This window comes from Saimiri boliviensis, chromosome 18 (assembly GCF_048565385.1).
Source record: "Saimiri boliviensis isolate mSaiBol1 chromosome 18, mSaiBol1.pri, whole genome shotgun sequence".
Lineage (NCBI taxonomy): Eukaryota > Metazoa > Chordata > Mammalia > Primates > Cebidae > Saimiri > Saimiri boliviensis.
Genome location: NC_133466.1, coordinates 4,477,883 through 4,621,118, shown reverse-complemented (window position 1 = coordinate 4,621,118; position 143,236 = coordinate 4,477,883). Strand labels below are relative to the sequence as shown.

Sequence of the window (143,236 nt, the reverse complement as noted above, 5' to 3'; positions counted from 1 at the left end):
ACTGGCTGTCTCCCTGTGTGCACGCATCATCCTCCCCACTGTCATGGGCTGAATGGTGGCCCCCAAAAAGACACATCCAAGTCCTGAGCCCCGGCGCCTGTGGAGGTGACATTTGGGAATAGGGCCTTTATAGATGAAGTCATGGTAAGGCGAGGTCTGACCTGAGTAGGGTGGGCGCTAAATCCAACGAGTCCGGAGAAGCCATAGACACGGAGACAGAAGAAAGGCACTTGCCGGTGGTGGCAGAGACTGGGACGAGGCGGCCCATGGGTCAGGGAGCCCTAGTTATGATGCCGGCAGCACCAGCAGCTGGGAGAGGCGTCCTCCCTTGGGGTTCCCGGGAGAGAGCAGGGTCCGCTCACACCTAGGCCTTGGACTTTGGCCTTCAGAGCCGTGCGGCAGTGACACTCGTAAAGTTCACGTCCACAGCACAGCAGCCCCAGGGTGGGAGCGCCTCCGTCTCCACCGTCTCTTTGCAGGTGCTTACTCCTATCCTCACGTCCCAGTGACGTCTGGTGACACACTGGAAGCTTCGTGGGCCGTGGTGGTGATAAGCCCCCTCCAATGAGGGTCAGGCCCCAGAGCATCCGGAGGATTCTCATGTCGTCCGCAGGCTGCATGGGCACGGGACACTTGGGCATCACATGCCCATAAATGTCCTGAATTCCTGAGCAGGTGCAGCATAACAGGGAACACGACGACCTGGCTGTTGACCTTAAGCTTGAGGCAAGAGGGCAGAGGTTCAAGAGCAAGAGACCTGAGAGGGAGAGGAAAAGCCTCGGGAGTGGAAGTTGCATGCATCTGCCTCGAGGCATGGATGCCCCGGAAAGGCCTTCGGGGGAGCCAGGAGAGCGGAGAAGCCGACCCTGACGGGATGGGCAGCGTGGCTGGTGGAAGGGCCACGAGCAACTTCCAAGCAGTGGGGTGGGGACAGAGGCAGGGGCCGTGTGCTCTGCCACCCAGGAGAGAATCAGGCTCAACTCTGCTCCAATCCTCCCCTGTCCCTCCAGGGCGCTGCGTATCCCCTCCCAACCCTAACGGGGTGTCCCCAGGACCCTCTTCCGTGGGCTGCTGGACATTTCCACAGGGGCACCCGGGCATCGTCTCAAACTCCACAACTGCGGCCGGGTGCGGTGGCTCACCCCTGGAATCCCAGCACTTTGGGAGGCTGAGGCAGGTAGATCACAAGGCCAGGTGTTCGAGACCACCCTGGCCAACATGGTGAGACTCAGTCTCTACTAAAAATACAGTAATTAGTCAGGCATGGCGGCGCCTGCCTGTAATCCCAGCTACTCAGGAGGCTGAGGCCGAAGAATTAGGAGAACCTGGGAGGCGGAGGTTGCAGCGAGCCGAGACCGTGTGACTGTGCTCCAGCCGGGGTGACAGAGCAAGGCTCCATAAAAACAAAAACAAAACAAAACAAAAACTCCACAACTGCCAGGCCGCTCCCCGCACTCTCTCCCACTGGGGGTGGTGGCAAGGTCCCCTGCCTGGTCTGCCCTTGTCCTGGGCCATCGCCAGGGTAGAATGGGGGGGGGGTGCTTCTCCTCCAGAGCTCTGACGCACCCCACACCAGCTGGGCCTTCCTCCTCCTGGCCACTCACTTCCACCCAGCCCTGACTGTGGCTGCAGAATAAAGCCCACTACCGGTCCAGGACTCCCGGCCCTGCCATCCCCAGCTCCCTTGTGCCTTCAGGATACATCCGACCTCACTCAGCCTTCACCCCCACCTCCTGTTCGTCTCCCAGGGGAGTGTCGTCCAGCCAGAGCAATGCCAGCCTGGAAATCCTTGCCACCCACCCCTTAGCCTACTCTCCACTCTGGCTATATGCCGCCTCCTCCAGGAAGCCTTCCAGGAAGCCCATGTTGAGGAAGGCACAGTCCTGCTCGCGTTTCCCACACTGTTGGGGTCATTACCTTTCCTGCATCTGTGTTCACTGCTGGAGGACGGACTTCCTGCAGGCAAGGGCTGTGTTTATACACTGTAAAAAGAACATAGAAATCAGGACCCCAAACTCACTATGCCAAAGTTAAGTGAAAAGCAAAGCTTCAGCAGTGAGTCACGCACTAACTGCCTTCCTTTTGTTCCCAGACAGCTGTAATTTCACATGCTTTACTTTATCGGCTGTAAAATGTAGATTTACTGAGCGGGAGGTGAATGCATGATTCACTTTTCCTCCACGCCTTTCCTTTCACGTGTAAAATGTAGATTCGTTGAATTCAGTGGCTCATGCCTGTAATCCCGGAAAGCCTCACCAGAAAATGACCGCTGCCTCACTGCCTGACCCCTCCTTTCTTTCTTCCCTTCTTGCTTGCTCTTTTCTCTTTATTTTTTTATTTTATTTTATTTTATTTTTTGAGATGGAGTTTGGCTCTGTCGCCCAGGCGGGAGTGCAGTGGCCTGATCTCAGCTCACTGCAACCTCCACCTCCTGGAATCAAGCAATTCTCCAGCCTCAGCTTCCCAAGTAGCTGGGATTACAGGCACACACCACCATGCCTGGCTAATTTTTGTATTTTCCGTAGAGATGAGGGTTCCCCATGTTGGCCAGGCTGGTCTCGAACTCCCGACCTCCGGTGATCCGCCCACTTCGGCCTCCCAGAGTGCTGGGATTCTTTCCTCTTTAAATACGGAAGTTCCCCAAACTCCCTTTGGAAAAAGCACAGGTCACAGATCCTGCTGGGACTTGCGTTTCTTTGTCCCAGACAGGTCCGAACCCTTGAAAAACCAGCCTCTATTAAGTGGACATCTGCCCCAGTTACTTTCTGGCATAAGCTGTAAAACACATCTGAGCTCCTGCGGGCCCGGTTCCGGGAGAGGCACAGCAAAAGCTGGATGAACCCACAGAGGAGTCAGCCAGGAAGTGCTCCACAGGGGCGAGGGGCTTCGCGGCTTCCTCACTCCCTGTCCTTCCTCCCCAGGCAGGGTCCTCGCCTGGACCACATGGGGTTTACTTCCAGTCAGTGCAGGAGGGTCAGATGGCATCACAGAAACGCTGTGCTCTGATTCCGAAACAGAGGCCGGAGGGAAGGAGACCAGAAGCAAACGACTGGATGAGATGTACACTGTGGGAAGGCGTGTGGCGGGCGGGATGGGCACAGGCGGGCCAGGAGCTGAGCAGCGGGCAGGGATTCGGGGCACAGTGTGGGTTCTTCCATGCAGTCTGGGTAGGGCTGAGGGCCGCCTGGGAACACCCCCACCTTCAGCCCTACAGACCGTTGTCCCTGCCCGCTGCTCTCGACTGCCCACTGTGGTTGGCTGTCAGGGAGCAGCACCCCGTCCTAATTACCCCGGGAGCAGTGTGGGGATCGTATGTGTGTGTATGTGTGTGTATGTCTGTGTGTGCATGTCTCTGTGTGTGTGTGTGTGAAGAATCCAAACTCCCACCAGCAGCTTCTTAGACTCTGGAGGTGTGACCCGGTGAGAAAGTCCCCACTTTCCGGGAAATCAGCTTCACCTGCTTCCAGGACACGCTGGTAAGTGGTAGCTGTTTCCAGAACCTCACAGTGGCAGTGGCCACTGGCTTCTCTCCCCAGAGACCAGATCACCGCCCCTCTCTGAGCCAGACACCCCTGAGCCAGAGGTGCCCAGTGCCATCCCTCCCATCAGCTACCACGCTGTAGAAACTTGTGGCTAACGCAAAGGATTTTTCTTTTTCTTTATTATCTTTTCTAAAAATGTGCATATGTGTGTGTATGTGTGTGAATGTGTGTGTATGTGCATGTTTGTGTGTGCACGTGTATGTGTGTATATGTCTCTGTGTGTGTCTGTGTGTGTCTGTGTGTGTGTCTGTGCATGCATGTGTATGCGTGTGTATATGTGTGTGTATGCCTGTGTATGTGTATGTGTGTGAATGTGTGTCTGTGCATGTGTATGTGTGTATATGTGTGTATGTCTGTGTGTATGTCTCTGTGTGTGTGTCTGTGTGTGTGTGAAGTGTGTGTGAAGTGTGTATGTGTCTGTGCATGTATATGTGTGCATGTGTATGTGTGTATATGTGTATGTATGTGTCTGTGTGTGCATCTCTGTGTGCATGTATGTTTGCATATGTCTGTGTGTGTGTCTCTCTGTGTATGTCTGTGTATGTGTGTGTGTGTGTCTGTGTGTGTATGTGTATGTGTGTGTGTGTGTCTCTGTGTATGTCTGTGTATGTGTGTGTGTGTGTGTGTCTCTGTGTGTGTCTGTGTATGTGTGTGTGTGTGTGTGTCTCTGTGTGTGTCTGTGTATGTGTGTGTGTGTCTCTGTGTGTGTATGTCTGTGTATGTGTGTGTGTGTGTATGTCTATCTATGTACATACAGTTAAAGGCTGAACTGTGACCCCTGCAAATTATAAATAGTTGGATTTCTAGCCCCTGGTACCTCAGAATGTGACCTTATTTGTAATTAGGGTCACTGCAGATGTACTTAGTTAAGATCGGTTCACACTGAAGTGGGCCGAGCCCCTCACCCAATGTGACCGATGTCCATAAGAAAAGGGGAAATTTAGACACAGAGACAGGCACACGTGGAGAAGATGGCTGTGGGAAGATGAAGGCAGAGATGGAACGAGGCTCCTGCAAGCCAAGGAACACCAAGGGTTGCCTGCAACCACCAGAAACCGGGAGAGGGGCCCAGAACAGATTCTCCAGAAGGAACCAGTCCTGTTGACACCTTGATCTCAGGCTTCCAGCCTCCAAAAGCATGAGACCATGAATCTCTGTTGTTTAAGACACACAGTTGGTGGTATTCTGGGACAGGATAAAGATGTGATATCCGGAATCGCTGCAGCCTCTTTGTCACTGGGAGGGAAGTTCTTCTCGGGCAGAGCAGAGACAGCAAAGGCATCCCGGTCCTCAGTGGCCTGCTGATGCTGTGCAGCAAACCAACCCATGCCAGTCTTTCCAGGAATGAGAGCCAAAGAATCCTCATTTCAAAACCAGGTCGAGCTAATACTTGTATCATATAGAGTCCCAGCAGGTGCAGCTTCTGGAAGCTGCACCAAGAGAATTGCCTTTTTGTTTTGACGGAGTCTTGCTCTTGTCACCCAGCCTGGAGTGCAATGCTACAGTCTTGGCTAGCTGCAACCTCCACCTCCCGGGTTCAAACGATTCTCCTGCTTCAGCCTCCCTAGTAGCTGGGATTACAGGCACCCACCACTATGTCTGGCTAATTTTTGTATTTTTAGTAGAGATGGGGTTTCACCACATTGGCCAGGCTGGTCTTGAACCCCTGACCTTAGGTGATCTACCTGACTTGGCCTCCCAAAGTGTTGGGATTATAGGCATGAGGCACTGTGCCCGGCTGAGAATTGCTTTTTAAACAGCCTACTGGGGCTGGACATAGTGGCTCATGCCTGTAATCCCAACACTTTGGGAGGCCAAGGCAGGCAGATCACTTTAGCTTAGGAGTTCAAGACCAGCCTGGCCGAGATGGTGAAACCCCATCTCTACTGAAAATACAAAAATTAACCGGGCGTGGTGGTGCACACCTGTAATCCCAGCTACTCGGGAGGCTGAGGTAGGAGAATCACTTGAATCTGGGAGGTGGCAGTTAGCCCAGATCGTGCCTCTGCACTCCAGCCTGGGGGACAGAGCAAGACTCTGTCTCAAAAAATAAATAAATATAAAAATAAAGTGAAATAAAAAAGCCTACTGGCCCTTCCTGTTCCCAGGAGCCCTTCACTTCTGCCCTGCCAGTACTGTACCTTCTGCCAACAGCCTGTGGAACGTGATGACATCGGGAAACCCACCCCAGCGTCGTCTGCTCACCAGGCCTGCAGCACACTCAGGTCCTCATCCTCCCAGTAATCTGGGATGGGTTGTGGAGGGGCCCCTCAATCCCGTCACCTCCCACAGGACCTCACCCCCAAAACTGGGATGAAATGCCTGCTGGCAGGAGGCAGCTTGTCAGCTGTTTCATAGGCTAAAACAAGCTCTGCATATAGCCTGTGCAACCTCACCTGCTGCCTGAAAAGCCCAGGAATAAGTTGAAGAGCCTCCTGTGATTGCAAGCCAACCTTCTTTGGTGAAGTAAGACCTTTTCTTGAGCTGTTAAAGATCCAGACGCACAGCCCCGTCCAGCCAACACCAGCTGCGAGGAGGTGGGGCTATGAGACCAGAAAGGGGACACGTAGCGCTTTCAGCCAGCAGTGGGCAGCATGGCACACGTCTGTGCGTCCGTGGACCGTGTGCTCCTCGTCCCCTGGGAAATGGACCAGCCCCACAGCCACGGTGTGTGTCGAGAAAATCTGGGTGGCGCTTGGGGAGTTTGATTGCTCCTTTCTTGGAGGCAATTGTCAATGGTGGGAGGAACACAAAGGCTGAAGGTGATATAAAGCCTATTTTCTGAAAAGGATTGATTCCCTGTTTCACGGTCCAAATTACAGGAATGCACTGAGAACCGCTCATGGGAGGGTGTTAGCAGTATTCGTGCAATGTAGGGGTCATTAGAAAGTACAGAAGAGAAAACGGCGGAGGGAGTAAGCCAGGAGCGATGAGAAAAAATGAGAGTGGGGCCCAGGAGTTCAGGTGCGTGCAATAAATCATCAATTATCCAGTCGTAAGTGTTGTCGGCGAGCCTCTTCCAGGAGCAAGGTCGTAAGTGTGATTCCAGGTCGTGAGGGCTGGTCTGTCTGTCAGCTCTGCCTGGGTGGATGTCTGCTGGGACACCTCAGAAACTTCTCTGAGCTCTGTCTGTCTGCTTTTGTTTCTATTTTCCTAATTACCTTGTTTAGTGAGTATTGCAAAGGCGTGACCTACAAGACCATGTCTCCCCTCCTCTCCTGGGCATCTGTCCCTGCAGGCTCTGTGGGCAGCCAAGCCTCAGCTGGCCGCTACTCATGGTCTGCCTCCCATACAGAACATTCCTGAGCACAGCGATGCAACCACTGAAGCCCATGCCAGATCCAGAGAGTTTTTTAAAAAGAGAAGCCTCAGAATTCCCACTCACCTCCTCTGTCTGAGCAGCCCCCGGTGCTGGCGCTGATGCCGGAAGAATGACCTCTGGAGGGTGCTCGAAGGATTTCCTTCTGCCGAGGGACTCCACCTGTGCCTTAAGGGAGTTAAATGCATAATACAGTGCGTTTTATTGCAGAGTTTTATATCACCTTAATTTTTCAATCACATCTAGTTTTATAAAAGAGAGAGGAAATCCAGTAAGGGGCATGCCTCATGGTACGAGCACTGCCGGGTAGTCAAAGACGGCCGAGCTCCTGTGTTACGCTGCGGGCCTCAGCTGAATACGCTTCATTCAGTAGAGGCGCAGCTGCGTCCCGTGCCAAGGGGGGTGGGAGCCTCGGTGTAAGGCGGAAGGTGCAGTGGCCACAGGCAAGAGGGAGGCCCTCGGCCCAGCACCTTCTCTCCAGCTTTGGCAACAAGTGCCAGCCCCTCAAGACTGTGGGGTGCAGCCCAGCAGATGGGGCTCCATCGCACGCATTACACATGGCAGCTGGAGCCCTGCCACACGCACATTGTGCGTGGCCTGGTCTGGGTCTCTGCGCTGGGAAGATGCTCCCATGACCACTCCCATCATCGGGAAGGGAAGGGCCTCCCTGTGACTCCTGTTTGCTGGAAACCGGCATATCCTAAGTGCAAGACAAACACCCGGGCTCAGAACCGAAGCTTCCAGAGGAGGGAGCTCTCTCCCCTGTCTTGACTGATGTAGCCAAACCTGCCGTGTCTGCCTAAGAAGGAGGTCATGCAACCCCCTGCGGACATCCAGAATCACAGATCCTGAAGACAAGGCAGCATCCCTTCCCAGGGAATAAGCGGGGTGGGCAGTAGAACTCGCGACAACTCACCCCTCATCCCATTTAAACACACGCTCAGTATCCTTGGGTATTCCTGAAAGTGACGTGAACTGCTCCCTTTGTCTGGGGCATTGCAACAATAAAAAGAGTCATTTTCTTTTATTTTCTTAGCAAAACTGGCCCCTGCTAAATGCCTTGAGTTCAGTTGCTCAAATCCCTGCCTTCCGGTAGGGCCGAAGGGGGCTGAGTGTGAAAAGCAAAGATTGGAGGTTGAGCTCTCTGGGGGTGGCAAGAACAGACAGCGTCGCTCAGAACTGACGGCAGGGGGCACTGCAGCCTTACAGCCCATGCAGAGAGCCCACCTCTGACCCTGACAGTGCCCACAGCCCCTGGTATCCAGCCGGGGCTGGGCCTCATCCTGGGTACAGCTTCTGCGTAGTTTGGTTCAGAATGTGTCCTTGTAAGAAAGGCAGCACCTCCCAGATTCCTTTCCTGCCCTCTGCCAGGAAGTCTTACTGCCAAAACACACAGGAATGTGTGTCTGCCTCCAGTGACTTTAGCTGCAGGGGCTGGACCCAGGCTTTGATGCTGCGGCAGCTGATGGCATCCTGGAGCACAGTGTGGGAAGCTGGCTCCTTGGGCCTGGGAACAAGCCCAGGCAACTGGGCTCAGCTTCGCTCTGCCTGGCTGCCTCCCCTGCGGAGCATGTGAAGGAGAGGCCAGGACGGCAGGAGGCCCCAGGAAGCGCAGGTCTCATGGGAGGAGGTGGCAGTTTCAACTCCTGGCTGTGGATGCTCTGGGCGATTTCATGCATTTCCGTGAGTTCAGAGAAATGGAAGTTCCCCTGGCCCCTCTCTCTGATTCCTTGTAAATCAGTTCACACCTACTGTTCATTCATTCATCCATTCCACAGAGGTGCCTTGTGGACTCCCTGCTCTGTCCAGGCACAGGGCTAGATTCTCCATGGAGGCCAGAGCAGTCTTAGCCTCTGCACTGATGAACTCAATCCAGAAGACACGAAAGATAAGCCATGGTGTGACGGACGGATGACAGAGCCCACATGGAGACGTGGGCACCCCAGCTTGCTATGTGGAGACCATCGGGTGCAAGCCTGCCTGGTTTCTGCCACCAGGCGCATGCTAAGATGGCCTGATTACATTGGGGAAAGTTCGAATGGGCCATTGAAGTGTGTGGTGTGATTGTCGCCGTGGATTTTGCTGTCTGGTGGCCTATTCCATGCTGGACAGGCTGACGTCTGTGCTGGGCACAGCACTGTGTGAGACAGACAGGTGTGGTTGATGCCTCCGGGAGGGATCATGTGACCCAGGAAATGGGGACCAGAGAGGGGCGGTGGGAGGAGGGAGGCCTGAAACTGGAGAAGGAGCAGCGCCCTTTCCAGGACAGCCCAGGACAGTGGAGACGAGACCCCGAGTGGGGAAGATTTCGGCTCCTTTCAGTCCCCCAGAGACCCTGACTGGGACGGAGGGGCCACCAGGCCTGTAACCTCCCAGCGTCATGATAGCCCTGGGTAGAGGCTGGTTTTTATTCTAGGAACTGTGGGGGCTCCAAACGTCCTGGATGCTACCTCCTTCCCAGGTGGCGGGCAGAGTGAAGACCCTGCCACCCCACCAAGATGCCCCCACCTTAGCCCTTACATCGCATGGCAGAGGGGAGCTGGGTTGCAGGTGGAACTGGACTGGTGAACACCGCCCTTACCTAAGGAGGAGATCCCAGTTACCCCGCAGGCCAGGAGTCCTCGCGGGGTCCTTCCAGGGGACCTGGAGGCCGGAAGTGTGGCAGTGAGGGCCTGATCCAACGTCACTGGCTTCGAAGAGGGAGGAAGGGCCCACGGGTCTAGAAATGAGGGCAGCCCCTGGAAACTGGAAAAGGCGAGAAGCAGATCTCCCCTGCAGCCTCCGGAAGGAGCTGGGCCTCGGTCTTCGCCCACTGAGATGCGTCACAGACTCCCAACTTCCAGCAATGCGTGAAATACGCTGCTCAGGCGGCTGAGTTTGTGGTCGTTTGAGGAAGCTGATATGCCCTGGCACTGATGACTTCTCATCTGCACTGTAGCCCAGAGCCGTGAAATGAATGCATGCACCTAGGAACAGCTGCGTTCCGACAGCCCTCAGGCCCCGCGTGTGCGGTGATGGTGGCGTGACAGGAACGCGAGACCCAGAGTGGTCTGAGCAGCCTCCTCCCCTCCTCTCAGCGCAGGGTGGGTGAGGGGGATGCTGGTGGCGTCTCCAGCCAGGCTCGGGGCCACAGTGGGGGGGTGGGTTTTGGGGTGAAGCAGATCTGACTCTGAGTCCCAGCTCTCTGCTCATCAGCTGTGTCTCTCGGGCCACGGCCTCGCCTTCCCTCAGTTTCCTCCTTGGCCAAATGGAGATAAGAATCCCAGATTCAGGGTCGTCGTGATGATTACAGAGGATGTGTGCAGAGCATCTCGTAGGGTCTGGCTTTTCATAGGAGCTCAAGACATGAGCGCTACTGCTGTGGTTTTCACACTCATTTACTTTAAATGTTAACAGAATGCGGTCATCTGCCCTGAAAGGGCTTGAATCAGTGTACATAGATCAGGACACTTATATTAAAGTTACAAAGTGAGAAAGAAGCAGGTCACAGAGCCAGGCGCCAGGTGTCTGCAGTGGGTTCTTGACTGCAGACGAAAGCCGCACTTAGCTTGTGCGTCCCAGGAATCGGGAACAAAGGCCAGGTGCTGGGGGTCCCTCACCCACAGGAGGATGCCCGCTAGTTCTTCTGCGGGGCTCCCTTCTTCCTGCTGAGAAGCTCTGCAAAGCACTGAAGATGTCTGCATGTGTGTGCATGTATACGTTTTGAGTAGGTAACACATTTATGTGGCTTAAATATATACACAAATACATATACATATAAAATGCATATATAGAATACATCACTACATATCATATACAGAGAAACCCCCTTCAGCTCTCTTCTCGGGTCGTCGCCACCCCTCTCCCTCCTTACCTGATCATTTTGTTAGTGTCTTACTAACAGGTGTGACACTGGGAAGGTGGATGTGACCACCAAGAAGGCAACTAGGTGACTAGTTAGTGTCTTCTGTATCCTTCCAATGTTTCTTTAAGCAGACACAAGCAAGTTAACAAATAGACATTCTTATTCCTCACTCTTCTTTTTAGACGAAAGTCTGCATACTATCACAGTGCCACTGACTAACGCTTCCATCATGTGTTTGCATGCGAGGCACGGCTCTGCACACTTCTATGGATTAACTCATGTAGCCTTCACAACAGCTCTGTGTGATGAATAAAGCACTGATTCCAGTGAACAGATGAGGAGCCCAGGCACAGAGAGGTGAGGTGCTGGCCCAAAGGCATGTACTCAGTACAGTAGGCCCTGCTGGTGCCTGAAACCACAGATGGTATTGAACCCTATACACACATACGTATGATGAAGCTTAATTTATAAATTAGGCACAGTAAGAGATTAAAAACAGTAACTACAGGAGACGACAGATGCTGGAGAGGATGTGGAGAAATAAGAACACTTTAACACTGTTGGTGGGAGTGTAAATTAGTTCAATCACTGTGGAAGACAGTGTGGCAATTCCTCAAGGATCTAGAAGTAGAAATTCCATTTGACCCAGCAATCCCATTACTGGGTATATATCCAAAGGACTATAAATCATTCTATTATAAAGACACATGCATACGTATGTTCATTGTGGCACAGTTTACAATAGCAAAGACCTGGAACCAACCCAAATGCTCATCAATGATAAGCTGGACTGGGAAAATGTGGCACATATACACCATGGAGTACTATGCAGCCATAAAAAACGATGAGTTCATGTCCTTTGTAGGGACTTGGATGAACCTGGAAACCATCATTCTCAGCAAACTGACACAAGAGCAGAAAGTCAAACACCACATGTTCTCACTCATAGGCAGATGTTGAACAATGAGAACACATGGACACAGGGAGGGGAGCATCGCACACTGGGGTCCGTTGGGGGGAAATAGGGGAGGGGCAGCAAGACTGGGGAGGTTGGGGAGGGATAACGTGGGGAGAAATATCAGATATAGGTGACGAGGGTTTGGAGGTAGCAAACCACCTTGCCATGTATGTACCCATGCAACAATCCTGCATGATCTGCACATGTACCCCAGAACCTAAAGTACAATAAATTTAAAAAAAAAAAAAAGAAAAAAAAAACCATGCCCGGCTAATTTTTGTATTTTTCGTAGAGAGAGGTTTTCACTGTGTTAGCCAGGCTGGTCTCAAACTCCTGACTTCAAATGATCCACTCGCCTCAGCCTCCCAAAGTGCTAGGATTACAGGTGTGAGCCACCACAGTGGCCTTCCATTCTTTTTTTTTTTTTTTTTTTTAACTGAGCAAGACCTCATATCATTCCTTAGTATATTAGTTACCGATTGCTCAGATTTATTATTTTAGAAGTCAAAAGCCAAAAGATAGTTGTATCTTTTGGTCAAAAGTCTAAAACGGGTTTGGTTGGGATGAAATCATGGTGTCGGCCGGGCTGTGTTCCTCTGGAGGCTCCCTGTCCCTGCCGTTCCCTTTCCAGAGGCTGCCCCAATTCCTTGGCTTGCGGCGCCTCCCTGCCTCCTCAGTGGCGGCTGCAATCTCGTCACTCAGACCTCACTGCCTTCACCATTTCTCCCTCTTCCCTGCTTCTGCCTCTCTCTCCATCAGCTAGAGACTGCCCGGAAGACAGTGGGACCACCCAGATAACCCAGGATCATCTCCTATTTCAAGGGTCTTCCCTTAATCACCTTTTCAGAATCTCTTTTACCACATAAGGTCACATATTCACAAGTCCCGGACATTAGAACAGGCACATTCTGGGGGCCGTGATTCTGGCTTGTTGCCAGGCCAGGAGAAGCACATTGCGTAATATTGCCTAGACTTTCATTTGAGACCTCATCTTTCTGTGTGGTTTGGCAGAGGACGGGGAACATTCTTATGCTGGCTCTAGATGGAATGCAGGGATCCTGCATTAATTTATGACACAGTAAAGTAATTTATTTGGGGGGCTAAAATGATCAGTTTGCTTTCTCATGATTTTTACCTTGAAGCAACACAAAACTTGGAAAATAAAAATGGGGCTAGCGCGACTTTTAGACAATGTCTGTTCGGTGATGTTTCAAATATATTTTTGGCAGGAACTAGAAATCAGTCCATTTAGCCCAAGAATCACACCAATTCTGTAATCTGTGCTGCTGATTGCAAAGGGAGCCAAATGCTCCAGTGGGCAGATGCAAAAGCAGCCATCAGCTCTCAGATCCGGGAGCAGGCGAGCTGGAGACATCCTCACGCGAGCCCCGGTCACTCCTCCCCATGCTGTGGGCAGCTTGCCTGTGGGAAAGGCCAAAGATTCCTCAAAGAGAGATATGACTCTGCTCAAGTGCCAGGATAAATGTTTAATCAGGAGCCCAGCATCCTGCTCCCCAGTGAGTGGGGAAGATTTTCCAGGCCTGGAAACGTTTTAGGCGATAATATGCTATTCTTAGTCATAACAAATGAAAGACAACCCACAGGTCCAGCCAGGCGGGATGGCCAACAGGCTGTCTCCCCCGTCCTCCCGGACAGTTTCCTGTGATTCCTGCAGCGTCCCGAGGACAGAGCGCTCAGGACTAAGGCAGAAAGCACTCGGGCAGGGTGGTGGTCTCCCAGTCAGCAGGCAGACCTCCTGGGACCGCAGGGTCAAGTGTGGGGCTGGAACGACTCCTGAGTCACAGCCCTCTGCCCTCTGCCAACATCTCCCACCCCAGTGCTGTGCTCTGGCCACCGGCCTTGGTTTCCGTTCCTATACTTCAGTGGTCTCATAGGATCATTCCACAGACCCCCAATCTAGCTCTCATGTGTCCCTCGTCTGAAGATGACATTCCTCCACTCACTGCCAAATACACCTGGGATCCGTCCTGTGAAAGGACCAAGTTGTTCAGAGCTACAATTGAAGCTGTGGCCAAGAATTCTCACACCTCATGGAATCTCTCACCAGCTCCGACACACTTCCCACCTCTCCAAGTCAGACCAAGCCTGAAACACAGCCTTGAGCCCAGTCCTCCTTCAACCAGCATTTCCCAAGCTTACGTGGAAGGATCCTCTTTTTTAAAAATCCAGTGACTCCCACGTTTTTGTTAAAGTATTTTTACTTTACTCCTGCTTGTATGTGTAGCGCAGCACTAGAGAAGTACAAACATATTATGCTGAGAGCGCTGTTAGCTTTTGCTGTTTGGTTGCTTTTCTTTTTTCTTTTTTTTTTTTAAATTAGAGACAGTCTTGCTTGTCGCCCAGGCTGGAGTGCAGTAGTGCAATCACAGCTCATTACAACCTCAATCACCTGGGCTCAAGCTGGCCTCCCATCTCAGCCTCCTGAGTAGCTGGGACCACAGGTGTGTGCCACATTGCCCAGCCGTGATAGGTGTTATGTAACTAAAAAACCACAGAGATTTACCAATGAAGTTAGAATACAAAACCAACACATTTCAAATTAACAACATAAGCTGAATGTGATGGATATTTTGTTAAAACTGAATCACCAATGTGGGGTTTACATTTTTAAAATGCTCACAATTGTGTTTTATATTTTACTTATAGATTTGTTCCTTTTGGTTTTAAGAATAATGACCCTCTTTCGAGTGACGGTTGTTATTATTTTTCTTTTTAAGAAAGAACTCAGTTTGACTTCTAAACTATTGCTTTCATGACACCGAGAACATGAGTCCACTCAAAAATACAATGGAAATAGGAAATTAACTTGAGCTGGGCGAGGTGGCTCACGCCTGTAATCCCAGTACTGTGGGAGGCTGAGGCGGGCGGATCACAAGTTCAGGAGATCAAGACCATCCTGGCCAACATGATGAAACCCCATAACTATTAAAAATACAAAAATTAGCTGGGCATGGTGGCACATGCCTGTAATTCCAGCTACTCAGGAGGCTGAGGCAGGAGAATCATTTGAACCAGGGAGTCAGAGGTTGCAGTGAGCCAAGATAGTGCCACTGCACTCCAGCCTGGTGACAGAGTGAGACTCCGTATCAAAAAAAAAAAAAAAAAAAAAAGTAACATGTAGTAAGAAAACCTACACTGTATTTTCTTTTCACTAGACTGATTGCTAATGAGTTGCTGTGGTTTCTAGACAAAGAGGCAGAATTTACAGATGTCGCCTGTTCCTGTGGGAGAGTGGTTCCCCTGCTGCGGTGCAGGGCGAGATTGTGGGGTCTGCGTTCCCCACACATCATGTCAGGGTGACCAGGGCTTGCTCCACTCGGTGGGCTACAAAGCCTTTGTGTATTCATTTGGACCAGATGCTAACATGATCGTGACTACCCAGTGTGTGTGCTTTCCAGTGCTGATCCAGCAAAAACAGAGCAAGGAGGGTGCACGGTGACAACTGAAGAAGGTCACACAAGGGACCCAATCACGTATGTAACACACACTCAAGCAGGCGCACACATGCATGCACACACACACACACACACACACACACTGCAAACAGAATGAAAAGCACCCAAGACAACACCATGAGCCAGGCGTGGTGGCTCACACCTGTAATCCCAGCACTTTGGAAGACCGAGGCAGGTGGATCACTGAGGTCAGGAGTTCAAGATCAGCCTGACCAATATGGCAAAACCTCACCTCTATTAAAAATACAAAAATTAGCCTGGCATGTTGGTGGTACACATCTGTAATCCCAGCTACTCGGGAGGCTGAGGAAGGAGAATCACTTGAACCTGGGAGGCGGAGGTTGCAATGAGCCAGGATCCCACCACTGCACTCCAGCCTAGACGACAGAATGAGACCCCGTCTCAAAAAAAATCTTCTACTAAGAATATAAGACTACAGTCTTATATTGCGTGCTGGATATTTGACTTAGATTAACTCTTTGACTTTCAATGCCAGATGAGGCACCTGTTCTTATTTAACAACAGGAGCCCCTGACGGGGAGGGGGGAGCTGGGGTTCAAAGCCGGGTCTCACCCACATGTACAGCACCGCCTGCCTCTCTCCACTGGACCCACCAAAGCTGTGGCCCCACCGCCACTTGTTCAGGACAGTCTTGGAAATCCACAACCCAGACTCTCACCCTGGGGAACCCCAGGACAACCACATCCCCTCTGACAGCCTCACCCCAGAAGGCAGAGAAGCCAGGAAAGCGGTGCCTGCCACTCTCTGAACCCACTTTCCTGCTGAGCTGAGGACCATTTTCACCAGCCCACCAGGACACTGGGAGAGAGGAATTCTCTCTGGACAATGCCGGTCTTCTGGACAAGCAAATCTTCCCCTTTATGGAGGCGAAGACAGCCATAGGGCCTGGCCACTTCCACTTCTAATAGGGCCGGGAGGGCTGGTGCTATTTCTCTTTCCTCTTTCCTAACTCAGTTACTTAGCCAGTTGTAACAAGGTAAGAGGGAAGGAAAAAGCGCTATGCATGACGATTCACAGACAGGATGAGCGACCTTCTGCGGGGGCAGAGCCTGTGTATATACACCATGAGTGTCCTGTCCTAAAAAAGTCATCACAAACTTGGGGCCTTAAAACAAAAGTGATTCACTCTTCCATAGTCCTGGAGGCTGGGATCCGGAAACCAAGGTGCCGCGGGGCCCTGCTCCCTCTGAGGTCTCCGGGGTTGGGAGAGGGGTTCACTCTTCATCTCCCCAGCCTCTGATGGCATCTGACTTTCCTCCGCTTGGGGATGTGTTGCTCCATTTCTGACGCTGTTTTCACATGGCTGTCACCCCTCTGTGTTTTGTGCCTGTTCTCTTTCTGTGAGGACACCAGTCATATAGGATTTAGGGCTCACCCTAATGTACTATGATCTCATTTTAATTAAATTAATTGTACCTGCAAAGACCCTATTTCCAATAAGGTGACATTTTGAGTGAGAATTCAGGTGGACATGAGTTTTTGGGGACACTGTACATCCAAGACATACACCGTGAGGAGAGGCAGGAGACACACGAGTCCTGGACACGGTCACCTCACTCAGCAGACAGCACCAAGCACCTGCTGGGTGAGAAGCAGGTAGCTACCGCCCACTCCTGCTCAGCGGGGACGGCAGGGGACGGATCTGAAGCTCTCGGAGTGTGACTGTAACAGGAGAAAACGGCAGTGGAGGGATGGAACGGCACTTGTGACCATGAACAAAGCCACTCCCATCTCTGACCTCTGCGCCACTGGCCTCCCTGGCCTCCCCTTCCAGCGTGAGCTCACCCAAGAGGCTCATTTCTGAGCAGCCCTTCCCGGCTTCTGATCTGACTCAGGACTGGGGAAACTCCCTCGTGGCTCAGGGCGTGGGCGGCTGAGCCCAGGGTGGCTCTCCGTGGGTGCTGAGTCGGCAGAGCGGGCCGCCGCTGATGTGGTGACACTCACGCGTGTGTCACCGCCCATGGAACACGCACACGGATGCAGGCAGACCCAGAGCTGGTCATTTGAGGAAATAGGAAGGAAACAGAGATGCTCACAACACTTCCCTCACTAGAGGTGGTCCCTGGGTGGACTGCGAATTCAGATCAGCTCCAATATTTAGCAATTCTAAAGCTATAATTTCCTGGAAAATGTACTCAACTTCTCTAACCCTTGTGCTTCTCATCTGCAAAATGGGTACATTCATCCCTAATCCACAGAGTTGCTGTGAGAATTCCATGAGATACTGAATAGAGATCATGTCTTTCAGACCTAACCCATGACAGGATCAATAACGTGACTCAGACAGGATCCGTAACTGGGCAGTCATCTCACCTGCTCTCCCTCATAGTCTTGTGCAGCATGAACACTGAGAATGAGAACACCTAACATTTTTCCTTTCTGTCCACACAACAGAAAGGACTGTCACGATTTACCAAAAGCATTTTGAGTCATTTCTCTTTTTCATCTTTCCTGTGAAATGAAAACAGTTTTTTCTAGCTGACTTTTCACCAGCACTTCCGAGTTCCCCAGAGGAAGAACACGGGTGCCAAGCCATGGCAGCCCTGGACCTTGGAAGTCACAGGGCCACGTCTGCAGAAGGAGCAACTCCCAGGAGGCGTGATGGCCCAGAGGGAGTGGGCAATGACTTTCTGAATCTTGTCTGACTAAATTATCTCTGTGCCCTCAGCCATCAGTGACCCTCAGTTCTGTTGAGGTCAGACACTGTGAAACTGAACCACTAAGTCCATTTTAAAAATCTATGTTGCTATTCATTTATTAAGAACCAGCTGCCGTAGCAAGGAACAGAATCTCACTGTTTTCTGGGCTTCCTAGCTCATCAGAGATGAATGGGAGACTTCTCCACCTTTTCCTCAATCTGATGTAAAACATACCCAAACCTTTCCTTGCTTCTGCACGAGGGCCTGGCAAACTACAGCCCTGGCCCTGCTGCCTCTTTTTGTAAATAAAGTTTTACTGGAACACAGCTACACTCCCTCACTTCCCTATTGCGTAGGGCTGCTTTTACAAGACAACTGCAAATGTGAGTCTTTTCCACAGAGGCCTCACGGCCCTCAAAGCCAAAATGATTTACCGTATCATCTGGCCTTTTGCAGAAAAAAACTTGCTAATCTCTGTTCTACTCCAAGCATCCATTAGTTATCTTATTTCTCTCTTTTTAAAAATAATCTTTATTTCTAGAACTGTTTTAGGTTTTGTATTATTCTGTTTTCATGCTGCTGATAAAGACATAGCTGAGACAGGGAAGAAAAAGAGGTTTAATGGGACTTACAGCTCCACGCGGCTAGGGAGGCCTCCGAATCACGGCGGGAGGTGAAAGGCACTTCTCATGTGGTGGTGGCGAGCAGAAGTGAGGACGAAGCAAAGGAGAAACCCCTGATAAACCCATCAGATCTCGCGAGACTGCTTCACTGAAATGACCGGCCCCCATGATTCAATGACCTCCTCCTGGGTCCCTCTCACAACAAGTGGGAATTCTGGGAGATGCAATTCAAGTTGAGGTTTGGGTGGGGACACAGCCAAACTCTATCAGGTTTATAGGAAAATTGTGTAGATGGTACAGAGAGTCTCCCCGTATGCCTTCTCCCTCACATGCATTTCCCTGTGCTCAGGATCTTCCATTAATTAGCGAGGTCCATTGGTTACAGCTGATGAGCCAATATCGCCCGATTGTTAACAGCAGTTCATTGTTCAGGTTTGCGTCAGGTTTCACTCTCGGGGCAGCAGATTTCTACAGATTTAACCACTTGTTTTATTTCTTCATTCAAAATTTTACTGTTACTTTTTCATTAGGAAGTAAGTACATGCTCATTGTAACAAGTTTGTACAATACAAACTGTATCAAGGAGGTGGCGGAAGGTTCCCCACTCTGTTCTTTCTGGGTGAGTCCTAGCACAGCTGACCACGTGCCCTTCTGGAGCTGCTCCGGTGCACACAGCCCTGACACTCGTGGGAGTTGGGCCTTTCTAAACGTGAAACTATACTAGGCATGGTGGCTTCAGACTTGCTTTTCCCACTTAACTTTTCCCACTTTTCTGAGCAGGTGCTGAGTGTTTTATTGAAGGTGTGTGCCCACGTTTATACACTCGACACAGCCTGTGCATTCATCCCGAAGGACTTCTGGTAGCATTTATGTGAATAGAGTTCTAGAACTTGGACTGCCCAATCAGAAAATACAAACATTTTTAACCTGGTGAGAAATGAAACCGCTTGGTAGCATTTACACATCCATCCTCCTGCACAGAGTGGGGATGGGGGAGTGCACAGGGTGCATGAGAAGGAGTCTACAGGGATTAGGGCAACCCCAGGAGGCTTCCTGGAGGAGGTGGGGTTATGGGAAGGTGAGCTGGATGCACAGGGACTGGAGGAGTAGGGGAGGGGGTCAGCTGGACGAAAGCCACCTGAGCAAAGCCTGGGCCCTTTACAGATCCCAAGGCCACAGGCTGCTCCCTACAAATCACATCTTGCGTGTTTCTGCTGAGGAGGAAAAGGTCTGGTAGCCAAGGCTGAGAATCAGGTCTCGTCTGCACCCTGAGTGGGCTGGGAGGAGGAAGCACCGGGCGAGGGGCGCCACTGTAGGCATTCGGGGGATGGGACACGGGTTTGTTCTCCTGGGTGCAGCCTCGGTGGGGGCCCCATGCTGGCACAGTTGGGAGCAGACAGGCCCGCACAGTCCTGTCCTAGGAAGCAGGAAGAACGGGAGGGAGAAAGAAAGAGAGAGAAGGAGGATGGGCAGGAGAGAGAGATGAGGGAAGGGGGAAAGCGGAGAATGCATCGGCCTTCACACGTGCCCCAGCAAGACACACAGAGAGAGTTCAGAGCGCAGCAGAATTCCGCGTGGCCGTGAAGCGCAGAGGCCTGCAGCACGGAGCACCAGGCAGGGACGAGGACGTGGGGCAGCTGCGGCCAGCGGGGCCTCAGTTCTCCGTGCTCCCTCCCAATCCCAGCGCCCCCCCACCCTCCTCCCTCTTTTCTACCAGAGAACTTTTGCCATAATAACTTTTGCTTTCCTTTATAATTTACCACCTGTGCACACTTTCCTAAACAGAGAACTGATTTTATTCCCTGCAGCAGATGGTTCTTTTTCTTTGGGCAACATGGAGGCAGGGCTGGTCAGGGCTGGCCACAGGGCTCTGCAGTGTGACCGCTACTGAGCTGTGGTTTGGTTTGTTTTGTGCACATTCTTCTATATGTGTCATCTGTAACAATAAAGAAGTTTCCTCACCTTTAAAAGTTTCAAAACAGGCCGGGCACAATGGCTCACGCCTGTAATCCCAGCACTTTGGGAGGCTGAGGCAGGTGGATCACCTGAAGTCAGCAGTTTGAGACCAGCCTGGCCTACATGGTGAAACCCTGTCTCTACCAAAAATACAAAAATTAGCCAGGCATGGTGGCAGGCACCTGTAATCCCACCTACTCAGGAGGCTGAGGCAGGAGAATCACCTGAACCCGGGAGGCAGAGGCTGCAGTGAGCCGAGATCACATCACTGCGCTCCAGCCTGGAAAACAAGAGCGAAACTCTGTCTCAAAAAAACGAAAGTCTGAAACGGTTGCTTTAGTCCACTGGCTACATTGTACATGAAGTAGATGCAGTGCACACAGCATACTCTACTGCATGCTTAGGGAGGGGGGACCCGTGTTCATTCTCCTGTGCTTGCAGGGTGTACCTATTTATGCCATGCAGCAGGTCTCCAAAGAATGTCATTTCATCCAATGCCATTTCATTACAATGTTGATGAGGCAAAAAAAGTCACTCCCCAGCCAGCGGCTGCTGTGTGAGCAGCCCGAGTGAGCAGCCCGTGTGAGCAGCCCGTGTGAGCATCCATGCCAGTGTTCTCCTGGCACTCGGTTTCTTCTTGAAGCCAACGCTGTGCATGTTCTGTGAACCTGCGGGTCTGAACTGTCCCCATCTTAGGGTGTGTGGTTGTGGGTGCGCCCTGGGACAGAAGGGTATCCTGTCCCAGCGGCTTCCGCCTTCCACCCTGAGTTGCCAGACGCTCCACCTCGAACTGAAATAATTGGGTACATAATTATCTTACTTGTTTTTTGTTTGTTTCATTTTAAATTGTCACATAATAATGGTACATATTTGTAGGATACGTAATAATGTTTCCATCCATATGATGTATACCACGGCGGGTATACGAAAGCAGCGGTTTCGGGCCATTAAAGACAGGGAAATTTCCTTTTTGAGATGGAGTCTCGCTCTGTCACCCAGGCTGGAGTGCAATGGCAGGATCTTGGCTGGCTGCAGCCTCTGCCTCCCGAGTTCAAGTGACTCTCCTGCCTCAGTCTCCCGAGTGGCTGGGACTACGGGTGCCCGTCACCATGCCCAGCTAATTTTTGTATTTTTAGTAGATACGGGGTTTCACTATGTTGGCCAGGCTGGTCTCAAACTCCTGACCTCAAGGGATCTGCTCACCTCAGCCTCCCAAAGTGTTGGGATTACAGGCATGAGCCACCATGCCCGGCCTAAAAATGGGGAAACTTCCTTATTGTTAAATACGACACAGATAGAAAAGCATGCTCTAAACATCTGATAGTGACCACAACAGGGCAATGCACCTGGCCCTCATCTCAAACCTCTACCTGGTGTTCGTGTGGGCAACATTGCTATCCTCCCTGTAGCTATTTGAAACTGTATATTATCATTAACCAGAGTCATCCCACAGTTGCATAGAACACAATAACTTATTCCTCCTATCCAGCTTTAATTTTGTATCCTTTAAAAGTCTCTCTCTTTTCCCCTCTTCTCCCTACCGCTCCCAGCCCCCAACATCCCCTGACCTACTTCTCATGTCTATGAGATCTTCTGTATGTGAGCGTGGGCATGCGGGCTTTCACGTTCTGCTCCTGGCTCGTTTCACTCAGTGCCACGTCCCCCAGTTCCATTTGCCTGGAGTGGGTGTGGACGTGGATCTGATCCTGCAGTGGAAGGGCATTACCATGAATGACAGGATCTCATGCTTATTCATGGCTGAATAGTATTCCATGGTGCATATGCACCCCATTTTCCTTTATTCATTCATCTTTTGTTGGACACAAGCCAAGATTCCATATCTCAGCTACTGTGAATATTGCTACAATAAACACTGGGGTGCAGATGTCAGCAGAATAAAACCAGGCCTCCACTTCTCGCCGCATACGAAAGTCACCTGAAAAGACTTCATATGCAAGACCCAAAACTGTAAAACTCCTAGAAAAAGTAAAACAGGAGAAATGCTTTAGGACAGTGGCCTGGGAAAAGATTTTACAAATAAGACCTTGAAATCACAGGCAACAAAAGCAAGAATAAACAAATGGGATTATATCAAACTGAAAACTTGGCTCGGCCAAGGAAACAGTCCACAGAATGAAAAGACAATCAATCGACTTTGTTTTTACGGGAGAAAACATTTGTGAAGTAATTGTCTGACGAAGGGTTAGTATCCAGAATATACAAGGAACTCAAACACCTCAAGAGCAAAAACAATAATAACAACAAAACCAATCCAATTTTAAAACGGGCAAATGATCTAAACAGACGTTTCTGAAAAGCCAACATACAAATGGCCAACACATACATGAAAAAAGTTCAAGAAGGCAGATTCCTGCCTTTTTGTCACAGGTAGCAACTAGCTAGGGCCGGTATCGCAGGTGGTAAAGGTTTTTGCCAAGGCAGTAGTGGGTAAAGAATGGCAGATTCATTAGAGAAGGCATGAGAATATGTCACAGTGGGCAGCATTGCAGAGACGGGGCTGTCTACAAAAAGGCAGGGGCTGGAGGGAAGTTTTATAGGATCGTGCTGGAGGGGCCAACAGAAGGAGGTCATGCTGCTGGGGCCACCAGGAAGTAGGTCATTGTCATCCTGCCATTGGGTTGTTTGTGATTGGCAGTCTCTCAGAACAGTTGTTCATTGTTATTCCCCACCTGGGGCCCTTCCTCATTGTACTTCTTATCTTATCAGGTCTCCACACTTTCCCTGATGAGTATTCTTGGTGCCTTTGTCAAACTTCAGTTCGCTATAGATACATGGATTAATTTCCATCAGTAATTTGTTTCACTGGCCTATGTGTGTGTTTCTCTGCCAGTGCCATGCTGTTTTGGATACTATAGCCTCGCAATATATTTGAAGTCAGGCAGTGTGATGCCTCCAGCTTTGTTCTTTTTGCTCAGGATTTCCTGGACTATTTGGGGTCTTTTGTGGTTCCATACAAATTTTAAGATTTTTTTCTATTTCTGTGAACTACTAACAGGTATTGTACCAAATCTGTAGATGGCTTTGAATAGTGTTACTAGTTTTTATTAATCTTTCTTAAATGTATGAAAAGCTCACATTTGTTTCAGTGTTTAATATTAGAAGTGTTTTAGTCTTTATTTCAAAATTTAGGCCAGGTGTGATGGCTTATGCCTGTAATCCCAGCACTCTGAGAGGCCAAGGGAAGAGAATTGCTTGAGACCAGGAGTTCAAGACCAGCATGGGTAACATCGTGAGACCTCATCTATACAAAAATTTAAAAATTAGCTGGGCAGGGTGGCGTGTATCTGTGGTTTCAGCTACTTGGGGAGTCTGAGGTGGGAGGATCACTTGAGCCTGGGAGGTGGAGGCTGCAGCAAGCCGTGATTTTACCACTGCACTCCAGCCTGGGCAGCAGAGGGAGACACTGTTTCAAAAAAGCAAAAAAAAAAAAAAAAAAAAAAAGAAAGAAAAAGAAAAACAATGATAAAAATTTGGTAAGGTTTTTGCAACCAGAAATATGCCTTAGGACCTTAACTCTTGTTTATATCAACTAACCTATGGTAAACTGGTTGTGTTATATGTCGTTTGCTGAAAGTCACGGTTTCCAAGAGCCTATCAAGCATGGTAAGTGAAGACTTACTGTATATCCCTATGAGAAAAAGAAGCAACAAAATGGGGAGATGCCCCGACACGTGTGGGTACGCCCACGTGGAAGGTGGCAGAATTGCTGCTCTCAGAGTTCCGTGTCAGGCTGTCTGCCCTGACGCTGTTTCCTCATCCACGTGAGTCAGCTCTGCAGGGGCCTGGGCTGGCAAGTGCAGCCGTGACTTCTCGCTAATCTTCCTGAGAAGCCGCTGCCCCATCCATCCATCCTTAAGGGCCCCGGGTGACTCATGACGCTCTGCACAAGACAACGGAGAACATATGGGGCAACGTGCTCGCCTTCACAAGCCGTCTAAGCAATGATGAGCAATTCGGGCAGCTATGATTAAAAAGTAAGAAAACAAAAATGGTTTCCGTCATCCAGTTCTCCTGAAGAAGCCAAAAGTACTGAGGGCTTGAGGTCGTGTTGACAGAATCTCAGCCAACTCCTTCCTAGGGATTTAAACTGTTGCACCATCAATCATTTGCAGAATTCATGGTGACTATCATTTACAACCACAGTTTGAGAGTCAAAATGATCAACCCCAGTCAATACCCACACATCAATTGATAGTCTCAGTCATTTGCCCTAAAGCTGGAATTCTATTTTATTTTATCAACCCCTCCCTCTCCCAGAAAGACAAATCCCAAGTACACGTGTCAAGGTGTGGTTCAAGTCGATGTCTGTCTCCCCTCAGGGTGCCAAATGCGTCTGGGGGTTCTCCCTCCATGGGCCGGCTCCACAGTCGTGGGGCCCACCTTCCCCTGCCCCTCACCCTGTTCCTTGTGCATCCCTCTCCCTGAAAGGGAGGCCCCGGCTGGCCCAGGGAAGGACCCAGCAGGAGAGGGTGGCGTGACTGGCCTGGGCTGGGCTGCAGCTGCTGGCGAGGTCGCCAGGCTCGGCATGCATTCGTTGAGGCTGCTGTAATAGAGCACCACAAACCGGGGGCTTAACGTAACAGAAACTGACCCTCCCGCGGTTCTGGAAGCCGAAAGTTTGCCACCAAGGTGACGGCAGGGCTGGCTTCATTGGGAGGCTCCGGGAGGATCCGAGCCTGCCTCTCTCCGGCTTTGGCGGCTCCAGCAATCCTTGCCTCTCCTTGGCTCACGGCCACATCACCCCCTGCCTGCCTCTTCATGTGGTCTCCTCCTCTCTCTCAGAGTGACATTTTCTGTCTCGATAAAGACACCCTCATTGAATTTGGGGCCCACTCCAGCCCAGTATGACCTCGTCTTAATTTCTCTGCAACTGCAAACACCTGATTCCTAAATAAGCTCACATTCACAGGTACTGGGGATTGTGAACACGTCTTTTTAGGGGACACAATTCAACCACTACATCCTCCGGCAGAGGAGAGCTGAGGCAGGTCTGGCATGGGGGCCCGGGAGGGCTGGAGGAGGGCAGCAGCCAGGGGGGGCACTTGGAGACGCCCCGCCCCCACGCAGCAGACGTCTGGCTCCTGCGCAGGAGTGCGTGATGATGTCTAGGACCCTGGCAGTCCGAGAGCTCTTGGAGGGAGAGTGGGTTTTGTCCTTTCTCCAGAGTGGGTAAGCGTGAAGGTGGTGCCTCTCTGGCGGCAGCGGGCAGGCGCAGATGGGAAGATGGGTGGGAAATGGGTTGCTTTGCCGCTGTGCCTATGGGGATCCCAGGAGAGGGGTGGTGGGCACTGGAGGTCCTGAGCTGGCCCTGCAGGAGAGGAGTGGGGTGTCTGGAAGAACATGTCTGCCAGGGCTGCTGCGTGCAGGCACAGGTGTTCTTCCGGAAGGGATAGGGGACGCCAGGTGTCCTGCTCTGGGAATTGGGACGGGAGCATATCTTTTGGGGGTGGGGCATGATTCAACCTGTAACGGCAGCGAACAAGAGAAATGGGCCCAGCTCTGCAGCTGAGGGCAGCTGGCTCGGTGCCTGGCTTAGGGGAGGAGCCCCTCAAGAGGTGGCATGACTGGTGACCTGGGAAAAGGCACGGGTCGGGGGGAGTCATCAAAATAGCGTTTCTGAGCTGCAAGGGGGCTTTAGTTTCTCCTGTGCCGGGAGTGCCAGAGGGGTCCGGCTGAACGAGGCGGAGGTGGGAGGATCCCAGCCCGCATGGAGGCAGCCTGCTGGGGGACACCCAGCAGAGGGGCAGCAGCCTGAAGCTTGGAGGCTTTGAGCGAACATCTCGATCCTATGACGAGCGCCAGGCACTCAGGCTCCGGGTGGTTGATGGGGCTGGGTGGAGGCCAGGGTGGCTGTCACCTCCAGCTCACAATTGTTTGCCACTGACAAGTGAACACACCAGCAGCCAGGAGCCCTTTCAGATGCTTTGGATTGAAGTTGAGACAATTTGCTCTCTTTAAGAAAAATAATACAGAGTCATTAAATCAACGTGAGATACAAATGAGTTCCTATTTAGAATGCGAATACATCTCCAGAAAGTGTCAGAGCCCCGCTCTCCTCCTCTGCCCTCCGGTAATCTCTTTCACAGATTCCATTCTGGTGTCCTCTCCTTACCTACAACCCTCTGTAGCTCCTGGAAGCTCTGGTGCTCCCTGGGGTAGAGTAGATGTGGGCCCCTGGAGCTCATTTGCTTCCAGGAACAGCCCCTGCCACCTGCAAAGGGGAGGGTTATTTCAGGCCAGGTATGGGCATCAGGGGCTGGGCTCCACTCTGGGCTCAGGCAGAGCCTCCGTGCCAAGAGGTTTGGAGGCCCCTCGGCCTGGGCCCAACTGGAAGGTGGTGGCCAAGTTCGCCTTGCCCGGTCAGCCTTCACTTGCTGCCCCAGACACTCCTCAGAACTAACGCCAGAGGGGAGGATACCCTCCAGCAGCGACAGGCAATGAGGGCCCCTCCTTCTGACCCAGCTGGAAAACTCCACTGGCAGCTCATTAAGTCGGGGGCAGCTTGAAAGTCGCCACTCTGAATGCCTCGTTTTAATGTCACTTGTAAGATGCGGGGGTGGGGGGAGGCGGTAATCACAGCCCTCTGCACCGGATAAAAGGTGTGCAGGGAAAGGGCAGGTGTAATTGGGGGCCCCTGCAGCCGCTGTCCACAGAGCAGAGTTGCGCCCCAGGTTAGACTGTCTCCAGAACTGCTAGCCTGGCTGGGTCCTGCCAGCTGACTTGGGGGAAGGGCAGAGGTGGAGGTCAGGGAAGCTGGGAGGCCGTGGGCCCCCATCCTCCGCTCATCGCTGCTCCTGAGCACCCCTGTCTCCTCTGTCACTCTCCTCTCCTGCTCTGCGCCTGTGCATCCAAGCCAGGTCCTGCATGAGCTGTGGGCGGAGCAGAGGGGCTCCTCCTTCTACGCACCCCATACTTAAGCTCGGCTCTTTCCGTATTTCACTGAATTGCCTGCTACAGTGGGGGTTTGCGCAGAATCCCAAGCATCTTCCTTGTGTCCCAGAATCCTGTTTATTTTTCTATCTGCCTTCCTCCACCCACGCACCATTCATTATTCATTTGTCCATCCATCCCTCCACCCACATTCATCCACCGTCCATCACTCACTCACCATCTGTCTGTCCACTCACCTGTCCGTCCACCCTCTGTCTCTGCATCATCCCCCATCCTCTCATCATCCATTCACCATCCGTCATTCATCTGTCACCCATCTGTTCATATTCGTCCATCATCAGCCCAACTGTCCATCCCTCCACGCGTCATCCACCCTCCAGCCATCACTCTCCATTATCTGTCTATCTAGTTATTCATCTGTCCGTGTTCTCATCCTCCATCCAGGCCTCTATCCGTCTATCACTCACTCATCCATCCATCTCATAGAAAAGCATTATGCACCTGCTAAGGTGCGTGCCAGGAGCTGCACTTGTCCCTGGAGCTACAGAGGCTTTTGAGACCAGGACCTTGCCCCTGTGGTGCCCCCGGTCTACTGGGGAATTAGAGCAGACTGAACGGGCCCAACAAGTGGAGCCGCGATCCTGGAGCGGCCGCTGAGCTGCCCTCCTCCCTCCTCCCAGCCTGTCTTTTAGCAGCCCTGCCCTCAAGGTTGGGTGCACCCCCACCCCCTGCCCCCTCCCCTGCTCCGCAGCCTGGGAACTGTTCCTGGGAACCTGCAGGTGGACGACTCGTGGCCCCAGGCAGGGTGATTACCCGCCTCACCCCTGCCAGTCTCCACAAGACTTCCCCTGAGGCCCAGCTCACGTATGCACGGCATTTTTCTCATCTCAAAGGTACAAAGGGCACTCCTGGAGCCAGGAAGCCAAGAAATCACGCCCTTTCAGGTGCATTCCTGGCTGCTGTGCTGAGGATTGTTTTTAGGGGGGTGGTAATGCTGCTTTATTGGACAGCTTACCTCTTTGACTCAGGCCTGAGGAACGCCAGTCCACCCCCTCCGTCCTAACCTGCAGAACCCTCAGCCTGTGACCCTGGCAACAAGAAGGACCTCAGTTAATCGAGGCCGGGACGGATGTGAAGAGCAGGTTGGGAAGAGGGAAGCCCGCCCAGCAAGGGGGCAGTGAGTGGAGGAACTGAGGCCCGGTGGAGCCATGAACCTTGAAGCAAAGTGGCTTGGAACCCCGCATGGTGACGGCAGAGAGGGGGCTCTGGGGGCTGCAGCGACTATTCATCACTTTCCTCTGCCATGTTGGCATGGGGACACACCAGCCAGTTGGCCTAAGGATAAATCCTGGCCTTCCGATCTTGAAATTCACCCATTCCAAGTTCCAGCTGGGCAATTACTCACGTCGAGTGACTTAGGAGGAGTCACTTGGATTGCCCCAGTCTGGACGTCCTTGGCTTGAACATGAGGCGGTGGTGATAGCTGTGACCTCACAGTGTGTCTTGAGAACTGGTGACTTACTAATGCTTATGAATTCGTGATCGGGCTCTCTGAGAGCTCGGGCAGGGCAGGCCATACAAGGCACCAGGCCCGTGGGGCGGTGAGTGGGGAAGATCAGGGAAGGGAAGGTTTTCCTGTGTGCCCAGCCCCGGGCCCTCTCCAGGCCTGCCCCAAGTGCCCTGTGACCTTCAGCGAGTCCCTCCACCCCTCTGGGTCCCATTTCCTCCAGAAGAAATGGTGTTATTAATAGAGCATCACTGTCTTCCCTGCTGGAATGTCAAGCAGTTTTACAGCATCAATAAAAGGCTTTGAGCTCCTGGGAGAAAGGCGCCAAGGAGCTCCAAGGTGTTATTAGAAGTAATTGGGTCTGCAACTGGGGAAACCTTCAAAGCTGCCGGACTCAGTTTACTTTACCCACTTTCTCTCTTTCACCTTTCTCCCGCCACTACCTCGCTTCTGCCCTCCTTTCCCGCTCCCTCCCCCAACAATTCTGTCTCATCCTGTCTCACCTGCAAGTTGCGCTCACACTCTTCCCGCCCCCCCCCCCGCCTCCAGCCCCCACAGCCAGCAATCAGCTTCCGTAGTGATGGAACCTCACACAACCAGGACTGGCAGGAACCCTGGAGAGCATGGAATCCAAACCTCACACCAGAGAGGTGAAGGGTGTTCACTCATCCATCCATCCGGTCACCTACTCATTCATCCACTTATCCTCCATCCATCTATCCGTCTACCCACTCCATCACCCATCTTTTGTCTATCCATCCATCATCCCTCTGTCTATCCATCTGCCCTTTCTGTTTATCATCCACACATCAATCCACCATCCATCTATTCATTTATCTATCCACTCATCTATCTATCCTTCCACCCACTCTAGCATCACCTTTTCAGCTCTCTATTCATCCGTCATCCCTCTATCCATCCACCCATCCATTATCCATCTACCCAGCCAGCCACTCCGTTCATCATCCATCTATTCATTAATCCATTCATTCATGTATCTGTCCACCCACTCCTCCATCCATCCTTCCACTCCCCCATCCACTGCCAGGCCTATGTTTCTTCTGAACATACCCAGATAAAGAATTTAGGTCCGCTTCTAGTGTCTAGTCAAGACGCAGAGGACAGGAGCTCCCGGTAGGACAAATGTGGGACAATGCCCTGGCTTCTTACAGGGAGCCCCTCATCCTGCCCTACACAGCCCTGTGGGGCCATTCTTTGTTCTCACCGCCCTGACTCACACTCCATTTTGCTCCTCGCAGGGTTTGGGGTGAAGGAGTAGGGGGTGGTTCCAATGCTCCCCTCCCTGTTCTTCTGACCTCATGACTCCTGGATGCTCTCTGTTGGAGAGATCATGTGCAGACAGGTAAATATGGGTCCTGGGGGAAAATCAAAGGTGGGGTCACTTTCATGAGAGGGAGGCCCAGCACAGTGTATCGTTTCTCCTTCTCTGACCTCAGCACCTGCTGCTGTCCCCTTCCATCTGTTTCTCAAATGCCTTTTGCTGTTGTCAAACACAGCAGGCACAGCCCTGCTTCAGACTTACTGGTCTCCCAGCCTGACTTTCTTTTCTCCAGATACCTGCTTGCGGTGTTCCCACACCTCTGCAGGGCTCTCCTCAAATCTCACCTGAATACCCAATTTAAAATTCTGACCATCTCAATCTCTCTCCTGGGCTTCATCTTTTCCAAAGGACTTGCCACCATCAGAGGCATTCCAGATTTACTTGCTTATTTCTGTGTGTCTGTCTCCCCCTTCAGTATGTGAATTCCTTGAAGTGGGGCCTTTCTCAGGGTCTAGAGCAGGCGTCCCCAAACTACGGCCCGCGGTCCGCATGTGGCCCCCTGAGGCCATTTATCCGGCCCCACGCCACACTTCAGGAAGGGGCACCTCTTTCATTGGTGGTCAGTGAGAGGAGCACAGTATGTGGCGGCCCTCCAACGGTCTGAGGGACAGTGAACTGGCCCCCTGTGTAAAAAGTTTAGGGACGCCTGTATGCATGACATGTTATAGGCACTCAGCAAAAAATGTATTAGGAAGGAAGGAAAGAAAGAAAGGAGAGAGGGAGGGAAGAAAAGAAGGAGGTAAAGAGAAACAGAGAGAAAAGCAGGCATGGTGGCTCACACCTGTAATCCCAGCACTGTGGGAGGCCAAGGCGGTGGATCACTTGAGGTCAAGAGTTCGAGACCAGCCTGGCCAACATGGAAAAACACCCATCTCTGCTAAAAAATAAATAAATTAACCAGGTGTGGTGGCACCTGCCTGTAATCCCAGCTACTCAGGAGGCTGAGACAGGAGCATCGCTTGAACCCAGGAGGTGGAGGTTGCAGTGAGCCGAGATCACGCCACTATATTCCAGCCTGGTCGAGAGAAAGAGTCTGTCTCAAAAAAATAAATAAAATAAAATAAAAAATAAAAAAGAGGGACAGAAGGAGGAAGAGTGGAGGGAAAGAAGACGGAAGGAAAGACATGAAGACGGAGCAGAAGGAGGAAGGGAAGATGGAAGGAAGGCCAGCCTGCTTCCTAAGCAGGTTGTTATAGAAAACACCTGGCGGGCTGCCCAGCACATCATAGAAGACCCATAAAGCAACGGTCCCACTCCACGGATCCCCTCCATAGGGGATAGTAGCAAGAGCCCTTCAGAACTGGGGTCAACTAGAAGTCAACGTGGCAAAGGAGGGTTGCTTCCAGCTTGTGGAAAGTAGAAAAGTTCCTCTTTAAAGTTTCCTTATTAAATAGTAAATGATATATTTGTTAATAACTCTGTTTTAAAGCCCTAGCCTACGTAGCTGTTAAACATGCCATGCTTACAGGCACGTAGCACATTCTATGTCCTGGTACTTTAACCAAGATATCTGTGCTGGACGTGCTCACAGGAATGTCCCAGTTCTCCATCACTTTTACCTGTTTCGAAAAGTTTTAAGTCGTTAGCCATTCGGGTTTTAGTTTAGATCGTGAGGTCTGGCTCCAGCCAAAGGAGATCAGACACAGCAGTAAGGACAGCCCCAAATGGGTAAGGAATAAATATATCTGCTTTCCTTTGTTCATTGTACTCTCATGGCACGATGGCTAGCGAGAGGACCCTTCCTGCAGTCCAGGAAGTAAAAACTGCGTTGCTGAAAGATCCTTTGTCTCAGTGCTAATTTTTCTTTGCGACACTGAGCATCTGTTTCCAACACAGCTGTGAAGTTCTGGGGTGTTGGCTACTCCCCGCTTCCTCTCAGGCCTCAGCTGGACCAACCAGAAGCATGGCATTTCCACTGCAGAGCTAAGGAGGAAGATTTCTGCAGGTGTAGGAGGCAGCCAGGAGCTCAGCTGGGATGGGCTCAGTATGAATACTCTTAAGAGGTGAACAGCTGTGCGGGTTGAGAGGTCTGGGGAGCCACACAGCCACGGAGGGGAGAGCTCTCCATCAAGATGGGTCCATTTTGTAGTCAGCATCTAGGTACCTAAAGTCCTGAGACTGGATGGACTCTCCAGGGTGGGAGGGTAGAGAAAAGAAGAGGTGAGAGAGGCAGCAGAGATTGAAAAGGCATGCGGGGGAATGATGTCCTTGCCAAAGTCGAATTTTGTACAAGTTAAAAATGTGACTGTTGTGTAACAGGTGCGTCTGTCAATGGTTTGTGGAACTCAGTACAGAAGCCAGCATGATGGCAGAGCTGGTTCCAACAGAAGGAAAAGGATGAAAGGCTGCAGTCCGTTTCTGAAGGCATGCTGCCGGGCGACAGGGCTCGGCAGCGCAATAAAACCCTTCCTGCTGGTGAAGAGCTGTTGGCAGCAAGCTAGCAGCATCTCCACAGGACAAATTCAATTGTATTGCCACCAGATGGGGTCAGTTACATCACTGTCCATTTTCTACAGGTTAACATGAACCCTGTGTCAAATGTCTCACCAATGGAAAATAGTCAAAACAAGATTGTGGCTGGTCCGAGTGCAGTGGTGTTTACAAGTAATTGATCACAACCAGTTACAGATTTCTTTGTTCCTTCTCCACTCCCACTGCTTCACTTCCCTAGCCTTAAAAAACAGAAAGAAAAAAAAAACAAAACCTTGCGCCCCTGAGATGCCCAGCAGCCACCACCGGTTCCGGAGGGCTTGTTAACAAGACAGTGTCTGACCTGAGGTAAGGAGAAGGTGGCCAGTGTCTCAAGCACAGCGAAGCACTGACCCCTGCATACTGGTTGTTGCTGTCACTATAGAAGAGAAATCCACGCGGGACCACCTCCACCTGGCCGAGGCCGTGTGGAACGTGCTGAGTCAGACGCACACTCTGGTCTCTCTGACACCAAGGCCCACAGGCTGAGCCCAGCCGGCACCTTTCCAGTGACCGCAGTCCCTCTCAGGACTTCCCCAGCCCGGGAGGATTTGCCTGAAGAAGAAAGCAATGGCCGGCCCAAAAGGAATGACCTGGCCAGGAAGTGCCTGGGCCGGGGGAGGCACTCCAACACCCTGCCTGAAATGCAACTGTTACCCGCTTTTCTTTGCACAATATTCATTGTTTCCAAAGAGTATCTAAAGACCAACTACAGAGGAGAGATTCCAACCCCCTTCCGGCCGCAGGTTATTGGAGCTGAGGCTGCACATTCCCTGGAACAGGGCCAGGCCCACGTTAGGGGTGCTTTTCACAGGCAGCGCCCTCGCTATGGTGAATGCCAACATTTCAAGTAATAGGACCAGACAGGCTTTCATTGAATCTGTCTTTTCAGCAAAAGTAATAAAAGGCAGAAAGGAAAGAAATCATCCTATGGGTACTGTGGGAGAGGGCCAGGAAGAGCCAGAGAAATCCACAAAGGGCCAAAGGAGCCAGACCCTATCAGGTTCCCCAGGGAGCCAGCAGCTTATCACCACTTAGTCACAGGGTTTGGAGAAAGCCCATGCCTCACTGGAAACCCCCCAAAGAACAACCGCCTCATTGATCCAAATCATGCAGTGACCATCTGAGTGCTCAGATCCTATCAGCAGGAACTCAATATCCCAGCTTCGGGGCCTCCACTGGAAGGCTGGCTGGCGTCTGTGAGTCACAGAACAGCAAGGAAGGCAGCATGCATGTTCACAGAAAGATATCCTGCTGTCTCTCTCTTTTCTTCTGATAGAAACTCAGTTTCCCAGTTGTCAAAATCCACATGTTCTCACTCATAAGTGGGAGTCGAACAATGAGAACACATGAACACAGAGAGGGGAACATCACACACCAGGACCTGCTGAGGGGTTGGGGCTAGGGGAGGGATAGCATTAGGAGAAATACCTAATGTAGGTGACGGGGGGATGGATGCAGCAAACCACCGTGACACGCGTGTACCTATATAACAAACCTACACATTCTGCACATGTACCCCAGAACTTAAAGTGTAATAATAAGTTTTTTAATTGAACATGATACAAGGAAAATAGCTCAGTAAGAAACACGTATTAGTCATTCAGCAGTAAACTTGTCCGAGTTTTAATACTCATCCTCTTGACCACGAAATGGACTTTCCAACAATGGATTACACTGAGAGAGTCACAAGTATGATAAGGAATCGTCACAGGCATGGCCCCTGCGCTGAGCTCTGGGGGATTAGACCCCTCAAAAGCTCACAGTCCCTGGGATCCACCAGGCTGCAGAGCACACGGGCTACTAAATATTTCTCCAGCTGGACAGACTGTCAAGTAGGGATAGGCAGGACCGAATTAGCCAGATTCAGAGAAAAAGGGTCTATTATCTCATAGAACGGTCTTAAAGAAGTTCAACCGGGGAGTCATATTCTTCCCTTAAAACCACAGGGCAGCTATCCAATCTCCGTGCAATTTCATCAGAGGAGAGGTGAGGCGGTTGGGGGCGGCAGGGCTGGCTGGGAGGCAGTGGAGAGGGTGTGGTCAGGGTGGGCGACCTTTCCTGTGGGATGAGGTAGGAAAGCAGAAAACAGTGTGAGATTCTTGGTGTCCTCAAGAGCAGCCTTTGTAATAAAAAAGACCGTCTGGCCGGGTGTGGTGGCTCACACCTGTAATCCCAGCACTTTGGGAGGCCTAGGTGGGCGGATCATGAGGTCAGGGGTTCGAGACCTGTCTGACCAATATGGTGAAACCTGGTCTCTTCTAAAAAGTACCAAAAAAAATTAGCCGGGCATGGTGGCACGCGCCTATAATCCCAACTATTCAGGAGGCTGAGGCAGGAGGATAGCTTGAACCTGAGAAGTGGAGGTTGCGGTGAGCTGAGATTGCACCACTGCATTCCAGCCTGGGCCACAGAGTGAGACTCTGTCTAAAAAAAAAAAAAAAAAAAAAAAAAAAAAAAATCCGTTCTTAGTTTCTTCATTTTTGATTAACACCCAAAGCAGGTGTCCCCAAGCTTTTTACACAGGGGGCAAGTTCACTGTCCCTCAGACCGTTGGAGGGCCGCCAAATACTGTGCTCCTCTCACTGACCACCAGTGAAAGAGGTGCCCTTTCCTGAAGTGCGGCGGGGGGCCGGATAAATGGCCTCAGGGGACCGCATGTGGCCCGCAGGCCGTAGTTTGGGGACACCTGATTCAAAGCATTGCTACACATGTCTAATATCTAGTTTTCCTTGGGTTTTTAATATCACGTTCGGGAAGACTTAATTCAATTAATGTTTGGCCAGGGGAAGTGGCTCACGCCTGTAATTCCAGCACTTTGGAGGTCGAGGCAGGAGAATGGCTTGAGTCCAGAAGTTCAAGACCAGTCTGGGGAACATAGTGAACTCCTATTTCTACAAAAAGTAATAATAATAATAAACAAAATTAGCTAGGCATGACAGAACTATCCTGTGGTCCCAGCTACTCAGGAGGCTGAGGCGGGAGGATCATTTGAGTGCAGGAGTTCAAGACCAGCCTGGGCAACAGAATGAAACCCCATTTCTAAAAAATAATAATAATAAAACAAATTACCCAGGTGTGGTGGTGCTAGCCTGTGGTTCCAGCTACTCAGGATGCTAAGGTGGGAGGCTTACCTGAGCCTGGGGTCAAGGCAGCAGTGAGCAGTGATTGTGCCACTGTACTCCAGCCTGGGCAACAGAGCGAGACACAGTCTTAAAAAAAAAAAAAAAAGACTACAATGGCTATTACTACAAACAGCTTACAATGACTACAATGAGAGCTGCCACAGGGCCTGGAACTCACACCCTGTGGTTAGGAATGTAACATGGTAGAGCCACTTTGGAAATCTGACAGTTTCTTGGCAATTAAGCACACAACTACCACATGAGTCCATTGTTCTCCTCCTAGGTATTTATCCAAGAGAAATGAAAGCCTGTGCCCAAACGGAGACTTGTACGTAAATGTTCATGGCAGCTTTACTAGTAATGGCCAAAAATAGCCCAAATGTCCATCAGCAGGTGAGACGGAAGAACTGGTGGGATCTCCATGCACGGACAGAGGCGTTGCTTTCTATCTTGCTGTGGTGCTGGTGTCAGGACGTGCGCATGTGTCAACACATGTCAGATTGTCCATTTTGAGTATGCATAGTTTATCATATGGCAATTATACCTCAATTACCTTATTTAAAGCCTTAAAAATGCTTTCCAGATTAGTAGTAATTGGGGGCAGAGCTCAGGGGAAGGTCAAAAGGAAACCTTTTAGAGCGATGAAAATGTTCTATTTCTCGATTTTGGTGACGGTGGTTACACGACAGTTACCAGCTGCTACATTAAAATGAGCAGATTTTACGGGATGTAAAGTGTACCTCAGTAAAGCTGGGGGAAAATTAATTTGCACTAAAATCTCTTTGCTTATTAGGACAAGAGTAGGATGCTGTGGCGGCATATAATTTTTATTTCTGACAAAGCGAACATTGATGTTGCAGAGAAAAAATTAAATTTAAATTTAAATTTTCATTTCTCTTGGACAAATACCTAGAAATAGAACAATGAGATCATGTGGCAGTTGTATGTTTAATTTTCAAGAAACAGTCAAGAGATACTTTCTCAAAAGTAAACATACCATAGGTTTACATTGAAGCAGAAGACAAATACAAATAACTTCTTTGTTGAATTGATTATCTGAATACAGCATTGCTCCCTGCTACCTCAACCTCCCACCTTAGCATCCGGAGTAGCGGGTACAGGCTAGCCCCACCACACCTGAGTAATTTGGGTTTTGGTTTGGTTTGGTTTTTTTTTTTTTTTTTAGAAATGGGATTTCATTTCAGAAATTACAAGCTGAATAATAATAGTTATTATTTTGAGACAGAGTCCCCAGGCTGCAGTGCAGTGGCACGGTTTTGGCTCACTGCAACCTCTGTCTTTTGGACTCAAATTCTCCCATCTCAGCCTCTCAGGTAGCCGGGACTACAGATGCATAACAGTAGGCCCGGCTAAGTTTTGTATTTTTTGTAGAGACAGGGGTTCTGCCATGTTGCCCAGGCTGATCTTGAACTCCTGGGCTCAAGCGATCCTGCACCTCAGCCTCCTAAAGTGCTGGGATTCCAGGCAGGTGCCACTGTGCCCACCCTGAATAATTATTCTAAATACCTATTCACGTTCTTTAATCAGGTTTTTGGCCTTGTTTGATTCTATCGCCATTAGTGGCATTTTTTCAGAAGAACGCATTATTTTCAGAGTTGCCTTACTTTAATTTTTCATAAAAATTTCTTGGAAGCTTCTTTAAGAAGACATTTTTGTGGCTAATGACCTTGAATTTGCTGAACGGTTCAAGTGGAATCTTCTCCGTAGACCCTGAGGTTGTCAGATGAGTGGGCATCCGTGGATGAGCTGATTCTGCTCAGGGGGAGACAGTCTCAGTTTTTTCTAATGAAAAGGTCAGTATTTGATCTGGATATTGTCACAGGTCCTGTGTTCTGACTTCGATCCAGAGAATCTTTCATAAATGTCTTTACACGGTGGAATGAGTCAAATAGGCTTTTTCCATGCATGATTCTTTTAAATATTTTATTAAATTTATGTGTTAAAAAATCACAGGACTTTTCAACTTTACTCCATTCTGATACATTATATACATATATCCAATTAAAATATGAGTGCTACAAAATTCGCTCCATACATGGAGACACTCCAGGAATCCATTTTAAAATTCCAAAGTCACTTTCCTACCCTGGATAGGCATCATGAATTTTATTCACTTCCTCTCTTATTTGTGACAAATTTAAACAGTCTTGCTGTTTGCAATCTTGTTTTTAAATAATTGTAATAATCTGCTAAAAGTTTCAAAAGAAGTTTTTAGTTATGTATTTGTTGAGTTTGATTAAAGATTTCCCACTGATTTGAAACTAAATGCAAGGTAAGTCTGGAAGACCCAAGACCCCATCACACACACAAACACACACAAATCTATGAAAAATCATTTAGATGGATTTATAAACGACTTTCTCTGAGGCTATGCACTCCCAAAATCTGACTAATGATGGAGCAAAAAGGAAGAAAGTATAAGTTGTCTGATTAAGGACTTCTTCCCATCTCTATTAGCATTGGTGTGGAAATGTCGCATTTTAGTACATGTAAAAAATGTGTAAGTTTTCATATCTGCAAACTTCTTTTCAATTAGAGGCATTTTGTAGCTTAAGACTTACGTATAAATTATTCGTTTACTAAAAACAGTTCCAACTTGATTTCTGCTCTCTCTATCTCTAATATATATGTATATACACATATATGTATACATATGTATGTATAGGTATATATATATTTATATATATATATATGCGTGTGTGTGTGTGTGTGTGTGTGTGTGTATACACATATTTGAGACTGAGTCTCACTTTGTTACAGGCTGGAGTGCAGTGGTGTGATCTCAGCTGACTGCAACCTCTGCCTCCCAGGTTCAAGCGATTCTTGTGCCTAAGCCTCCCAAGTAGCTGGGACTACAGTTGCATGTCACTACGCCTGGCTATTTTTGAATTTTTAGTACAGACAGGGTTTTGCCATGTTGGCCAGGCTGGTTTTGAACTCCTTACCTCAGGTGATCCACCCTCCTCAACCTCCCAGAGTGCTGGGATTACAGGCATGAGCCACCGCACCTGGCCTGCTCTATACTTTTAAATTTGGTAGTAGCACATTTTTACATGATGCTGTGTGACACCCACATTTGTATTTGTATTATCACCACAAGAACAATGACATCAGCAATATTGAATAGTTAACTGCAAGTTACATCTTGCATTTTTTAAAGCAGCAAATGATACATCTTCAACATAATGAATCTTTAAAAGCTTTAGTTTTATTTAATAATTTAATAAAAATTAAGTTATTCAAATTAACCAAATGGGCTTTTCTGTTGAAAGCATCTGATGATACACATATTATACCCACATCACTTAATAATCTGTGAAGTTCTGCTCATGGAGATAGCACAATAACAACTATCACATCATCGAGTAAACTCATAAGAAAACTCGAAGTTGACAAAGAAGGAAATGAATGCGAACCGACATTCGATCTCCATGAAAAGTCCCGGAGTGACTGCGGATGTCAGTCATTACCTTTTTGCTGTTGAAAAGAGTTACCAGCTTTTGAGGCCAGTGCTGCTGTTTCTTCTGCTTTTCATCCGATTGGTGATGTAACTGCACTTACCGCAAATGATAAACCTTCACAAACATTTTGTGTAAGTAGACATCATAATCAAATTTCTGGTGAAACCGAAATCCAATAATTAGATTTTTCATTTCACATGCACTTTCCCTGTATTTTGTAGCTCACCGTGGCCCAAGGGTTTATGACAAATATTATAAAAATGTGTTGCCAAATAATAAGTAGAGTAACACCATAAAATACAGACAGAACCAATACTGAATGTGATAAGTTTCATATTTCAATATCTAGTTTTCCTTGGGTTTTGAAGTTCACCTTACAAAACCTATTTGTAAAACCAGACAATTTTAATATTATTTTCAAGGAGACTTAATTCAGTTAATGTTTGGCCAGCTGTAGTGGCTCACACCTGTAATTTCAGCATTTTAAGAGGCTGAGGTAGGAAGATTTCTTGAGTCCAGGTGTTCAAGACCAGCCTGGGAAACATAGTGAAATCCCATCTCTAAAAAAATGTAAATAAACAAAATTAGCCAGGCATGGTGGTACCCTTCTAAGGTCCCAGCTATTTGGGAGGCTGAGGTGGGAGGATTGCTTGAGCCAAGGAGGTCACGGCAGTGGTGAGCTGTGATCACACTACTACATTTCAGCCTGGACAACCCTGTCTCAAAAAAAAAAGAAAATCAAAAAACAAGATTAATGTTTGAACAAATGGATTTAGACTACTAAACTACCTAATAGCATTGATCATATTTACAAACCTAACAAATTAGTTTCCCTTAAACTCATTAAACTGCATTTGCAAATTCATTATTGTCTTTTAAAATTATTGCTAATGGTTCCAAGAAGCAATCACATCTCCAGTACTAAAGTTGCTCCACAAAATCCAACAAGTAGAGTTTGAACAGGTGAATATCCATGCCCCGGACTGTCCCAATATTGGACAAAAACTCAGTAAAATGCTCCTATACTTTCCACCCAGAAGCACAGGCCTAAAAACAATTGCTCAATGACACGATTTAAACCCAAATCACAAGGCTAACCTAATGCATCATTCCTCTAATGTGCCAAATTCTCTTCATATTTCAAACACTTTCAATACCAAACATGCCCAGTGTTTTAATTCTAGTCTTAATTCTCCCCCTATGGGGATTTGAGGTTAGACTTACTCCATCATTTTGATGTTTAGTTCTAAGACTTCCTCGTGTTAAAAGACTCTTGCCAAGTTAAGAAAAAAAATGCTACCTTCCCAGGCAGATGGGGGTTCCCCTCCCCTCCTGAAGTCTCTTAGTAACTGGGTACTTTTAACTTGGACACAGGTCTCTCTCTCTCCCTAATACACCCGCAGCCGTGTTGAGCCCTTTTTAGGGTCAAAACAGCAACTGGTGACCAGGACTCCAGACTCTGTATTTTCCTGTATATGCCCCAGTTCTGACTGCATGGAGCCTGCCCTCCCACTCCTGAGACTAAGGTGTGGCACCAGATGTGAGTGGACAGGGAGTGGGCAGTGTCCACGCAGCTCCTTCAGGAGCAAGCACTGTCGTCTCTTCCTTTCCACTCCGTGGAGCTGAACCCCCGGCTGAGACCACAGGACAGAGACCACAAGCCCACCTGGGTGGGCCACAGGGCAGGTGGGGTTAGCGTGGCCTCCCTCTGGACGCCGCTCATTCTGACAGCTTTGTCTGGCTGCACACTTACAACACTAAAGTTGTGTGGACTGCAAGACCAGTGGGCTGGGAACCCAGAGCAGGTGCATCCCAAGGGAGGGTGATGTCTCCATGGACGTGTGAAGCTGAAGATAAGGCACAGCAGTGGGGTGGCAGGAGGAGCAAAGAAGTCATTGCTCAGCGAGCCAGTGGCCAGCTGGGCACCGGAGTTGGCGGGAAAGGGGAGAGCAGAGCTGTGTCCGGACACAGCCGCAACACCCAGGCGGGAACCAAAAGTGTTTCCCAGCTGTGAGTGGGAGCTCCACATGACTCCACAAGACAAAACCTGCACTGAGGCACCAGAATCAGTCATGTATGAGACTTGCAACTATTATGTAATCTTTGATCTAATTCCCCCCAAATACTGACTTCTTTCCAAAAATGCCTTGGTTGTTTTCCAAAGTCCCAAGTTAGGCCAGGTGTGGTGGCTTACTCCTGTAATCTCAACACTTTAGGAGGCCAACATGGGGCATTCTTCGGGCCTCGAAGTTCAAGACCAGCTTGGGCAACAAAGTGAGACCCTGTCTCCACCAAAAAAAAAAAAAAAAAAATAGCCAGGCCTGGTGGTAGCTGTCTGCAGTCCCAGCTTCTTGGAAGGCTGAGGTGGGAGGATTGCATCGAACCCAGGAGATCGAGGCTGCAGTGAACCATGATCACACCACTGCACTCCAGCCTGGGCAACAGAGCAAGACTTTACCTCAAAAAAAAAAAAAAAAGTCCCAATTAAAGGACCACATTCAGAAATTGTTGAAGTAAGATGATTTACAAAAAAATAAAACATTGTAAACAATTGAAAACTACCAATAATTAGACACTGGTTGATGCAGGGTAAAGCTGTAGAACAGAACATTTTGTAGACATTCGAAGTGTTGCAGAAGAATATATAATAAGGGAACATGTTCATAGTATGTAAAAAAAATTACTTGGCCAGGCACAGTGGCTCCAGCCTGTAATCCTAGCACTTTGGGAGCCAAGGTGGGCAGATCACCTGAGATCAGGAGTTGGAGACCAGCCTGGCCGACATAGTGAAACTCTGTCTCTACTAAAAATACAAACACGAGCCGGGTGTGGTGGTGGCACCTGCAATCCCAGCTACTCGGGAGGCTGAGACAGGAGAATAGTTTGAACCCAGGAGGCAGAGGTTGCAGTGAGCCGAGATTGTGCCACTGCACTCCAGCCTGGGTGACAGAGCAAAACTCTGTCTCAGAAAAAAAATTACTTAACTTTATTATAGCATAATCCAAATGTTGTACAAGCATATATTTACAGTTTTTAAAAGCTAATTGTTAAGCAATGTCAAAAACAGATTCAGCATTAAAAGATGAATCATAAAATTTTAAAAAAAAATTAAAAACAGCTTGAGTGTAACTTCACCAGACTGATTTATCATAGTTCCCAGGATGGCAGCCCCGGCCAAGCCCACCAGCCTCTGTTAGACTCTGGTTTGGCGGAGGGAGCTTTGCTTTGGTGTGCTGGAGAGTGAGCTCCCTTGGCAAAAGCATTTTAAGACTCCTGGTGATACAACTTAAAAGACGCTACTAATGTACAAATTGCACCACCCAGCACTTAACGGATAAAAGATATTTGATGTGGAGTCTGCAAACCTGGGTTCTAGTCTCCCATTCACTGCCCACTGACCCTGAGCAAGAGACAAGCTGTCCTGGACTCCAGGTAGATGAAATGAGCTAAGCCACTGTTCCTCCCCACTCACGGGGCCGCTGTGAGGGTAAAAGGTGCAAGGTGAGTGACGTGGCTTGCAGGTGGTAAGGGCGTGTGAGAGTTCTCTGGGACCGGGTTTTCACACTGAGTGACATTTCGGACCTCTTATCTCCTCTGTCTTCACCGTGCTCTCTCAAACCCAGTTACCACATGGAGGCCACACAGGAGCAGCTCAAGACTGCGTATAAGCCGCGTTGACTGACTTAATCATGCACCCAGCCTGGCTTCATCTTCACTTCCAGAGATGGGGTGTCTGCTGGCTGCGATCCACACACCTGTGCCTCCTCCAAGGGTCAGAAGGGCACACAGGGAGCCTGGGAGAGAGGTTTGTAGGGCAGCACCTTTCTTTGGTTTGGTTGTTTAGTTGAACAACACATCTCACCGTGGTGCAGGGAAAACACAAACACGCTCTTCCTCTACTCTCTTCTTGTCCATCCCAAGGCCTACAGCCATCCACCAGCAGCCACTGAGGCACGCACCCCCAGGGTCCCGAGCTCAGAAGGGCCTGTGCATCCTTTAAAGCTCTGCTGTGGACGTCTTGAAACCTTCACTGTTGCTGAATGAGGAGCACTGTTTTCCTTGTGCACTGGGCTCTGCAGATTCTGTCCTGCCTGCTCCTCCTTCAGCCAATGTTCCTGCACGTCACAGACGTCGTCCTGGACTCTGCAGGGCTGAGGCTCATCATCAGGAGAGAACTCTGGAGCAGCAGAAGGAGGTAAGAGAGGAAGAGCCATGCAGGTGGAGGGTTAGGTCTGTGACACGCAGAGGGTGTCCCCTCTCCATCCCCATGTCCTTCCTTCCAAACTGCAGGAAGGGATGGAGCGCACATACTTGCTGCACATACTGCCTTGCGAAAAGCCAGGAGGGTGAGGGAGAAAGTGCTCCCTGGTGTTCTGAACTCCACCCCCGCTCCCAGTGGCTGGTTGGCTGTATTTCCGAAATGCAGCCAGGGGTGAAAAGAGATTGTCCCATGTTTGTCCTCAAATGCTTTACAACAACATGACATTTATTTTTTTCCCTCTCTGCGTTCCGTCTGCTTTGCAGCCAAGGAATGGAGGCGGAGGGGATGTGAGCAGCCCAGGGGTCCAGCCAAGCATCGCTGTGTCCGAGAGACCCCACCAGCCTGGGGTTCTGGGAAAGAGTACAGGCAGGCCCTCCCCACGGGCACCAACCCTTCCTCTGCCAGGGAGAACTTCCTCCTGGCTGCTGCTGCTGGAAGTGACTTGCTTCTTCAACATCGTGATGAAAAATCACTCTCGGTAGTTCAAATTTGAGAAACAGGAATTGGCCTATATCTTTTTAATTTCTAAAACACTAAGTATATAAAAGCAAAGAGAAATGGAATTTTTACAATATTTTCTCCTTATTCCCTAACAAGCCCAAACGCAAAACACAGTTATGAATGGCAAAGCCTTCAAACCAAACCTGATGATCTTAGACCTGGGGCATTGCCCATAATTTACAGATGAAGCAAGAAAGGACAGATCAGAGAGGTGGAGTAACTTATCAAGGATCACACAGCCAGCAGTGGAGCCAGGGTGAGAATCCAGTTCTTCTAGATCTTGGGCCAGCAGAATAAGAGATGGAGGCTGACTCAAGCTAGAGTCATTGGGGTCAGAGAACCAGGGTCACACCAGACATCACAGAAGATCAAACTAGTGGCCGGGGAGACTCACTGGGACTGATACCCAGGCCTGTCTCCCAGCCAGGCTGGTCTGGAACTCCTGGGCTCAAGTGATCCACCTGCCTTGGCCTCCCAAAGTGCTGGGAGCCACGGTGCCCAGCCACCAGGAAATAACTTAGATGTAAATCTCTCGTGAGCAGCTGCGTAGCACCTGACCTGTTGATGCTCACCTCAAATTCTCAACGTCCTTGACACCGAAGTCACTAAAACATCTCTTGGGGACGGCTGACAGGGATGTGGGGGAGGGAGGAAAGGGGAGTTGTTTTACATGGACACAAAGTTTCAGTTTTGCACGGTGAGAAAGTTCTGGAGATTGTTTGCACAATAATGTGAATATACTTAGCACTACAGAATCGTACACCTGTAATTGATTCACATAGCAAATATTATTTATGTATATTCACTCACAGTGTTTTTTTTTTTTTGTTTTGTTTTTTGTTTTTTTTTTGAGATGCAGTCTCATTCCGTTGCCCAGGCTGGAGTGCAGGAGTGTGATCTCGGCTCACTGCAGCCTCTATCTCCTGGGTTCAAGTGATTCTCCCACCTCAGCCTCCCTAGTAGCTGAGATTACAGGCACATGCCACCACTCCCAGCTAATTTTTATATTTTTAGTAGACGTGGAGTTTCACCAGGTTGGCCAGGCTGGTCTGAAACTCCTGACCTCTAGTAATCTACCCACCTAGGCCTCCACAACTGTTTTTTAAGTTTCTTGGAGAAGTGGGCTGGGGCCTCCTGATCCCATCTCAGCATCACATACCACTCCAGTCACATCAGCCTAACCCCGAAAAGGGAGGAGACAGCAGCTCGAATAAACCAACAAGCCCAGGCTTTCGCACTATCCCCGCAAAGAGGCGCGCCATCGTCCCTTAGGATGCAGAGTTTCCGGGCTCTTACAAAAGCCGGAGCTCTGCTCAAGGAAAGCAGAGCATGCAGAGCTAATGGGACCTCGCACAGGCTGTGTCAAATGAGGTTCACTCTCCTTCTGCCAGATGAGGGCAAGGGTCCGGAGTGTGTGCTGCAGTCACTAACTGGGTGTCCGCAAGTTTCAATGTCTTAATGCAGAGACTGACTTTTTTAAGTCAAAGGGACCAACATGTCTTCTCTGAAACCTGCAGGCCCAAGGTGGATACGATTGCTTATGGGGAACCTGGGATGGGCCCTCAGCAATTCTGACTCCAAAAACTGTCGCACTCTGGGGGATGTTACCCGCAGAGGGAGGGAGTGTTTGTTTATGCAGCAATCCTGTGAGTGGGTACTTAAATCAGGACGGCCACCTCTCCAGCAAATTGACACTCCTCCACTGGCAAACTCCTTGAGTTTTCTGGAGGTCAGGTAAGTCCACAAAATATCACTGAAGCTGCAGGGGCTAAATCAGAGGAGGTGACAAGAGGCCGGAAAGGTTTCTGGCTCTTTCTTTAACTCCTTTGCAGCAAAAGGGTCTGTGATCTCTCCACTAAGTTCAGGATATGAAGATAATTCCTCAGAAGGAAGGCTCTGGGTCCAGCTTCGGCTTCGGCTCAGACGGTCCCTGTCTAACCCGACCGGTGCTGTCAGCCCCTCCCAGCCCAGTCTGCTCCTTCTCCTTCCTGGACCCACCCGGAAGTCCCGGTGCTTAATTGTTTTTGGCAGGGCGTCTGTGAAGGGGCAGATCCTGAACATTCTCAGCTTTGCTGTCACGCGCCTCTGCTGTTGTGGCGGGAAAGCAGTGTCAATGCGTGGACAATGTGTCCGTGAAACGTGGGGCTGGCTTCCAACCCAGTGTTTTATGTTCAGAACGGGGCAGCTCCGGGACCTGGGCTTATGGAATTCAATGGACTCATCTGGGGCCGGCATGGAATGTGAGAGCGAACTTGCCTCACGGGCCTCCATCTCCCCAAGAGCAGACGCACTGAGGCCAGAGAGAGGGCTTCACACTGTGGCCTCCAGGAGCCCCTGCAGGCTCAGACAGGGCTGCGGGAGGCCAGCAGAGCAGCAGAGCATCCTTAGGTCTATCAGCATCTTTGCAGATTCCTCTAAAGAACGCAGAGCTGTTCTGCTAAAAGCAGGCAACCAGTGCAGAAGCCGCCAGCCTCAATACTCTTTCGGTCCCCAGATGGCCTCTGTGACCTCACCGAAGCGGTGGCCACTTGGACGGGGTCCTCAGACAGCGTGCGGGAGTTCAGTCAAGGTGATAAAAATTTTAGAGGAAAAATTATAAAGACAGTTAAAAGAAATAGTCACAAATCTTGGAAGGCAGGGGTGTTGCATAGGGTCAGTAAAAAGTTTAGCTGAAGGCAGCTGAATTCTCTTAAAAGCTTAAGACTCAAATAGGTAAGAATGTAAAAGAGTTTATCTAAATAGCTTTAAGACCAGCCTTTGACTATCCACAGGTGCAGGATTGCTCTCTACTGGGACTGTCAATTACCGGCTAGGGGTGTTTACTCCAGACCTTTGTCATTTAACCTGTACTAAATAAATGCGAGCCTTGCAGGCTGGTCAGGGCTGTTGCTGCGAACTGTTTACTGGACCCTTCTCAGTATCGGTGAGTGGCCCGGACCCCTAAGCCTGCTCTCTCAGACTTCAAAAACTAAAGTGAGACATAATACTATCTGAGCTTTTTCGGTGAGCACATTTCATTGCAAGATGGCCCGCGGTCTAATGACCAACGCGCTTTTCCCACCGTGATGGGTGCAAACACTGTTTCTACACAGCAGCAACCCTGAGATGTGATGGGAACGTTCCTGTCACTCCGGCTGGGAACAAGGTCACGTGCTAACCATGAACACCACTGCGAGATAGAAGGAAATTCTGAGCTTCACTTCGAGGTTAGTAAAACTGAGATGCAATTTTTTTCTCCTGATTTTTTCCTCAGGGGAAGCTGCTCTGTAGAGACTTTCGTGAAGGTCAGGGGCACCGGAAGCCCTGAGATCAGCCAGAACCTGATACCTGAGTGTCAGGGTACTGGCTGGGGGAGCCCTAACAAAACACATGAGGGTGGGACCCCAGCACTGGCAAAAGCGAGGAGACTCCTGAGACCACTTGCTGCTCCCCAGACTGTCGCAGTGAGGAAGCCAGCACCCAGGTGACCAGTGGGGGTCAGAATTAGGACTTGGACTGGCCCTGGCTCCCAGTGCCATACTTACCCCGAGTAAGACGCTGGGGGCAGACTCCTGGGCAAACATTCCTAGCACAGCCAGACATGTATCAGCCAGCAGGTGCTTCCAAAAGAAGTCCACATTCCCAGCCCGAGCACCCCCCAACACCACACCCAAGGTGCTAAGGATGCCCAGAGCCACTCTATCTTGGGGCGCTGTCATCTGGCTTCAGAAAACCATCTTCTCCAGGGGGTGCTGGGATGTCCTCATGGCTTCAGGGCTCTGGCACTCATCATCTGGACCCCTTTTCAAAGGAAAGTGTCCCGGGTGAGGTGAGGCTGGTGTCTGCCCCTCAGCCTGTGGCCAGCTGGGCTGCCCCATCCAGCCTGGCTCTAACACCCGTGCCCCCACTCCTGGAGCCTCTGTCCTGTCTCACGGCATCCTCACATCCACCCAGCACTGCCCATGCTGCCTACAGCACCTCATGCCCCCAACATAGCACCCCTTGCCCTACACCCACACACAGGTAGAATGTGTGGTCTTCAGGGTGTTGGAGGAAGGGAGGGGAGGTGCAGAGGTGGGGTAACTGAGCTCTCATGCAAATTGTCCCTACTCATGCCTCCCCACACCCCCAACCTTGTACCACTTCCATGGTCCCCAGACTGCAGGCTGCAGGATCCTCCATCCCAACCCCCACCCCCACCACTGGCTTGCCTGAACTGGGCGGCCCAGCGGTCTCAGCATTAGGGCGACTTACCTGTCTCATCTTGCCGGGAAACTGGGGATAATAACGCTTACCTCACAAGGAAGGTGTGGGGATTAATGACTTAATGCTGCCAAGCGCCCCTGTGGGTCTGCTGAGCCAGCCAAGGAGGGCCGGCTGCCCTGGGACCGGAGCCCAGCACTTGGGACTACCAGGGCTCTGTGGGAGCCCTGAGAGTTTGCTCGGTGCTGGCTCTGACTCTGGGGATTTCTGGTGAACGTTTCTTCCAGCCCTATCTAGAACATTCCTGGTGGTGGAGCAGCAGAGTGCTAAGATGAGCTGGCTCAGTCTGGAGCCACGAGCGGAGGGAGGAGGTGGCCTGCGGTGCCTGCCTCCCGTTCCTGTGGTAACCTGGCAGGTGACCTGCTGCACTCACCTCTTCTTGGTGCCAGGAATCACCTGCCCTTCATGCTGACCCTCAGTGAACAGAAGCCAGTCGGGCAAGGCCCGCACACAGGCCATGGCTGGGAGATTCTGAGAATTGCATGACACGACCCAGTGCTCCCGGCATCGCAGGCCAGTCCGGGAGAGCTCGTCGTGGAGGCCACAGGCCCTTCACTGCTGTGGTCCAGCACAGGGGCCCCGTGATGCTTGGCGCTCAGAGCAGGTGAGAGTCCCAGATCCCCAACGTGGGGAGGTTCTGGACTCCTAGCTCGGCACCCCTCCCGTGGGACATCCCGCTGCTGTACCTCGGCCACGCATCTAGAGGCAGGTGGCAGGGGAAGCCGCTTCGGGATGACATAGCTCCCCATGGGGGCTCTGGCCTGTCTTTAATGGAAGAGTTGCTCCCCTGACCTGGGCGCCAGAAAATTAAACTCGAGCGGCAGGCTCGGGGACCTCCAAGACCCTGGTGACCATGGCGGCCCCAGCACCTGTCAGCCACTCCCAGGTGCTTCTGAAGTCAAAGGAGAACAGAGCTCCTGTGAAAGGAAATCAGGTCTCCTAGACACGCCCCACCCACCACCAGAGCATCTCTCCCCTCACCCATGCGTGACCTACAGGGTGGTCACGGTCCCCTACCCCAGAATAAAGCTCATCCCTGAATGAGCATCCACACTGCTTAGACCTGCTGGGCATGAAAACGGTGGGGCTGGGTGCTGGGCCTGTTCGGAGGAATCAGGCAGCACGCCCGCCCTCGGGGCCTTCATTCATCCTGGAATGCCTGTTAATTACACACTCCAGGTGCTGGACCACAGCAGTGAAGGGCCTGTGGCCTCCCAGACTGGCCTGCGATGCCGGGAGCACTGGGTCGTGTCCTGCAATTCTCAGAATCTCCCAGCCATGGCCTGCGTGCGGGCCTTGCCCAGCTGGCTTCTGTTCACTGAGGGTCAGCACGAAGGGCAGGTGGTTCCCGGCACCAAGAACAGGTGAGTCCAGCAGGTCATCTGCCAGGTTACCACAGGAACAGGAGGTGGAGGGGGGCAGGGAAGGAAGTGAGGGAGGTGGCCGGTCCTACGTCTGCACCGTCCACCCACCGAGTCCCGGCAGGATCACAGTGTGGCGCTACCTGAACGGGCCGCCCTTTTGAGTCAGCTCATGTGCCGCTGGCCCCACGGCAGAGCACACGCATGGCCTGGAAGCCTCCCACCTCCCCCGGGAGGCACACTGTGGGCGCACAGAGGCTCAGAGAGCCAAGGATTTCTCTAGCACAACCATTCTTACCCAGGGGCGATTTCACTCCCAGGGGACACTGGCAAGGTCTGGAGACACCTTTGATTGTCACAAGTAGGCAGAGTGCGCTGCTGTCATCTGGTGGGGGGAGGCCAGGGACGCTGCTCATCATTCTAGAAGACATGGAATAGCCCCACCACAAAGAATTAGCCAGCCCTAAACACCAATCCCTAGCCTGTCGAGTCATGAATGGGGATGGGGCAGAAGACCCGTGCCACGTGCCTTCACCGCCATCATCATCTGTCCGCTGAGGCCAACAATGACAGCAGCTGGATATACTGGGCATGCTGGGTGCGCCCACCGTCACCCTACAGGACGGGAGACGGGCTGGACGTGGGGCTGCCTGGTGGCAGAGCTGAACGCAGCTTGTGCTGTGCGCTGGAACCCAAGTCCTCAGCCACAACTCCAGCACTTCTCAAATCAGGCCCAAGGCAGTGACCGGGGCTGCCGGAAGCCACAGCAGATTCGGCACTTTTTTTCCCGAGCGTGAAGTTCATTAAGAAAGTTGGAGAAAGTGAGCATTTACTGCTGTGTGATTCTCAGCCTTGCTGCTGCCTCCCTTGCTTAACGAGCATTCTCTCCGTCTGCTTCTCAAGACCGTCTTTCCTTTGGAAAGTGACCAGATCCATCCTCCTCAAACCAGGGTGGGGAATGAGACAGCAGGCCAAACTGCACGGGGACCCAGGCCTGGAACTGCGAGGGAAGAGATTCCTGTGTGCCCAGAAAGATACAACAATTTCCTGTGTGCAAGAAAAATATACGCCATGTTCAGTGTTAGCCACCCTCCTGGCCAGAGCCTTCCAGGGCAGGGGAGCCTGAGAAAGAGCCCCAGAGTCTCCCAGGCAGGGGTGTGGGGTGCCGGGATATGGCGTGGGCTGGCTTGCTCCTCAGACCAGAAGGGATGCAGGATTCCTCTGGATCGGGACCACGGGGAAATGTGTGGGCGACAGAGCTGACTGTGTCTCAAAAAAAAAAAAAAAACAACAACAAAAAAGAAGAATTATTCAGCTTGTAATTGCTTTTTAATATCCAGGTAATCAATACAACAAAGAAGGTATTTATGTTTTTGCTTTAATGTAAACATACATTATTTTTTCTTTTTGAAAGAGCGTTTAATTTTTTCTCTGCAATTATAATTTTCACTTTATTAGAAACAAAAATTACATCCCACCACAGTATTTTCCTCTTGTCCTTATATACCAAGATATTTTAGTGCAAATTTGTTTTCCCCCAGCTTTATTGAGTTATAATTTATATCCAATAAAATCCACCTATTTTAATTTAGCAATGGGTAGCTGCAGTGTGACCATCACCACAAGGAAGAAATAGTACAGTTTTGTCACTCTGAAAAGTTTTCTCTTGAACCTCCCCTGGGCCCTGACCCCAATTACTAATAATCTCGAAATCATCTTTTAAAGCTTTAAACAACGTAATTGAGGTATAATTGCCAAATAATAAACTATACATATTTAAAGTGTGCAATTTACACATGTCGACACCTGTACAAGTCCTGAATCCACCCCAACAACAAGACAGCCAGCACATGCATCCTTCCACTGTGTGGACATACTGCAATTTGTTTATCCATCTCACCCACTGGTGGACATTTGGGTTTTTTCTATTTTTGGCTATTACAAATAACGCTGCTATAACTTTTGCTTATTTATGCAAAAATCTTCACTTGGGCACAGACTGTCATGTCTCTTGGATAAATACCTTGGAGCAGAATGACTGGGTCATGTGATAGTTGTGTGTTTAATTGTCAAGAAACAGTCCATTTTCTAAAGTGGTTGTACCATTTAATATTCCTAACTACAGGCGGTGAGAGTTCTGGTCTCTGTATATCCTTGCCAACACTTGGTGTGGGAGCTTTTATCGTAGTCATTCTAAGCTGTTTATAATAATAGCCAGTGTAGTCTTCATTTGTGTTTCCCTAGTGACTGATGCTGCTCAATCTCTTTTCACATGCCACTTACCATTTCTATATGTTGGGTAAAGTATCTATTCTTTTCTCTCTTTTTTTATATTTATTTTTTGAGATGGAGTCTTGCTCTGTCACCCAGGCTGGAGTGCAATGGCGTGACCTTGTCTCACTGCAAACTCTGCCTCCTGGGTTCAAGTGATTCTCCTGCCTCAGTCTCCCGAGTAGGTGGGATTATAGGCGCCCGCCACCATACCTGGATAATTTTTGTGTTTTTAGTAGAGACAAGCTTTCACCGTGTTAGTCAGGCTGGTCTCCAACTCCTGACCTCAAGTGATCTACCCACCTCGGCCTCCCAAAGTGCTCGGATTACAGGTGTAAGCCACTGTGCCCAGCCTATTCTTTTCTTTTTTTAAAAATTAGGTTGTTTGTTTTCTTACTGAGTTTCAAGCAATCTTTATCTATATGGCTACAAGTCATTTATCAGGTGGGTGATATGCAAGTATTTTCTTCCAGCCTGTGGTTCATCTGTTCACTCATTGACCAAAGTCTTTCAAAAGCAGAAGAGCCTCTTCACTTTGATGAAGCCCAATTTATGGTTTTGATTTTTGTTTTTAGGCATCGAATACTTTTGATGTTGTGTCTAAGAAATCTTTTCTGGCTGGGCGCCGTGGCTTATGCCTGTAATCCCAACACTTTGGGAGGCCGAGGCAGGAGGATGGCATCAGCCGAAGAGTACCAGCCTGGGCAAAAGGGTGAAACCCCATCTCCACAAAAAATACAAAATAAATGAGCTCTGTGTGATGACACACCAATAGTCCCAGGAACTCAGGAGGCTGGGGCAGGAGGATCACCGGAGCCTGCGATGAGCCATGATTGCGCCGCTGCACGCCACTGCACGCCACTGTACGCCACTACACTACACTGCACGCCACTGCATGCCACTACACTCCACTGCACGTCACTGCACGCCACTGCACACCACTGCACGCCACTGCACGCCACTGTACGCCACTCCACACTGCTGCATGCCACTGCACTCCAGCTGGGGAGACAGAGAGAGACCCTGTCTTGAAAGCAAGAACAAAAACAAAGAAAAAAAAAAACAACAAGAAATCTTTGCCTAACCCCAAATCACTAAGATTTGCTTATATGTCTTCCTTTTCGATGGTTTGGGGTTTTACATTTCAACATGTGCATCTAAGACCTGTGCCAAGGACCTTCACGCCCGTCATCACCTGTCCACTTGGGCTCATTTGGTGTGTTCTGAGGTAGGACTATGGAAGTGTTGCCCTTTTCCGGAGTCCTCTCTTCTGCCCCATGGATCTAGGTGTCCACTAATCTGTCCCTTGGTCCCTAAACGCTGCACCACTGCCTTTATTACCATCACTTTATGATAAACCTTGAAATCAGGGATTGCAGGTCCTCCCATGATTCTTTTTCAAAGTTGTTTTGACTATTCCAGGTCCTCCGCATTTTCATATGCATTTCAGATTTGACTTGTCAATTTCTACCCAAAAAAAGCCAGCTGAGATTTTGATTGGGATTTCATTGAATGTAAAAATCAATGGGAACCAACTACAATAAAATTATTTTGTAGCTTCACAAACACGAAATTAAACTGTCAATGTACAAGTATTTTTAAATACACAATTTAAATTCTGTTTACATTCCCCCTTTAATTCTTGAAGAAAAATGTCTTTATTTGGATATTAAATCTAATGGTCACTGGCCCTGAGTTTGAGGCGACCACGGAGGGACCAAGCTGTCCCTTCCTCAACCCACTGATCACACGGAACATTAGGAAAATTTTGACAGCAAGACATTCTAAGTCCTTAATGCGATGCAATATAAAACAGGACCATCGGCCAGGTGCAGTGGCTCACTCCTGCAATCCTAGCACTTTGGAAGCCAGAAACGGGTGGATGACTTGAGGTCAGGAGCTCAAGACCAGCCTGGCCAACATGGTGAAACCCCATCTCTACTAAAAATACAGAGATTGACCGGGCGTGGTGGTGGGCACCTGTAGTCCCAGCTACTCCGGAGGCTGAGGCAGGAGAATGGCTTGAACCCGGGAGGCGAAGGCTGCAGTGAGCTGGACGGCAGAGCGAGACTGTCTCAAAAAACCCAAAAACAAAAAAACAAAAACAAACACCATCACCTGTGCAATATTGCCAAAATTGAACCTGAATTTAATTGTAAGTTTCTAGAGCTAATTTCTATTCATAGGAAACATGAGGGCAAGAGGGTAAGTTAAACAATAAAACAAAGAGGGAAATAGGCAATTCTAACTGTAGGGTGTTGTCTAGGACAATCCAGCCAGTTTCTTCAGATCAATGGCTTTTTTTTTCTTTAAAGGTAGGGAAGAGACTTTCTCTAGACTCTAAAAGAGACCTAAGAGATCTTACATCCAAATGTAAGGATCAGGCCTCATTAGGATCCTAACTTAAGCCAATGAACTAGAAAAAGACATTTTGAAGACAGCTGGGGAAATTTGAATACAGACTCCTTTGCAGATAACACCAAGGAATTCACGTTAACCTGGTTAGATGTGGAAATGAGACTGTGATTACGTACGAAAATTGTGTATAAGTTTTTGCATCTCTGTAAGTGCTGGATTATGTAAGGATGAAATGATACAATATCTGAGATTTGCAAGGCTGGGAGCAGTAGTTCACACCTGTAATCCCAGCACTTTGGGAGGCCGAGGCAGGCAGATCACCTGAGGTCAGGAGTTCGAGACCAGCCTGGCCAGCATGGTGAAACCCCATCCCTACTCAAAATACAGAAATTAGCCAGGCATGGTAGTGTGCACCTAATTCCAGTTACTTGGGTTACTTGAGGCAGGAGAATTGCTTGAACCCAAGTGGTAGGAGTTGCAGTGAGCCTATATCACACAACTGCACTCCAGCCTGGGCAACGGAGCAAGAGTCTATCTAAAAAAGAAAAAAAAAAAAGAAAGAAAAATAAAAGAAAAAAAGGAAAAAAAAATTAGCAAAGAAAATAATAAAGGAAAAAGTTGGCTAAAGGCAGGGTAGCAGAATCTCACTTTTGAATTCTGGAAAATATCATGCATGTTGATTATACTGTTCTCTCTATTTTAAAATAGATTTGAAGTTTCTTTTTTAAAATCCCTTTAAAAGTAGAGGCCTGAGCAGGTGATCAGTTCTGATCATGAGACAGAGATGGACTGGGGGCTTCCCTGAGATTATTTTCTCTCATTCTTAAAAAGGATCACATGGAAGGGGAATTTTTTTTCTGTTCTGAACCATGTTGTCTGCATATGATGCCAACATCAGTGGCAGCCGTTCTGGCATTGGGCAAGGCATCCCAAGAAAGAGCAAGCCCTCCGGCAGACAGCGGAGCCTGGGTGGGAGGACCAGGGTCACTAAACAGCCATCAACTGCAGGGCTGAGCTATGTAAGGTGATAAGATCATTTCTTCGACTGGGCACAGTGGCTCACAACTCTAGTCCTAGCACTTTGGGAAGCCAAGATGGGTGGATCACCTGAGGCCAGGAGTTTGAGACCAGCCTACCAACATGGCAAAACCCTGTCTCTACTAAAAATGCAAGAACATGAGCCAGGCGTGGTGGTGGACACTTGTAATCCCAGCTACTTTGGAGGCTGACGCAGGAGAATCACTTGAACCCGGGAAGCGGAGGTTGCAGGGAGCCTTGAACTCCAGCTCGGCCAACAAGGGCAAAACATTATCTTGAAAAATAAAAAAATAAAAATTTAAGTCATTTTTTCTTGTTGCTTATGCTAGTTGATTTCGAGTCCTTCATTTTGGGAGTCATGGAGCTGTCCTGGGTGAGCAACTCACCCCAGGTCTCCTGATTGGGCACCTGCTCAGGGCCACACAGCCACCTCTGGGTGGGGGCAAACGTGACACCTCCCAGAATCCAGACCAAGTGAAGAGAGAGGGGGATGTGGATGCTTTCCTGAGGAAGATGACGATTCTCATTTTCTGGTGGCAAAATAACAAAGGTCCACTTTACCTTCTATAAAATGGGGATAGCTCCCGACTTAAATCATGATTTCAGAGATTGAATTATTTTTAATCTAGTGCATGCTAATCGCTCAGGAAATGGTCATTGTTCTTCCTGCAGGTCTGGCACGTGATCAAGGCCAACTGCAAATGGGTTACACCTGAAGCCACTGGCTCCACTTAGTGACCCAAGGATACGGGAGGATGCAGGCTGCTCCCCTGACTCAGAATTCAGTGCCCACGAATTCTTCCTGGAAGGGGCCTGACTGGCCTGGCACGGTGGCACTTTGAAAGGCTGAGGCAGGGGAATCACCTGAGGTCAATGGTTCAAGAGCAGCCTGGCCAACATGATGAAACCCAGTCTTTACTAAAAATACAAACATCACCTGGGCATGGTGGAGGGCACACGTAATCCCAACTACTCAGGAGGCTGAAGCACGAGAATTGCTTGAACCTGGGAGGCGGAGGTTGCAGTGAACCAAGATCGTGCCACTGCACTCCAGCCTGAGGAACAGAGCGAGACTTGGTCGAAAGAAAGAAAGAAAGAAAGAAAAGAGAGAGAGAAAGAAAGAAAGAAGAAAGAAAGAAAGAAAAAGAAAGAAAGAAAGAAAGAAAGAAAGAAAGAAAGAAAGAAAGAAAGGCACCTTATTACCTGCTTATTCAACTCAATTCAAAAATCATCCCTGCCTCCCACCATTCTCCACTCTACCCAGGAGACTTCTGCCAGAAACTTTCACTCACCCACTTCTCACCCACACGGGCAACCCCTGCCGGAGCCACCTCGTAATTCCCTGGAATTAAGTCTCTGTGCCAACTCCGCACATTACGCGTGCCCAGGACAGAGCAGACTCCTGGGAAGGGCAGTAAGGCTGCGGACAGAAGCCAGCCCTGGACCCAGAGAAGTATGGGCAGAGGAGGTCCCAGGCTTGCAAAGTGCAGCTACGGGGCCACAGTCTGGCCCAGGGTGGGGAATCAGTCATCGGGCCTGCGACTGCCCAGAGCAATGGCATGAGGTCAGTCACAGGCATGGGGGCACCTCGAGGTGGCAACCCTGCTGGGCCTCAGCCTTCCCTGTGGGGAGGAAGCCGCTGGCAGGGCTGATGGAACAAAAGTGGTCCATCTCAAAGCAAGAGGCTCACAGCGATTGTGTTTCGTGGCTCTGGGATGTTCGGTTGTGTGTCTGTGTCTTCCAGAGGGGTTTCCACACACCGCCTGTCATTGCACAGCTCAGGTCCAAGTTCACACACCCATCAAAGCGCGTGGCTGGACATAACCAGATTCCTGGAGTCCTCAAGACCATGAGGGAGGGGCTGTAGGGAGACACGGGGGCTCGATGGCACGTGGTGAATTCTAGCAGCCTAAGAAGTAAACGAAACAGAAAACCGCGGAGGTGGTGTTCAGAGCCTCAGAAGGGACTGGAGCACTGGCCAAACGCTTGGCTCTGTTACAGTGAGCAGAATAAAAGCATGTCAGAAGAAACAAGAAGGGACGCTGGTGAGATCTGTCGCTATCAGGAAGCAGTGAATTGCAAGTCATAGGATAACCCATCCACCGTGCCTTAAACACGTAGGGACTGTCCTTCTCCCATCATAAGAAGATGGAGCAATGTCCCTGCTGGCGGCTTCTGAGGTTCAGAAGCCAGGATCTCAGCAGTTCTTGGATCTTTTCTCAAGGTCATCTCTGAGTCACCTCTGTCTGCAGGGGGACTGGGATAGTGAGTGTTTAGCTCTCCGTCCTCAGGGTGGAGGCAGGCAGGGGAGAAGAAGGTTGGGAAGGGTGCTGGGCTAGCCACCCATGACCGCTCTGAGCACGCTAGGGGCCAGGCACACTGCTTCTGCAAGACAAGCATGGTCCCGAGCCCACCTGGAAGGCTGGGAGCTGGCACATGTTCCCTGAATTCCTGCCTCCCTGCTTCTCCATTCTTGTTGTAACCTGCCTTGGCTGTGAGCTCTGGGTGTTTACTTCCTCCCTGGGTAGCTGCCAGTCTGAATTATTTATGAACCTAAGGTACACACTGATGGTGTTCCAACAAAGGCCACCAAAGGGAGCAGCCTGTCAGTAACCCTGAAGCTTAGCACACAGCAAAAAGGACTCGGATAAAACTGTAAGCTTCCTCTGCAGGGAAGAGGAAGGCCTGGACTGCTCCGGGGGAGCCGGTGGCCAGAAGCAAACCCATGCCTGCTTTCCTCCATTTTCCAGGTGCTATAGGTTGGCTGCAGTAACTGGGAGCTGAGAACTGGTGGGTGCCGGGGCACCAACTGGGCCACATGCCTTGGGGTCCCGAGGACATAGACCAGTCCCCAAAGTTAGGAATGAAAGCCCAGACTCTGGGGGCAGGTGGACCAGGGTTTATGCCCTGGCAATTCCTGTTGGAACTGAGGAGTGTAACCTCTTTGTGCCTCAGTTTCCCTATCTGGCCAGTAGTATTGCTCTGAGAATTAAATGCAGCCATCCCTGTGCAGTAGATTGTTTCCAACAACAACAAAAAAATGGCCACAATTGTTCCCCTCCCTGAGTTCACACCCCCTTGCAATGTGACTTCACAGCAACTCTCACCAAGAGGCGGAGTCTCTTCCACACCCTGGAATCTGGGCAGGCCTGTGACTCACAATGGCCAATGGAATGCCCTGCAAGTGACGGTCATGCCCTTCTGAGCCTTGTAGCTGCTGCTGGTGGGAATGCCAAATGGCAGAGCCCAGGGAAATTATGTCATGGGCCCAGCTAATGAGTGGCAGGGGCCAGAGGGCTTGGCCTGCGGGACTGTCTAAGGCCAAAGGCCGTCCATAAACTCCACATAGGAACATCTCCTGAGGGGGAAGTGGGCTTTTTTTTTTTTTTTTTTTTTTTGAGATGGAATCTCGCTGTGTCACCCAGGCTGCAGTTCAGTGGGTGACTTGCACCCGCTCTGCAACTGCCCAGAGACAAAAGCTGTTGTCCTGGGAGTCTCCGGCTGCTCTGCGCGTCTCTGCGATGGCAGGTGATCATCGCTGCTTTTAGCAGAGTTGCATGTTTCTAACACCATTTCGTCAATGGCTTATGTGGTAAGTAGGTGCTCAGCAAAGGCGTCAGTTAATTGAAGAACCCCTGGACCAATGTGAGCGTCTCCAGGAGCGCTCCTCCAGGCACAGACAGCTGAGCCTTGCCCTGGACTCCGTGGGCCTGGAGTAGGGCCCTGCACTTTTCATTAGTCGTGAGTTCCAGGTGACGCTGCTGCTGCTGGCTGGGGACCCCACTGTGAACGGCAGGCACAGTGGATAGAAGCCTGTCCAGAGCCAGACGGCTGGGCTCTGCAGGGCGGCTCTGAAGCTACTCAATCTCTCCCTGCCTCAGTTTCCTCATCGGTAAAACAGAGGGAATTACAGTGCACACGCCACCTGGTAAATGCCACATAAACGTTGTTTAAAAGATAAGGACTCACACAGAGAAGGGAGAGCAAAAGTGAAACTCCCCACCACTCTGTTTCCCTCCTTTTCCTTCCGTCTCCTTGCCCTGAGCTGGAATGGGGGGATGTGGAACTGGGATCCATGCTAAGACCCTGCTGTGGGCAACCGGCCCTGACTCCTCAGAATAAGCAAATCTCAAGGTCAAATGTAGACTCCCGGGCCCTGGGGCACCAGTGGCTCCAGTCTCCTCAACTCACAGAACCCGAAGAGCCGGTTCCTCTGGGCACAGAACAACCTGATCTGGGCATTGAAAGGAAGGGAAAGAAAACACCCTGAGGAGGTATTTCCAGCCTGCCCAGGGCAGCCGGGAGGAGGCTCCATGGTGCCGGGTTCTTCTGTGGGCAGAAAAGGTCAGAATCCCACATCTGTACTGTCCACACTGTCACGGGCTTATGCCAGGAACGGCCTGAGCAGGGCAGCCCTCCAGGGCTCCTGGGAGGCTGAGGACCCCGGGCAGGCCTGGGTGAGCCACCTGCATGCACTCCTCTTACCGCTGACTTTCCTGCGGAATCACAGCTCTTCCTGTACTCCTCAGTTTACCTCCGTTTGCACTAGCAGGAAGCTGGGGACAAGAACTTTCCTGTACCTCCTTCACTGGCTCTTTCTACCTCTCAAAACCCCTACCAGGGCAGCTGGAGAACTCTCTGGAACATGAATCAGACCCCAGAGCCACCTTGACATGGTTCAGTGCCCATAAGACAGTTCGAGAGCTGCTCGTGAGTTAGTCAAGGCTCCTCACTTTATCCCACAACCCTGTCCCCGCCACCTCCCACAGCTGGGGCCCCCCAACATCAGCAGTCACCCCTGCAAGACTTGCTGCCTGCTGTTCCCTCATCCTGGAAAGCCCTTCTGCACCTGGACCCCTGGGGAGACCCCAGCACCAGCCTCTGGGGCAGCCTCTGCTGGTCACTGTCACAGTGGCTTCTCTCTGGTCTCCCGCCATGTGCTACATCTACAGCAGTCTACAGAAGTAGACACAATCTCACAATCGCCCCCTGCCTCAGTTTCCTCAGTAGCCCTGATCACAGAGTAGAAATGACCTGCTTTCATGTCTGGCCCTCAATAGACTGTGGGCCCCTCGGAGCAGGGTTGGGGCCTCCATGGTGAGCCTTCTCTTCCCTGCTCCGGCAGGCCCAGAAACTCCAGCCTCACACAGCACTCCAGGGTATGGACTCTGGGCCCCAATTCCCTTGGCCCAATCTCCATCTTGGCCGAGGAGCTGAGGCAATTCCTTTCACCTCGTGGTGCCTCTGATTCCTTATCTACAAAATGGGTACAATCTCTGACTCAGAAGACTGAGAGGTTTTGCAGGTCTCTCCCCCTGCCTGGCACAGGCACACCCATTAGGCTGAGGCGCAAACCAGAAAATCTGCTTCTCCTGGGTGAGAAAAATGAATGTCAGGCAGCCCAGAGAGTGACCCGCACAGCCTCTTGGTCTGCAGACAGGCGGATTATCAGAAGGAAGCAGGGAGGCTGCGATGGAGAGGCAGGGGCGTGGGGTCGAGCGGCTCCAGAACAGAGGCAGCTGTGGAGGGGCACCGCCCCGTTCCTGCACCAATGCTTTCTGCTTCTGCTCTGAGACATTCCGCCTCCCACTGTCTTACCTGGAGGCCCCCAGACCTGCTCTCCTAGGCAGGCCCGCTCTTCCCTGGACAGGTTCCCCGACCAACCCCTCCAGGCCTGGCACGGCCAGGCTTCCCCAGAGGCAGAGCCGGCCGGCCAGTGTGCAGGGCCCGACCTCTGCCCTGTGGCACATGTGGGTTTTGTAGCTTGACCTTCTGAAGACGATGGTATTCTCCACTCTTCTTCCTGGTGGCCAGGGGTGGGGCGGGAGGTCCCCTCATTGTCACCATCTTGTCCCCTGCGCTGTCTTCAGAAGGCATCAAACACTTGTGAGTGTTTTAAATAAAAAACCAGGTCCGCTGCAGATAGGCAGTTTAGACAGAAGCCGTCCTCACCCAACTGCTCACCGAGGTATCAGACGATGCCCTGTGACCACCACAGGGTGCTGTCCATGTTAATTTCATCCGTTTTCTTAAGGCTTCAGAAATGGATTTGGGAGCTGAGATCAAACAGTCCCAAGGTACGTATCTAACATACACACCACACACACACGCGCGCACACACTCATGCATACACAGACACACACAGGTACATACATGCACACACACACATGCACACACACGTGCATACACGTCACAGACCCAAACAATAAGCACACAGCTTTGCTTGGTTTCTTAAATCATTTTTGCTTCAGGTTTTCACACAACGAAGACAATGTGAGCTGAAAAGAAGATTGAAGGTAACCTACTGGTCTTTAAGTGTGTGCCTGTGTGAGCACCTCCACTCAGAAACCCACTGAAAACAAGAAAGATAACGATGGAAGAAATCAACGACTCTCCACTTCTAATTTCGAGGACAGGACAGAATCATGATCCCCACCTGCAGCCGTGTGGAGCTGGCGGCTGCGTGCGAGACCTGCTTCCCGGCATCCGATTTCCAAGATGTGAGCCCACATAGGACTCCAGTGCCCACTAGCCGTCACGAGAGAACCAGCCTGGCTGCCTCCCAGCACAGGCGATGCTCCCACGGGGAAGAAGCTTCCTTCCGTGGCTGGAGAAGGGGCCCACAGCCTGTGGTAGTGGCTGGCTGCAGCTGTCCGCAAAAGCAGCACCCGCTCGGGCGTGCCGACGTGAAGGCAGGCAGGCCAGTGACACTCTGGTCAGCAGTCACCACTGGCCGTATTGACTTGGGCCAGTCCCTAAGTTTCCCAGAGCTGTGGTTTTCTCCCCTTGACCCGTTTCATCAACCATTTCATCAAGCGGCTGCTGTTTCGGAGCTGGTGATGGCTGTGCAGATAGAAACCATGTTGGTCAATCCTGACTTTACAAAATGTGTCAAATAAGTGTGCAATGAATGGTAGCGATGATTAGTTTGTAACAAGGGGAAATACAGCATCTGAGGGAGGCAGGGTGTGCTGCGTGGGAAAGGTACCACCTTCCAGTAGGAAAATGCGCTTGAAAAGGCCCCCTGCGGACAGGGGTGTCCATACCAAGACAGGCTGGGGAGCTCCAGGCAGGGAGAGATGAGGTTATTTTTTCTCCTGCAGGAGAGGGGTTGATACGAGGGGAGGGAGGAGGGAGAAGAGAGGGAGGAGGGAGAGCGGAGGGAGGAGGGAGAGGAGCCAGGAGAGGTGGGTGGGGCGGGAGCTGGCGATACGAAATTCCTTCGTGGTGAGTAACCAGAGCACCCTGCACATGGAACCTCCACCAGGCAGTGGGTGTGAGAGTTTTCTTTGAACACAGACGAGTACAAACAAGGAAACACAAAATCTCCCCCATGGACGACTCCTGAAGCCTTGGCGAAAAATAAAGCCCTGTACTGAAAAGATCCAAACAGGCCAGGAAGGTACAAAACGAAGACACAGCCTCTCCCAGCCCCACCTCCACAAAGAGTTTCTCCAAATATCTTCTGTTCGTGAGATGGCCCCGAGGCAGGGAGAACAGCGCTGGCTTCCTGTCCCTGGGACTGCAGGAGCGGCTGCCGCTGCTGAACTCCTGGCTATGGATTTAGTGGCTTCAAACAACAAACATGTATTATCTTACAGTCCCAGAGCCCAGAAGTCCCAAAAGCGTCTTAGATGTGAAACCCAGCTCCAAATCCAGCATCACGCTTGTGAAAGCTGCTCTGTACCTTGTTGCCAAATTGCCGCTTCTTTCAACTCCTAAATGCAGCATTTTCTTGTTCCTTCTCTGCGTTGCTTCTCTGCTGAGCAGCTGCAGATGGAAAACCACCTATGAGATCTACATCTGCCAAAGCCAACCCTTCTCCAGTTTGGCAGGCATGTGGGACTCTGGCACGGGGCGAAGGGGCCCCTCACTAGGTCCTCTTGCTCCAAAGCGGGACAGCAGTTCCTATCAAGCACGTGACACACATAAAGCCGCTATTAGCCCCACTGTGAAAACAAATGAAGGCCACCTACCCGAGACCAAGCGCGAGCTGTGTATCCTGAGCTGGCTCTAGCGAGGGGGCTGCCTCTACCACCTGCGTTCGGCAGAGACTCAGGGCAGGCAGTGGGGAACTTGGTGGTGGACGACAGGCCCTAAGGGTGCCCCAATGAAGCCGTCTTCAAAAAGACTCTGGGAAGGCTCGTGGGAGTGGACATCCTAGGTGACTGGCTAGGGCACGTATCTGACTTTCTCTGATTAGCCCTAAATTAGAAGCAGAAACAAAAATTAGAAAAGCTGGCAGTCATGGACAAAGTCCTGACCATTCTGGGCCAATTGCTGCAAAGATTAGGAGTCTCGCTATTGTCTTTGTAGGGAAAGAAACAGCTACTTTATCCTTTTATGTTGAGTAACTGAGGCCTGCGAATTAAACTGACAGAAAGACAGGCAGGAGACAGGGGTTTATTTCATGTGTCTATGGGAGCCAACAGAAGAATTAGCCGGGGCCGAGCGCAGTGGCTCACACCTGTAATCCCAGCACTTTGGAAGGCCGAGGCAGGTGAATCACCTGAGGTTAAGAGTTCGAGGCCAGCCTGGCCAACATGGCGAAATCCCATCTCTACTAAAAATACAAAACTTAGTGGGGCATGGTGGTGGGTGCCTGTAATCCCAGCTTCTTGAGGGGCTGATGCAGGAGAATCGCTTGAACCCGGGAGGCAGAGGTTGCAGTGAGCCGAGTTCTCATCATTGCACTCCAGCCTGGGCGGCAGAGCGAGACTCCATCTCAAAAACAAAAAGCAGCTGGCTGATAAATAGCTAAAGATGTATACACCTTCTTAGTAGAGAAAGGAAATGGGGGAGATGTGGCTTTTATGAGAAAAACAATTTCTTTTTTAAGAAAAAACAAATGGAATTTTAGGAGGAGGGGAGATAAAGTTTGTGTTAACGCTTGTCTACACAGGTATGAGTCGTCCTTCCAACTTCTTCAGGGCCATAAAACTCCCCCAGAGAGGAGAATTATGGTTGCCTCCTTGCCTGGAAGTTGCTAGTCTTAGTCAAACACTGGAAGGCCTGAGGAGGCTTCTTTCTGCATCTATTAAATCTCAAATGTCTTCAGCTTAAAGCAATCTTTATGTCATCTCTGAAGTTCTGAGTGAATTCCCCTAACTGTTTGTATACTCGGTCTCTCATCATTTTGAGGATGAGGAAACTGAGGCTCAGAGAGTTGAAACACCTTACCCAAGCTGCCCATCGGTGGGTCACAGAGCAGCCCTCTCCAAAGTCCTTTCTACAAAGTCACCTCACTCATACGGGGAGAGTCACCAGATTGTGTAAAGATGACGTTACAGAAGAAAATCCTGGTCACCCACTCATCCATCCAACCATTCGTTCATCCATCTACCCATCCACCCATCCATCCACTCATCCATTCATTCATCCATCCACCTATCCATTCATCCATCCATCCATCCATTTATCCATCCACCTATCCATCCACCCGTCCATCAATCCACTCATCCATTCATTCATCCATCCACCTATCAATCCATCCACTCATCCATTCATTCATCCATCCACCTATCCATCCATCCACCTATCCATTCATCCATCCATCCACCTACCCATCCACCCACCTATCCATCCATCCATCCGTTTATCCATCTATCCATCCATTTATTCATCCACCTATCCATCTATCCATCCATCCATCCATTCTCCTATTCATCCATCTATCCATTCATTTATCCATCCACTCATCCATCCATCCACCTATTCATCCATTTATCCATCCATGCATCTATCCATTTATCCACCCACCTACCCATGCATCCATCCACTAGTCCATGCAATAATAATTTAGCTCTGAATCATGCTGGATGCTTGATCATGTTGAAATATGAAGTCCAAGATGACACAGTCCCTAATTTTGAGGTGTCCCTACTCTAGGGGAGACAGACTTATAAAAAGTTATTGTTGTTATAATATATTAAAATCTACAGTGAGTATGTTCGTGAAATACCTGAACAGAATGTTGTCAGCACATGGTGATAAGCACGTTCACCGAGGTGGTGAGATGGCAGAGATCTGTATCCTCCCATTTACTATGTTCTACGTTTTCCAAATTGTCTGCTTTCCAAATGTGCTATTTTTATAATTGGAGTGGAGATTCTTTAAAATTATTCAATATTTCTATATTGTCTAAAAATTTGATTGATTCTTGGGCTCATTTGACACTTGAGCTAATCAACTCTCCGTCCTTGCCCCTCAGCAGCTGCCCTTCCCCAAGACTCCCCCAGCCCACCCCAGAACACCAGAGTTTTCCAAACCTCTGGTTCTTGCTCACCTTGAATTCTGTCTGCAGCATTCTTATCACCACCTTTGCCTGGAAAACTCCCCCTTGTCCCTCAAAACCTGGTTTAATCATCTGCTTTCCACGTTGCATGGCACTGCCTGCCTGCTGGCTCTGTGATTTTCCCCGCATTTTTGGTGTTCTTCAAAATGTGAATAGACGCTTAATATCCCAGCGAAGCACCATAATTTATTTCATCAACCCTTGGTTTGGGATCATTTAGGCTGTTTCTGACATTTGCTGTTATAAATAATGCCTTAATTAGCTTCTCCTTCACAATCCTTGATTCTATCTCTGCTTCCTTAGGCTAGATTCCTAGAAATGGAATCTTCAGGGCAAAGAGTAAGAACACTTTTAAGGCTCTTCATACATATTTCAAAATTGCTTTCCAAGCAGGTTGAACAATTTGTGCTCCAGCACCAGACTGTAGGGATGCCTGTACAAGGTCATGATTTCAAGTTTGTTACTTTGACAGCTGAAGTTGCCACTGCTTCATTGTTTTAATTTGCATTTCTTTGACTCAGTTATTTTGAGCTTTGAAAAAATGAGCTTACTTTTAAAAGTTTATTTATGGCTGGGCGCGGTGGCTGAGGCCTGTAATCCCAGTACTTAGGTAGGCTGAGGTGAGCGGATCACGAGGTCAGGAGATCCAGACCATCCAAGTTAACAAGGTGAAACCTCATCTCTACTAAAAACAACAACAACAAAAATAGCTGAATGTGGTGGCACACACCTGTAGTCCCAGCTACTTGGGAGGCTGAGGCAGGAGAATCACTTGAACCCAGGAGGCAGAGGTTGCAGTGAGCCAAGATTGTGCCACTGCTCTCCAGCCTGGGTGACAGAGACTCCGTCTCAAAAAAAAAAAAAAAAAAAAAAAGTTTATTTCTAATATGTAGTGGTCAAGGGCACAGGCTTCAGAGTCCAAGAGACATTCAACCCTGGCTCTGCTGAAGAGGGCCTGGTGACTTGGGGAGCCCTCGTGGAGATGAAACAAGATCATGCCTGCTGGCGTCTGCGACCTGAGTGTGCAATCAACGTTAGCTTCACTGTTCTCGGAGTTCTCAGACCTTCCCTTGTTTTGTGCAATTTCTGTGAACACTTTCTGGTCGATTCACTAGTGAAATGTTTTTCTTTTTAATTTGTAGGAGCTCTTCTATATATTTAGGAATTCACCTCTTTGCTTGCCATGTTTATGCTAATATTTTTTCAAATATTTTCTCTTAGCATCATTTTTACTCCAGGAGATTTTTGTTTTATGTACTCATGTCTTCATTGATGGTTCCTTCCATTAATTTTATGCCAACAATTTCTTCCCAGAACTGAGGTCAATTAAATATTGTCTTCTAATATATTGTTTTACATCTACCTTAAATCCACAGGCAAACTACCTTGGTATAAATTATCAGGGAAAATCTAACCCGATTCATTTCCAGTGTCATTCAGAAAATAATTCCCTCTTAACGATTCAAAAGCAGAATGTGACATTATCAGGTATGTTTTTAAATAGCTTGCTGGTTCCAAAGTGATAGGGAAAGAATAACACCAGTCATACAAAACAACCACCACTGATTTAGTACTGACTTTGTACAGGCTGCGTTCTGAGTCCTTTGCAGATATTCCTCACTCAGGTCTCACAATCACCCCACAGAAAACAGAGGCTTACCCTGGGGTTTAAGAAACTTGCCCAAGCTCAGAGCTAGAAGTGGCTGAACCAGGGATGGGATGGAACCGGGATGAGGCCGTCAGAGTTAAGCAGATGAGTCAACGCACCTGTCCAGAGGAGGCAGCGGGGCTGGGGAAGGAGAGGAGATGGCAGTTTATTTATGGCTGGCCACGGATTGAAGACATGAGTCTGGGATGTCTTTGGGATCCCATTGTGGACCACCAGGATGAGGGAGGGCTCGAGAGCCCCGTCTCAGTGCGCAGCTAAGGCCCTCACAGAAGACTTGCACTTTCCGTAAAACCATCACCTCCTCTTCCTCGCTGTTCCCGGCATCCCTGGGAGGCACAAGATAGAAACGCAGCAGGTTTGGACCACAATCCCGGAAACTGAAATCCGAAAAGATCAAAATCACCCAAATCCCCCACATCTAACATCCCAAAAGTCGCAATTACAGGGCAAGTTTTTTGTTTGTTTGTGTTTCTTTTCTGGTCAAAGTTTTGTTTTTTTCACTATTTTAAACTTGCAGCATTATCGTTCACAGCTGTCTAGGCTGTGCATTTCATCTTTGCATCATTTCCAATACTGGAGGTGTAAATTGTGTAGGGAATTTTATTTTATTTTCCCTTTTTTTGAGACAGGGTTCCTCTCTGTCATTCAGGCTGGAGGGCAATGGCGTGATCCCTGCTCACTGCAGCCTCCACCTCCCAGGCTCAGTCAAGCTTCTCAAGGAGCTGAGACTACAGGTACACATCACAGCGCTGGCTAATCTGCGTATTTTTTGTAGTGACGGGGTTTCGCCATCACCGAGGCTTGTAGGGATTTTTAGAGTTCTAATGTTTTTATGCGTGTTTTGTAAATTTGCCTTCGTAAAAGTGAACCATCACAATGCTGACTTTGTCAGCATTGTGTGTGCATGTAAAAACTTTAGAACCTCCTCAAGAAATGAAAAGGTATCTTTTTTGTACATCTGCATGTGTGAAAGATAAAAGTTCTCCAGATCTCTCTCCGCTTTCTGGGTGAGTGCATATAAATGTGGTGAGGACCCAGTGAGGCTGCTGATGGATCGTGTCAGGAGACTTAGGTTGTCGGTCTCGGCACTTCCAATGACCGAGGTTCTAAGCTGGGTGCACGCGATCAGCGGCCGTAGCCATCTGCATTAGCACGTCTCCCTCTCGGACCCATTTCCTTGTGAATACGGTGAACCTGCCCAGAGCTGATCTACCTGTGTGCCTATCATTAGCACACCTGAGCGCCTGTGCTTACAAAAGCATGTGTGTTCTTGCTGCCTATTTTGTTGTATCAAGTGGCCTGTGATGTATTCCATTGTGTTTTTATGTTTCTCAAATAAATTCCCTTTTAAAAATGTAAACATTTTCTAAAACTTTAAAATTACACTTTAAAGAATTATATTTTTAGGAATTTGATTTTTCAGGATTTCGACACTCGGGATTGTGTCTTTGGGGACTATGACGCGCTCCCAATGGCAGACCGGTCCTCACTCTCCCCAACCGGCTCAGACGCAGTGAGCACAGATGTGGCCAGGGTGGGCTCTTCTTTCTCTGCCCCTGAAATCCCACCCACCTGTTTCTCTTCCTCTTCTTTCCCCAGCCCCTCTTCCAAGAAGCCTGGCTCTGGACTTAGGCTCGCGGGGAGAAAAGGTCCATGAAGGGGTCCAAGTGGCCTTCCTGAGTCACACCTGACCCTCCGGTCACGGCTCTGTCAGCTCACACTCTGAGCTACAGAGGCCTCAGGTGGTGGTAGGGACCTAGTGCTCCTCTAGTTGACCCGCTCTTGCGGGACCAGCCATGAGCAGCCCAGCGGTTCAGGGTGTGGCAAGCCACTGGCAGTCCTCACTCTGGACCTTCCAGTCAGAACAATGGGTCTGCTGTTCTGAGGCCAAGGCAGAGTCCACAAGGGCCATGACAGCTGCTGGGCTGAGCACAGACCGTCCTGATGTGCCTCGTCTGCGACCTCAGTGGATTCGAGCTCCTGGCTTTACCTCTGTTGCCTATAGAATCACAACACATTTCTTCTCTGTCCTCTGCTTCCTCTTCTCTAAGCTGGAGCCATCTGACTTGGCTGAGGGAAGAGCCTGGGACCATGACGTGCTCCTGTGCTCCCTGAGGGTGCAGCCCCACTGCAGGCACTGGAGTCCGTCTTAGTCAGTGCTCCTCCCTCCTGCCCAGCTCCTCCCGTTCCAGTGACCTTCCCTCTTCCTGAACCAGCTGGGGAAGGCACGCGGTCCCAGGCTGCTGGCTAAAGGGCTTTCCATTTGTCTCTGCAGACAATCTCATTTTCCATTCCAGCCTCTGATGGAAGAGGCGAAAGGGGCTCCTCCAACCGGCTAGCTGTGCTTTCTGACCCAGGCCCCGGGGCTGCTGCCTGCCCTTAGAGGATCGCAGGCTGTCCTGGAAATTCCTGCACATTGCTGGTCTTGCATTTCTTACTTATCTGTCAACAAAACTACACCATTTATCTGCTTCTCCTCCCACCTCCTTCCAGCCACGGCAGCCCCTGCCCCGCCCCCATGAATGGATGAATTACCCAACATGCCTTTGAGCTGGGAGCATGGCCTGCCTTGAAGAGAAGCACAAACAACCACCCAGGCTGCGTGAAGAGTCAGGTCAGCACACCGGTGAGGCTAAGTCGACTTCCAGAAGCCACGATGACAGGCCACGAAGAGTCAGGGAGAGCCTTTTGGGTCGGATGTCCACAGCTCCCTGTCCCCCATGGCACTGTCTTCAGAGCCAAGTGCAGGAGCCTCTGGCCAGTGGGAGGATGTTTTCTCCAAGCGTCGGCAGGAGGTCATCAATGCAAAGGGTATTTCAATTTCTAAAACAGAATCAGGAGGAGTTAGAGAGAGGGAAGGAGGGAGAGTTATCGGGGAGACCTAGCTCCTGTGGCTGTGGAGGCTGAGAAGCCCCACGCCTGCCGTCTGCAGGTTGGAGGACCAGCAGTGCCTGTGGTGCTGCTAAGATTTAGACTGAATCCAGAGGCCTGAAAACCAGGAGGGCTGATGGTGGAACGCTCAGTCCCAGGGCCCGAAAAGGCGAGAGGAAACGTCCCAGCTCCACAGACAGGAGGCACAAGAGGACTGACATGGTTTGACTGTGTCCCCACCCTAATCTCAACTCGAATTTTACCTCCCAGAATTCCCACGTGTTGTGGGAGGGACGCAGCGGGAGGTAATTGAGTCATGGCGGCCAGTTTTTCCCCTGCTATTCTAAAAATAGTGATTAGGTCTCACAAAATCAGACGCTTTATTCAGGGGTTTCCACTCTTGCTTCTTGCCCGATTTCTCTTGCTGCCATCATGTAAGAAGTGCCTTTCACCTCCCACCATGCTTCTGAGGCCTCCCCAGCCACGCCGAACTGTAAATGCAATTAAACCTCTTTCTTCCCAGTCCCGAGTATGTCTTTCTCAGCAGCCTGAAAACGGACTAATGTCGGGCCAGTTCCTCCTCCTTCCACCTTTCATTCTACTCAAGCCCTCAGGGGACTGGATGGTGCCCACCTACACTGGGGAGGGCCATCTGCTCTACTGAGTCTACCATTTCAAATGCTAACCTGTTCTGGAAACATCCTCACAGACACCACAGATATAATGCCTCATCTTGGTACCTCATGGCCTAGCCAAGTTGACACCTGAAATTAATCATCACATAGAGTCTGTGTCTCTTTGTAACACTCCCCTCATCCTCCTCTCCCAGCCATAGGTCTTGCCTCAAGAAGATCCTCCCACCCCATCCTTGGTCATTCCAGGAGAAGCACTGTCTTCCCTACCCCTTCTCCAGAACACTGGTGATTCCAACACCTACTTCTTACACGCACCTTCCATCCACTCATTCTTTGCACAGCAGACCCGTGGCTACCACCCTGGTTTCAAGTCCAAGTAATGGTACTCAAACAGTGAGAGCTGGGTGAGTCATTTGGCCTCTGAGAGCCTCACTGCCTCCATCTATAAAATGGGGATGATTTCTTCCCTGTGTGGTCATCACGGAGAGGTTATTGCCTCCACTGAAATGAGTGAGGAGAGCTGAGGCATTTGTCAACTGTTGTAAATCTGTACTGGGCTTCTGCAGAGGGCGGCCTCAGATTCTGTGACCCGTGGTGGTAACAGGACTTATGATTTGGTCTTTGGCGGGCTCCCTGAGTGATGCTCAAAAAGGTGTGAGGGACCCGTCAGGCAGGTTCCAAGAAAGTTGACTGTTGGTCTTGGGTCATCAGGCCGGCCACACCCCTTTTGACACCATGCCCCTGTCCACGCCCAGGAGGCCTGCTGGTGTTTTTCCACTGTGCCACCCAGCGTTGGATCTTCCAAGCTGTGTCAGCAGAGGCAGAACCCAGAGCAGGCGCCCGAGAACCTCCCCTGGGGTAAGGCTTCCCCCAGTGTGCCTCGGGGTCCTGGGCACTGCTCTCAAAGTCTCCCAAGTACGAATCCCTCTTGTTCTCATGTAACCCTGTGGGGTCTGCACTCACTCTGCCAATACGGAGTGCCTGCTCTTGGCAAAGTGCTGTTGTAAGCCCTGGGGACACATCAGCAAACAGAGCCCATGAAGCCCCCTGCCGCTGAGAGCCTCACATCCTAAATGCCTGACTCAGCAAACACCAGACACACGTTGTAGAATGTGCTAAGTGGAGCTGAGGGTGTCACAATTGAAACGGGGTAGTTGGGTTGCCTTGATAAGCAGTGACTTGATGGAAGTTAGATGATGAACCCCATGGGTCTGTTATGCCCATTTTGCAGATGAGAAAACGGAGGCACAGGCCAATACAATTCACTGTACTAGTCCGTTCTCATGCCGCTCATAACAACATACCCAAGACTGGGTAATTTATAAAGGACGGAGGTTTAATTGACTCACAGTTCAGCCTGGCTAAGGAGACCTCAGGAAACTTACAATCATGGCGGAAGGGGAAACAAACGCATCCTTCTTCACATGGCAGCACCAAGAAGAAGTGCCAAGCAACAGGGAAACAAGCCCCCTACACAACCATCAGATCGCATGGGAACTCACTCACCATCACCAATATCCGCCCCATCATCAATTACCTCCCACTGGGTCCCTCCCTCGACACGTGGGGATTATGGGAACTACAATTCAAGATGAAATTTCAGTGGGAACAGAGCCAAACCGTATCACAGAGTACTTGGTCAAGGTCAGGAGGCTTACAGGGGGCAGACGCCACCCAGGAACACAAGCGTCTGACTTCAGTGCCCAGCTCTAAACGAAAACAAACGTCTTCCTACAAAGGGCCAGGGAGGAAAAGGCTTTGCAGGTCACATGTGGTCTCTGCTACCTATTTTTCATTTTTTACAACACTTAAAATGTGTGGAAGCCATTCCGGGCTCTCCCGCAGTGCAGAAACAGGAGCAGTGGCACAGTTTCCAACCCCAGCTCTCCATCACAAGGCTCAGCACTTTCCAGATCAAGTTAACGCTTCTCAGAACCCCACACGGCACACGGGGAATGGTGCTTCTGTTCTACAAACGAGGAAACAGAAGCTCAGAAGTGTGAGGTCACTTGTCTGTGGTCATGGAGAGCCAGACAGACATGATCCGGGCACTCTTTTCATTCTGTGCAACACGCTTCGGTCCTATTTTTGACACAGTCTTAAATCACTGCTTTAAATGAAGTATTCATGGCCAAGTACAATGGTTCATGCCTATAATCCCAACACTTTAAGAGGTTGAGGCGGGAGGATGACTTGAGCCCAGGAGTTTGAGACCAGCGTGGACAACATAGCGAGACCTCAAAAAAGTCTCTGCAAAAATTAAACAATTAACTGGATGTGGTGGCTCGTGTCTATAGTCCCAGCTATTTGGGAGGCTGAGGCGGGAGGATCACTTGAGCCCAAGAGGTTGAGGCTGCAGTGAGCCGAGATTGATTGCATCATGGCACTCCAGCCTGGGCAACAGAGCAAGATCCTGTCTCAGAAAAGCAAAGGGCAGCATTCATGATTCCTCAAAGACTTAAACACGAAATTACTGCATGATGTAGCAGTTCCACTTCCGGGTTTGCACTCAAAATAATTGAAAGCAGAGACTCAAAGTGATCATCAGATGTATATTTCATAGCAGCGCTATTCACAGCAGTCCACAGGTCAAGCAGCCAGCTGTCCATTGACAAATAAGTGGATACACAAAATGTGCTCTGTCCATATCTGATGAATATTCATCAGCTTTAAAAAGGAAGGAAATCTTGACCCATGCACCAACATGGATGAAGCTTGAGGACATTATGCTGCATGAAAAAGCCGACAGAAAAGAACAATACTGTCTGGTGCCACTTACATAAAGTTCCTGCAGTAACCAAGTCCACAGAGGCAGGAAGTGGGATGGTGGGTGCCAGGGCTTGGGGAGGAGGAAGGGGGAGTGACAGGTTCACAGAGGGAGAGTCTCAGTTTGGGAAAATGAAAAGCTCTGGAGGGGGATGGTGATGATGGTAACACAATGATATGAATGTCCATAATACCGATGAACTGTGCACTTAATCGTGGTAAATAAGGTGGTAAATTTCATATTCTATATTTTATCACAATGATTGTTTTAAAAGCAACACTTACCCACTTACCGGAGGAGTAATTTCCCAACCCCTGAACACCTGAGCGAATGTCCATCCTTGTGTCATTAACTTGTCCAGGGCTGCAGGAGCCAGGAGGCAGCCACGCCTGTGAGGGAGGGAGTCGGGGGGAGCCACGCCTGTGAGGGAGGGAGTCGGGGGGAGCCACGCCTGTGAGGGAGGGAGTCAGGGGGAGCCACGCCTGTGAGGGAGGGAGTCGGGGGGAGCCACGCCTGTGAGGGAGGGAGTCGGGGGGAGCCACGCCTGTGAGGGAGGGAGTCGGGGGGAGCCAAGGTTCAAGAGACGGAGGCTCACTCCCACCCCAGATGGCAGACCCCTGGCATCACACACCACACCAACTCCTGCACACCCCGGCAGAAGCAGCTTGGGAGGGGAAACAGCAAGAGACCCGCCTGCCCTACACCCCACCCCCCACCGCACCCCCACCTAGCCTGGCCCTGCCCACTGCAGTCCTAAACTGGGCCCTCTGCCCACGGCCACTTCAGTGCCTTGGCTGTGAGGAAGCCCCATGTGCTGGGAAGCTGTGGCAGGTGGGGCCTGTAACCTGCAAACCTCCCAGCTTCTCGCAGGACATGGCTGCAGTGGGGACTTTCCCAAAGACCAAAGTGAGTCTCCAGCTGACAGTGTCAACCTGTTCGTCTTTATGATCCCAGTGTCGTCGCAGGCCCGGGACTGCCTGTCCGGGCCCAGGGAGCAGTCACTTGGCCCCAGAATAGCCCCTGCAGGAGGTGAGTAATCACCTGAGCAAACAAAGAGAGTGCAGGTGTGCCAGGCGACTCACAGGCCTGACCTCAGACACCACGGAGTTCAGGGGACCTCAGGGGCCACCCACTTACTGGAAAACTACATTATATTAATAACCATCATTCCTATGTGTCGAGCTCTTGTTAGGTGCCGGCCACTGTGCCTAAGTATTTTCCTTTTAATAATTCACTAATTCTCACAGCCACCCACGAGGAAAGCGTTTTCACTCCCACCTTTGGGGTCAGAAAGCTGTTCTGGAAGGTCAAGTCACCGGCCTGGTGTCACTCAGTAAGTTAAGTCCACTCCGTGGCCCCTCTCTGTCCCCAGCACGTTGGTTGACCTCTGCCTTTCAAGGGTGGATTGGATGTTGGAGCTTAGCAAGTGCTGGCAGAGCCAAGGGAAGGGAGCGGCCGGCCAGAGGCCATGCGGTGATTCCGCAGCAGAGGCAGCCCTCCGGCAGTGAGCCCGACGCCCGGCCCTGCGGGTCCACCGGAGTCTCCAGCCGTTCCAGGGTTCTCCGGGCTCTGTCTGTCTCTGCTACTGGACTGAGCAGTGCAGAGAACTCAGGGCTACCCTCAGGACAGCGCAATCCCAGTAGGGCTGCCCCCCTCACACACACACACACACACACACACACACACACACACACACACACGCCGTGCGCATGCAGCACGCTGGGTACACAGAGAGTGACAGTAAAGCCAAGCCCAGGACGGTCGTGGGAGGGTGGGCTTCTGTAGCCTTCAACACCCACCTCAAAAGCCGCAGAGCATGCCGAGAACCAGACACAGGAAAATCTCCCCCACCCACCGCCACCTTCCAGAAGGCACGGATCTGTCAGACGCTGATGGGGGAGGAATGTATCGGGGAAAGCGAGGTACAAAGGACTTTTAAGAAGCTTGGTGATGAGGGAAGAGGACACAGTGCGCTGTGGCTTCTAGGGCAGCATGTTGAGGAGAGGAGATTTTTACGGGTGGAAAGTTCTGAGCAGCCACGAGGGTGGAGGAGGAGGCCCGTGGGGAACATGTTGAGAGTGAACTGTCACCCAAATGATGTGTCCCAGTCCTAACCCCGGCACCTGTGAAGGGGTCCTTATTTGGAAAGAGGGTTTCAGAAATGAATCAGGTTAAGATGCGTTCATGATGGGTTAGCGTGGGCCCTAAGTCCCATAGCATTGGTGTCCCTGCAGGGGGGAAGTTCGGATGCAGACCCGAGCAGAGGGAGGGTGAGGTGAGGAGAAACATGGGAGCGGGCGGGCGAAGGCCAAGGCGGGGATGCAGGGATGCAGCCACCAGCCACGGAATCCCAGGACCACAGGCCACTGACAGACACGGGAGGGACGCAGGGAACTGTCCTTCCCCAGAGGCTTCAGACGGAACACACCCCCACACACCTTGATTTCAGACTTCTGGCCTTTAGAATCATGAGAAAATAAATGTCTGTTACTGAATTCACCGAGTTTCTGATTTGTGGCAGCAGCCATGGGACACATGCGCAGAGGGTGGCCCGCTTGGCTCTGATTTCTCGGAGTTGGACACAAAACCAGCCATGACCCATGGTCGCATCTGTTCTGAGCAGAGGGATACAGCCCACCCCTTCCCCTCCACACTCCTCCCTGGGACAGCAGGGATCGGAGGGACTCCTCTAGGGGCCTGGCTGCAGGAGAATCTCCCTCCAGGACCCAAAGGAGGCACATGGAAGTGTGTGAACAGGACGGGAAACATCGAGCAGGAACCTGCTCGGTGTGGGGAAGCTCCCGGGCCTGCCTGCCATCTCAACACCAGCAACGGGGTTCCTCTGGGAAGAGGAGCAGGAGAGTGTGCAAGGGACAGTCTCCATCTTCCCCACTGGCTGTTTGCCAGAGTGCGGCCATTGGAACCCCTCACTGGTTGATAGGTGACTGGCTACGTAGCCATAAGGCCACCTGTGCCAACCCATCCATCAACGAAGGGCAAGAGGTGACCCCGCATCAGCCACAGAGGCCAGAGCTGAGACTCCTGCCAGCGGGAGGCAGCCAGGGAAACTGCCAGACACAGCAGAAGGCTCCGCGGCAGGCGGGTGGGCCTGGGCTTCTAAGGGCGACACAGAAATGCCCCACACTTGTGCCGCTTTCCTCTGGAGAAGAGAGGACGTAACTCTCACCAAGTTACTATTTCTTCCTTTTTAAGTTTGATTGTTATGACATCATTTTGAAAGTCGAGGAGTGCTGCAGGCCTGTGATAATAAACAGCTGTCCTCACCAGGGCTTCCCACCTCCAGCTCCCTCTCCTGGGAGTCACCTGCCTGCAAGTCCCTCAGCTGTTCCTCCTGACCTTGATCTTCTCACTTCTAACGTGATTGCCGTATTATTCACTCGGTGTCATCTCACACCACCGCCTCCCACACTCTCCCACCGATTCCACCGACCCAGCATCTTCACGACTTACACAGTCTACAATCTTTGGCCAAGTTAATATTTAGTTCTGACATTATTATGACCCTCATAAATGTCATCACAACTAAACCACTTAGGGAACTCTGATCATCTTTTCTTTTGAGTACAACTTTTTTTCTTCCTGGGGTTAGCTATTGCCTCATTTTTTCATAAACTTAATTTTTCTGTCTACTACTTACCAATGAATCCTGCCCCCAACTTTCTGATAAAACTGTAAAAGTCCTCTCAACAAAGTCAAACATACCGAGTCATCCTTCCTTGGTTGTTATTTGTCCTTCCCCTTGGAGACATTCCCTGCAGAGCTCTCTGTCCTGTTTGCATCTGGGCTGAACTCTTGGCTTGTGGCCCAGCTGCCTCCTGAAAGTTCCCTTCAACCGCAGCGAGAATGCCTTGGTACTTTCCTCATGCTGGATCTAGCCCGTCCTGTGCCTCGCGGCTTTCTCTCTTGGCGGTTACTTCCTTGTGCAAGTGACATCCACGCCACAGGACCTTCCTGAGAAACAGTGCACGTGAGAGTCACTGATTTCTTCTTGCATGCCTTCAGATGTCTTTGTTCTACCCTTACATTTGATTTTTTATTTAGGAGTTGAAAATGTGGTGGTCTTTTCAGGAAGGACAGTCATGTCCTGCAGGTCTGTGTTGGTTTGCTTTGTCTTTGACACCTTTCTCTTCTTTCTCCTCTGAGTGCCACTCCTGAGCCTGTCCGGCTCAGCCTCTCTGCAGTGTGCACCTCCCAAGTTCTCTTCAGTGAGGTGGATGAGTGGTCCAGCCGGGTGGCTGACGGAGGAAGTCTCAAGGACTAAATGTCTCAGGACGATACATTCAGCCACTACTACGGTGTGAAGCCAGCCCTCACCCCACCGTCAGAGACGCCTGTGCCTCAGATTCCTCGGCTGTCTGGAGCTGCTGTGCCCGTGGCTCGTGTAGTTGGTGGTCACTGCGGCAATGAGTGCTGCTTCAGCTTTCACTGTCCTGCTGTGCCAGTGTGTCACGCAGGGATTACCTTCGGCTGCATGAGCCCATGCCAGGGCTCAGCCACATGGCACTTTAATTTTCTTACCCAAGCAAGCAGTCCTGGTTTGTACAGCCTCCCCCGGATGCCACCAGGACCCCAAGCTCCTTCTATCTCACTGCTCTGCCATCCTGGGTCACTTTCTTCCTCGTGGGGGCTTCCTGGTCACACAACAGCCCCTTCACCTCCAGCCTCGTGTCCGCAATCCAAGGAGATGGGAGGAAAGAAACAATGAGAACCCGGGACCGTCAGCAGCAGCATTTCCCAGGGTCTCCAGCAGACACTTGGTTTTTTTGTTGTTGTTGTTTTGTTTTGTTTTGTTTTGTTTTTGAGACAGAGTCTTACTCTGTCAAGTCTTACTCTGTCACCCAGACTGGCTGGAGTGCAATGGCAGGATCCTGGCTCGCTGCAGCCTCTACCTCCCAGGCTCAAGCAATCCTCCCACCCCAGCCTTCCTGGTAGCTGGGACCTACAGTCACGTGCCACTATACCCAGCTAGTTTTAAGTTTTTTGCAGAGATGGGGTCTTGCCACATTGTCCAGACTGGTCTCAAACTCCTGGCCTCGAGTGATCCTCTCACCTCAGCCTCCTAAAGTGCTGAAATTACAGGTGTGAACTGCCTCGCCAGCCTGTATCTCAATATAAGCTGACTTTTAAAAGTCTGACTTTTAAAGGTTTCAGGCTGGGTGTGGTGGCTCACAAGACCAGCCTGGGCAACATGGGGAGAACCCATATCTACAAAATCTTTTAAAAATATTAGTCTGGTACGGTGGTATGCACCTGTAGTCCCAGCTACTGGAGAGGCTAAGGCAGGAGGATCACTTGAGTCCAGGGTTTCGAGGCCACAGTGAGCCACCATCATGCACTACACTCTAGCCTGGATGACAGAGCAAGACCCCATCTCTAAAAAATAAAGGTAAAATAAAATTGTAAGTTTCAGTCGACACACCTGTGGAATGCTGCACTCCACACCCCTATTTATTGACACCCTGAGCTTGTGAGCTTTGTCAAGACCCTGAAAAGTCCTGCAGTTCATTTAACCAGGAGTACTTATCCTTCGAGCCTTTTTCCAAGTGACATGCTTTGTCAAGCATCAGGCAAGATGATCTGGAATGTCTCCCGATCTCAGGTCTGTGGTTGTCAGGTGCTTTGGGCCAGTGGCCTCCCTGAAGGGGACCCTGGGAAGTGGGGATCAGACCTGGCATTCAGGTTTCTTTGCGGAGAGCCGCCTCCTCTCCTCGTTCGCACTGACTCAGGTCTTCTTCAGGAAGTGAGGAAGGAGGTAGCCGAGCACATGTGTGTCCACACCCTCGGAAACAGCGGCTCCCACGGAGGGAGAGAGGCTGAGCCCCGGCCTGTGGATGGTGGCGGCCCTGCCCCAAGAGGCTGTGGTGGCCAAGGGACCAACCCTCGCAGCCCGTGGCCCCACCACAAAGACTGTCCCTGGTGATTCGCTTCCTCGTGGGCTAAGCGCTGCTCATCCATTTCTAGTTTGACCTTCACGGCCGCCCCTTGAGGCAGTGTGGCGTCAGGTCCGTGTGTCATGAGATGTGGCAAAGCCCCTCACCACCGGCCCACAGGCCTCCCAGGGTCAGGAGCCCAGTAGCAGATGGGGCAGAACCGTCCCTCCCAAGGTCTGGGCCATCTGACCTCAGAGTCAGAGCAGGGCAGGGCCCAAACCCTCGAGTCACTTCCCATTTCCACACCCTTCCAGGTGTCTAGGGAGACAAGTACGACTCAGCCCCGGGGAGGCGCTCACTGGGATCTCCGGCAGGAAAGCGGGGCGGCCAGCCAGCCTGTGCGTGCCTCCTCCTCCAGCTCCACCAGCAGCAAATCCAATCCTGCTGGCCCACCCCCTCCCTCCGCCTTGTCCCCGGCCTCAAGCCGGCCAGTCCAGATGCTAAAAATAGCCCCAACCTGCCTTCAGAACCAGCACATCATTTCCACAGCAGGCATCCACGTGGTTGACAATGGAGGCCACCGTGACTCCACTGCCTCCCCACGCACCCTTCCGTCTGCCATGGCAGAGGGAGCTTGCAAAACCAGAGGGTGGGTGAAGGAACTCGCGCTCCCTTCAAACGCGTTCCAGAGGTAGACCCAGCGGCTAGTGGTTCCGCCTGAGGACAGGAGAGGAGCTGAGCTCACTGGCTTTTTAAACATCATGATGTTCAAATTCAAGTTCTCATGTTTCCTAGTTCTGAGCCAGCCAAATCAATGTCAACATACGTGAAATACATCTACAAACGTGGTCTACAGAGGGAGTCTTCATTCCGCAAGACAAGTCCATACCAAGTAAATCTTGAGTCCTGAAATATATTGTTTTTCAAAATTCCAATTGATATGCAACTATTTCATAAACCCGAGCATGTGATCCAGTATTCTATTACCCCTTCCTCTAGGTGGGATTTCAAAAGATGCGTATTTCCTCCACCCTTCATGAATTAACTCCTTGTTTTACTTTCCTAGGGTGGCAGTCCCAAGATGCCACGGACTGGGTGTCTTAACACACAGAAACGCATTCTTTGGCAGTTCTGGAAGCTGTCATGGAATCCAGAAATCAAGGTGTCTCCCGGATGTCTCCAAGGAGAATGGTTCCCAGCCTCTCCCAGCTCCCAGTGTCTGCTGGGACTGCTGGGACTTCTGGGCGTCCCTCTGACACTGCTGGGCGCCCCTCAGCATGCAAGTGTGTCACTCCCGTCGCAAGAGTGTGTTCTCCCTGTCCCTTTGCTTCACCTTCCCTCAGTGTGTGGCTGTGTCTGTATCCAAATTTCTCCTTTTTGAAAGGACACCAGTCATATTGCATTAGGGTCCCCTCTAGCGACCTCATTTTGATCTGATTACTCTGTAAAGGTCTTATCTCCAAGCAAGGTCACATTCTAAGGGACCGGGAATCAAGATCCCAACGTACCTGTTTTGAAGGGACACCATTCAGCCCTAACACTCACGTTTTCTAATAGAGGAGGGGAGGGGAGGGGAGGGGAGGGGAGGGGGGAGGGGAGGGGAGAGGGGGGGAGGGGGGGAGGGGAGGGGGGAGGGGAGGGGAGGGAAGGGAAGGGGGGAGGGGAGGGGAGGGGGGGAGGGGAGGGGAGGGGAGGGGGGAGGGGAGGGGAGGGAAGGGGGAGGGGAGGGGAGGGAAGGGAAGGGGGGAGGGGAGGGGAGGGGGGGAGGGGAGGAGAGGGAAGGGGGGAGGGGAGGGGAGGGAAGGGGGAGGGGAGGGGAGGGAAGGGGGGAGGGGAGGGGAGAGGGGGGAGAGGAGGAGGGAAGGGGGGAGGGGAGGGGAGGGAAGGGGGGAGGGGAGGGGAGGGAAGCGGGGAGGGGAGGGGAGGGGAGGGGGGAGGGGAGGGGAGGGAAGGGGGAGGGGAGGGGAGGGGAGGGGAGGGGGGAGGGGAGGGGAGGGAAGGGGGGAGGGGAGGGGAGGGAAGGGGGGAGGGGAGGGGAGGGAAGGGGGGAGGGGAGGGGAGGGGGGGAGGGGAGGGGAGGGAAGGGGGAGGGGAGGGGAGAGGGGGGGAGGGGAGGGGAGGGGAGGGGGAGGGGAGGGGAGAGGGGGGGAGGGGAGGGGAGGGGAGGGGAGGGGAGGGGGAGGGGAGGGGAGAGGGGGGAGGGGAGGGGAGGGGAGGGGAGGGGAGGGAAGGGGGGAGGGGAGGGGAGGGGAGGGAAGGGGGGAGGGGAGGGGAGGGGGAGGGGAGGGGAGGGAAGGGGGGAGGGGAGGGAAGGGGGGAGGGGAGGGGAGGGAAGGGGGGAGGGGAGGGGAGGGAAGGGGGGAGGGGAGGGGAGGGGAGGGGAGAAGCCCGCCACCGCACAGCGGCTGCGTTTTTGTGCTTCGTGCTTTTATTCTGCACGCTGGGCAAACCGGGTGCCAGCATCCAGGCTTACCCAGAGGGGAGGGGGACCGCACGGGGACGGGAGCACCCAGGGGGATCAGAGGAGGACGGTGTGGGCCAGGCGGCCTGCCAGGCAAGAGGGAGTGGGGGGAGCTGGAGGGCATCTGCAGACAGCATGCCAGCAGCAGCTCCCTCTCCCCGCAGCCCCAGGACCCCGGCAAGCAGGCCTCTGGCTCCAGCTCCGGCAGGGCATGGAAGCGGACCTTGGCTCTCTGACCCTGGCAACAGCCCCTCCTCACTCTGTCTCTCCCGCCAGACGTGGGCCTGTGGGGATGCTGATCTCAGAGTCGCCTCTCATCTAAGGTTGCTAGAAATTCAGCAAACAAAATACGGAAAACAAAGACAATTTTAAAAAATAGTATGGCCAATTAAACGTGAATTTCAATTTCCAAAAAGTAGATGTGGCCTGGGATGTACTTCTAAGAAAAAGCTACGTGTCACTTACCCAGCGGTCGCAGGTCACTGGGCGCCCTAAGTTCTGCGTGGGAACCCTACCGCCCAGATGTGCTGTTCACTCGTCCGACGTCATGCGGCAGTTCCCACACCGAACACAACACTGCAAACGATGCCAGTGGATTCTGACTTCCTCGGGGACCCTGCTGTATCAGGGAAGCAGAAACCAACCCTGGAAGGAAACACCATGGGTTGTTAGCAGTGCCTTGCTCCCGTTGATGGGCTCATGAATGGTTTTCATTTTTTTGTCTTTAATTTTTTTTTTTTTTTTTGAGAAGGAATGTCACTGCTGCCCAGGCTGGAATACAATGGCACAATCTCGGCTCACCACAACCTCCATCTTCCAGGTTCAAGTAATTCTCCTGCCTCAGCCTCCCAATTTGCTGGGATTACAGGCACACACTCCATGCCTGGCTAATTTTTGTATTTTTGGTAGAGATGAGGTTTTGCCATGTTGGCCAGGCTGCTCTCGAACTCCTGACCTCAGGAGATCTGCCTGCTTTAGCCTCCCAAAGTGCTGGGATTACAGGCGTGAGCCGCAGCGCCTGCCCTGTGTTTAATTTTTTGTTCGTACTTTTCTATATCTTCTGATTTGTTTCAACCAACACATATATCCCAGAAAATGTCTTAATGATTCAAATAAACAATTTCCCTCCCCTCGTTGGAGCTTCTTCCACAAGAACAGCTTCTGCAGGTGTGGGAGGGAGAAGATTTTGTACCTGGTCCCTGGCCACGTGAATAATTAACCCTGTCTAGGGAGCCTTGGGGTCGGATGAGGCCACGGCTTGACAGAAAACAGCCGAGCATGCCAGGATCCGGGCTTGTGGGTGCCGGGGTCCCCAGAAATAGTCTGGGGAAGGAACCAGTAGCCGTCAGCCCCCACCCCAGCCACTCCCCCCACGTGAGCGAGGTGGCACCTGCTTTTCCCCACACACCTCCCCATGTCGCTGGACACAGGCAGGGCTGCCCAGGTCCCAAGGCAGACAGACACCCCGACAGACGGACAGCAGGCACCTTACCATCTCCATGGCCAGAGGCCTCCTGAGGTGGGAACTGAGTCCTGTCCGATCCCAGGCCATCCCCTCCAGGACCTTCCTGGGGGGAGCGAGGAGACCAGGCTTACAGGAAGGCTCCCCGCCCCAGGTCCAGACGGTGGTGGGGGGGAAGAGGGGTGCACACCTGTGCTAGGCACTTTGAACCCCCCAGGCCAGGTGACCACCTCCAGCAGAGAATCCTCGTGCTCCAGTCTCACCTCCAGTACGGGACAAGCAGCCTGTCCTGCCCTGTCAGAAGCCCCCCACGTGCTGTCCCCACCCTTCCACAGCACCAGTGGCACAGGCACCCAGGGACTGCGCGGGCCCCGCTCACAGGAGAGCCGCTGGGCAGGCTCCGAGGCTCCCACCAGACCCCACAAAGAGGAAGAGCTCTCTGGAGGAGTGGGGGCCGGCGTCCGGCAGAGAGGCGCCCGCACCTTTGGCAAGGTGCACCCTGCTTACAAGGAACCCTGGGAGAGGAGGCCCTTACTGTCTCCTTCCTCGAAGGATGTCAGCCCTAGGGCCACCTTGGAGGTCTCTCCTCCCAGGCTCTCTGTTTATAGATAAGGAAACTGAGGCACGGAAAAGCTGGTGACTTCCCAGGGTCACAGAGCAGCATTGCAAAGATGAGCCCCTGTGGGATCTCCCAGCTCCTGCTCCCCCCGCCCCCGGAGTGGCTCCTCCAACCTCCTCCCTCCTCCCTTGTCTCCTCTATCCGCCCCCCTGGGGCCCCTCTGTGTCCTGGATCAGGCAGGTCCCATGTGTCTCCTGTGCTGAGAGGAGGAGGGGGCGGGAGAGGAGGAGAGGGCTGCAGGGCAGGGGGAAGGTGACCTCCACCCCCAGGAGCTTGCGAGTGCCTTCAAGAGTGCCCTTTCACCGGGCCCCACTGCTTCTGAAGAGTGGAGGTGACGGGGGTGGTGACTGGAAGGTTTCAGGGGCCAGTTTCTGAGTTGGGACATTTCATGTGCGTGGACTGTGTGGTTGGCAGGTGGGGCTGCCTGCCTCGTGCCCGTAAAACTCAGGCGGAGTTGCTGCTCACAAGGAACTCTGGGAAACCCAAATTCACAGGAGACAAAGCAGAGGCTAAGTAAGCCGTGTTGCATCTCTTCAACAGAAACTACTGGAAGTCACGCTGCAGAAGAACGTTCACAGGCGTAAGAAAGCGTTCGGCACCTATTACCGAAAGGAAAGCGGGTATCACAAGGTGGTCTGTGGATTTTGACACCCATTTATCTGAAAGGAAAAGAATCTGAATTCATCTGCATGGAAAAGATTCTGCAAAATGTTAATTTGTAGAAAGAGATGTTTTTTTCCATGTATCTTCCAGTTTTGCTACAATGAACAAACACAACTTTTTTTAATCATTAAAACGACACTCTCTCAATGGAAGGGAGGAGATCATCTGTGTGGAAGGGACTGAGAACAGGTCTGAAAGTGACTTCAGGTGACCTGCGTTGAATGCCTCAGAAGAAATCTCAAATCTAACCAGGGCCTGCTGCAAATCTCCTGACCACTGTTTCACAGCAAGTCCAGAACTCAGGGAAAGCGGGAGAGAGTGGCGCGTCAGCTCCTGGCCAGGCCCTGTACGGAAAATGGGACCATCGCCAAGAAGAGGGGCAGGCAGGTGCTGGAAGGGCTAGTTTCTGCAGCGGGCAGTCCGTGTCACGCCTCCGTCCGTGGCCTCTGCAGCGGGCAGTCCGTGTCTTCCAGCAACTCTTCCAGCTCACTCTGCTTTGCACAATCACCCTACCTCCCCACACGCCCTGCCCTGCGTTGTATACACACAGCACACACCTGTGCATATGCAAACGTCCGCTTTCATACATGTACACACTCGCTGAGGTGAACAGCCACACTCAGGTGGGCACACACACTCAACTGGACACATGCAGTTCCCGAGGGGCAAGGCTGTCCTCCTTCTCAGGACACAGGACTGTGGCCTGGGCGGCTCAGTCACTGCCCCTCGAGCCCCAGGGATTGATTGAGGAGTGAACTGGGAATCCCTGTGAGATTCCATCCTGCCTCGCGTTCCTGCTGATGGGAAATGCAGCGAAGTCTTTAAGGGCTTCTGGACAAGGCAAGAGTTTGTGATAAAAGAGCTGTGAGAGGAGAAGCCCCTTTGCCGCCTGCCCTCCTTTGTGATTGGATGTTGTCCTCAACAGATGTGATACCTGGAGCCTCTGCAGCCTTCTTGCCTCCATTGGGCAAACCAGGAAATCCTCACTGACTTCACAGCCTCCCTCCAGCCTTTCCAAAGCCTTGCTCTGGCCTCAGAGAGTGAGGAATTCTGTCACTTAAGGCCCAGAGCACCCCCCTGCTGCCCTGGCTCCGTAACCAGAGCCACAGGCTACCAGGCAAAGGGCCAGGAATGGCACTCATGTTTTCTGCCCTCTGCACGCAGTCATTCTGCATAGAAGTTGGCTCCAAGGCCTGGCCTGACACCTTCACGCCAGGGTGCCGTAAATGCAACCTTTGCTCCCCTCACCTCTGCATTCCCACGATCCACAATCTTCTATTTGTAAAATGATTCCCGGTTGTCACGGAGACCAGGGCAGCGCAGTGGAGCTGGAATGTTAGGTGGGGTCCGAGGTTCAGTCCTGGAGGTAGGGAGCGGGGCTGGCAGCTGCACCAGCCTCCTCTTCATCTACCTGAATCTCATGTTTCTCACATAATCATCTACTCGTTATTCCTTCCCTGAGGGCCGGGACGCCAGCCTACCTGGGGTGACCGTCTCCGTCTTTACAAGTCCTCTCCTTCTGGCTCCTGGGTGTGCCTGAGCTCAAGGGAGCCTCCAAGCAAACCTGGCAGGGGGTGTCCCCAGAGCAGAGGTGGGGCCCTGGCTCAGCACCCCCAGAACTCACAAGGTGGGGGCAGGGATTCCTGCACCTGGCCGTCACCTGTGTGGGGGTCCGATCAGGCCAGAAGTTCTATTTCTGGAACTGTCATACCTGCCCACCTCCAGTTGCTGGCCGAGGCAGGAGACAGGCAGAAACGCAAGACACAGCGCTTGTCACACACACACCGCCTGCACACACCAGCCTGGTGTTGGCTCCACACAGCGTCTGACTCTTTCACTCACCACGTCCTTCCTGCCTCCTTACGTGCCTTTTCTCCATCGTCAGGTGGGGCCCCTGTGGTGGGCAGAATATCGGCCCCGGCAAAGATGCCAACGTCAGTCTCCAGAGCTTCCGCAGAGGCCTTGCAGATGTGACGATGCCGAGAGCGAGATTCTCTGGGGTTGGCGGCGGAGGGGGGTCCAGGGTCATCCCAGGGTCCTTATGAGAGGGAAGAGGGGAGGCGGAGGTGGAGATGCAGGGACGAAGCGGAGAGGGAGTGACGTGACCTGCTGCGGGGACCTGGAGGCCGCGGGAAGCGGAAAAGGCTGGAAGGCGGCTTCTGCCCTGAGCCTCAGAAGAAGCCGGTCCCGCAGACACCGGCCGCAGCCCCTTCCCCCGTCAGGGCCTGGAGAGGGAGGAACTGACTGTTGGCAGCTTTATACCCCACAAGACCCATCCCAGCCTTCTGATTCTGGGAACCCCAAGATCACAAGTGGGTGTTGTCGAAGCCGCTAGGTTTGTGACTGTCCGTCACAGCGGCCCTGGGAAACGGACCAGCCTCCACTAACCTCTCTCCCACCCCCACCTGCGTCTGCACCCTCCCCTCGCCCTTCTCTGCCCATTCACAGGGACTCACTGTCTGCCCACCTGCAGCGGTGGACGGAAAACATCCTCCGGCCCAGGTCTTTGCTCGCAGAGCGGCCTCTGCACACAGGCCATCCGCCTGCAGACCTCGACCAGACCTCGGCCTCCCTGCTCTGGCCGTCTGGTTTTAGAGCTGAGGAAGCAGAAGCCAAGGCAGGTAACTTGCTACAGCCTAAAGGCCTCCATCCCTCCAGGTGCCCACAACTCGGGGGCCCATGCCAGCAACACTGGCCCACCTCGAAGCCCCAGCCCAGAGAAATGAGGTGCCACAGTGTGTTTGAAAAGGGGCCCTCAGCCTCGCTCGGAAGCGCCTTCCTCCGTCAGCCTGGAAGGTGAAGACCAGGCTGCTTCCGTCTTCAGCGCCCTGAAAGCCACCTGCGCGTAGGAGGATGGTCGAGGGCTCATCCGGACTCCCTCCTCACTCGCTGGACCGAGAAGCTCACCCTGTTCCCCTCGTTAGTGCTGAGTCCATCAACCCAGCAGAACAGGTCTCTCCAGCAGGTTCTACAAAATACAACCACAGCCGGGCCTGGAGCCAGCCCCCGATAAAGGATTCATCATGGAGTCAAAGCCTCCTCCACACTGGGGCCAGCCTGATGACGCCAGGCCTTGGGGTGGCACTGTGAGGCCCTGCCCTCCTTCCATCGTGGGCTGCAGCCATCATCACAGATTACAGCCACCATCATGGACTACAGCCACTATCATGGACTACAGCCACCATCACGAACTATAGCCACCGTTGTGGATTACAGCCACCGTTGTGGACTACAGCCACCATCATGGACTACAGCCATCGTCATGGATTACAGCCACCATCATGGATTACAGCCACCGTCCTGGATTACAGCCACTGTCATGGATTACAGCCACTGTCATGAATTACAGCCACCGTCATGGAATACAGCCATCATCACAAACTACAGCCACCATCACGGACTACAGCCACTGTCACGGACTACAGCCACCATCATGGATTACAGCCACCATCTGGGATTACAGCCACCATCTGGGATTACAGCCACTATCGTGGACTACAGCCACTGTCATGGACTACAGCCACCATCACGAACTACAGCCACCGTCACGGACTACAGCCACCATCACGAATTACAGCCACTATCATGGACTATAGCCACCATCACAAACTATAGCCACCGTTGTGGATTACAGCCACCGTTGTGGACTACAGCCACCATCATGGACTACAGCCACCATCACGAACTATAGCCACCATCATGGATTACAGCCACCGTTGTGGACTACAGCCACCATCATGGACTGCAGCCATCGTCATGGATTACAGCCACCATCATGGATTACAGCCACCATCCTGGATTACAGCCACTGTCATGGATTACAGCCACTGTCACGAATTACAGCCACCGTCATGGAATACAGCCACCGTCACAGACTACAGCCACCGTCACAGACTACAGCCACCGTCACGGACTACAGCCACCATCATGGATTACAGCCACGATCATGGATTACAGCCACCATCCAGGATTACAGCCACTGTCGTGGACTACAGCCACTGTCAAGGACTACAGCCACCATCACGAATTACAGCCACCGTCACGAATTACAGCCACCGTCACGAATTACAGCCACCGTCACGGACTACAGCCACCATCACAAATTACAACCACCGTCACGGATTACAGCCACCATCACGAATTACAGCCGCCGTCATGGACTACAGCCACCATCACGAACTATAGCCACCATTGTGGATTATAGCCACCGTCATGGACTACAGCCACCATCATGGATTACAGCCACCGTCATTAACTACAGCCACCATCATCGATTACAGCCATCGTCGTGGACTACAGCCATCATGGGATTATAGACATAATCCCAGCATTTCGGGAGACCAAGGTGGGAGGATCACTTGAGTCAACATAGTGAGACTCTGTCTCTAGAAGCCTCCCGTCCCTGCACTGGGTGAATTGGAGCCCCAGGCCCCTCATCTGGTACTCACGGGCTGCTCAGGCCTTGCTCCCACTGCTACTGTCTCCATGGTGAGGATGCACACAAGGGTGGACTCAGCCCGAGCTAGTCCATGTCCTAGGAAGAGAAGGCCACGGCCTCACTCAGGTTTAACAAACACAGACTAGACCAGTGCCCTGGCTGTCACATCCTAACCCTCCTAGTGGGTGGTGGGACAGCCGGACCCCTGCCCCTGAGCTGTAAGGGCAGGGGGAAGCCTGCAGGGAGGTCGCCAGCTGGGGAGGTCGGCACCGCCCCAGGGAGGCCTGCTCAGGTAGGTCGGGGTCATGATTTCCAGTGGCAGGTCGCAACAGGCAGCGTGGCTCTGAGAAATGAAGGAAAAATGTGCCCAGATAAGTAGAAGCGGTTCCTGGCGGCTTGGCAACCTCAGAGGCTGCCCAGCTGTCTAGTTAACCCCTTCCCTCCTGAAGCGTGGCCCGGCATACACATGGAACTTCCAGGCCAGCCTGCCCCCCGGGAAGCCAGGCACACTGGGTCCCCTGAGTTCACCCACTGCAGAATGGAAAGAGGTTGCCTGTCCCCCTCCCCCACAGTGGAGGCTGATAGGAAGCGGGATGGCATGCAAAGCCCTGAGCCCAGTGCAGACAGGAATGGCACAGGCAGGCTCAATCGGGGTCACAGCTCCCCAGGCACTGTGAGGGTGGAGAGGACCTTCAGGAGGGGTCAGATTGTGGCCAAAACATCACCTGGCAGACCCCATAGAGCCCACTGTGGCCTCTCCCGCCTGGGCCGACCTCGCTGCTCCTCCTTGACCTTGCTGAGTCCAGAGCCGCCACCCCAGTGCCCTCCAGGAGACCCACAAGGCCTCGCACCACACAGCACTTCTGTGCCCAGGACTGCCTCCGCCCCTTTGGGAGTCTTTCTGATCTGCTCTTTTAGAAGTGCTCCCAGTGAGATGTGGTCTTCAGGGCACCCCGTTGAGCCACCCTCTCTTGCAACGATGTTTCCTGGGAGCTGAGGTTTGGGCCACACAGGGAACTCTGACCACGAAGATGCAGCTGAGTGTCCCCACCCGGTGCCTGTCTCCCAGCCAGACCAGGCCAGACGCTCTCCTCATCAGCACCTCCTTCCTTTGCTGGGGCCCCAGGGAGAAAGCTCTAAGCCACTGCCCAGCTGGCTCTAAAATGGGTCCAGAAATCACTTTGAGGGTGACCCTGGGGTTCTCCCTGCACCCTCACATCCCCCCATTTCTGGTGAGCAGCACCCAGCCCTGGGCACTCCCCAGCATGAGTGCCCTCCTGCTCCTCAGCATATGGGGCTTCTGCTGCTTCCGGCCCTTCGAGACAGTCAGGTGTGTGAGGCCCGGCCCTGCAGCCTGGACCCCTCCTCATGCGGCTCCCTGGGTGAGCTGCCATCACACAGAAGGTGGGTACAGGGAAGAAGGCAGTGGACTTGGTGGTCCTGACCCTTAAAGACCCGAGGACAGCAAGTGACCAGCTGTGTGCTAAGCTGGGTGCCTCTGGGAGGCTTTGGGTTCCCTGGGGCCCTGACTGCCCTGTTGGCGGCCAGCTTCCTTGGCGTGTGGTCCCCTGCAGTACACATCTATCAAACGACTGCAGAAATGAATGAATGAATGACTGAATGCTTTATCCTAACTTCATACCACTTAAGTAGATTTCAGGATGTTAGCACAGCTAAAAAGCAACGGAGTAAATTATGAAACAAAAAAAGAAAGGTTAAAAAAACTGTCATGAGCACGCCTGGCCTCACAACAACCCGATGGGACTGGAAGAGTCATGTGGACACATGCCTGTTTGCTGGTTTCAGCTCGTGTCCCGGCCATATAGGACTTCCCTGTGTTTCGCAGCCGCATTTGTGTTTAACTTAGGAAGAATTCACATAGCACAAAACTGAGCGTTCTAAAGTGAGCAATCCCTGGCACTGAGTACACTCACAATGTCACACAACCAGCCTCTCCTTCTAGCTCCAAAACATTCCATCTCACCCAAGTAAAACCCTGGCCCCATGAAGCAGTTCCTCCCCGGTCCCTGCAGCCACCAGTCCATCTCTGTGGATTCGCCTGTTCTGATGTAAAATGGGTGGTACCGTATGTGGCCTTTCCACCCGCCACCTTCTACTCAGCATCGTGTTTGAAGGGCGTATCCACATGGTGGCTGGTATCAGAACTGCATTCGTTTGTATGGCTGAGTAATATCCCATTGTATGGGTAGACCACATGTTGTGAGTCCACTGATCTGGGGATGGGCACGGGGTTAGTTCCTCTTTCCTTGCTGTGAAGTGCTGCTATGCAAATGCACAGTTTGCATATACTCATTAGAGTCCCAGTTCTTTGTTCCATCAACAGTTGTTTCAGAGTTCATGAAACACTGGATCTGTAGACCGTTTACCTCAACCCCCTCCGTTCCCAAGACATCATGACTTGACCAAGAGGGTCAGGAGCAGCGAGGCCAGGCCTGGGACCAGATCTCCTGACCACGCCCTCCACTGCCATGAGGATGAAGGTCCCAGTGGAAGGAAATGGAGGGTGTGGCCCACTCACCTTAGCAGATGGGGTGACACCCACCAGGCCAGGCCGTAGGCAGTGCTGTTGAAGGTGGGTACCCATCACCTCCCACCACCCACTAAGGTCACAGGAGGCAGCCAGGCTGGCCCACACATGGGGGCAGCTAGACGAAACCTAGTTAGGGCTTCAGAGAGGGGTCAAGGTTGGAGCCGGCCAAGGGGTCAGAGGCAGGAGGCAAAGGGGCCTCTGCTTCCTTCAGCGGCAAGTCCAGAGTCTGGGTGCATGAAGGTGAGCAGGAGGAACAGGCTCATTAGAGAAGCCCCACCCAGCTACTCAGCACCTGGTAAACATCGATGATTCCCACTCAGGGCTAAAGGAAAGGGAAGGAAAATTCCCTGTAACGCCACCTCACCAAGCAGCCACCAGGAACATTTGAGGGTTTGTTTTCATGAAAATAGGAATCTGGTGTGGATGGTTGTAGAGTCAATGGATCAGCTGTGGATCAGTGGAGCGGGTTTTATGGTGTCCCTTAGGGGGAGGTCACTGATGTACCTGGGATGTCACCTGTGCTCCTCCATGAAAGCCATGAAGTTCTCAACATCTAGCCCAGTAGCTGGTGCGTAGGAGGTGTGGAAGAAATGCTTTTTGAAGGAACTAATGCTGACACCCAAGGTAGCCTTCGTAGAAAGTAAAAGTAGATGCCCTTGACGCCTGTCATTCTGGGATCCCTCGGAGAGAAAGTACACCCACCACTCTCCCCGCCGCACTTCCCCCCATTCTCACCCAGGCTCACTCATGTTCTGAGCCCCTTTGGACCCTCCTTCCAGCAAAAACAAGCTTAGGCAGCATTTTCCCCCTCTCAGTTAATATCTCAGGGGATATTTTAACCATGGCATAGATGTGGCCTCATAGCAAAGTTAGCTCAACTCAGCAACTAGAAGAGACAGTTCCCATTTAAAGGTAACTTATGCAGAATATAGCACAAAGAGAGAGAAGATGAACATATGAACAAGAAGTTGAGATTTGAAGGACAAAATTGAAAGGAGTTCTAGATTGAAAATCGCTTTTCTCAGAACATTGACAGCATTTTTCTCTTGCCTTCAAGCTTCCCTTTTTATTGTCTGTGTTTTACCAAATCCATCAACGTACACAGTGCAAAACGTGAAAAACGCAGGGCAAGGAAACACGCCACATGCAGCCCTGCCCCCTGCCTGCTCACCCCCAAACGCAAGTGTCACACCGCAGGCCGTCCCGCTGTAGTCTCGCAGCATTTTCTAGTATTTTCCCCGTCGCATGTGTACACTGATGTTTGCTCGCCTTTCTGTTTAAGATTTTATGTATTTGTTCCAAACTAAGGAAGGTGAAGATTTGGCACTTTCATAACAGCCTCAGCCACACCCACAGCCACCTTACAGAGTTATGTCATCATTCACAATGAAATCAGAATCCACTGTTTGTACCTCATCATGATTCAGTATGATTCCACCCAACCCAGGCCTGCTCATTTGGCTGGATGTTGAGCTCTAGCTTGGAGGAGGAATTCTTTGCTGCCAACTGCATGGACTAAACATGAAAACATTCCTACAGCACAGCTAGACGTGTTGGATAAAATGTAAGACTCCTTTTAAATAACTAGCTAAACATACATGAAGAAAGGGTACAAAATCTCCAGGGGCCAAAGAAAGAGGGAACTAAAGCCTGGGTAATGAACACCAGCTGGGCTTAGACTGACATGAGGATTGCACTAATGTTGGCACCCAGGGGGCTTGGGATGAACAGCCTGCAGACAGAAGATAAGGCCAGGGCCCCAAGTGGGACAGGGCATTAAAAGCAAAACCCTTGAAGGGCCAACCCTGAGAAGACACATTCACCCACCATCAGAGGAAGACAACCTGAAAGCACATCTGTCTCAGCCCATGCCAGGAGCAAAAAGAAAAAGAGGAAGAAAAGAAAAGAGAAGAGGAGACGAGCAGGTGGTGCTAGGATGGGGCTGGAAGGTGTTCCTGAACGCTTCCACGTGGACTGCGAGAAGACGCCCAGTCAGACTTCTAGACAGCAAAAAGGCAGCTTGGAGGCAAGAGAGCAACGCTGTCAACGTTCTAAGGAAAGTGGTTTTCAGTTTAGAATTCCTTTCAATTTCATCCTTTAAATCTCAACTTCCGGTTCAGATTTCCATCTTTCTCTGTGCTGTATTCTGCATAGGTTACCTTTAAATGGGAACTGCCCCTTCCAGTTGCTGAGTTGCGCTAACTTTGTTATGATGAAGCCATGTCTGCTCTGCGGTTAGGATAGCCGCTGAGATTTATACATCGCCCACTACACTTTCCATTTCCAACGGTTCTACTCCATTCCTTCGGAATCTTCTTTGTTTTCTTGATAGTGTCTTGTGCTCATTTCTAACGAGTATAAATTTTCTAAATGCTCGTTCAGTTCATCGTGGTCTAGGAACAAACGTTTCGCAGAACCGCACGGCCCAGAGACGGACTCACACCACCTCCCTGTGCCTCTCCACCGGGTCATGGCTGGCCTATAGGTGATGCCATCCAGCCACAGCCCCATTAGGGCACCAGGTGGACTTGTCGGGTCACACACCTTGGCTGATTGCCAAATGAAGGGAAACACAAGCAAACCTTTCAGCATTCTCATGAGAGGGTACTTTTCTGCCCTTCTTCTGGGACACATTCCTCTACACCAGGCGTCCCCAAACTGTTTACACAGGGGGCCAGTTCACTGTCCCTCAGACCGTTGGAGGGCCGCCACATACTGTGCTCCTCTCATTGACCACCAATGAAAGAGGTGCCCCTTCCTGAAGTGCGGCGGGGGGCCGGATAAATGGCCTCAGAGGGGGACGCCTGCTCTACACCCTCCCTCCCTTCCTCCTCCTCCATGCGCCCCTTCCCATGCACCCTGGGGAGACCAGCTGGGCTGGGCCTGGCCTCACTGAGCTCACAGAGGTAATGGGTGTGGCTGAGGGGTCGGCACGTGGTCAAGCCCTCCCCTGGGCTCCAGCATCATCCCACGCCATTTGCCTTTCCCACTTCCCACTTAAAGGGTCATTCCCCGAAGGCGAAGATGGGGTTCCACGTCACTCAGTGTCCTTCCCCGTGCCAAGCAAGGCAGCCCTCGAAGAGCTAGTCCTCCCCCACAGCTGCCAGGAAAGACAGGAAGAAAAAGGAGAGGCTTAGCCTGAGTTCCGTAGCCCAGGAAGAGGCCAGCCGGTCCTTTCTCCTGGAGCACCGGCAGCCTCCCCACCGGCCCCACCCAGAGCTGCCGGGTGCCACCTCCCTGGGTCTCGTTTTTCCAGTAGCACCGCTGGGACCAGGCAGTGATGTACGGAGGAAGGAAGCCACTGCAGGCAGCGGGGACGGCTTCCTCTGGGCTGCCTCAGAGGGGCTGAGGCTGCTGAAACCTCCAGGCTCCATTCCAAGGGGTGAGGTCAGCCCAGGCACGACAAGGTAAAAGGGGTCCTCCCACGACCCTGGAGTCCCACTCTCTGGGGCCAGCCAGCCCTGCCCAGGCTTTGGGGAGCGCCTTTCTGAAACGCTCCATGCAGCCGTACATTGATACTGTTGAGTTCATACTGTGCTATGCGGAGAAACGAGAAGCCGAGAGTTCATCCTGCCCTGCGGCTTCCTCGCCTTCTCTTGCATTTTCTTCTTCATCCAGCATCCAACGCGATTTTTAAAATTTCAGCTTCCTTCCTTTGTGTGCTCACATTTTACATGCTGATCCTAGCACTTTTCATCAGGCAGAGGAACAGACCCTTTGCTGAGCGCCTTCATCGCGGCCACTGCAGTTGCCTGGGAGGCTCCGGAAGGTTCTTCGGCTCTTGAAGCCAGCTGAGGCGGTCACCTGAGCAAGGGTGTTGTTCTCCCCAGGGCTCACTCTCATTCAGGCCTGTGACCTTTTCTGGTAAGCATACACTCTCTGAGGTCCCCCCTGGGTCACCGTGATTCTCTTGGAGTTCAGTGTGTGGAGATGACTTTCTTCCTCACTCTGGATGCAATTTGGGAACTTCGCCGAGGATTGCGGCCAGGGGCTCTTCCCTCACCTCTGATGGATCCAGTGGGTGGTCCCAGATTCTCACTCTGACCCACCTACTATGGCTTCAAAGCTGCTGTGTACAGTTTCTGCTACTGGACAGGCCTTCCAGAACCTTCCAGAATATCCCATGATTCAGAGGGAAGACACCCTGGGTCAGGGAGTCCTCCATTTTTCTGAGCAAATGCACATGCTCTACACACAACTCCAGGTCACTCCACAGTGGCTCCCTGAGACCTCCACAGGGCCCCTGTGAGGGACCCTGAGTGGAGACCTCTGTGGCCGTGACAACTGGCCTCTGGGCCACCTTTTCCAATAACAGGATCCCTGATTCTCCCTTGGGAAACCACCACCTCCACATTCAGGGTGGTGTCTGCCAGCCTGGCCCAGCCCGGGCCGTGGAAACACTCCCTCCCCTGGCTGCCATGCTTGGTTTTGGGGATGGGCACAGCCTGCCACGGGGCCACCACACTACATCCACTCTGAGACACCATGAATTCTAAATGCACCACTGTCCCGATCACCTCCAAAACAGGAACAAATGCTGCCAATGACGATTGTAAGAGGCCATCACCTCCCTCATAGCTGTTATAACACAGAAAAAACAGTATCTAAGAAACTATGAACACATCTAAGAAACTGAATGATGTTTAATTTGGGGCTTGGACAAGGGGAATTATTGGAAGAAAGCAGTTCTCTTTCTACTGAGATCCTCAGGCCACTGAACTGCAGAGACAAGAAGACAGGGATATATTTTGCGAAGGGCTCACCCATTGCTTAAGGTGACAGGGGAAAGGAGGCAGTGAACGCCTGGATCCAGCCGTTTCTGACACTGGATTTCACGAAGCAGTAATTTTTATTTTTTTTATTTTTTTTTTGCCTGCAGGGCCTAAAGCAGTGACTAGCACCATTCCTAGAACAGACTGGCCCCCTGGCACCTCCTCATTCTGCAGTAAACACTGGTGCCACTGCCCTCCTGAACATCAATGTCCATGGACAGGTGTGTGTTGCAGAGAAGGCCAGAGCCCAGCTACCCAAGAACAGAGGCCCAGTGCTTCATGCAGTGGAGTTCTGAACTCCTGACCTCATGTGACAATTAGTTTAAAAGGACGGGAGAAGTGGGGAGAAGGAGAGGGAGAGAGGGAAGAAAGAAGCACAGAATGAGGGAGGGAGGAAAACTTGTCCAGGGCTCATAGACTAAGATGTGAAGAACCTGGCATCCAAAGTGTCGGCTGAGGGCAGGGATTCTGTCCCCCACATGCCACCTTCTGCCAGTGCCTGCCCCTATCTCTGCAGTGCCAGCAGGAGGCCTTCACACACCACACTCACTCTTGAAATGAGCATCTAACCTTGGCACTATGGATGATCCTGGTAAACAAAGCCCTCTGAGTACTGGGGTCTGTTAAGTTCAAGGGCCTAGGAGAAGATGGCAACTCTTGGTTCAACAGCCTGGGAGTGGAGCAGTCTGGGTAAACCAGTTGTTTGTCAAGGAAACCCTCAGGGACACAGGTCCTGGTGCTGTCAGCCATCCTGGTGAAGCACCAAGAGGTCAACTGGCCACTGCCCTCTGCTCACAAGGGACTTCAGAAGGACCCTGAAGTGGGGCCCCAAATTTCCTAAGATCTGTAGGACAGTGTACTGAAACCATGGAACCGGAAGAGACATGCCAATCGTGGGTCAGGCATTCCCCCTCTGCTCTCCGAGAGTGTGGCTTCACGCGTGGGTGCTGATAACAACATCATGGTGCATCTGAGCCCAGAAGGCTCTTTCTGACTTGGCTGGAGCTGAGGATGAAGGAGGAAAGGAAGAAAGCATCCCAAGGACAGGGGTTTTCTGAGCCCAGTGTCATGGAGGTGGAATGAAGTGGGGCTGAGAGGGAAGCCTTGGGGGAGTCCTCTGCTACTACTCTGGCTGGTCCCTGAACTGGCTACCCTGGTCAGTAATGAGGGGACATTAGGTGCCACATCCCCCTTGTCCTCAGCTCATCCCTGGGCCACTGGGAGGGCTGCAGTAAGCTAAATGGTCTGGGGGGCTGGATGTCAGTGCATGAGGACCTGTTTGCATCTTGGCTTGCTCCAGCCAGGAAGAACCCTTTTTCTTCTAGAACCTACCATCTCCACATCTCAGAGCTGATAAAGGCAGGTTGCATAATCTCTCTGATATTGCTCAGGGCTGGGGTTCTTGAGGGAATAACAAGGGGTGTACTAGAAGACCCTCAGCCCCAGAACAGCTGCAGAGCATGTGAAGTGCAGACCCACTTTTGTTTCCTTCTGGGAACAAAGGGACAGACTTTTCCTAATGTGGAAGATATAAAAATGCATTCAATCTTCAAACCAGAAGATGCTCCTGAGTGAAAAAACACAGAATAGGGATCAGAAGGGAAGGAAAATGCCCGAATTTTCTGGGAAATGAAGAAGAAAAATGGGAGCCTTGTTAAATTATCACCATCTCAAGACAGGCAAGGAACTAATGTAGGTTCCTAAATGGAAAAAAAGGGAAGTTAAGCCAAATGACAGTCTTAGTGAGGAACAGTTCCTAGGCATTGCTACCTGGCATAAAAATCTTCAAGGGTGAGTCACCATTTTGCAGGGCTGGGGAGCCCTGCTGGCAGGGTCACTAGGAACAGTGCAGCCAAGAAGGCCACAGTGTGTCAGGGAGATCATCACACACTGAGACTGACCTTGTGCATATGTTGAGGATGATGGGAACAGCTCTCACAGCCAGAGAAAGGAGATACAGATACCAACCAGCAAGAGTGACCCCTGGGTGCTGGGCTATAACCGAAGGCATGGATGTGAAATCAGTTTCTGATAAGACACGGAAGTGTGTACGTGATATTCATGTAGGTCACATGCCAATTCCTAGGTCTGTCTGCTGAGGGCCCAGAAGCAATGACAGCCCAGTAACAATGAGCACCTCCAGCACCCAGATCTTGGCATCTAAGAACCATTCTCCACCCAGAGAAATGGTTTCCTTGGAGAAATGGCTGCTTCCGAGGCTGGGGAAGTAAGTACAAGATGAGCCTGGAACTGTGTCAGAAAGCAAGGAAGCACCCAAGGAAGAATGGGAGGTGAGGGGCACAGGAGCCTCTGTGGAGGTGCCCAAACCAGCCAAATCTGGGCTAAGCTGACCATCAAAATAGTCACACAGTATAACCCATCGATTAAACAGGGATCCGAGGCTGCATATTGATGTAAATAAACAGAAGTGGGAGAGGAAAAAGCCCTCGATACACAGTATCACGTCTGTGGTATTTCTGCCAAAAATGCGTAACCTAAACTGTATCTTGAGGAAAATGAGATCAACCTAAACTGAAGAGATTCCACCAAATAACTGGCCATACTTCCCAAAAGGCCTGAATGAACCCATGAAGGAGCCCATGTCATAATTCAGTCATAAAAGAGAAGACCGAGGAACTGAGGATTGATGAAAATCGAAGCCACGCAGCAACTGACCACCACAGGGAGCCGGGCCAGAGAGTGAAAAGAGAGGCGCCCGTTGCTGTTTTTAAACTTCCTTCTTCTATAAAGGACAGTTCTGAGACAATCAATAAAATTGGAAGAGAATTTGTGGATTTAACGGTAACACTGTACCAACATTAACTTCCTGGATTTGATTGGGTAAACTGTGGGCGATGTAGGAGAAATTCTTGTTTTTAGGAAATGTACATGGGAGGATTTAGGAGTAACAGGGCACATGGTCTGTGACCTACTCTCGAACAGGTGGGTGGGTGGGTGAGAGAGGTCAGGCAGATGCAATTGGATATGAGCAAACAGGAAACCTGGCTGGAGGGTTATGTACTATGAGTTCTATGTACTATTCCCGTCACTTTTCTGTAATCTGAAATTATTTCAAAATACAGAACGTAAGAACTATATAAACATTTAAGTAAAATGTTCAAGTTAGGAGCTTTCATCCAGACACGCTTCTCTCCCCACTGATCACTTGTGTGTAGAGGAGCCCAGGCCGAGGATGACACCCAACCACCCTGCTTTCTCGTGGCCCCAAGGCCTCGGTTAGTCCCAGGCATGGGTGCCTTCCAGAAGGCTCTCTGCAAGCCCCCGTCACTGCCTCCAGCCTTTGCTTTTCAGAAATCAGATGACTTGAGCTGGTTTATAAGAAAAAGCAGTCTCAACCAGCTTCAAAAAAGCACCATGTACTTTGCTTTATTGACATCAAATGGAAAGTTTTGTCTCTCACACAGTCCACACAATGGTAGCACAACAGAGTAAAGGCACAACGAGGCATATTAAAACATAGCCAGTTTCAACAGCGTGGATATTTCCTGTCATGGAAAAGAAGTATCCTGCCCAGATTCACATTAACATACACGGTACATTAACATCAATCTCTAACATACACCAGGCCACAGTACATGTTTGCACACAGGGTCACGTTCTCCAACACACTTCTAATAACAGTATTCAGAAGGCACCCTATGGGACACAGGTGACAGTGAAGTTATGACACTAGACGGCCACATCTTTTACATCCAAGAACTTTCCTGGGGCCACACCCCAAACAGCTGAGGTTCGGATGCATGTCTGCAAAGCAGGTCAGAAGCCCTCTCCCCAAAACCCCAAAACACTATCCCTTGGCATGAACAACCACCTATCAAAAATGAGCTGGAAAGGGTGCAGATGAGCAGTGCGTCGACCTAGGTAATACTATGTCTAGGTAATTCTGTGTGATTTTATCTTCACACACAGTCTGAAGATAAAAAACAGTTTCTTTTGCACCTCTTCCCCAAAAGCTGGTGCACTCCAGCCACCTGAGAGGGCTCGGCTCAGTCCCCAGAACTGAGGTTACAAAGGGAGAATGTTTAATGACGCTTATGCCTGTGGCTCTAGAGTTCCCCAAACATCTTAGGCAAAGAGCAATGAACAGCAGCTAGTAGCACGTGGCCACATGTGTGCAGCTGTCCACAAGGACTCACCAAAGAAGAACAGACTGGAACAGTTAAGAGCTGGCCACACACACGTCCCCATAATGCTGGCTGCTACCATTCATTCCTTGTTGCATAAAACGTTTATTTTCAAAGCCAACCCTCCTACCCAGTCATCATTTGCAGACTAGACTGTCCAACGTTATGAATGTTTTTTAACAGGTCTCAAGCAACAGCCGGTCAGGCATTCATCTCTGACAGATACCACAATTCCGTTGGAAACCTTGAGACAGGCTTCTCTGCCCACTGCCGTGCATGAAGATTAAAAACGCAGTTGCTCCTGTGTCTCTTCCCTCAAGACTGGTGAGCTCCAGTGACCCTAGGTGGCTCGCCTCGGGAGAATGGACGCTTCCTCACCTGGGGCTTCCTCACTAAGGGACCAGCCTCAGCAGCCCATTAGGAGCACAACGAAATGATTCTGACCCATGGTCCCTTCGGACAGCAGGTGCCTAGATCGGTGATTGGGGAGCGGCCAAGTGCACCTGAGCCAGCTTCGCCTGGAGGGGATGCTCCGGTGGTCAGCAGCACAGCCTCCTGCCACCACCACGTCACCTCCACTCCATCAGTGTTTAGGCAAGCCACGACAGGGCCCCACGCAGCATCGTTTCATCCCCACGAGGAACACAAGGACAGGACAGGAGCCCCACACGGACCCCTGGTCTCCGCAGGCAGCCAGCTAGGTCTTGCTTCGCCGCAGGAGCGTGGCGGCGGGGCCGTGGCCGCCCTGGAACTTGAGGCTCTGCAGGTTGATATAGGCCCCGTGTCTGAGCAGGGTCTCCACCGTCTGTGCGTGCCGGCCCTGGGCGGCCAGGTGCAGCGCACTGAGCCCCTGCTCGTCGAAAAGGTCGATGACGTCGGCGCTGACCAACTCCTCCACCACCTCTGAGTGCCCGTGGGCGGCGGCCAGGTGCAGCGCCGTCTGGTTCAGGGGTCCCCGGGCCAGCACATTGGCCTTCTCCTCAACGAGCAGCTTGACGGTGGCCAGGTGTCCGTTGCGGGCAGCCAGGTGCAGGGCAGTGTAGCCGTCCGAGGTCACGGCCTCCTTGCTGGCGCCCCGATGCAGGAGCAGCCTGGCGGTGCTGGTGTGCCCCGTCTCGGCAGCCACATGCAGGGGCGTCTGTGCAAGCAGGCTGCAGACGTTGACGTCAGAGCACAGGTCGATGAGGATGCGGGCCACGCGGTAGTGCCCGCGCTGTGCGGCCAGGTGCAGGGGCGTCCTCCCGTCCAGCGTCTGTGCGTTCACGCTCACCCCTGGCTGCTTGGCCAGCAGCTTGACGATGGGCAGGTGGCCCTGCCAGGCCGCGTAGTGCAGCGGCAGCCAGGCGTCCTTGCCCGGCAGGCTCACGTCCACGCCTCGGCGCAGCAGGATGCGCACGATGTTCTCCTGCCCGTGCTGGCAGGCCACGTGCATGGGCGTCCGGCCCTCGAAGTCCACCTCGTTGACCGAGGCGTTCTTCTCCAGCAGCAGCCGCGTGCTAGACTCGTCCCCATTCTGGGCGGCAAAGTGGAGGGCCGTCCACTGGTCCTCGTCCTTGGCGTTGACGCTGATCTTCCGTGCCAGCAGGAGCTCCACAACGGCCCGCCCCCGCCTCTCCACGGCCGTGTGCAGCGGGGTGGAGCCCCTGCGGTTGGTCAGGTTGGGGTTGGCATTGTTGAGCAGCAGCCACTTGACGCACTCCTCCTGCCCGGCCTCCACCGCCAGGTGCAGCAGGCTGGCGCCGCCGTCCAGCACCAGGTCCACGTCCTGTGGCTGCAGGATCTTCATCAGCTTGCTGGTGTCCCCGGACACGATGGCATCCACGAGCTTCTTCTTCTGGACGTCTGTGGTGCCCAGATCTGCAGGGAGAGGAGAGGGTCAGAGCGCGGCTGCACACCCAGGCAAGCGGTGTCTCCGGGAACCTGCCTGTGGCCCTCAGCGGGAGGAGTGCCATCGCCTCCAGGCTGCTTGCTGGTCACCTGACCATGTTCGAGCGCTGTCTGTGCCTCCTTATTGGGTCAGTCCTAGTGGGGAGCCCCAGGGCAGGCAGCGAATGTCTCCCAGGTGCTCATTAGTGGGTTAGCAGAACAAAACCAGCCCTCACTGTCCTGCAGGGTGGCGAGCCCCCTTGGTGCTTAGAGATGATAGTGACTGCACACAGTCCTTCAAGAAAGAAGAAAAAAGGGCACAGACTAAAAAGACCAGGCAGGAGCCCCTTCACCTGGAAGCCTTAACGCCCGCGATGCCCCAGGCCCAGCGGCCTGCAGAGCTGCTGCCCGGAGCTGGAAGGAGCAGCTGCAGCTCCTGCCCCACCGCAAAGTGGCACCTCCTGACCTGGTGAGGTCGAGGGGCACATTTTCGATGACAGTCCTGAAGGGAACGAGCCTCTCGTTGCAGGAGGACGTCAGTCCAGCACTCAGGATGAAAAGTTTTATTTACCACAAAAATCCTACCGTCATGTCTGGAATTCCGAGTCCCTGAAGCGACTCTCCTCCACCCTCGTGTGAAGCACAGGGATGTGGAAGGAGGTGGCGTCCAGGCGTTAAGAAAACGGACCCTCCCAGTCAGGCTCAGTGTTTCAACACCGGCGTTCCAAGTGGAGCCAGGAAAGTAATCCTCTCTCGAGCATGAAAACGAGATGTCATTTCAGAGTACTAGAGCCAAAGAGAATGTTCTAGAACATATTCCTCCATGGACGATGGGCTACCGTGAACGGGGAGCCCACACATGCAAAAGGCCCGCCCAGGCCTTGTAACGTGTTGGTTATCCTTGGAGGTTTTAACACCAGGCCGCCCTCGAGAACCACCCGGGGGGGTGGTGCTCTTCTCACTTGGCAAATCTTGCCTTTTTATGGTAACTTTGATGGCTTTTGTATTTGGAAGGTGCTTTTTTCCCTCTCCCGGCCCCTGGGTGCTGCGCCTGGTGCTCATTCTGGCCTCCTCTCTGCCAGATGCGGGGATCAGATGTGATCCTGTCCTGGCACAGCAGTGTCTGAGCAGAGGGTGCAGGACTGCCATCCCCGAGGCAGGAAGCCCAGCAAGGAGTGGGGCTCGACTCCTCGCCGGGCTCACTGGACTGTAGCCCTGAGGTCAGCCTCTGCCCATGGCATTGGCACAGGCAAGATGGCTGCACGAGCTGGTGATGTGGCCTGTTCCCCTCACATGCTAAGTGACACGGGACACAGTCAAATGCCCAACACCTGAAATTAATTAGTTAAGACAGAGAGAACACAAAGAAGCATTCTTGCCGGGTCAGGAACCTGTCCCCTTGATTCTGTGTAGCTGCCCACTGAGTCCAGTCAACTGTCCTGCCGAGCCCCACATCTCTCGGGACACAGAGAGCCGTCCCCACTCACCGCTAGTCGAAGGCTCCCGCTCAAAGGACAGCGACAGCGATCCTCTGGAAGAGAAGGCGGAGTCCACCGAGGACACCCCCGAGAGCCTCTTGCCGCTGCCGGTGGATGGCAGCTTGGACTCAGAGGAGCTGCGGCTGAGCTCCTCCGGGCCCTCGACGGCCTGGGAAACTCCGGAGTCCAGCTGCGAGAGCAGCTCAGAGAGACTGTGGTCATTATCGAAGGTGGGGGCGGAGGCCCGCTTGAGCCTCGAAGACACAGGTACCACCTGCAAAGACGCAGAAGGGGGGCAGGTGAAGACCCTGCCATACCCCGAACGGCCCGCCCCTGTGACACAGACACCGAAGAGCCAGGTGGGCCATGGGAGCGACGTGGGGGAGGAAAGGAGGATCCTGGGAGCAACACAGATAACGGATCGGCCACCACATCTGCACAGCTAGGGAGCTCAAAGACGGAGCTACAAAGGCTGGCGTGGCCCGCCCAGCACAGAGACATCTTAAGGAAAGATCGGCTGCATTAAAGTGCAAAATCCAGCCTCAGGCAGCTCTGGATACTGCCTGCTCCGGAGCACCGCACACCCAAACAAAGGTAGATGGTGTCAAGCTAGAGTGAGAAGCACGCGTGGCAGGGCACAGCCTGCCCAGCACAGGCCAGCATTAGCAGGAAACCAGAGGACAGAGAGGAACTGAGCAGGACCCCCACGCGTGGCCACAACTGCCACCTCCCCGCGGAGCCACAGGGGGCTGGCCTGGGGACTGTGTGTGGACGACGGAGGCGGGTAGGACCCAGCCACAGGGGCGAGGGCCGATCTAATCCAACATACACCAATGGGACCTTTGAAAAGGGTCTCACTGCAGGGACTGGAGGGCAGCAGGTCTCCGGTAAGTGAGTGGAATCTGACAGGATTTCACGCCCCTTCCTTAGGCACGCCTGTTTGCTCCAGATCCCCGCCCTTCGGGGGACGGCTCAGCGTCCTGCACTGTTGCTGGGTGTTCCGAGCAACCTCCACATGTAGGTTGCCTTCCCTCCCTTATCAGGGCCCAAGTCTGCCTCTTTATCAGCAGCTCCCTGGGCACCTTCGCTCCCAGACTCACTGGCACACGTACACCTTCGTGTTTAGACAGTGGGCGCACCCTGCGTGTTTCCCGATCTCCTGAGCTCACACCAACAGCCTGGGAGCGACTGCCCAACACCAGGTAACACGTTATAAAGCTCACTTATCAGGCTCTGCCTCACAGGTCTGCTCCAGTCTCATTACCGGAAAGGCTTTTGAGCCAGGCTTCGCACTCGGAATTTCTCAACACATCTGAAATCACCTTGGTGGCACTCATTAAAGTACAGACCACTTATGAGCAGCTACAAAGGGACTGGATCACCAAAGACACCCACACACCAGCTCTCCCTCCGCAGCCGGAGCTGGGCCTTCCGATCCCGTGGTTCCACACACATCGCCTGAGTGGCTGTTTGGCGTCAGGAAGCCCGTACACCACTCCTGCAGAATCACATAGGAGGTGGGGCAGGGATGCAGCGGGCAGGGGACCTGAGGCCCCGTGGGACCTACATTTCTAACGGAGTTGGGTGCCGGATGGGCTCAGAAGAGAGGCAGAGTGGTCCAGGCGGCAGGGGGTCTGCACAGAGGAGGAGTGGTTTGGAAACCCCTCCCTGGAAGCCGAGGAGACAAAAGACCCCGGTGGGAAGGGCCCGTTACCTCACTCCTGGGCTCCGGGGTGCTTTTCACGTCCAGGTCATGAGCAGTTTCTTTCACTTCATCATCAGGCTTTTCACACAGGTCCTCGGTTTCAGAAGTAATTTCTTTTGGGGAGAAAAGGGGACATGTTACTGGGATGACAACTTCTGCGTACACACACGGTCTATCTAAACGCTGAGCCTCCAGGTGCTGGGGATTTCTCACATGCCTCAGCGCAGGCTGGGCGTCCGGCAAGCCCAGGAGCCCCCCATGGGTGATTTGCTGGCCAAACCCAGCCCCCCATCAGTAATCACTCGCAGGCCTCACCAGACTCAAAGCAGAAGTCTTCCCCGGGGGAGCCCCACCTGCCAGATGCAGGGAGCAGAGCGGCCAGCACCTGGCAGGTAAGCTTCCCATGCATGCGTTTTCTGCCATAAGCTTTAAATGCAAACCTATCCTAGAGACACATCTTTCCCAGGAAGTCAATTCCCCAAGAGAAGGGCAACGCCTCCAGCCACCGGCCAGGTGAGTCTGCGAGAAGAGCATGGCCGCACCCGAACCTCGGGCTCCCGAAGAGACTCCTCTGGACAGCAAGCCCAGCCCTGGCTGGGAGCAGGGAGCAGACGGTTGGAGGCAACTCACTTCCAGCCGCTGTAGCCCAGCCATGGTTACCAGAGGCCACAGTCAGGTGCTGGGACACCCTATCTGTGCAGGGCTCATTTCGGCCTACCTGTTACACGCCCGGTTCCTCACCCAGGCCTGGTCCCTGCCCCTGCCCTGGCCGTCACCTCTGTCTCCTGTGACACCTGCAGAGCGTGCCGGGGAAACCCTGGAGTGCTCACCTTGGAAGGTGGGCCGGACTCTCGGGTCCCCCTGCCAGCATCGCTGCATGAGGCGCATCAGGTGGCTGCAGGCACGCGGCCGGGCTCTGCACACAGGCGGCAGCTCGGGGCGGTGGCCCTTCACCACCTTCACCATGATGTGCAGGATGTTCTTCTCATCTGCCAAGGGAAGGGTGACAGTCAGGGGCTCTGCAGGGCTGTGCGGCAGCATCTCACCCTCGGGAGGAACCAACACACTCGCCGGGGGGCCGCAACGGGGCCGTCCCCACCCCATCCCAGGGAGCCAGCTTCCCTCCAGCTTCACAGTCAGAACTTCCCGTAACCCTCATCCTCACGGGGCACGGTGCTCTCTCATCCTGGTTGTGAAATCTACCTCCTTCCCTGGGTTCTGATCTACCCGATGGAGCCAGTGTGTTTGGTCACAGAGCAGATCGTTCTGGGCATCTCATCCAAGGGAAGATGAGGTTCAAGACAGAACAGTATCTTAGAGATTCTTTCTGTCAACGGCCCACGCCAGAAAGTGAACGAGGCTCACGCACCATGGAGGAGCCGTGGCGCCCTGCACCCATGGGATCCAACTCTGTCTACCGTCTGAAGAAGGCTTCCTCAGTTTCAACTCCAGTCCCAAGCTCAGGCCCCCAGCTGGCCTCCCCTGCAGAAGCACCAGGGTTGGTTTGTGGGAGGGGTCTTTCCCTTCAATTCACAATGTGGGGCCCCGCCTGCCCTTCCTGACCTCCTTCACAAGCAGGCGTGGGCCCTAGTATATGATCATTATTATTGCCATGACTTCTACCCTGACAGGGAAGGGCCCAGGGTGGCCTTCAGTGGGTCAAATTCTTTTTTCTGTTCAGCCTGGAACCCTCAAGGTGGACTTGAAGCTTCTCGTTCACGCCGCCCGTGGAATGGCAGCTCTTTGGAGAGACCATGTGCCTCAGCAGGGGCAGAAAATCAGCCGAGAATCACCCACAGCTGCCAGGATTCCATACAATGTTTTGCTCCACTTTCCCATTAAATCTTGTGCAATAAGTATCTTAAATATTTAACAGGTTATTTCCATGATTATTCAGACTTCCAAAACCAACCGATCCTCTAAATAAAACGAAAGCGAACTGAAGGAAACACCTGGAATACTTCCTGCTGCCAAACACAGACTGGAAAAGCTGGGGAGAGGCCTTGTTCTCCTGCACCTTGAACCCCTCCTATTAACCCACTATCTATTAACCCATTTATACTTGAGACGGCAATTTTTTGAATTTGAAAAGTCAGACCTTGGCAATGACCTTGAGCAGATTATTAACTCCCAAATGCTTGGCATTCCAATAATGGAACACTAGGCATATTCAGCAATAAAGCACAGGGGCTTGAGCCCTGACCTGTCCCCTGTGCCTGGCTTCGGGTGTCATATCTATCAGACTCCCTCATACCACCTGGTACACCACCACATTTCACAGGCATTCGGGCCATAGGCCACTGTTTGGGAGAATGCACAGAAGGCAAGAAAGGTGACAGGCGGTCAGACAACACAGACAGACACCTGCCGGCAGAGACCTGGTGGAGCATGTCCATACTTTCAATTAGCATTCTTTTAAAGCTCCCAGGATGGCCGGGTAGGGTGGCTCATGCCTGTAATCCCAGCACTTTGGGAGGCTGAGGTGGGTGGATCACCTGAGGTCAGGAGTTTGAGACTGGACTGGCCAACATGGCAAAATCCTGTCTCTACTAAAAATACAAAACTTAGTCAAGCATAGTGGCAGATGCCTGTAATCCCAGCTACTCGGGAGTCTGAGGCAGGGAGAATCGCCTAAACACGGGAGACAGAGGTTGCAGTGAGCTGAGATCATGCCACTGTACTCCAGCCTGGGCAACAGAGTGAGACTCTATGTCAAAAAAAAATTAAAAAGCTGCTGAGATACTCGATCTCGTGATGCTGAGAAGATCTCTTCTCACCCAGCACCTTCCCCATACGTCAGCTCCTAGTCTGAGTCCCAACTAGCAAGGGGCTAGGCCTTGACTCTCATCTTCATTTTTAGACATTTTAGGTCACAGCAAAAAATGCCATGAGTTGCCTGGAAATGTTTTTAGAGGCAAGGGGAATATCTCTAACAAAGCTAAAACTACACTTATTTTTATGATACGTAAGTCAAGGTATGGTAACTTTGAAGACGGTGTTCAGAGCGGTGGCTGCCTGGCAGGGGAAGGAAACACCACCGCTCTCAAGCTGGGCAGGGGGGCACTCCCACGTGCAAATCCACAGCACCGGGCAGCTCTGGGGGTTGGTTTCATAAGCACGTGGGTATACGGAATGCTCCCGAACTTCATGCTTTACACAGTGACATGCTAAGCTTTGTTATGTATATTTTACCACATTTTTTAAAAAAGTGAACAAACGAAAAGAATTAGATGGAAATACCAGCACAGACAAACCCCTGGAGACAGAGAGCAGATGGGTGGTTGCTGGGGCTTGAACAGACGGAGAGGGACTGTGGAATGGGCATGGGCTTTGCCTTTGGGCATGATGAGAATGTTCTGGAATTAGACAGTGGTGAGGCTTGTTCAACAGTGCCAAAGTACTTAATGTCACCGAATTATAGACTTTCAATGGCTAACATGACCAATTTTATATCATTTAACTACCCAAAAAAATCTAGCTGGCACCTAAAAAAATTCCATTGAACAGGCCCCTTCAGATCCATGCATTTTCCTGCATGCAAATTATACCACAGAGCAGCACCCGTGGGAGCGTGGCTCACAGGCCATTTTAGGACAGAGAAAGGACAAGGCGTCCCCCCATTATTCCAGGAGAGACAAGCATACTACACCTCAAAGATGGGTCCACTCACCTGCAAACGGCTTCTTCTGCGTGAGCACGCCCCAGATGACGATGGCAAAGCTGCAAGAGAAACCAGGCGCGTTAGCATCTGACAGCCAGAGCCACAGAGCCGAAAGCTCTCATCCTCAGCACTGGGTGTGAAGAAACCTGCTCTGAAGCTTTCCAAAGACAGAGGCACAACACTGAGATACTTCTACTGTTTTTAGAAAGAGAAAACTCTCTACAGTGAAGTCCAGCAAGCTGATGGCTCAGATGTCAGACAGACTCAAGTCACTCCACCAACAGGGCTACAGATCTTCAGGCAGTGTGAGGGACTCCCAAAGGGGATGCCACCCTAGGCGAGGAGTGAGCTCCTGGGGACAGCACCTGCGTGCCTGTCATCGCCTCTCAAGTGCCAGGCACAGAGCACCTGCACAGGCATTTACTGAAGAAATGGATGCGTAGGTGAATGAATGAATGGGCTACTCCCATGACCTCCCGACAATGATTTCATTCTCTAAAAACACGGATTCCAATTCCGAGCAGCGTTCCTAACAGGCTCGCTGAGATTTCATCATCAGAGGGTTGTTAAAGAAAGCACATAGAACACGTAGAGGTAATCCAGTCGAACGCCTCAAAGTTTTTCAGGGGGCTATTTAGAAATATATAGATGCATCAGGGCTATGTTCATGTACATTACTCTGGATACACCAAAAAAGTACCCAAACTGATAAAAAACAAACACACAAAAAAACACAAGTCCAGAAACTGAGCCGCCACGGAGCACTGAGTTGGTGAGAGCGGCTGTTTACAGAGACACCCAATTCACCATCGAAAACTGGTTCAAGCTGCAGGTTCAAAAGTTGAAACTCCAAAATAAATGGAGAGGCTCTTACTCTCCCCAAACTCTACAAGCTGTGACTAGTCTCCAAAGTGACACTTCAGGCAACTCTCAGCTTAAAGCCCCAGCTAAGCATATGCACAATGGCTACTGTCAAACCAGTCAGCCTGGGCTGCAGGGGTGGCCATGACAAAAGGCAGAGTTCAACTGCTGGGTCAGACCCGCAGAGCTGAGGGTGAGAGCCGCAGGGGGGGCTTAGTGCCTGCTCACATGCTCCCGCCCACTCTTCTTCTCCAAAGTCTGTGTGATTAAGACCTTTACAATTTGAAAAAGGAAGGGACCAGGTGACCTGGGTACTGATATCTGACCAACAAAGGTAACTGCCATGAAGAAGATGAGCTGCTCACCTCACCAAATCAGAGTGAATTTCAGAAAGTCCAAACACATGCACACAGACACCCAGACTGAAAGCAGCAGGCTCTTCCAGCAGACAAGCCATAGAACCCACGGTCACAAAACTGCCGAGGCTCCAGCAGTGCAGGGCTGTCAGCGTGGCTCTACCGTGTGCCGGGGAACACGCCTCCTCAGCCAGCAACACTCACAGCAAAGAAATCCCCAAACTCGACCAGCGCCACCCCTGTTTTTGTTTGTTTGTTTGTTTGTTTGTTTGTTTGTTTTTTGGAAACAGAGTCTTGCTGCAACCTCCACCTCCTCAGCTCAAGCAATCCTCCCATCTCAGCCTCCTGAGTAGCTGGAACTACAGGTACCTGCCACCATGCCAGGCTAATTTTTATATTTTTTGTTGAGACGAGGTTTCACCATGTTGCCCAGGCTGGTGTCAAACTCCGGGGTTCAAGTGATCCTCCCGCCTCAGCCTCCCACAGTGCTGGGATTATAGGCGTGAGCCGCTGCACTTTGCCTGAACCCCACTTCTGACTGGCAGTAAGAGGCCTTTCTGAAAGCTGCAGCTCAGGGCATGAAGCTTCAAGGTTCGGAGCCCCCGGCGCCTGTTGGGGGTAGGGGGCGGCATGACACGTACCTGTATACATCGTGCTTGGTGTCAAAGAGCCGGCTCTTCTCCCGGATGCGCTCTGGAGGGAGGTAGGCGATGGTACCAAACAGGCCGTCCATGCTGAGGTCCTGTGAGTGGGACAGCCCGTTGCACTTGGCCAGCCCAAAATCAGAGATCTGCAACACAGCCATCGGAGCAGGGCTCATTAGCCTCCAACAGTGATGCTTTATGATGCTTTATCAAAAGCTCCCTTTGGCAATCTCAGAGGGTGGGTGAGAGCTTGCCCTGTGCCTCTCGAGGCAGCCCTGCCCCCGGCATGGAGGGGCACATTCTGGGGCAGAAGCAAGCCTGGAGGCTTTCGGAGCAGCACATTTGATGGGCAGGTTAAAGGATCGGGCTGTAAGGAAGGAATTCTCTGGAAGAGAACTGGGCAAGAATTAGAATCCACCTTCTGTAAGGCATCATGTTTGCCATTGTGATGACAGCCAGTTGGCATAAAGAGGAAGAGGCAAGCCTTAGAGGGTTCAGGTAAACAGCAGCGCATGTGAAGACCAGGTCTGCTCCTAGAGAAGCCGGGCAGCCGGTTGTACAACCTGCCAGCTGGGAAGGCTGTCGGGCAAGTGGCTGCAAGTCCTTTAAAGGGAAACACACCTTCAGAAGCTCTTTAAACTTGAAAGCAAACAAAACACACGCCTGGCAGCCCCATCCATCCGGGGGTTTTGTGATCAGCAGACACTGGCTGGCTGCTTCAAACACACGCATTCCAGTGAAGGTCTGATATGCGCCTTTGCTGGCAGGGCCCAGGCCCCAGGGCGCACCAGCCACCAGCTCCTCTAGGAAGGCCCTCGGCTGCACTTGGGGGAGGCAGGCCTCAGGTCTCCTTCCAGCAAAGGTGCCCCTGGAGTTCACGAGACCCCCTCCCCGGCTGACCGCTCGGGGGATGGGAGCGTCCCCTTTCCTGCCAGTGTCCTCTCCAGTGTCACTCAAACCCCTTTGAAGCTGCTGAAGACAGTGTGTGGGAGAAGCCGCAGCGCATTAGCTTTAATGGGGCTCCGGATCCAGGGGGAGCACCGCCCTCTACTCTCCTTCAAGGCATATGGATTTTTTAATAAAGCCTTTTCATTAACTCCTGGGCTCCTCTCAGACACACCCATGGAGTGACAGGAAATGAGGCTGAGTCAGGCCTTCATTCTGTGCCGGCCGTGCCCAAGTGGTGAGCCAATGGGGCTGCTGTCATCGGCACCAGCACCGAGCGCAGGGAGACTTGATGACTGGGCTTCCAGGATCCTGAGCACACCCGCAGGGAGTGGGGAGGCCTGCCGGGAGGTCTTCGAGAAGACCCCGGCCTCCTCTGCAGCCGGCAGCACCAGGACAAGGCCCCGACTCCCAGCCAGTCTCATTTCCTCTCACTTCTGTTGGTCCCAGGGCCTTCAGGCCACACCTTCAACCCAGGGAAAGCGCCAGCTCCCCGGAACACCACCATCACCTGATCCTGTAAGCCTCGGCAGCCAGACTCTGGGACATAGTAAGGTGTCCTAACTCTCAAATCAGCTCAAGAACACAGGAAGCTTCAGTTCAACCGTCATCAGCGGCTTCGAAGGTTTCAAATTCAGAAATGAGTTGAACAATGAGAGCACAAGGGCACAGGGAGAGGAACATCACACAGGGGCCCTGTTGCGAGGTGCGGGGAAAGGGCAGGGAGAGCGTCAGGACGAACACCTAATGCATGCAGGGCTTAAAACCTACGATAGCCTAGGCGGCTGCCGGGTGCAGCCGCCCGCCGTGGCACGCCTGTGTAACGAACCTGCACATTCTGCACACGTATCCCGAAACCAAAAGTAAAGGAAGCATCACACACTTTCCCGGCAATTCCTTCGCCCCTTGTATGGTTGACTACAGGAAAAAAGTATCTCCCTCCCACCGTCAGCTAAGGCTCAGACTCGCTGTTCTAATCCTGCCCGTGCAAGTTAGAGTTCTGCGGTCCTGGACGATCAGCCTCTCTGTGCCTGTTCCTTTTTCCATAAAAGGAGGCAATAAAAGTAGCTCTGTCGTGAAAATAAAATGAGATCTAGTATCATTTTAAAAAGAAGAAAAGAAAAGGAAGATCTGAGAGGGACTGAGGCACAGAGGTCTCGGCCGGGTGCTTCCCCAGGCCTGCAGCCTGTTCTCCTCCTCCGTGTCTTCGTCAGAAAGAGCCAGCCGCTCCAAACCATACTTGGTGAAAAGAAAACGAGGCGAAATTCTCTGTAAAACCTCCAGCAACAGAACGCAAGCTCGGAATTGAGAATCCTGGCAGGGTCGCTGACCCTCTACGTTCTCCTCCCTCCACGGCTGCACTTCCCCTCCGCCCTTCCTCATCTCACCTCCCAGGGCTGCCCCTCGCCCCGCGTCCTCAATGGCCAGCCACCCAGCCACCGCCACGGTGGCAACCACCCTGACCGGCAAATGCCTCAAGGCTTCCAAACACTCTCTTCAGCACCAGAGTTGAGGGCTCACAGCTGTCCCCAACTTCAAGGTCCAGCTGCCAAGACTGAGAAAGCAGCCTGCAGGGCCTTTGTTGGCTTTCAAAGAAATACACAGCAGATCATTATCCGCTCTAAAGAAGACACAGCAGGACGTGACCCACGTGTAACCCTTTGAAAAGCGTGTGTTCCCGGGAAACTGGACACGTAAAAGCAGCCTGAGATGTTAGACTAAGTTATTTCGTTTTTAACTTGAAATTGATTCCAACTAATATTTCACTATTGGTATTTAGCATATTTCATGTTGACTAACATCAAGCATTAACTTGATACTGTCACTTTATATACTATGTATATACTGTGTGAAGCAGACAGTTGCTGTGGCACTGTTTCACTCAATCCCTGGACACCTGGGTAGCCCGTCTCAGAGGCAAATGTCAGGGCTGGAATGGCAATCTACAGTCTAATTTCAGGACTCTAGATTAAACTATTCCTGCTTTGAATAACTATCTACTGAGGACACCCAGACACCCAGTGGCCAGTCCACGCACAGCTTCCACACTTTGTCTTCAGGAATGAAAGTGCTGACCCTCAGATCCCCAACAAACACTCCCTGCTGCGCTCTACACACAGTAGCTATTTCTAAGAAAAAAGAAGTATGTCATGTAAATACATTTTTCTATTTGTTTCTGGGCTTCTTGATGGTGACTAACATGCCTGATTAAGAAGGGAGTCACACCAAAACAATTTTTCCTGCCGCCTGTCCGGGTACACAGGGCCCTAAGAGATCCCAGGGGCACCACGCAGATGTCCCATCACTTCCTGGCCAGCCCCCAGCAAGCCTTCCACAGCAGCCTCCCTGAGAAAGCAGGTCCAGCCAGCATCCGCCCGCTGCAGCCGTCCTTACAGACAGAGAAGCCCAGCTGCCTGCTACCCCGGCAGGAAACCCGGCGCTCTCCCTGCGTCTCCTGGGCTGTTTCCTTCACCTAAAGGCTCTGCTGCTGCCTGCCCCAACTCCTGAGGGCAGATAAACCCAGCCCCTGTGTAGACCCACCTCCGGGAACACGTCCACCCCGTCCCACGGGACTGCCTCCAGGCCCTGCCTATGGTCCACATACTGTGCCCTCAAGTGACCACTGCATGTGGTGGTCACTTGGTTGCTTTCATGTCAACCACAGTGGCAGCCCAGGTCAAATCAAGGTCTGTGGAGGCTGCAGGATGCTGTTCTGGTCCCCACTATGTGACTTACAGCTGGGCAATTCTGGCTGCTAATTTAACCACTCGACTCAGTGAGAAGCAGAGGCCACCGTCCACCCTGCACGTCTGCTCTGAGGAGGAGGGCAGCTCCCGCAGGGGACGCCTCTGGCATGCCCTTCCCGGTACTCAGTGCATGCTGGACAGCAGACCTTCCTAGTCATTAGGGCCCCGGGGCCTGCGCTACCTGGGAAGAAGCCTGTAAACGTTGGCAGGAATGGAGGGTCCACATGTGAAGCCCAGCCCTGCCCACCACAGGAAACGGGAATCCCAGAACACGAGCAGATGCAGAAACCACCCTAGAGCCCATTCAAGCCACGTCACTTGATTTTTGTCTCCATTATCTCAATTTCCTACTTCACTCAGCAGGACGGTGCTGAAATCTTCTAGCTGAAATCCTATTACTGGGCAACACCTGCCTAAGAAACAACTTGTAATTACTGCCCAAAGTGAACGTTTGGCCTCCCCGCTGCCGCCCTGGCTGAGCCAGGCACGCGAGGTGCACTGGGCTGCAGAGTCCGGGCACAGGGAGCGGCCGTGCGCCACACGGGCCACCACACCCATCCCACCCGAGAGCTCAGGGGCAGGGCCAGGCCCTGAATTCAGGTCTCTCCTAATTAATGGTCCGGCCACGAGAGAGGCCTGGAAGTGCCGTGCCACTAGGAACAGCAGCGCAGCCAAGGCAGGCAGGGGACTCCTCTGCTTGTGCCCTGTGAGAACTGCATGGATCCGGGTCAAGGCTCTCGGCTCCTTCTCGCTCCCAGGGAAGACACCAGTGTTATGTGGACCAGCCATTCACCCCAGACCTCTCGAGAGTGTGTGAACATCACCGCGTGGGGAAAACCCACGTGTCAGGTGTAACCACGACGTGTCAACAACAGTACAGGCCTGGCCATGAAGGCCAGCAAAGGAGATACCGGAAACGCAGCCTGATGCAAAGGTGGTGATGCTGGCACCTGCCAAGACCCAGCAGCGACGCTGCTTCCCAGATATATTATCCCTCTCACTTTTCTGTTTCAAAAACCTATCGCAAAGCCATAGCAAGCTCCAGCTCCCAGGCCCGTGCTGACACAACGTGCGGCCGCCCCACATTCTCCACACCTGCCCCCGAACAGCCTCTTCCACAGCACTTTAAGGACCCCATTGCAGGGGACCCCACATTCCCACCACCCCGAGGCCCTGAAAGCAGAGGAAATGCATCCCTTCATTGCAGAGCCTGAGGTCTCACAAAGACACACCTGGCTAACAGGCTGATTTCCTAAGAACAAAACCCACAAACCTGTAATCTTTCTACAGAATGAGTCATATGCCAGGATTTGGGGGAGCAGCCCCCACGTTCACCAAGCCCGCCCTTCAGCTACACGGTGTGTGGTTCCATACCGACCAGGACAAGCTCAGACGCCTAGCGTCCTCATGCTGCAAAAGGCCTTGGTCTCAAGTTCTTTCCTGCGAGAAGAGCCACCTCCTCTTCTACCCTTATCCCGACCTCAGGGCTTCACCCCTGGAAACCCTGCTCCCCAAGACCCAGGCCCTCCCTGCCCAGCTCCCTCGGGCACCATGCGGGTCCCCACCTTGACGTGGTAGTGGGCATCCAGCAGGATGTTGGCGGGCTTGAGGTCCAGGTGCAGGAGCGGCGGGGACATGCAGTGCAGGAAGTTCATGCCCACCGCGGTCTCGTGGATGATGCGGAACCGCAGATCCCACGGCAGCGGCTCCGAGGCCAGCAGCTTCTCCAGGGAGCCCGTCTCCATGTACTCCATGACCAGGCCGACGGGGTTGTGGCAGATGCCGTACACAGGCAGGATGTAGCGAAACTTGGCCATCTCCATCTTCTTGGCTTCTTCCAAAAGCTCCAGGCGCTCCCTGGAAAAGTGCAAAGGCATGAAGGACATGCAGTGCTCACCCAGCCACAAGCACGAGCAGCACCCCGGCCGGAAGACGACCGGCTGCAGAGGGCTGAGCCAGGGCCTCACGTGGACACACGCGGGGTACCTGTTCACGTCACGGCACTAATGCAGGCTCTGCAGAGTCTCAGTCCTGAGCTGCTGAGAATGTTCTCAGAAGTGGGGAGGAGGGAATTCTAATCATGTTACAGGTACCACTGACAACACGTGTGGAGGGGCCACCTGTGTGAATGACAATTCCATGGGAGCCGTGAGCCAAGGCTTGGGAGTCTCAGAGTCTGCAGGTGCAGGCAACAATCCCTTCTGAGGAGGAAAAAGAAGTTGAGGTTCCACTCAAAGCTGTAACTAGGCTGGGCACGGTGGCTCATGCCTGCAATCCCAGCACTTGAGAGGCCGAGGCAGGTGGATCACCTGAGGTCAGGAGTTCAAGACCAGCCTGGCCAACATAATGAAACCCAGTCTCTACTAACAATACAAAAATTAGTTGGGCATGGTGGCAGACATCTGTAATCCCAGCTACTCAGGAGGCTGAGGCAGGAAAATCACTTGAATCAGGGAGGCAGAAGTTGCAGTGAGCTGAGATTATGCCACTGCACTCCAGCCTGGGTGACAGAGGAAAACTCCATCTCAAAAAAAACCCAAAAAACATCTTTAAAAGTTGTAACTAGTTATTCAAGGAACCCAACTCACCGTCTCAGTTTAAGCCCAATATCTGAGTTGGCCCAGTTAGTCCAGAATCCAACCTCACACTCAAACTAATGAAACAGGATGAGTCCAAAGCATGGGGTTACCAAGGGCCAAATCCAACCAGCCATTTTTTTTAAATAAAAAATATAGGCTGGGTGCAGTGGTTCACACCTGTAATCCCAGCACTTTGGGAGGCCAAGACAGGCAGATCATGAGGTCAGGAGTTCAAGACCAACCTGACCAACTGGTGAAACCCAGCTGTCACTAAAAATACAAAAATTAGCCATGCATGGTGGCATGTGCCTATAATCCCAGCTCAGGAGGCTGAGGCAGAAGAATCACTTGAACCCAGGAGGCGGAGGATGCAGTGAGCTGAGATCGTACCACTGCACTCCAGCCTGGGTGACAGAGCGAGACTACGTCTCAAAAAAAAAAAAAAAAAAAAAAAAAAAAAAAAAAAAATATATATATATATATATATATATATATATATATATATATATGTAAAATGGATATAACATAGTGCTTATCATTTTAGCCATTCACAGGTGTACAATTCCCTGGCATTACACACATTTATGATGTGGAGCAACCATCACTACTATCTACACCCAAAACTTTTCCATCATCCTCAACAAAAACGCTGTACCCATTAACCAGTAACTCCTTCCCTCACCCCCATCCTCAGTAACCTCTTTGCTATATTCTAGGCAAATTCATATAAGTACAAACATATAAAATGTGTCCTTCTGTGTCTGGCTTATTTCATTAAGCATGTTTTCAGGGTCTATTTACACTGTAACATACATCAAACTTCCACTGCATGAATACACCGCCTGTTGTTTGACCAGCCAGCTGTTGGTGGGCACAGCCATTTTCATCTTTTGGCTCTTGTGGATAATGCTGCATAGCTGCATACATTAGTGTACAAACACCTGGAGTCCTGGCTTTCAATTCTTTTGGACACACACCTAGAAGCAGAATGCTTGGTCACGTTCTTTGTGTAATATTTTGAGAATCTGCCAAATGGTTGCCCACAGCCTGCCACCTTGTTTGTATAAACTTTTACTGAAGAAAGGCTCACCCACTCATTTAAATATGGCTGTGGCTGCTTCTGCACTTCAAAGGGGAAAGGAGTCCTTGCAACAGAGGCCCTGCGGCCTGCAAAGCCCGAAACACTGCCCTCCAGCCCTTGGTGGAGAAAGTTTGCCAGCCTCTGGTCTAAGGTCACTTCCCTGGTGCAGCCTGTGTTTTCACAGACTAGAATCCCAGAGCAATGGTCTGTGTTAGTGTCATGGGTCAAAAGTCTCAGCATGCGTTCAGGGTAAAAGGCTGAATCCCACGAGGACACATGTTGGCCACGGAGGTTCTAGGTAACCAGTTCCTGAACACAGACGTGGTAGAAAGCACCCAGGAAGCTGGCTGGAATGCTGGTTCCCAGGCCTCACTCCTTGAGAATCTGTTCCAGGTTGAGGCTGCTTTTTTTTCTTTTTCTTTTTTCATCTTTTCTGAACCAGAGTCTTGCTCTGTCGCCCAGGCTGGAGTACAGTGGCATGATCTTGGCTTATTGCAACCTCCACCTCCCTCCCAGGTTCAGGTGATTCTCATGCCTCAGCCTCCAGAGTAGCTGGGATTACAGGCATGCCACACTCGGCTAATTTTTTGTATTTTTCAGTAGAGATGGGGTTTCGCTATGTTGGACAGGCTGGTCTTGAACTCCCGGGCTCAAATGATTCGTCCGCCTCAGCTCCCAAAGTGCTGTGATTGCAGGCGTGAGTCACCGTGCCCGGCCAGTCTGCTTTCCAATAATATAATAATAAGCTCCCTAAAGGAAATGTTCAGAACCACACTTGGAGAGAGCCAACCTCCTAGAGCAGGAAACGCAGCAGCTCCATGTCCACACACAGGCCAGCAGGCAGCTGGCTGGGGTGGCCTCCGGGTAACTTCCGCAGAATCCAGAGTCCAGCCCAAGCCCCTGCCCATAACCCAGTCTGGGTTGCCACAGCAGGGGCTCTTCTGGAGCTTGGACACAGCCTGCTCCTCCCAGTGACAAACCCTGGAGCAGGTGCTTGGAAATCACTCAGTGGCTCCCATTTCCTCGCCTGCTGGAGAAGCCAAAACAGCGCCAACAGAACACATCTCTGTCTTACTGATCTGACCTTCCCTAAGAAACTTCAGCCCTCCCAGGCTTCCCTTACCTGCGAACACTTCCCCTGAAGGAAAGGCCAGCAGGAACCCCTGGATCCTACTGTTTAGCTCTCGATGTGGAAATTCCCATACATGGCACAGGTACCAATGGCTTGGAGATCTCAGCCTGTTCCCCCCGGAAGGTGAAACTGCAGCTGGGCCTCTGTGTCTCAGGACGTAGCCCGCTGTTCTCAACTAGAGGCTACTTCACCCGCCAAGAAACACTGGGCAACGTCTGGAGAGATTCTGGCTGTCACAACTGGAGGATGCCTACCAACATCCTATGCACAAGACAGCCCCAAGGCTAAGAATTACTCAGCCCCAGATGCCAATGGTGCCAAGTTTAATAATCCCAGTGAATGCATTTTCAGCCAATAAACGACTGCAGCCTAGGACCACAGCTTCAGTACTCCCAGCACTCCCCTGACCTTTATTTCCAGCAGTTCTGTGTACTGGCAACGGCTCGCTTGAATCCATTATATGTTAGAACTAAGGACAAGAGGTCCCCTCCTGTCTTCATGGCGTTTACATTTACCCTCTAAGGGAGAAGACGGAGAATTACCCCCAGAAGAGAAGTGTGGTGGAAAAATCTAAGCCTCTTGAAAGGAAGGTCCAGGGAGCTCCGGGGAATCAAGAGAGACCCAAAGTCAGAAGCCAACATAGGCAAGGGCCCCTGAGAGAGTGGGGAAGGCTGAGACCTGCAGAGTCCAGGGGCACCTGGGAGGCCAGTGGAGTGGAGCAGAGGGGTCACTGTGGACCCCCTTGGACCTGGTAGAGCAGAGGGGGAAGCCAGCAGGGCACCACACTCTGCTGGAAGAATCTGCAGGCGGGTCCATTGGCTGCATGTGGGAGGAGAGAGACCTGCTGGACTTCTCCGGAGCTGCACCGGGGGTCGCTGGGCGGTCCCCACAGTGGACATGGGAGCGCCCCAGGAGGAGCAGCTGGGTGGGTGTGGGAGTGGGCATGTCAAGAGTGGGTCTGAATACACTCAAGGAGCAACGAATCCCACGGGTCCTGGGAACAAGCGAAGCAAGTATCAGGAATGAACGTGAAACCGTGAGGAGACAACACGGAGGTGGCGTGGCCTACTTTCCCAGCGCTCTGGTTAAAGGACCAGTGAATGGGAACAAGATGCCCACCAGTGTGCAGGGCTGGCCTGTGGGAGTCCCTGGGCTGAGCTGAAAGGCTGCCCCATCCCCAGCATACCGCTGGCTGCTCCCTCACTCCTGGGGAAATCCCCCTCCCTGCAGCCAGGGGCTTGGGCCAGGCTCTGGGACCCACCAGGGGATGGAGCTGCAGACCATGAGCCTCTCAGCCCTGTTCACAGCCTCAGTAAGCACTAGGAAAAAAGGAAGCAGAGGGCCTGAATGGAAGCCAAGGCCAAGCATGAGCCAAAACGAAACCAGGCGCCGAGGAAGGAAAATGACAGCTCTCCGCTCCAGGCCCTTCTCCTCCCTGGGAGCACCGGTGCTTGAGGCCCTCCTTAGTGATCTAAAGGATTTAAAGGAGCACCAGCACAACTTCCGCTCCAGCCACAGCCACTGACTTCCAAACTGCTGGACTGGGACTCGGTACCAGCTGCTGCTTCTGTTTTATGTCTGGTTAAGAATCAAAATTACGATGTGTCTGTTCCCTACTGCTCACATGTGGCCAGCCTGCTGCCCTCCCCAACCCGTGTGGCCTCCTTTCTCTGACACTCTGCCCGGGGCACTGGAGAAAGTCCCTCCATAGGACTAAGACCCACTTCCACTGTGCAACCACGGGAAGCACACCCTCCTGGCCGGAAGGTTTTGAGGCACTGACAATTCAGGTGTTCAGAGGCCAGCTATCACAAGTGTCATTTTTCCATATTAAGTAGACATTCTGAGAGTAAAGTCTCTAAGCGAAAGCTGTTGATAACAAGTAGTATTCTGAGACCAAAGCCAGCCAAAGGAAGGCTGAACAGCTTATTAAGCGGCAGCTCCGAGCCACTGTCCAAATAAAGTGTTTTCTTCTATTTGCCCAAAGGGCTTAATATATAAAACCCAGTTGACTTCTGATGGCATAGCGAGCTCATTAGCGACTCCAGCAGCCACAGGCTGGCAGCAGAGCACACTCTCTGCAGTGCACTAAGTTCAGCAAGTTCTTGACTCTCCCAGCCCCGGGCCCTTTCCACGGAACAGAGAATCCATTCACCTCACTTTACTGATGCTGGCTTGACTCTCCTAACAGTCCACCCCGGCTTTGCACAGCTGCCTGACCACGACATGACTTGCCCCTTCCACGGGCCACACATTTGAGGGCATTTTCTCAAGGAAAACAGCTGTCCTGGAAAATAAGTCATTGTTTCCATGGAAAAGAGTCTCGTCTCCGTGACAGCATGATCCAAACTGGCTTGGGGCAGACAGGATTCCAGTCAGTCCCAGGACCGCCCCGTGGGAGATTTGAGGTCCAGGAGTGGAGGGAGGGCAGCTCCCTTCCCACCAGCCTGGATTTCATTCAGAAGCGCCTCCTTCCAGCCGCTCTTCAGGGGCTCCTCAGACGCACACCTGGGAAACCCCAGCAGCTTTAAGAAGCTCCAGCCCTTCTGGGGTCAGGTGTCACCTGGCAGCATTTGCGATTCAGTAAGCCAAAAAGGGCGTCCTTGCCAGCTGCAGGAAGAGGCCTTTCTGATCAGAGAGGTTAAGAAGTGCTCAGGTACTAGGACCACAGAAAGAACCCACCAATTGCTTTTTAGCAATGGCAGTATTTTTTAACGCATTTTTTTCTTTTAAGCAGTGTTTCTGGCTTATTTTGATAACCACACAAAAGGAACTGTAGATTTATTATGATGACCATTATTTTAAGACGTGTAGAGATGCCAAAACGAGCCGAGGTGCTGGAGTGGCAGCCAGGAACACAGAGCATCGCACGGCCACATGTGCACTGCCCCCAAATCGCATTTCTTATGGTTGACAGTGGAGCCAATGTTTCTGGGTTGACCGGAAGCCCCTCTCATCGGTGTTCATTAAAATACAACCTCAAAACTGTGCCTCGCTCCAAGCACAGCTGCGCTGAGGCACAGTTCAGCGGGGGTGCGTCCTATCCGTCTCCGCTGCTGGGGAAAGCATTGCCAATTCTGCTTCTGCACAGGAACGGGGAAAGCTCCCCTATAGTCCCCTGGACCCCGTTTTAGGTTCCACATGAAAAACCTCTGGGCATTAATTAGGATTAACTCGGGGTTCAACTTTTCAAAGACACGCTGAGTAGCACTTCCATAAATTTGGTTTTCTCCTCATTTAAAGCTAGCCAAAGTGGATTTACCCCTCCCAGGGAGGGCGCTGGAGTAGTGAGAAATACCAGAAATATCATCACACCAATCGTTTCTAAAAGAAACTTCCTAGAGAAGCCCCAGGGTTCTTCTCCAGGCTCAGAAATTCCAAAGACCTGCCGGCTGCGGTTTTCCCTGGAAGCACGCATCCTAGAAAAGGGGGAAAGAACGGCCCTGGGACGTGGCCTTGTGCAAGCAGAGAAGCAACACACAAAGGAAAGGGGGAGAAGCGGGGAGGTGGGGGAGGCGGCGACGCTGCTCAGGTAACAGAGCTCCGAAGAAGCAGCCTAGGAATGACCTTCAGGAAAGCGCAGCCGGAAAAAGTGTTTCATCATCTGTTAGCTGATGCCTCTCAGCGAGGCCTTCTGCACACTAATCCAATTCTGTTCCCAGGAGCCTCGGAGGGGTTCCCACACGGCTATTTTTAAAACTGACAAGAAATGGGCTTGTCCGATTGTCAGCTCTGTTGTTACAAACCTAGAGTTTGCTCGGGCTCGCCCGACCAGCCAGGGCTGAACACAGCAGGAGCTGCCAGCCGGCGCCCCGCAGGCACTGGCTTCTTCCAAGCATCTTCTTAGCTAGGGGCTGGCAGGGGAGGAACGGGGCTCTGGGATCACGTTATTCTCTCCAAACTAGTCACAGCATCCATCCCTACACCCCACCCTAGGCCCTGTGGCCCCCACAGTGAGGGTGGGCCAGGAAGGCTGGCTGTTTCTCCAAAGCCACCCCACAAGACCCTCCAAGGCACCAGGCCCCATGACGAAGGGAATCTCAGACCAATGGGGTGTCACTGTCAACTACTGAGAGGGCCCCTTGGCAGGCACTTCCTGTCCCTGGGGAGCTAAGTGTCTGGGGGCTAGGCAGCCCCCCACGTTTCCTGCACAGAAAAGCATGCTCACAAGGCCTGGCACAGCCTGCTACTCAGAGAAGCCCCAGGCAGGTGCTGTGGCCAACAGGTGGCTAAAGGCCAGGGCCAGGGGAGCTGCAGGCAGCCAGGAGAACCCGGACCACCTTGAGAGGCAAGCAGACTTTGCCGATGAAAATCAGCCTCGCCTGGACCCGGACCTGGACCTGTGGTGGGTCCTATGCAACAAGTGGAGAGGACCATAAATGGCCCCAGACAGCCTGAAAAAGCCCCAGACCCCTGTGGTGGGGGTCAGAGCTGCTGACCCTCCAAGAGGAGAAGCGAGATGTAGGCAGAAGGGGTAAAGGGCTGGGGGCTGCACACAAAGACCCTAGGAAAATCCTGTCCCGCAATTCAGGAAACATCTTACAGATAGGAGGGGCTGGGGTGGGAGGCAGCTCTCATCAGAAAAGCACTGGAAAATCTGGCAGGGCAAGGGGCACAGGGACTACTTTGAGGCCTGGGTGCAACCTTGTGAGACTGCAATGCACAGCTCCTCCTGGAGCAAAGTGGGATGGATGTACATTCCTCACAAGGACCTCAAGCGAATACAGTCAATAATTAACCTAAAGGAATCAACTTCACAAAGAGCCAGGGTCTGACCATCTTCTCAGAAAAATCAGCCACTGCTGCACATGAAAACCCAACCTGCTCTACCAGGTCCAGCAGAGTACAGGAGGTGAAGTGCTTCCTGCCAGGCGATGCTGACCTCGACCTTGCCACCTGACATGCCACCACCTGTCTGCTTTGGGCAGGGCAGGAAAGGCTTCCAGTCAAAGGACAAAACACTTTTCAACCAAGCTATGCAATATCCTAAGTGATCTGCCTCAAGTGGAGAAACCCTACCCCCAACTAGGCCACCCAAGAAATCAGGGACTGGTCTCTAGAAATAACAGAAGGGCCTAAGGACGTGAGCTGGTGAGTCAGTCCAGGGAGGTGCTTGTTTACTTTGCTCTTCCAATACGAGAAAGTGGTGTTAAAATGTTCACTGATGATTAAAGTCGCTGCAACTAGAAGACTGCATCAGACAAACACCCCCGAGAGAGCCAGCAAATGCCCCTCTGGAGACAGTTCCCTTTCAGGACCTAACCACTGGCTGGTATTCACAGCGGTTTGGATTTCATCAAAATAACCACAGCGCCCCTCCTGGCCTGAGAAGCTCTCAGGATCTGGGACAGGGGAGAGAAAGTGCACAGCCTCAGCCAATGTCTCACCTTTGAACTAATGGTGATTTTATGACACTGGTCACAACTCCACTGATGTTTCCAAGAAACACTGGATTTGAGGTTATGGCAAAAGCCACCAGTAGCTCTGCTGTTTAGTCTCCTATCAAAGACAAAAATGCAAAGGGCGTGGACTCGAGCCTCTTATCAGCAGAGGTCTCAGAGTCACCGTGTGGGGCCACAGCACGCACTGCCACCCCAGACACCAGCATCACAACCATTCTGCAGAAAAGCTGGGGCTTTGCGGCCCCATCACTCAATCAGCCAAGCATTCGAAACCAGATCTGCCAGCAGCAAAGGCTAAATGGTATTTAAAAGGAGCCGCTTCTGAGTGTGTTCAGGGAATCTCTAGGTAAAATACAAGCGTGACTTCAAGGTAAAATGTAAGCTTCATTAAAGAATACGTAATTAAAATGTTCTACACTGAGCCTTACGTATAAACCACCCAAATCAATGGCAAACAGTGAAATCTACAACAACAAAGAGGCGTTGTTCAAGAATATTCTCCCTACCTCTCAAATTATGCACAGATGACAACCAACCCACCGAATGTACCAGGGGCGGCTCTGTGTCCTTCCCAGGCGCCTTTGTTACCTTGAGCGCTCCAGCTAGGTAGGGACAGACATGTTGCATTCTGGCTTTTGGATAGGGATACTGGGGTGCAGGAGGGCCCCATGGCACGGCCACAGAGCGCTAATTCAAGGCTCTTCCCAAGCGGTTCGAAATTAAGTCAGCTAAAACGAGTGTGCGGCGAGAAAGCGCTGGGCAGATCAAGACCCCGGACCCCCCGCCGGACCCCCCGAGGGACCCCACGGCCAGGCCGGAGCCCTGGAGCTCCAACGCGCAAGCGCCAGGCGCCCAGGAAGCCTCACCCGAGCCAAGCCGGAGCTTCCGACCGAAATAATTATTGTCTTACACCAATTTGTGTTCCAACATAAATTACCAAGTAAGTCGAACGGAGCCTAACTCCACTCACAAAGCCCAGATGCCCACACGGCAATTTTCCTAAGCCCTGCGAGGACCGCAGCGCCCAGGTGGGTCCCGGGCGGGCCGAACGCGCCTCCCAAGGGCTCGGGTCAGAGGCGCACGGCGAGCTGGGGACCCCGGAAAACCGAGGCCACTCGGGGAGTGTCAGGAAGCACGACTGGGCGCCTTACGACGTCCGGGCAGAAGCGGCGCCCGAGGAGCCCCCGAGGAGCCCCGGAGGAGCCGCCCGACCTGGCCCCGACGTGCGCGATTGCGCCGGGGTCGCCAAACCTCCGCGCCCCTCCGGCGGGGACAGGCCGACTGGACGCTGCCGGGGCCCCGTGGACTCGCCGGCAACCGGTCTCCCCGCCGAAGCTGCCCCGGGGCTGAGTCCGGGGGAGCTAAGCGGGACCCCGGGACCCGGACACCCCGACCCCGGCGCCGCCCGCCCGCCCCGGCGCCCCGCCCGGGCCGCTCACCTGTTGTCGACGTGCAGGCTGGGCGAGCACTTGATGGCGAGCCAGGTCTTCCAGTGGACGTGGCGCACCTTGTACACCTGCCCGAAGCCGCCCGAGCCCACCTTCTCCCAGCCCGTGAACTCGCCCGCGTCGAAGGTGCGCAGCAGCCCCAGGGCCCACGGGGTCCCGCCGTCGCCCTCCATCGCGCGCGTCTAGCCCGCGCCGCCGCGGCCGCCCAGGTGCCCAGGTGCGCGCCCCGCCCCGTGACGTCACTTCCGTCTAGGCCCCGCCCCGGGCCCGCCCCGGCCACGCCCCCGGCCCCCTCCCGCCCGCGCCGGGTGACCGCGGGCCGACGGGCCCACGCGCCGGGCCGCTGCGTTCTCCCCCGGGTGCTCAGGGCGTGCGAAGGGCCTCGCGTGCGCATAGCCGGCCTGCTTTCCTTTGCTTTCCTTCCTCTTCACTGCAGGGTCACATGCCCTTGTAAGGAATCATTCACTTTGCCCAGTTTCCGCCAGTGCTGTCACTGCAAATTTGCAAAGAAAAATAAGTACGATCTCACCAGCAGGATACCGACTTTGATACAGTCACCGATCTTGTTCAGGTTCGCTCTATGTTGCTCGTTTTCCTTTGCGTGCGTTAGTTTTACACTATGTAATCACCTGTGTCGCTTCCTGTACCCCCCACCTGGCCCCTCCTGAGGCGATTGTACAGCCGCGCCCCGAGCCCTGGCATCACTCATCTTGCCTCTATTTCTAAAATCGTTCTATTTCAGAAATGTCGTGTTTCGATACAGGGCCATACAGCGCCTAATTCTTTGAAACTGGCTTTTTTCAGTCGTCAGCCTCATTCCCTGCAGGTTCATGCCTTGCTTTTTTACACGAGTTTCCTCTTAGAAAGTAACTTTTTAAAAAATTGCCTCAACAGCAAATCTAAGGTCCATTTCAAATACAGGATTCCTGCATCCTTTCCTAAATCACAGCCTCTTCTCACAGGTAGAACAGACAGATGGTTTGAAAAGGAAAGATGTTTTTTTACCTATGGGGAAAATAGTCCCAGCCTTGGCAGGATACTTGTTTAGAGGCTGAAGTGTATCACAGATCACGCACACGTCCACGCCTCAGAAAACGCTCACTCATTCCTGAGACTGCACAATGAGTGAAGGCTGATTTTTGGCCACAGGAGATGACTAATGAAGACAGGAGGGCGGAGCTAAAGCAGAGGGCATTTTAACGACTTTAACTGGTGTTTGTGTGCTAGTCACCTGGAAAGAGAGAGGCTGCCCCAAGTCAGCCCATTGGAAGCCTCAGACCTGGGGGGTCTCCAGGCTCCCCCTTCCGCACGGGCAGGGACCTTCTTTCACAGCCTGTAGTGGGGAGCTACATCTCCCCACTGACTCCCCGCTCCCAACCGGGCCCTCTTCCAAGGGAACTCCCACATCCCCACGTGGTGATGCTTGCTGGGGAGCCTCCTGGGGGAACCAGGGAGCCACTTCCTTTCCCACATACTCTGGAAATTGAAATTGGTTTCCTTGGCAAATAGTTGTTTGAAGCTTTTTATCACAAATGTAACTTACATTTAAACTAATGTTTTAAAAAACAATTGGGGTTTTGAATCTATGAAGATAACTTGGAAGTAAACATAGTCATTATTTTGGTGGGAATAAAATGAATGGACTGGAAAGTGAGTCATGCGCCCTGTTTCCGGGCCCAGCACTAGCAAGATGCCTTTCTCTCCAGAGCACCCAGCTCCGCAGCTGGGGCTGGCTAACAGCCCACACCACTCATGTAATAAAACGCTCCAATTTCATTTATTTAATCATCTGTGTGCTTCATTCGACAAATATTTATGGAGCGTCTGCTGCTAGCTCAGTACTGGGTGCCTGGGAGCAGGCACCGGAGCCCAGGGAGACCAAATCGCAGCTCCCAGCTGCGAGGCAGATCAGGTACAAAGATCACAGGCTGGGCTGCAGCAGCCTGGTGTGGTTCCTGAGGACTTGGAGGTGCTTTACCCATTCATATGATAACTGGGAAAGGAAAACAAACACCTTTGTAGGAGTGGTGAATTCGAGTTCCAGACCCACTGCTTGGTTCCAGGCTGGTAAGATTAGTATTTCCAAGCACAAAACTAATTTAAAGTTTGGCTTTAAATACATTTTAGGTCCAAAGGAAAGTGGACCAATCTAAAGAAAAAGATGAAGTGAATAACAGGACAAGATTTGCATCTCAGGCTTGGGAGGTGGCTGTCCTGAGGATTCACGGGACAACATTAATTAACCCCTGAAGTTCCTGCATGAACAACATGCCCAGTGTGGTTACAAAGAGATCAATCAGCACAGATCCTGGGCGGAAAGCTGGGCGCTGCCACGGATGCACAGTAGGGGTGCCGACCTGAAGGTTTTTAGGAGATGGGGCAGGAAGCTCCACAGAGCTGGCCTGCCTGGGAGTGCAGGTAAGGAAGGGAAGGATGACAAGAGGAGATGGGAGGTTGGAGATGGGAAGGGGAAGGAGAGGAAGGGAGCTGTCAGCCGACCTTTGCAAGCCCCCACTCACCCACTCCCCGCCCTCCTCCTCCTGGCTCCTTTTCTCAGAAGAATTCCAAAGTCCGATACTGGACGTCCTGACAGTGAATCTAAATAGGTGACTCCTTGAGCTTCCGTTCCTCAAGCTGTGCCCTTCTTCACAGGGGGCCATTTAGCATTGACCCAGACCAAGGTCCCTGGTCTGGGAAGCACCGGGAAGCCACCTTTAACTTCCTACTGTAGGGAACAGTGAAGGCTGCAGGCCAGGGAGAAGACAGGACAGAGAGGTCTCCGGGCTTGCAGCCAGCCTGCCTCACGAGAACGGGACGTGACCATGGTACATTTGCCCACCCCTGACCTGGGAGATAGAGGTAGCTGCTTCAGGATGTCCATGGGGACCCAAGGAGATGATAATTATGCATGTGTGGCACCTGCCAGGCCGTGGATGAATAGTGAGATTTTAAACTGAGTCATGTTCATCTTCGTCCTTCTGAGGGTCTGGAGCAACTCAGCCCTCGGAAGCGCGTGGCTCAGTGAGATGGTGGGGCTGACGTAGGGCCGACCTGGCTCTCAGAGACCCCAGAATAAAGCCAAAGTCTCTGGAGTCCACTTGCCGGCATGACCTTGGGGCAGGAGAGCGGAGCTGAGCTAGGCAGGACGCCTGGGAACACTGTCCCCTCCTGCCAGGCCTCTGTACCCAGCCTCCTCCCTGCCTGACAGACTCCTCCCTCCCCTACTACAGCAACTCCTGCCATGACTTGCAGGGTTGTTTTTGAGAATTCCCTGCGTGCTGTGCTATTTTCTAAAAGAACATAACTTGTTCACTGCAGAGATGCTGCTTTCATTAATTCTGATAACGTGATCCAGGGGAGACATTGAGGGCCTGACTCTCAAGGTCTTCAGACACCTCTGGGAGACCCATCTCCACCTGATGCCCAACTCCGAGATTCTCACTCAAGCAAATGCTTCCTATTTACACAAACGCTTCCTTATCAGAGATGGCTCCTCCTTTGACCCAGTGGCTCCTGAGTCTTCCCGAAGGATCACTGATCCCCTGCCGGGAACACAGCAGGTAGAGGGCTGTTCACCTGCCAAGGGCTAGTGCCTGAGAGCACATGGGTGTGAATTCTCACTGTAACAATGCTACGTCCTCATCTCCTTCTACCCTCATCCTCCACTCCATTGTCTTTACATTTAGGGCTCCTTAAAACCCCAATCTGGAGCTTCCCTGATCCTCCCCTCTTTACCCAGGCGGCTCATCCAGCCCACAGCCTCAGCTTCCGTGTATTCTACAAAGGTCGCCCAGCCTCTCTCTGCAGCCCAGAGCTCTCCTCTGAGCCTCACACCCTCAAACTTAATGTGGTGCCCACATTAGGATGTCCCTAAGGCACCTGCACCATTTGAGATAAGCCAATGCTTTTCACTCCCAAACTCCTTCCCAGCTCTCCTGACTCTGTGAAGGAGCCCTCCCCACCCTGAAAGCCGGGACAGAGTAGCTCATGGTCCCCACTGCACATCCGATGCAGGCCTATGTCCCAGGACCACCCTGACCAGGACGAGAGGCAAACCTGGCCTGGCCCTGAATGTTAAAAGGCTCCACTCTGGAGCTGCTTGGCCCTTCTTGTCTACCCAGTGCCTGGAGTAAGTGGGGCCAGGAGACACCCACTCCCATAGATCAGGCAAGCTCTGGGGACCCTGAAATTCCCAGCCCAAATGTCCCTCCATCACCTCCAGCGACCGCGCAGGTTCATTATCCCGAGGGCCAGCATGAGCACCCCAAGCCCCCAAGTGTAGCGGAGAGCAAGCTGCGGGCAAGGGCCATGGTCGGAGCTTGGCAGGAAGCCCAGATGTCCACACAGGGGCCAGTGAGGCCGCTCCCGGGTTAGGACGGAGCTGCAGGCAGAAAGAGACGGGGGCTGTTCTGGGGCAGGAGCTGAGACTCCTCAGCTGTGTTCTAGGTGTGACAACGCATGTGTCAGACTCGGAGGACAGAACTCACTTCATTTAACACTTCGTGAGCTTGATGCAGAACTTTTAACAACTCAGACACATGGTTCCCCAGCCTGGTTATTTCACCCTCCGTTGGGGCCCAGAAACATCGGCACAAGTCCGGTCACCAAGCCTGGCAGCTCGTCCATGCTGAGTCCCTGTGGCTGTGACTCTGTCCCCTGTGCCAGTGCCTGCACCCCAGTCATGGTCACTCTCATCTGGTCATGAGGGCAGTCACCCTGTCCCCAGGGGGCTCAGGAGGGTCCAGACACCCATGAGACCCTAGCCCCAGCTGCTGTGTCTTGACACAGCCTAGAGAAAGAATTCAGGGACCATTCACTGGTCCCCTCCCACAATAGCGAGACAGGCAAAGAGAAGGTAAGCACTTGAGAGCGGAGCTGACTTGTGAGGGAGAACAAGGCACACACAGCGAAGTTTGGGTTCCTGATTTTGTGGGCTTTTCTTTAAGGGGTAAAATAATCATTACGTATTTTAGAAAAAGAGGGGATTTCGGGGACCCCCCGATTACCCCCCTTTTGCTCCCTCATCTGGGTTTGCCTGGCAGCGTCCTGGACCTGTCACCCTGACAGGGCTTTCTGTCATTTTCTGTTATTTTGGGTTTTCTATTATCCTGAGGCTTCTTTGCCTCTCACTTGTCTTAGCTGTGGGCTGGGTTTTTCGGTCCTCCCACGACCACCGACGGTGACTGCTCTGTCAACCCTGGCCCTCTTGGGCCCATTCTTCACTTGCAGCGGGGTGTCTGGAAAACTCAGCCCTGGCCTCGCTTTCGGGGGGGCGTGGAACAGAGCCTGGCGGCTCCAGCTGCGGCCTGCAGCCTCTGCAGCTCCCCGCCCTCCAGCGCCTCTCCCCTGACTGGGCGCCTCCCAGTTCCTTCAACGAGGTGCTGCAGGGCCCTGGCTCCCGCTGTCCTGAGCCTGGAAATCTCTCTCCTTGCACCTCTCCCACTGCTGCCTGCCTGGTCTGCCCCGCTCAGCCCGACACAGGTGTCTTCCCCCAGCCCCAGCCTTGCTTACCTTCTTCTGTTATAAGCTCACAAGCCGGTGCACTCGCTGCCCTGTCTCCTCCACTTCGTGGGGTGGAGCAGTCTCTGCCCCTTCCCCCACCACGCAGAGGCTCTCCACGACCCACCCCTGCCCACCTCTCTGGGCGGCCTCTGCTTCCCCGCTGTCTCCGCTGCAGTCACACGGACCCTCCTTGCCTTCTTCTCTAACCCAGCGCCCTCCTCCCCAGGCCCTCTGCATGGCTGCGTCCTCTTCCCGGGGGCTGTGTCATCCCTTTGCCCTACTGCTTCCAGTTTCACGTCATGTCTCTCAGCTGCACTCCTGGGTGACCCATCTAAGACAGCGCTGGTCCCCTCCCACTGGCTGTCACTCTCCTGGGAGCCACTCAAGAGTTTAGGGGTTGCCTCTCTGCTGACGCGCACCCTAAAATGCATGGTACTTGAGTACATATTTTGGTTACTCAAGGGTGAGCCAACTTAGAGTCCCTCCAGAGTGCCCCCCGGCAGGGCATCCTGAGAAGTACAGCAAATGCCACCGAATGAGAGGTTCCCAGACTTTCTTTGCACACCGCGCCCTTAGTACATCAGTAATCTTTTTATGGCATCTCTGGACAACAGTTTCATTTAATCAGCAGTTAGGATCCAGCCACTTATTCAGGCATTAGGATCCAGCCATTTATTCAGTAGTTAGGATTCAGCCGTTTTAAAAACATTGTTGGAAAAATGGTCTAGCAGTTTCTCAAAAAGGTAAATGTAGAATTACCCCATGGAACTGAAAACAGGTATTCACACATAAACTTGTACATTCACAGCAGCAGTATTCATAATAGCAAAAGGTGGAAACCACCCAAATGTCCATCTGTGAATGAATGGATAAACAAAATGAAATCTGTTCATGCAGGGAAAATTCACTGGATCCCCAAAGGAAGTTCTGATACATGCTGTAGCATGGATGAAGCTTAAATAGCTTCACATGTATGATACAGTTGTATGATACATTCAGTATCAAATATTCTATTGTATGATATGTATGTATTCATTCATATGGTCCATTTATATTATATTTTATTGTATGATATGTATGTATGCATTCACAGAGTACATTTAGATCATATGCTATTGTATGATATGTATGCATACATTCCTATGGTACATTTAGATCAAATATTCTGTTGTATGATAGGTACGTATACATTTGTATGGGACATTTAGATCAAATATTCAGAACAGGGAAATACACAGGGACAGAAGGTAGGCGGGTGGTTCCGGGACCTGAGGGACAGAGGGAAGGGGGAGTTAACGGACTGGAGTTTCCTTTCCGGTAATGACAGCATTTTAGAATTGGATGGTGGTGATGATGGTTGCACATCACTGTGAATGCACTGCATGAAACAAATTGTACATGTATACTTTTACATTTCTTTAGAGATGGGGAAGTTGTTATGTTGCCTAGGCTGGCCTTGAACCCCCGGGCTCCAGCAACCCTCCTCACCTCAGCTTCCCAGGTAGCTACAGGTGCACACCGCCCTGCCCAGTTGAATTGTACATTTTTAGATGGTTAGTTTTACGTGATGTGAATTTCATCTCAACTTTTTTTTAAAAAGTTATATCCTAACAACTTAGTCGCTTTGTAAAAAATGATAATCTCATTTTTAGTAACAGTTACACACTTATGGGATGCTTTCCCCCGTTTGGCACTATACAACTTCACAAACCTGGAAGTTTCCTATTCTACACTGATTTTCACTTACTGCTTTTTGTCACAGCAACTTCCAAGAGCCCAACTTTGCAAAGATAGGGCATCATCAGAAGATACGCAATCTAATATTGAAAGCATAAGTTGCCTGGAGCTAGCAGTTCCTGTGGTTTCTCAGAGGCTGCAGGTTCCCTCCAAAATTACAGTCTCCTGCTGCACCTGCAGGAGTCGCCCGTGCTCCCCCCCACCCCCACCGGTGCCACAGCACCCAGCCTGAGAACTGTAATCATAGGGATATGCTGGATTCAATTAACTATAAAGTTGATTCGTAAATACATCCTTAAGATGTTCGTCCATTGCTTCTTCTCACTCTGTCTTTTTGTTTTGTAATCAGCCTTACCTTTCTTTTTTGTTGTTGTTTTGTTGTTGTTTTAGTAGAGACGGGATTTCACTGTGTTGACCAAGATGGTCTCGATCTCTTGACCTCGTGATCCACCCACCTCGGACTCCCAAAGTGCTGGGATTATAGGCGTGAGCCACTGCGCCCGGCCCAGCCTTACCTTTCAAATAATCTTGAAAATATGGGCCAATTTCTTCCCAAAACGCCCACTTCTGGAAGACCCATTACACACCCTGGAAAATTTCTTTACACTTGCTGACAGCCTCTCTCAACAGAGGGGACGAGAGTGTGCCACAGGCCAGCTGTTTGCATCAGCAAACACCCAGAGCCTATGGAATCAAATAGCCCTGAGGGTTTTTTTGTTTTGTTTTGTTTTCTTTTTGTTTTTAAAGATGGGGTTTCACTATGATGGCCAGGCTGGTCTTGAACTCCTGACCTCAGGTGATCCATCCACCTCAGCCTCCCAAAGTGCTAGGATTACAGGCGAGAGCCACCGTGCCCCGCTCATGCCCAGAGGTTTTTAAACCACAACACAAGCAAGAGGCACCTGGTCCCATGGTGCTGAAGACAGAAGAAAGAGGCGTAAGACCAGCTCCAGGTGCCACCCTGAAGAATGTTACAGTGCTGGGTGGGAGGAGTGAACCCTGAACATCTCTTCTTAATACTTAACAGACTTCAAGTATATTTATGGTGACAAAGTGTATTGAGGAAAAGTCAAACTCTACAACCCTGAAAACCAGCCTGAATTATTTTGAGAGACAGTGGCTGCGAGAAGCATTGGCATTTTCTGGGCTGAGGCTCTCCAGTGTCCCTGACCTGGGTCTAGCCCTGCATGTTTCTTCATGGGAAAGGAGTGGAGGAGCAGGATGCATGCCTGAGAGCCTGAAAATAATCCGGGCAGGTGGAGCGAGGAGAGCCCTTCTCTCCTCACACTCACATGGGCATCCTGAAAAGCCACTTTTCTTTCCAAGGTGGGCATGGGCCTTGAGCTCGTAGTGAAGCCACATAAAGTTGCCTGCTCTGGGTAATCAGATGCAGATCTGATCTTGGGCCGTGAACGGTGGTCTTAGGAGAAAGGCAGAGGCTGGACCCATCTTATATCTGATGGAGAGGCCGAGCAAATGGTTCAGAAACACGGCCACGGGCTCTCGTAGCAGCTGGATGCAAATTCCAGGAGGGCGCCTGAAAGCCGAATTGACTTCAAAGAGCAGGGCGGGAGAGCCCAGCCATGGCGTGATCCCAGGAGCCAGCAAGTGGCCCTTGCCCTTGGCTTATTTTTACTCAGTATGCCAGAGAAGGCTGAGCTATTAAAGTGCCCTCTAAGAATGGCTGACCCACCCTCTCTCAGAGGTTCATTCTGGGGAGAGGGTTCCTGCATGACCCCTAAGCTCCAAATGACAGCCCAGGCGTAGGAAGGGGCTACGCTTTGGGATCCAAACCTATTCTAGAGTCCAGTCCAAGGCCAGTTACAGCCAATGGGTAGCGCTGGGTGCAGCTCGGCTGATGAGCTCCCCAGAGGGAGACAGCAGTTCCAATGGCTGCACATATGGCTAGAAGGTTTCACCAACTCCTCAAGGGGGCATTGGACATTTGGGCAAGGGTCTTCTTGAGGCTGAGAGAGGCCAGGAAGGACCCTCCCCCGGAGCTGTCAGGGAGCAGTGCCCCGCTGACACCCACCAGTTTTGGACTGCTGGCCTCTAGCGCGGTTCTAAGCCACCTGCTTTGTGTCACTTTGCTGCGGCAGCCACAAGAAACTAATATACCCACCTAGATCAGTATCTTTGTCACAGTTACAGGAATCTTTATCCAAAAACAAGAGACACTGGTTTTCTGCGTTCATTCCGGGCCTACTGACTGTAGCTGGTCTATAAGCTCGTGTCGGGGTCTGTGCTGGTGAATTTTTGTGTCCCTTTGACTGAGCTGTGGGGTATCTGATGAGACATTATTCCAGGTGTTTCTGTGAGGCTGCTTTTGGTTGAGTTAACACATAAATCAATAGATGAGTCAAGCAAATCGTCCTCCCCAGTGCGAGTGGGTCTTGTCCAGGCAGCTGAAAGCCTAAAAAGAACCCAAAGCTGATCATCCCCGTGTAGGAGAGAATCCCTCCTACCTGACGACCGTTGAACTGAGACATTGACGTTTTCTTGCCTTTAGACCTAACATGAACAATCAACCTGGGGCCCCAGCTTGTGAACTACCCTGCAGATAGACAGTGGGACTCAGCCACCACCATCCCATGAGCAAGTTCGGCACAGACACACACACTCATGCTCACACTCGCACACTCACAGTCACATACAAAGTCACACATGCACACAATCACACACACAGACACACTCATATACACTCACATTCTTACAGACACACACTCATGCTCACACACAGTCACATAGTCACGCTCACACTCACGTCACATAAACAGTCACACACACAATCACACACTCGCACACAGACACATTTACACTCATTCTCACACACACCCATGGTGACACAGTCACATACACAGTCACACATGCACACAATCACACACTTGCACACAGACACATTTACACGCACATTCTTACACACTCATGCTTATACACATAGTCACACACATGCAAACAATCACACACTTGCACACACAGACACACTCATTCTTACACTCATTCATACACACACACTGTCCTCACACACAATCACACACACAATCACACACACAGATCCCATCGGTTCCGTTTCTCTGGAGAACCCTGATGAATTCAGGGTCTTAAATGTTTCCGATTTCATTGTAATCCTGTTTTCTAGCACCAGGCTAGTCTTTTTATTGCAAAACTGGTAGGCCTTTTTTTTTTTTTCAGACTGTTTTGTGTTTTATTTTCTTTCATTTTCAAAAAGCATTTCTAAGCCAGGGCAGTGAAGCCTGACGCTGCCGTTCACGGTCGATGACATGAACATTCGAGGACGGGACCCAGCCTGTCTGGACAGGTCCCCAGACAAAAGTGCAGAGAATCAAGGACCCAGGCGCTCCCTGTCGGACGCCGGGCCAGGCTGTGAGACAAGGATCTCAGGAGGAAGCGCCGGCAGAGGAACTGCCCCGGGGGTGCGGGTTCGAGGCCTGGCTCTTCCCCAGCCACTGCCCAGGGTGGGCGTCCTGTGCGTCAGCGGGGCTTCTGCTGTCTCGCTTCAGATCCGACATCGCCAGCCAAGACCTCTCTCTTGGAGCTCTCAGTCTGGCCAAGAACACTCCTTGAATTCTGCTTGCAAACACTCCAGGCTCAGCTTTGCCAAATTCTCCAGGGAGCCTTTCCGTGAGGCGCCTCCTGCCATCTGTGGGCGGCGTTGGGAACTGTGGCCACCGCTGTTTGGGAATCAGATGTCCCAGCTCCCAGCCGGCCGTGGTTCATTCCCTCAACACACACTCAGGGCCGCCTCCTGGCTCCGGGCACTGCTGTAGGCACACCGCCTGGCCTGGCTCCTGCCCTGCCTGCCTCTCAGCCCAAGCTCAGCAGAAATCCAGGGACCCAGCCTTAGGAAAACAGAGGCAGCATCGTCCAGGGACAGGGCCTGCCCTCCAGGGACTCAGGAAATAGGACTTGATCCATTTCTGTTCCATGTACTCTGTGATTTTCTTCAGAAACACGGTGCCTGCACCGGGCAGCTCATTCTCCACCCACACGTAGCCTCTTCTTTCCAATCCATTATTGATTTTATCTTTGTTTTTGCAAAGAAAATTTTAGGGATTTCGCTTGTTTTTGTTTTGTTTTTTGTGTCTTTTTTCTTCCTGGGTTTTTTTTTTTTTGTTTTTTTTGTTTTTTTTGTTTTTTTTGTTTTTTTTTTCAGGGGCGGGGGTCGGTTGGTTTGGTTTGGTTTTTAGATTTTTTTTAATTTTAGAGATTTTTTTTAAAAGCCAGCAGTCCTTAATCTTCTGATTGCTGTGTGGCTGTTTTATAACATTAAGAACCACATTCCTGTCATCCACAACTAATAACCATTAACATTGTGTCATATTGTTGACTTTTTCATTTTTAACTAAATTTTGCTTTGGGGCAGTATCTATGAAGACACAAGATAGCTCTGTGACATTTCCTGTAACTGCTGTGCAACACCCCTTCATGTAAAACACACAGCACTTGGTTTATCCCCACCCCCATGCACATTCGTGGTTTCCAGTGCTAAAGGGACAGCCCCACACACACGCATTTCTCCAGGTACGGAGGCAGGAGAATAGAGTCTGGAGGCAGGAAACCTTAGGCTGCTTCACGCCGACTACCTAGAACTAAATTGAAAGGAACACCCTGACTTTCCACCCCTAAGCAACAGAAGGACCAGAGGCTACTCCTTTTGCAAACCCCCCACCTTTTCTGTGAGGCTGATGGAAAACTGGCTGTCCCCAAAAATCAGACTGATTGTGGGTGGAGTCTTGCTGGCAGCTGCGTAACTTCACTCCAGCCTCTGAATGGGAGAAGACTGACTGGGGGCTGAGCCTTGGTTTGCACGGAAGTTACTGTGTAACTTCACCGTGGCCTCTGATTGGCGCTTTTTGTACCTTCATTTACATGAGGTGAGCATGAAGGGGTCAATGGAACCTTCTAGCGCGTACTAGACCCAAGAAGATTCTGAATCCAGGCGCTAGAGACGAAGCTCGGGTCTGCTCCCATACTGTGGGGGGGGATTTGGTTTTCTATAAATATCTGCTTTCGTTCTTTCGTTGCTTCATTCTTTCTTTGCTTTGCTGGGGGTTTTGTCCAATTCTTTGTTCAAAATGCCAAGAACCTGGACAACTTGCAGTTATGGCCCCAACCGGTGACAGAACCGCTCGCTCCTAATGGCTTGGCTGCAGTCAGCCCAGGCTTCGAGGGAGGACCTTTGCAGCCGCAGCTGCGGTCTCTGAGGCAAAAAAGCATGCAAAGGGTTGCCTTTTCAAAACAGCAGGGAAGGAAAACGCAGGGATAACAAATCCAAATGTTACTTCCATTGAGATGGTATCATATACATCACATACGCAGCCATTTAAAAACTGAAAACAAATATAATAAAGTCCAATTATGTTCAATAAAAAGAGCAAGGGGCAGGCATTTACATAATGAGACCCACTTTTGTGAGCATATTATATAGTCTGTAAAAGCAAAAGACGAGAAGCACCCCAAATCCCCATGAGCAGGCGATGGTTGAATTATCACTCATCCACAGGAAAGATGACCACGGAATTGTGCAAATGGGAGGAGGACCGTGTCTACATGTGGCTCTGGAACCACTGCACAGACCACTGAACAGAGTAAGGTGGAGGAAATCTTCCATTTTTCCAGGACAGACAGGAAATAGGGACCCATCCATCTGTCTACCTATTTATTACCTTCCTTCCCAGCCATCTATCATCTATCTATTTATGCTTCTAACATCCATCATCTGTGTGCTACCTATCGATCTACCCACCCGCTATCTATCACTGTGTACCATCAGTCAATCTATCCCTCCCTATCCACTTATATTTAAAAAAGAAACAGTGTGAGCACAGTCCACAGTGTGTGTCCAAGAATACCTGCAGGGAGGGGCTGGAGGCTCTGGTGGAAGCCACGACTCCTTGCTGCACATGCCCTGTTTTCTAGATTTGACTTAGGAACCATGCAAATATTTCACACACTTATAAATCACAATTAAGTTTAAAAAGCAATTTCTAAATACCAAAAATAAAATAAGACAAATGAACCAAATGTGTATCCATTTGGTGGCCTGACCAGCCAGGGAGCAGCTATTCCAATTGACTTTAAAATGTAGGAATTTAAAAGTAATTCCCAGTGGAAAATACACTAAGGGCAAAAAGAACAAGGAAAAAAGAAAGAAGAGAAAGAAAAAGAAAGAGAAAAGAGAGGAGGGTAGGGGAAGAGAGCAGATGGGAGGGTAGGGGAGGGGAGGGAAGGAGAGGGAAGGAGGGAAGAAAGGGAGGGAAGGAAGGAGGGAAAGGGGGAAGGAGAGAGGGAGAGGAGGGAGGGAGGGAGGGAGGGAGAGGAGGGAGGGAGGGAGGGAGGGAGAGGAGGGAGGGAGGGAGGGAGAGGAGGGAGGGAGGGAGGGAGGGAGAGGAGGGAGGGAGGGAGGGAAAGAGGGAGGGAGAGGAGGGAGGGAGGGAAGGAGGGAGGGAGGAAGGGAGGGAGGGAAGGAGGGAGGGAGGGAGGGTGGGAAGGAGAGAGGGAGGGAGGGAAGGAGGGAGAAGAGGGAGGGAGGGAAAGAGGGAGGGAGAGGAGGGAGGGAGGGAGGGAGGGAAGGAGGGAGGGAGGAAGGGAGGGAGGGAAGGAGGGAGGGAGGGAAGGAGAGAGGGAGGGAGGGAGAGGAGGGAGGGAGGGAGGGAAGGAGGGAGGGAGGGAGGGAAGGAGGTAAGGAGGGAGAGAAGGGAGGGAGGGAAGCAGGCAGGCAGGCAGGCAGGCGTCATAACCCCTTTCCTACAATCATGCTATTGGCTGAGTGTTGGTGTTGTTACCCTGAGACTGCCCTGTGTGTGTTGAAGGATGAAGCAAATGTGGTATTAAAACTCTATCATTAGCCGCGTGGTAAAGAATGGAGATTTTTGCTTGAGATAATAAAAGTGAAAGAGCTGTAATTGAAAAGAAAAATTAGCCAGGCAGGGTGGCTCACACCTGCAATCCCAACACTTTGGGAGGCCGAGGGAGGTGGATCACCTGAGGTCAGGAGTTTGAGGCACAGTGGCTCACGTGTGTAATTCTAGCTACTGAGGCAGGAGAATCACCTGAACCTAGGATGCAGAGGTTGCAGTGAGCTGAGATCACACCTAGCCTGGGGGACAGAGCGAGACTCCCTCTAAAAAAAAAAAAAAAAAAAAAAAAAAATCTGTGCTGTACCCTGGAAATTTACCAGGTGCTGTCACCACACAAACACACAAAAGACCACCGTGGGAGGTGGACAGGTTCATTTGCTTGACTGCAGCAACTTCGCTCTGTCTCTGTCAACACATCATCTTATGCAATATAAACATATGCCATTTTTATTTTTAAAACAATAAAACACAGAACGGAGATGCATACTACATTTGGGAAAAGTAAATAAACGTTATGAAACAATAGCAGGGCCAAGTTATGCATACAACTATGTAAAACACGTTCTTTAAAGATCAGGGTTTCTGTGCTTTTGGCAAACTGCAGGTGTTCCGGCTGCAATCTCAAGGTCTGGGAGACACGTGTGGTGACATCACACCCACCTGCCACAGCAGAGGGGTCACTGGACGTCGCCGTGTGCTGCTGTGAACTCAGATAAAAGGGACCTTAATTAATGCAACCTTTACATTACATTCAAACACACCTTTATGACGACTCCTCTGATTTGTAATTTAAAGCTTAAGCAAAGTATGGCATTATTTAAATGCTCATTTTTAATTCGTTGAAAGAAAAGTCAATATTGATTATTAAGACTGTGGCTCTAGTCTAAGACCTATCTGTGGGAAGCAGGACTGGATCAAAGGTCTGACTGTAATGTACACGAACAATTTTATCCTTAGACTGTCTTTCCCCTCTCTTTTCTTTTCACCGTGTGTGTACATGCCCTTGTTCATATGTGTGCATGGGTGAGTGTGCTCTGTGCTCATGGGTGTACATGCAGGTGTGTGTGTGTGTGTGTGTATGCACATGAGTGTGAACCTGAGAAGTTCCACACTCAGCTGCATCAGGGGCAGCCCAAGCCCTTGTTCATATGTGTGCATGGGTGAGCGTGCTCTGTGCTCATGGGTGTACATGCAGGTGTGTATGTGTGTGTGTGTGTGTGTATGCACGAGTGTGAACCTGAGAAGTTCCACACTCAGCTGCATCAGGGGCAGCCCAAGCCCTTGTTCATATGTGTGCATGCGTGAGCGTGCTCTGTGCTCATGGGTGTACATGCAGGGGTGTGTGTGTGTGTGTGTGTATGCACATGAGTGTGAACCTGAGAAGTTCCACACTCAGCTGCATCAGGGGCAGCCCAAGACCTGCAGAACCCCCCAGCATGCCTCACGTCTCCCAGTCCTGCCCCTATCTTCCAGAACACTACCAGCCAGATGTATCTTATCTAACACCATCCCCCACGCAGAGGACCTGCAGGTTCTTCTACCCACTGGCATTTGGGGGGCCCTTGGGAAAGTGACTAGTGAGGCTGAGAGGTCCACAGTCCTAGAACCCCAAGAACGTTCAGGCTTGCAGAGATTCGAGGAAACCTCCAGGACCAGAGGCAGGAAATGAACAGAAAAGAAACAGATGGTTCAGAGATCAGTGGCAGAGGAAGACCTTCAAACAAGACCTTCATGTCAGCCTCAGAGGAATGAGATGTGTCACCCGCAAAACTAGAAGAGTGTGTAGGGGAAAAGGAGGGCCAGAGGACCCGAAAGAATGTTTAGAAAGTAAAACATGAAGGTCAACACTAAACATTAATGACTCAAAGAGATCATCCAGAAATTACCACAGAAGGGACCGTGTGCGGTGACTCAGGCCTGTAATCCCAGCACTTTGGGAGGCCGAGGCAGGTGGATCACCTGAGGTCAGGGGTTCAAGACCAGCCTGGCCAACATGGTGAAACCCTGCCTCTACTTTAAAAGATAAATAAATAAATTAGCCGGGCCTGGTGGCAGGTGCCTGTAATCCCAGATACTCAGGAGGCTGAGGCAGGAGAATCGCTTAAACTCGGAAGGCAGAGGTTGCAGTGAGGTGAGATAGCGCCATCGCACTCCAGTCTGTCAACAAAAGTGACAAAACTCCGTTTCAGAGAGAGAGAGAGAGAGAGAGAGAGAGAGAGAGAGGAAGGAAGGAAGGAAATAAATTACCACAGAAAGAAAAGAGATAGAAATAAGAGATAGGAATAAAGGGAAGTGGCCCGGCGGAGGTGTCGAGGAGGGAGTCAAGGACAGAGTGGGCCCAGGAGGCGGGAGGGAAGTCTCCCAGGACAGGCGGGTTTTAGTGCCTACTGCCCATGGAGCACTTGGATGAAAATGAAAACATGAGAAAGCGGAGGGAAGGGGAGGCAGGGGCCCTCACGGTCTCAGGCCCACCTCTCCCACCGTCGTGGGCGCACCCACACTGAGGCATCCTGTGGCTGCAGAGAAGAGACCCAGCCCATGCCCCCTGTGCTCCCAATCCCACCCTCTCAAGAACAAAGCCTTGTCTGGCACTCCCTCCGCGTTCCACACCCCGGCCTGGCTGGCCCCACATCCTGCTCAGTGTCATCTCAGGGAAACCTCCCAGGTCCCCCAGCTGCCCGTCCTCAGCCACCCTCCATGCCATGCTCTGCAGGGAATGGTCACCT

At 51.8% G+C, this 143,236-nt stretch overlaps 1 protein-coding gene across 1 annotated transcript; it reads right to left on the bottom strand.

The window, feature by feature from the left end:
• Positions 1-99,701: 99,701 nt before the first annotated feature.
• Positions 99,702-126,609, bottom strand: RIPK4 (receptor interacting serine/threonine kinase 4). Its single transcript, XM_039480592.2, has 8 exons — positions 126,382-126,609; positions 116,314-116,605; positions 111,054-111,202; positions 109,205-109,254; positions 106,365-106,523; positions 105,544-105,647; positions 103,839-104,103; positions 99,702-102,342 (listed from the first exon to the last, which is right to left on the bottom strand). Exons 1-8 carry the CDS (start codon positions 126,561-126,563, stop codon positions 101,183-101,185), a joined length of 2,361 nt encoding a protein of 786 aa, XP_039336526.1. The 5' UTR covers positions 126,564-126,609; the 3' UTR covers positions 99,702-101,182.
• Between the last annotated feature and the right edge of the window lie 16,627 nt (positions 126,610-143,236).

Coding starts and splice junctions, on each gene's coding strand:
- RIPK4 (XM_039480592.2), bottom strand. CDS start 126,563: ATGGAGGGCGACGGCGGGACCCCGTGGGCCCTGGGGCTGCTGCGCACC. Junction 105,648..106,364: donor AGTCCGGCCCACCTTCCAAG/GTGAGCACTCCA, acceptor TCTCCCCAAAAG/AAATTACTTCTGAAACCGAG. Junction 102,343..103,838: donor GCGGGAGCCTTCGACTAGCG/GTGAGTGGGGAC, acceptor CTCTCCCTGCAG/ATCTGGGCACCACAGACGTC.